Source organism: Crinia signifera, chromosome 11, assembly GCF_055691185.1.
Source record: "Crinia signifera chromosome 11, ASM5569118v1, whole genome shotgun sequence".
Lineage (NCBI taxonomy): Eukaryota > Metazoa > Chordata > Amphibia > Anura > Myobatrachidae > Crinia > Crinia signifera.
In genome coordinates this window covers 87,029,368-87,140,154 of record NC_139227.1, presented here as the reverse complement: position 1 = coordinate 87,140,154, position 110,787 = coordinate 87,029,368, and the positions used below count along the sequence as shown (strand labels likewise).

General features: G+C 46.1%; 3 protein-coding genes across 12 annotated transcripts in view; all 3 read left to right on the top strand.

The window, feature by feature from the left end:
* Positions 1 to 12,697: 12,697 nt before the first annotated feature.
* Positions 12,698 to 65,144, top strand: ANO9 (anoctamin 9). 3 transcript variants are annotated; one of them, XM_083165569.1, is made up of 25 exons: positions 12,698 to 13,393; positions 24,092 to 24,163; positions 29,980 to 30,099; positions 31,493 to 31,629; positions 32,924 to 32,973; positions 36,119 to 36,177; positions 39,498 to 39,583; positions 40,393 to 40,527; positions 41,225 to 41,321; positions 42,783 to 42,843; positions 44,186 to 44,268; positions 44,359 to 44,463; positions 44,557 to 44,721; positions 45,082 to 45,118; positions 46,316 to 46,427; positions 48,664 to 48,721; positions 48,796 to 48,893; positions 49,833 to 49,987; positions 50,095 to 50,247; positions 50,607 to 50,751; positions 54,221 to 54,328; positions 59,045 to 59,138; positions 60,854 to 60,966; positions 64,714 to 64,791; positions 64,931 to 65,144. In XM_083165569.1, the coding sequence occupies exons 1-25, from the start codon at positions 13,388 to 13,390 to the stop codon at positions 64,956 to 64,958; spliced, it is 2,355 nt and encodes a 784-aa protein (XP_083021695.1). In that variant the 5' UTR covers positions 12,698 to 13,387; the 3' UTR covers positions 64,959 to 65,144. The 3 variants fall into 3 exon arrangements, with proteins under 3 accessions (XP_083021695.1, XP_083021697.1, XP_083021696.1); XM_083165570.1 differs by lacking the exon at positions 12,698 to 13,393 and adding an exon at positions 19,129 to 19,249; XM_083165571.1 differs by lacking the exon at positions 64,714 to 64,791.
* An 11,550-nt stretch (positions 65,145 to 76,694) lies between these two features.
* On the top strand, positions 76,695 to 80,825 carry TSSC4 (tumor suppressing subtransferable candidate 4). 3 transcript variants are annotated; one of them, XR_014465846.1, is made up of 4 exons: positions 76,695 to 76,793; positions 77,952 to 78,024; positions 79,324 to 80,381; positions 80,521 to 80,825. XR_014465846.1 is itself a non-coding variant. In XM_083165567.1 (3 exons), exon 3 carries the CDS (start codon positions 79,397 to 79,399, stop codon positions 80,324 to 80,326), a length of 930 nt encoding a protein of 309 aa, XP_083021693.1. In that variant the 5' UTR covers positions 76,695 to 76,793; positions 77,952 to 78,024; positions 79,324 to 79,396; the 3' UTR covers positions 80,327 to 80,825. The 3 variants fall into 3 exon arrangements, 2 of the variants coding, with proteins under 2 accessions (XP_083021693.1, XP_083021694.1); XM_083165567.1 differs by having other exon boundaries at positions 79,324 to 80,825; XM_083165568.1 differs by having other exon boundaries at positions 76,772 to 76,909; positions 79,324 to 80,825.
* An 11,032-nt stretch (positions 80,826 to 91,857) lies between these two features.
* Positions 91,858 to 110,787, top strand: part of SIGIRR (single Ig and TIR domain containing) — a 21,325-nt gene continuing 2,395 nt past the window's right edge. The window contains exons 1-10 of one of the 6 annotated variants that reach the window (XM_083165561.1): positions 91,858 to 92,055; positions 92,593 to 92,647; positions 98,957 to 99,152; positions 99,832 to 99,962; positions 103,315 to 103,455; positions 105,054 to 105,197; positions 106,663 to 106,765; positions 108,511 to 108,661; positions 108,970 to 109,132; positions 109,254 to 110,787. The exon at positions 109,254 to 110,787 is cut by the window's right edge and continues 2,395 nt beyond it. In XM_083165561.1, the coding sequence (XP_083021687.1) occupies positions 92,641 to 92,647; positions 98,957 to 99,152; positions 99,832 to 99,962; positions 103,315 to 103,455; positions 105,054 to 105,197; positions 106,663 to 106,765; positions 108,511 to 108,661; positions 108,970 to 109,132; positions 109,254 to 109,417 (1,200 nt within the window). In that variant the 5' untranslated portion in view covers positions 91,858 to 92,055; positions 92,593 to 92,640 and the 3' untranslated portion in view covers positions 109,418 to 110,787. Of the gene's footprint in view, positions 92,056 to 92,558; positions 92,648 to 98,956; positions 99,153 to 99,831; positions 99,963 to 103,314; positions 103,456 to 105,053; positions 105,198 to 106,662; positions 106,766 to 108,510; positions 108,662 to 108,969; positions 109,133 to 109,253 lie in introns of those variants that run through there. The other 5 variants (XM_083165566.1, XM_083165565.1, XM_083165563.1 and 2 more) reach the window with 5 other exon arrangements.

Genomic DNA, 110,787 nt, shown 5'->3' with positions numbered 1-110,787 from the left:
CAAGTAAGTACAGGCAGATCCAGTAGGGTGTAGGACACCTAGGTGTTGGGACTAATTCAGATGCAGTTGCGCAGCAGCTAAAGTATGCAAGTCAGATAATATTATCGTACTGAGCCTCACTGCACTTGTGTAACAATTGAATTAAAATAGCGCTGGCAAGGAGGGATTAGTCGCAAAGTGAGTGACAGGAAGACAGAGTTTGGAGGTGGTAACGGGAGTGGTCATCCAAACGCAGTCATGTCATTGCCATTCAGATGGCATGCAGAAATAAGCAGTTGAGATCTCACTTGGTACTGGAAATCCACCTGCGTCCCAGGTCAGTTGTTAAGCCTGTACATTTTCGGGGGTACACATCTGCATGGCGACTCAATATTTCAGAAAATGAACACCATAAGATGGAAATGTGGAAGCTGCAGTGGGTGTCTCTTTGCTCAGGTTTCTCAGAAACAATTGAATCAGCAACCACATCTGAATTTAGGCCAAACTTTAGTGCCTCCACTATATATTGTGCCACATTATATTGTCCCCAGTTCATATTATGCCACATTATACTGCACCAGTTCATATTTAACCATTATGGTGTTAATCCGCTGCTGAGATAGCTGTGATGTGTAGTCTATTTTAGTAAATGACTATATACAGTATTATGCACATGCATTGCAAATATTTGCACTCACAATATACATCTAGTCATCCGTCACATAGCTGAGGTTCAAACAGGTTCTAGCCACACGCACGCCCTGAAAAGAGATTCACCTCTTTGAGGTGTGAGCTGTGGCAGTGGGGGGAGAGATGCTGACAAGACAAATGCTCCTCACATTTGGCTATAGGGTCGAAGATTAATCATTGAAGGTGATTGGATTGATTCCAAACCACGTAGCTTTCATCTTTAACGGATTTTTTTTTTAAATGAAAACAAAAATGTTACTGTGTAACGGTATATGGCCCTTATTCAGATCGGATCGCAGTACAAATGTGATCTCAAAATGGGCAAAACCATGTGCACTGCAGGTGGGGCAGATGAAACATGTGCAGAGAGTTAAATTTGGGTTTTTATTATTCATATGTTTATGTACATGTAATTTTTATTATTCTATGCATATTAAATGTTTTTTACATTGATTATCCCTCATTGGTAAAGCGCTACTTCATTTTTTTTTATATCTTCTCTTTTTTTAGGGACCCACTCAGTCCCTTTAAGATGCAGCTTTCTTTTGACACACACCCCATTGACAGCGCCCTCGGACTACCTTAGGGCAGTCCCTTTCTTGTCTCCCCCTTTTTTCAAACACAGGCTGTAACAAGGCAGTTAGCAGGTGATTGGCTGGACATTTATCTCTCCTTGCATGTATCTCTTGTTAAGGCTTAATACATCTGCCCCTTTGTTGCCATGTTTGAATAACAGCAGTTAGGAGTTGATTGGCAGTGGTTCCCAAACTTTTTGGAATTGCGGCCCCTAGAGTATCAGATTTTCTCAGGGCACACCTAGCATAAAATAATCTATTGATGAATTTGAAATACAATATTAAATTAAGTAAATAGTCCCTTTTCTATCATCCTTAGGTTTAGTTATGTGCTGGTGTACATTTACGCCTCTGATAATCCACATTTTTTATGATAGGCAGCCACTCGCACTTGTTTTGCCCATCACTTTAACCCTAAATAATTAAAATTGGTCCTGGACCACTAACCCGAGGCACCCCTGGAAGAGTCTTGTGGCACCCCATCGTGCCTAGGCACACAGTTTGTGTGTTGTCACCTTCCACTTTATTACCTTACCAGGCTTAATACATCTGCCCCATTGTGCCTTATAATCAATGCAGGGAAATGCCACTGATGATCCTATTTGAATGAACAGACGCTCATGTGCCCCGTTCTGAGCTCTCTGCCGTCTGCTGCAGCTCCCCCAATGCCCCCAGCTCCCCCCGATCCCTGCCGGCCTCCCTGAAGCAGAGACGTCAGGGAAAGTGCATGAACCAAAAAAATGATAAAAAATAATCTTGAGCGCTTTTTTAATCCTGCTGCTGTTGGCCCTGATAGAAAAGTTCAACTGCAAATTTATCAAAAAGGTTAAAAAAAATTAAAGTGAACCAGATGCTATAAATGTCTCGATTTTTTTCAGTCCTTTTTCACATTTTTTTTTGTCAGGGAAAGTGCACCCTGTCACTGTGTTGACAGGGACGCTCGTGCGTTCCCGTCGGCGCGCCTCTATGACGGCGATCGCCAGCTAAGGGAATCTGAATCTGATGGCTGAGAGGCGCTCCATCTGTATAGATCTCAGATTAACTTTTTCCCAAAAAATGTAGCAGCTGTATAATGTGGGTTAGGAGAAATCAGGGAGATTGGTAGAGCGTTCAGGGAGATTGCTACTATTTCAGGGAGTCTCCTGCAGAATGCGGGAGGGGAGGTAACTATGGTTTACAATAATCCCAAATGCAGCGGAATCTTAGAAAAATATTTTATTTTACGGTTGTCTAAATGTAGCACTTAAACTAATATTTTTTCAAGCTCCATTTAGCGTTAAGATGTGTTATTTCATATCATAGCCCAGACTGAATTGAAGTATACAGGCCTATAAAATCAATGCATGGAGTTGTAATCAGCGGCTTAATGTATCACGGAGGGAAGTATGGGTAACGCTTATGGGGGTATTCTGGTTCATTCGCTCAGATGTAAATTCACATCCTTGCAAGTGACCCAAATCCCGTCTTGCGACTGGTGGTACGCCGGCCCGCCATTCGCAAGGTGCGTTTGTTCGCATCAAAATATGTGGAAGGTGCACGCATATGAGCAACCTTACATATGCATGCACGCTTGGGGGAAGTGGGCGGGCAGCTGACATCTGGCATGTCCGTCACAGCTCCATTACCATGAAACGCTGGGCGTTCCCATATGCTAATTGGCCAGCCTGCCGCAAGCCCCCCACCCTGCCCTTCCTTCGCAAGCATGGGTAGTCGCCGTGGACACACAGACCAATGCAAAAACATGGGCCCCGTGCGAATGGACCAGAATAAGGTCCTATGTGTATTGGGTCACTGCAGGCAAGCGATGTGGTTTGGCTGAAAGAAGTCCTATGCTTTTCCCACCATATGATGTGATAGAATAAGCCACCAGGGAAATAACATTTGTTCCAGCAATTATAGGAGCAGTAGGCTTTAATTGGGGACAAAAACAGTTGTATCCTTTATAGCAGCTGCCACAAGAAATAGGACATAGCATGGACTCCTCCCACAATCACACATGAAAGGTTCCACTGTAGATCACAGTAATCCAGCAGCAGTGTAAGCTCCGATCTGTGGCCGCACATGACTATGTAAATGACTGAAACCAGTGTGCGGTGATTCAGAGCTGATCGCAGGTAAACACCGTCCGCCGAACATCCAACTCCCCCACCCCTGTCAGCGGTATCCGTTCCCTAGCATGCGCGTGGATTTGTTTGCGTACACATCCACTCGGATGCACCCGGAATTTTGCAGCTTTGCGTGTCAACCAGAATCACCCACCATATGGGAGGGTTCTATGTGATGAGGTGCTGTGCCAAGTGGCTGCTATCACAGTATACTGGGGGTAGTCACTCCCCCAGTCAGAAAGCTACAAAATCAAGATGTGACAGCTCTTAATGTACAAGTAAAAATTCTACTATATTTAATAGGAATAATTAAAAACGTATACATATTAATAAAACACAGCATAAAATATGCATAATATAATCACCCGTTGGATTGATGTTGGTTAATGAGGATAGTGGACCAGATGCACTAAGCTGCAAAAGTGATAAAATGGAGCGTGATAAACAACCAACCAATCAGCTCCTGCCTGACATTTTTCAAACACAGTCTGTGACATGTCAGGTAGGAGCTGATTGGATGGCTGTTTTACACTCTCCATTTTATTACTTTTGAAGCTTAGTGCATTTGGCCCAAAGTCTGGTATGCACGGGTCTGTTCCTAGTATAGATGCCCCTAATAGGAGTTATTGGCAGAGTATGTAAATCCCAAGTACCTCAATGGTTTTAATGCCGCAAGGGATGGCATACTCCGCTCCTTCGGAATAATACTGTGTGGTGAATGGTAAGCTGCCCAATAGTTTTGATGAGGAAACAGTTCCTGGGTGGGAGGTGATAGTGTTCCCATAAGCCAGATGTATCCAGGGCTGGTCCAGTCCCAGTAGGTGCAAGTAAGTACAGGCAGATCCAGTAGGGTGTAGGACACCTAGGTGTTGGGACTAATTCAGATGCAGTTGCGCGGCAGCTAAAGTATGCAAGTCAGATAATATTTTCGTACTGAGCCGCACTGCACTTGTGTAACAATTGAATTAAAATAGCGCTGGCAAGGAGGGATTAGTCGCAAAGTGAGTGACAGGAAGACAGAGTTTGGAGGTGGTAACGGGAGTGGTCGTCCAAACGCAGTCATGTCATTGCCATTCAGATGGCATGCAGAAATAAGCAGTTGAGATCTCACTTGGTACTGGAAATCCACCTGCGTCCCAGGTCAGTTGTTAAGCCTGTACATTTTCGGGGGTACACATCTGCATGGCAACTCAATATTTCAGAAAATGAACACCATAAGATGGAAATGTGGAAGCAGCAGTGGGTGTCTCTTTGCTCAGGTTTCTCAGAAACAATTGAATCAGCAACCACATCTGAATTTAGGCCACACTTTAGTGCCTCCACTACATATTGTGCCACATTATATTGTCCCCAGTTCATATTATGCCACATTATACTGCACCAGTTCATATTATGTAAAATGATAATGTCCTCCAGTTCATTTTATACCACATTACAATGAGTAAGTCCAGGGGCATAACTAGGGGGCCCATATTAACTACTCAATGGTCAAAAATATGTTTCATGTGTATCTTTGACAGGGAAGGTGGGCCCCTCTCAGTTCTGAGCCCCATAGCAGCTGCACTTCCTGCAAATATAGTATTGCCCCAGTGCAACACTGCCGCCAAGTAAGCCACTTGTGCGGCTAAATAAGTATGGTAAGCTACGCAACCACAATACCTGCATAATCTTCTGTACATACCCTTGTTATTAACCTCTTCTTGACTGATAGTTGTTTGTTGCTTAGTTACTGTTACAGTACCTGGCCTCATATAACAGGTTTGTACCATAGCATACATACCAATATCTGATAAACAAGAGGGTGGTGAGGGACGCTGGGCTGGGCTGGACTTGCCCACATCGGTAAAATGCCTCAATTTGTGCATATTTGAATAAGGGGCATGGCTAAATGCGATTCGCATAGCATCACATCAATGGACCACAGAACTACGGTACGTAGTTACACATTCTGCCCACTTCACTAGGAGGTGGGAGGGGATGCTTATTCTGCTGGGTTTGGGATAAAAAAAAAAACAGGAGGTTTCGGGAGAGTGGTTCTGATCGATAGATCTCTACATAGAGACAATCAATAGGCCTACCCCAAAAGGTCCACATGAAATAGGTCGATAGGGTCAATAGGTTGACAGGGTTAAAACATAGAAATGAAAAAAGGTAGACACATGGCGAGGTGGACGTGAGTTTGTTCTTACTTCACCATCGGAATAGAGGAAGAATATAACGATGTTCCGGCCAAGCGTTACACTAATGTCAACAGTTATCGACAAAAATGTGAAAACCAATGTCAACCTTTTAATGTAGCACCTATTTTCATGTCGCCACTTTTGCTGTCAGCCTTTTGACTCTGTCGACCTAGTGCATGTCGGCCTTTTGAGGGTCGCCCTATTGTCTGTCTATGTTGACATGACACCCCACCCCCGAGAGAGTACAGAAGTATGGCTTGTACTACAATGTGTAAGATAGGGTTGCCTACCCTCCCGGGAATGGCCGAGAGGCTCCCAAAAACCGAGTCCCCTTCCCAGCCCCCCGGAAAGGTGGGCAAGCCTCCCGGATACCGGGGCCCTCCCATCTCCCTGGCGGCAGCATTAAAATTCCCACGATTTAGGGGTTTGGGGGGGGGGGAGGGGGGAGATATGTAAATCGTGCCCTTTTAGCCCCGTCACCTCCATGTAGACATACAAATTGCGTGATTTGCATTACTAGGGGCGGGGCTTGATATCTACATCAGGCCCCGCCCCCAGAACTGCTGCTGACAGTCTCCTCTCTGGGGTTCTCCAGAAGAGGAGACTTTAAAAGTAAGGAACCCTGGAGTAAGAGCATAATACAGCTAACCAGTAGTTTTATCTGCATTTGCTCCATTACACATGCAATATAAACATTTGGGTGCTGAAACGTTTAGGATTCCATGGAATGTAATTACAGTACTTGCATACCTGCACTGTGTATTCTATATATACAGTAATACAAGTGGGTCATGTAAGAAGCCTGAGAACTGTAATTTCTGGCATTAACTGGCATTTCCTTAGCAAACAATGTTTTGTGTTACAGCCTCTTCCTGCCATAAAGTGTATTAATAAATACATTGCTGCCGCTTGCCTCCTGGTATCATACGATAGATAAACTCCATTACTGCAGATGGAAAGTGACGAGACAAATTCTTCACCAATATATTATTCATCAGAAATTTGATGTGGAGAAAGATTAGCAACTTTGCTGTCAAACCTTTTATTGATTAATAAAACTCAGGTTTCTACATATGGAATTTACCTGAGAAAAATAAAGGCCGGGTCAGTGTCTTATAGTTAGTTGGGAAACAATTGGTGGAACATACAGTATCTGTGTTACATTAAGGGGGTATTCAATCCCGTCGGAAATAGCGGTGGGCGTCTATTTAATGCTGTCTTTCCCTACAGCATTGAAGAGGCATCTCGGCAAAACAAGACCGACTTTGAAAGCAGTTGGGCTCGTTTTGCCGAGAACGGACGTGAATTGTCAAGATCACGGCCGGATTTCGGAGATCCACGGGCGTTTCTCTGTGCCACGCCCCCTTTTCAGGCACTCGGCAGGCGGGACATTGAACACCGCCTACCGGGATACAGTAGAGCAGGCCAAGAACGGGACCGGGTCATGACTGTCGGGCCGGCCCGACAGTCGTGACCCGGGATTGAATACCGCCCTTAATCTTTTATTTATACAGTATACTTTTTATTTATGACCTCTAATAAGGAAGGATACAGTCACTGGATCTGGGTACGTGGTGCACTTTTTTGTGTCCATGTAGACTGTGTTGACAATTTGGGACAAAAAAAAGTGAAAAACCCCATGTCGACCGTCCCCATGTCAACCTAATGACCATGTCGACCTAACCCATGCCGACCTTCAGTCATGATGACCTTCAGTCATGTTGACCTTTAGTGGTCGACCTAATGTATGTCTATCCAATGATCCCATTCCAATAAGGACTAAAGGGGCATACACACACGGTGATTTCAGACCCTTTTCTAAGCAATCGGACTAGACTGTGTATGATCTGCAATGATATCGATGTGCGGGCCTGTGCGTTGCTATCGCCCACAGGGAAAGCCAGCGCATGCAATGGCTTTCCCGAGAACACGGGGCTTTGCCAATTATAAAAATATTCAAAACCCTGCTCAGCACACAGCATCGCGTCAAGTCATGCCTGCCGAGGGGGGGGGGGGGGGTAGCGAAGGTGCGGAACCAAATTATTGACTGTCCTCGGGTAACTCAGCCCTGTTATGTTATATAGCTACCAAGCCTAGCCCAGATGCAGTCACTTGACAGGAGATTGAAGGATCCTGTTTTATTTATGAGAGTACAGGAAGACGGGATGTGGTGGTCGGCAGGTTGACCGTAATAAGGTCGACAATCAATAGGTCCATCACTATTAGTTGACAGATCGATTAGGTTGACATGGTGAAAATGTCGACATGGTAAAGCTTGACATGAGTTTTTCATGTTTTTTTTTCTTTAAAATGTTTTTTCATACTTTTCAATCCAAGTGTAGCCCGAAGCATGGCGAGCGAAGCGGTACACTTATAGGGTGTCCATGTTGACCTATGTCAACATAGGCAAACTCACGTCAACCTTTTCCATGTCAACGTTTTCATATCAAACTATTGGTTGTGTCAACCTTTTGACCATGTCGACCTAAGGAATGTTTTCCCTATGTCTCCGTGCTCCCTCTGTGCCCACAAATATGAAAAAAATCGGTTTATAAAAAAAAAAATCATGAAAAAAACACATCAACCTCTTTCCATGTCGTCATTTTGCTTGTGTTAACCTGTTGACCATGTCGACCGAATGCATGGCATCCCTATTGACTGTCGAGTTTGCCTAAAGACAGCATCCAAAAACAGCTATGGATTTCATAAGAATATATGGTACTTGTTTCCTAGCATGGCGCCCACGATTTTCATCTTATGCCATCGTATCGATCGCATTGCATGCGACCTGATAGCATGTGATGCGCTGCGATGCGATCAGACTCGATTTTTTATTGTACAGGCACCCTGATGGGTGATAACTATGTTTAATGCACCCCCATTGTTAACGCTACACCCACTATCAACGCCAACCCGAAGCGTGGCGAGCGTAGCGAGTCCGCGAGGGGCGGCGGTACGCATCCTCCGACCTTTTCATACCCCCACTATCCACGTCGGCGTGGAGTTGACTTTACATAGTGTGGCGAGTGCAGCGAGCCACCGAGCCCGAAGCGTGGTGAGTGCAGCGTATTACTTCACATGTATTCCGCATCCCCTTGCAGGGCGCGCTGCGCTCGCCACACTTCGGGCTTGGTGGCTCGCTGTGCTCACCACACTATATAGAATTAACTCCACGCCGACGTGGATAGTGGGGGTATGAAAAGATCAGAGGATGCGTACCGCCGCCCCTCGCGGACTCGCTACGCTCGCCACGCTTCGGGTTGGCGTTGATAGTGGGGGTGGCGTTAACAATGGGGGTGCATTTAACATAGTAATCACCCATTAGGGTGCCTGTACAATTAAAAATCTGATGGCATCGCATGCCATTGTAATGGCATGCAATGCGACGCAATATTAAAATTGTACAGTGCGGGTCTTACTACCCAAAAATCAGGTCCCATCGCATCCCATCTCATACCTTATTTAGTGGTATGCGATGGCATACGATGGGCGCCATGCTAGGAAACAAGTACTGAATATATTAATGTTATAGGTTTCTTTGATTACCTGGCTGCTCTCCATCAGGCCTTACAAGTACAATGTGCCAATAATAATAATACATTTCTCTCAGCTACAGCTAGCAGATGTGCCATATCCTGCAGATAAGCACATGCCCAGATGCCCCAGCTGGTGCTGAGGTACAATGTGCATACAGTAAAGGTTTTATTAGTAAGTTCTATGATGACATCGGCAGCACTGTCTTCTGGCAGTCACTCTGAGAACTGCAGGTGTTTCCCCTCCACACTGCCTCCGGGTGACTGGTAACTAACAAGCTGTGTGGCAGCCACTGTCTTCTGGAAGTTACAGTAATTAAGCTCTATGGCTAATGTCTGCATGGAATGAATTATGGTCACGATTCAGACATGCTCGCTAGGTTGTGTATAAACGCTGGGCAGACCCCAGCAACCGTCTCTTGCCTGTCACTTGCAAACGCCCAAACTCGCCAAAGGTGTTCGCTCCGGCGGTTAGCGCATGCACACATTCCCTCTATCAGAAATGGGTCCCAATTCAGACCCATAGGAACATGTCTGAAACAGGCCCTATGTCTGCCACTTGGGTAGCAGCCCACAATCCTGGCAGCCTAGGCTGGAGCCTTATTCACCTTATGGTTGACCAGACACCGGGGTTGCTATGGTTACATTACTTTGATAAGATTAAGACTAATGGCGCCCATACAGCAGCAATTGGGATAATTCCTTGTTCTACCATTGCCTGGTTCGGAGGATCAGCACAATCCATCATGTTGGACAATCTCTATCACCAATCAGAAATAATCAGAATCTACCTATGTGGGATCTATAACGTGTAGTATTTTACTGATCTTCTTTAAAGCTGCCGAGCATCGGAGTCTGCCGATTGGTGAATCGGATCACTGATCGGCTCAGCAGCGGGCAATTGTCAATAATAGAGAGTACACACGGTGAGATATGCACTATTTTTCTATTTGAATAGAAAATTGAATGGACATCAAATGGTTTTTCTACATTCGATGCAGATTGGATCCCAATGCGCGCTCCTGTTTAGTATAGATCAAATAGAAAAATAGTCATGTCAGGCAAGACTATATAGCAGGCACGTGCAGTCAGGGGAGGCGGGGGAGGCAGAGCCTCCCCTGTCATAATGATGAAAATAATAAAAAGAAGATATTTATTTATCTTTTATTATTTTCATCATTTCTACCTCTCCGGCTGCCTCCCACTGCTGCATGTGAGCGTGGGAGGCAGCGGGAGAGGTGCCTCCCGCTGTTAACATTAGAACTTCGGGCAGCGTGGGGCGTGTAGGGGTGGGCAGGGTGCAGCAATGGGCTGTAAAAGCCCATTGAAAATGAATGGGGAAGCGGCACTTATACTGATGCCGCAATGACAGGGGCACCAGTATAAACGCACGCCCCCAGATGTGATTGGGCCAGCAGATCCAGTGCTGGATCCACTGTCCAATCACATACATGCAGGGCCCTGGAGAGGATGCAGCAGCGCGGGCAGTGGGGAGTTCGGCGCCTGCAGGGAGAAAGCAGATGTCACTCATCCGTCTCACCGCCGAGAGGATTGGCCGCCGCCACTGCCGAGGACAGGTGAGTCCGCCGGGTGGTGGGAGGGGAGGGGGGGGCACATGTACCGGCGGCCGCTGCATATGTAGCACCGCCATGTCTGGGGGGGGGGGGGGTTGGTGAGGTCAGTGCCTCCCCAGGCAATGACCTCACCGCACGTCACTGCTATATAGTACAGATCTGTACGATATAGTGAAATCGAATGTATTTTGTGTACCATTCTATTCAATCGCAATCAAATCAGGATTGAATCGCTTGCAAAATCGCACCGTGTGCACCCACTATTAGATCTCTGGGTCACATTATAAATGTTTATAATTGTATAGCAAAAACTCTTGGCTACTTTTTTATGAAGAATTTACAATTCAGCAGCGACTCCTACAGTATAAACTGCAACTATAGCAGCTGTGACTGAAACACTCATTATACATTAGATTAGTGGTTCCCAGATGTTCTCGAATCACAGCTCCCTGGAGTATCAGCATTATTTCAAGGCAGCCCTCATCCAAAAGTGTACAGGGTACAGGTGGTACAGGTGGGAGACATTCCTGTACAAGGTACAGGTGGGAGACATCCTTAACAGGAAGAGGAGCAGCAGAACACGAGGACATGCACTGAAACTAGAGGGAGGAAGATTCAGGGGAAATTTGAGGAAGAATTATTTTACAGAAAGAGTAGTAGATAAGTGGAATAGCCTCCCATCAGAGGTGGTAGAGGCAAATACAGTAGTACAATTTAAACATGCTTGGGATAGGCATATTGATATCCTTACAAAAAAATAAGGATCAAATATGGTTTGAGGTAACATGTTTAAAAAAGGGGCAGACTAGATGGGCCAAGTGGTTCTTATCTGCCGTCAAATTCTATGTTTCTATGTGTATTACTGAGATTGTAAGCTTGTGAGCAGGGCCCTCCTACCTCTATATCGATCTGTTACTACCCAGTTTGTTTTATCAATGTTTCCAATTGTAAAGTGCAACGGAATGTAAATAATAATAACTGATACATTTTAAAACAAAATAAATTAAGTTGGGCTAACCTGTTACCCTTAAGGTGGCCATACACTACCGCAATGTTTCCCTATTTCACCCGATTCTTACACAACGGGCTGAGAAATTGGGTGAGACCGTGAAAACCGCATATGTTTTAGATCTGGTGTGGGGTTTCTCTAGATCACAACTGCTCTGCAAGCAGGATCAGTTGGATAGGACAGTCTTCAGCGGGAATCGCATGCAATATATCATGAGCAAATAGACTGCATGCGATATATCGCATGTGATCCTGCCACCCGGGCATCATGTGCGACTTCTACCCCTCAGAGGTCGCACAAGTGTATAGGAGCCTTTAGTTTCAGTTATGTGTTGGTTTCTTATTGTACACATAGTTCATGATTGACATCCAATAGCACTGTTTTCTTCACTATGGGGTGTATTCAATGCAGCGGCGAATGGCGGCGAGGGAGGTTTGTACGACGAGGATGGCTTATTTTCAGCAGGGAAAAGCCAACATGCACTGTATGTCGACAGAGTTCACATGAACATGCACAATGACATATCGGCACTGCTATAACATCAACCTGTTCATAATGTCAACATACTGTACGTCAACATTTTTGAGAGAGATAGATCATCTATATACTGAAACTCTCTCTCTCTCACATATGCACAAACACAGAGGCAATCACAAGGTAGCAGACTACTTACTAGTAGCTATAGATAGATACATAGATGGGTACAGCTCATTAAGTTGACATAGATAGATAGATAGATAGATAGATAGATAGATAGATAGATAGAAGAAATATTTTAAATCTCAGGGAGAGATTAAAAAACTTCCTTTCTTTTTAATATATTGATTTGTATGTTGGTTAGGAGGGGGTATATCTGCCTGTCTGCAGGATCAGACCTCTAAGGGCACCCTTGCACTTATTACAGCATTGATACTGTTATGTATCGCTGTGCAGCATGTGTGCTGGGAGCTGTACACTGACTGTAGGTGTATACACTGGTGACAGGTTATTATACAGGTGAGCTGCTGCTGCTGGGAGGAGACGCCCATTGCTGCACTGTGGATCTGGGAGAGTCCTCCTGTCACCTGCTGCTCTGCATTACACAGCGCTGCCACCTCCACTCTTTGCCCCAGGCACACTGGGAGGAGGGAGGCAGCAATCACGGAAGTCAGCGCTCTTACCTGAGCAGGGAAGCCGGGGAGATCTCCCACATTCCACCCCCTGGAGACCACCAAAGCAACTTTCTGTAAGGTTCGATTGGAACCCAGGCAGGGTCCTCACTCCAGACTCTGCCCACACAAGGATCTGCCACCAGTGCCCACACAAGGATTTGACAACAACAGTGCCCACACAAGGATCTGCCATCACTGCTCATACAAGAATCTGCCACCAGTGCTCACACAAGAATCTGCCACCAGTGCTCACACAAGGGTCTGCCACCAGTGCCCACACAAGGATCTGCCACCAGTGCCCACACAAGGATCTGCCATCAGTGCCCACACAGGGGCGCTGCCACCAGTGCCCACACAAGGATCTGCAAGCAGTGTTCACAAGGGGCCCAACATTCCCATGGCTATGGAAGCGCAGATGTAATTTTACCAGCACTTGTGAAATAAAAGCCCCTCCACACCCCAGACATGCAGGAGGAGGCAGGTAACACGCACATAGCAGAGAGGGTGCAGGACTGATACCAAGGAGTGAAAGGGACTTTTCGCAAGAACTGCAGGAGTCAGTGGAACACCTGGGGTCAGTGACACATCAAGATGGAGGTAAGAGCTGATCCAACATTGGTGTTTGTCATGGCAACCCGGCGGTGAAACTGAACTTTATACATTCTGAAAAGTGAAACTGCTAATTATTGTCATTTATCACTTGATCGATGACAAAGTCGAATATTTATCGCCTAATGGCTATAGTACCTTTCTTTACTCTCCTCCTTCATCCCCTCCCCCAATCATGGGGACTGCTCCATTCAGCCACTTCCCAGTGATTGCCGTTTCCTAATGACAGTGTCTAGGTAAACAGTGTAAGTGTTGACATGCATTAAGTAGATGTGGTCAATGCAAGCAAAAGGTCGACATGATTTTTTCATGATTTAAAAAAAAACAACAACCTTGTTAAATACTTTACCATCCCAGTGGGCACAGAGGAAGAATATAACAGAGTGCCCAGCGCAGCGAGCCATGTGAGGGGACTCGGTACACTTGTCTATGTCGACCTATGTCGACATAGAAGCTAAACAGAGTAAAGTCATGTCGACCTTTTCCCATGTCGGCTTTTTGACCACATCGACCTAATGCATGTCAACCTTTTTCATGTGTCGACCTTTTGACTGTTGGACAATATTGGTCGACCTTTTGACTATTGACCTAGACACTGTCAACTTAATGAGCCGTACCCCTCACAACCCTCTCCACGCTGGCAAGTGCCAGCTTTGTTCCAGCCCCTTCCGCATGGTCTCTAGGTAATACAGCTATGCCGGCACAATTTGCCACAAATTACATGTCAGCTCCAGACCACACACTTATTCGGGGTGGCCTACTTGCCCTGCATCAGGGACAGTAATGCCGATTGCATTGTGTTTCTATGTCAGGCCATGTATCACAACTGGTGACGGGAGCATTTGAATTTGTCTGCCCAACTGTGACATCATTTGTGGTGGTTCCTGCTGCTGGCAAATGGCCGGTGGGTTAGCCAAACACACAACACACATATTGGATCAGCCAGACACAGGTATGGGTAAAAACCAGGCCCAGACAAGACCCGTTCTGCCGGAACGGACATCAAAATCTGCAGTCCGGATATTGTAGTGTCCGGTCTGGGGGGTGTCCTGTCCGGAATGGGCTTCACATGACCGCTGTCACCAGGGAGAGGAGGAGGGGAGAATAAAGCCTCCCTGTATGGTCCAGCATGTAGCAAAAACCGGAACGGTCAGGACCGCATGGGGAGGCTGTAATCTCCTATTCCCCATGCATCCCCCCGAATAAAACATTCACAGGATGGGACACCCCCCAGACCAGACACTACAAGCCCCGGACTGCAGATTGTAATGTCCGGTCGGGGGTCTTGTCCGGATCCGGTTTTTACATAAGTCCCGCCAAACACACATACCTGATATGACTGGGAATGGCGACAATTACAGATATATTGGTTGTACGTACCCTAGGGTGACCAACTCATCCCTTTAATCCGGGACACATACTAATTACACAGGTTCTGTGGCAGTTTAAAACCAGGTGAAATGGAGTCTTGAGGTGTGGCAGTTTAAAACCAGGTGAAAGCCAGCCACAGAACCTGTGTAATTAATATGTGTCCCGGATTAAAGGGATGAGTTGGTCACCCTAACGTACCCACCAATGCACAGATTTATCGTTTGTTGCTCAAACAAAGATACAGTATATCTTCCTAGTGTGTACCCAGCTTATGTGAGTACTGTTTGCCTCCACAGCCATTTTAACCGCTTTACTGATACATTTCATTGTCAGTGGGCACCTGCTGTATTGTCCCCTGCCCCATTCCTCACTATATATGCAGTCACTTTATATGCAGGTATATTATTCTAATATAGCCATCCCCTCTCCACCCTAAAAGTGTTTTTTTTAAACCTCCCCTCCAAGGTGCTAAAGATGCCCCCCACTAACACCACATGCCCATGCCATAGCCCCACCCCCTCAAATTATTGCAGAATGCGGTGGAGTTCACAGCAGATAAACTCATAGAGAGCAGCATTTTTTAGATCGGGGGAGGGGGACTATGTTTCCCCTTGTGCACTTATTGCCTTATAGCCACATGCATCTCAGATTGCTGTTTGCATGGCATTGTGGGGCATGATTTAGGGTGTGAATGTGGGGCATGATTTAGGGCGTGATGTTGGAAGTCACACACTGCAACATCACTAACGCGGATCATGTGAAGGAGATCCGCTCTACACATGTGGATTTCCTCCATAACAGACAGGAGTCACAGCGTGATGTCACAGATGCATGGGATGAGATCATGGAGCCTATTCAGACCTGTTCGTATTTGGCCCCTCTTCCAATAGTGGGGGTCTGTGCATGAGCATTGGGTGTGGTATGGGTCTCCGACAGTGGGGATCCCGACAGTCAGTATTCCGGCTCCGACAGTCAGGATCCCGACTGCGGGTGCTCCGACAGGGGGGCGAGTGCAAAGAAGCCCCTTGCGGGCCCGGTGTCTCACTACGCTTGCCACAGTTTCTATTCTCCCACTATGGGGGTCATGGACCCCCACAAGGGTGAATAGCCCCTGTGAGTCGGGATCCTTACTGACGTGATCCTCAGTGTCGGAGCATCATCCGGCACCCCATAGTCATCCGGCACCCCATGCGCATAGTCTATAATGTGCATGTGCAGGACCCCGGCTGTGAGAACCTTCAGGTAATCATACCTTCGCCGAAGCACTCACAGCCTGACTGACAGACAAGCCCCCTGCCTGTTCCTGGGTAGACCCCTGGCGTTTCATGGACATGCACAGAAAAAAGCATGCCGCAGCGAATGCAGGCACTCCCCTTCCTGCTCGGGATGGGCACATGCTTTTGTGCCCACTCCGATTTTGCGTCGCTACAAGCAGCAGCTGAGTGACCCCTGGGTCATGCAGCGACTGTGAGCGCGGGCAGAGGAGAAGTCATTTGATGGTAAGTAACCATCGAATAATTTCTCCTCAGTGTGGGCGATCCGTTAGCAGCCCTCCACATGGGCTTTACTGGTGGGGGGGCATTCACCAGGGCGGCATTAACCTGCTCACTGGGCTCCGAACACATGCAGAGCAGCGAACAGGTCTGAATTGGGCCCCATCACAGCTAAAGACCCTCAAGCGAATGTGGCAGTTAGTGGTTAATGTGGAGAACTTGAAAGGTGAGGAGTTTCGGTACTTGTTTAGTTTCACGGCGGCAGTTACACCGTCAGCGTAGTGTACCTGTCAGAATCAGCATAGTGTTCCCGCACCCAGCATAGTTAGCGTAGTCAGTCAGAAGTAGCGTAGCATCCCTGGCTGCCGTACTTGCCGTGTAGTTTCACGGCGGCAATGTAAGCTACGTTATCAGCGTAGGCTGCCACCGTGAAACTAAACAAGTAACTACCGCACTGTTGCCGGGAACGGCATCTCTGTCCCTGGCAAGCCTAGTCAGCCCCTCTCTCACACCACCGGCGCCAGCATGATCCCCTCTCTTTGGCGTAGAGATGATTATGCTGGCGCCGGCGGAGAGGCGCTCCATCTGTTTGAGATGCAGGAACGTCTCAGACACTCCAGCAATGAGACACTCCTGCCTCTGACCTCTGAGTAGCTATTGCTCAGATGTATGACATGACAGGTGTGAATGTGTTCCTGAAACACCCCCACTATCCGCGGCAGCCTGGAGCATGGCGAGCACGTTACGCGTCCTCCCGAACTTTTCATACCCCACTATCCACGTCGGCGTGGAGTTGATTTTATATATTGTGGTGAGCACAGCGAGCCACCGAGCCCGAAGCGGCAGCCTACACTGATAACGTAGCTTAGGCTGCCGTGCGAAACTACACAAGTACCGGAGTTTCAGAGGCGTAGCTGCCGTAAGGCAGCCACCGCGGCTGCTCTGGTCAGACCCCCCCTTACCCCTCCGCATGCCGCCGCCGCCACCGCATTCAGTCCGGCACCGCAGATAGCCTCCGGGCTCCGTCTCCTGCAGTAATGAAAAATGACACAACAAAATGGCTTCCCCCTAATAGCAGACAGTTTTTAAGGATGCTAGAGGAGGCCGCCGCCTCCTCTAACATCCCTAAAAAAACTGTCTGCTGTACGGGGGCAGCCATTTTGTCGTGTCATTTTTCATTACTGCAGGAGACGGAGCCCGGAGGCTATCTGCGGTGCCGGCGGCGGCATGCGGAGGGGTAAGGTAATTTTTTGGCGGGGGGGCGCCACAATATTAGTTACGCCTCTGCGGAGTTTCTAACCCTATGTGGAAGTGCTACTGGCAGCCTGTACTGAGCAAATAAAGAACAAAGTAATGAGAGACAATCATTTGTATACAGTACATGCAGTATATTGGTACTGCTTTCTGTGACGTACACTACACATAATAAACACTCCCATTAGCATAATTTATGAGCAGGAAGTAACTGCTCTGTCTAATACAGATATGGTGGTATAATATTATCAGGTGACAGCTGTCAGTAAAGTTTTATCTTTGCTCTATCTAATACAGATATGGTGGTATGATATTATCGGGTGACAGCCGTCAGTAAAGTTTTATCTTTGCTCATGTACCGATGAGTTGAGATCTAGTTTACACAAACTCATTGTAAGCTTTTGACAAACTTTATGACAAGCGCTTGGCCAGGCTTGCCTACCCTCCCGGAATTGCCGGGAGGCTCCCGAAAATCGTGCCCCCCCCCCCCCCCACCCCGGGAAGGTGGGCAATCCTCCCGCATTGGCAAGCAGCCCTCGCACACCCCTTCCCTGCTGCACAAAATTACTGTTTTTCGCGGGTTTTCGTGAATTACGTTATTTGACTGTCATGGGGGTGGGGCTTGATGACATGCTGCTGTCAGGTCTCCTCTCCAGGCTTCCCGGAGAGGAGAAGAAAAAAGTCAGCAAGTATGCGCTTGGCATGAACTATTGTCCTATGTTAATGAAGGGATCAATAGCTCTGGATGACGCTGCAAATTATACAATGTTATCACCGATTTCCCTTGAACTGCTTGGACAATCAGTATAGTTCATATACACACACACACACTAAGGGGGTTATTCTGATTCAGTTGGAAAGGCACAATCACTCTCTAATGCACTGCAGGTGGGGCTGATGTAACATGTGCAGAGAGAGTTAGATTTGGGTGGGGGGTGTACTTCAAACTGATATCTATATTGCAGTGTACAAATAAAGCAGCCAGTATTTACCCTGCACAGAAACAATAAAACCCCCAAATCTAACTCTCTCTGCACATGTTACATCAGCCCCACCTGCAGTGCACATCGTTTTGTCCATTAAAGAGTGATTGTGCCTTTCCCAGTGAACCAGAATAACCCCCTAAACTATTTTACAAACTACGCTGTTATTCAGAACTGATTGCAGGGCTGCTAATTCACAGAGCCTTGCGATCAGGTAATCGCCACCCAGCCAGAGTGAAATCCCGCCCTGTGCAGTCCTGTGATCAGCTGCAAATCGCATCGCAACTGCCCACCATTGAATGAGTTTCCCAGTGTGTGCAGTCTGTGTGTAGCCCAGGACTTAGTAGCCGGTGCGATAGAAGCAGGCTGATTGGGGTGGAGCTCACATCACAGACCCTCCCAGAATACTCCTGGGCACACCTGTGTTTTCCCTGACACTCCCAGCCGGTGGACACACACACAAATGCCGGTTTTCCATCAATCCACTTGCGTCCAGCCAGCGGTTTAAAAAAGGCGCTGGATTTTATTGCAGGACGGCCTCACGCATGCGTACTGTGAGCCGTATGCATGCCTGATCGATAATGCCTGATACCAGGGCTCTGCAAAGTCGCAGCGGTGTGATCTGGTCTGAATAACCCCAATGTCATTAGTGACCACAATTCAGCAGTATGCTGTTGTTGACTATATCCTCAGATTGAGCTACATGTGCAGACGACAAAGGACATTATCAAACCACCGTGCATGTGCGCATATTTAATGATTTATTGTATACACACTAGGCGTTATCATACATGTTGTTTCACATACTGATGTGTATACACTATTATACATGTATCTTGCAGTAGGTTTCATGTCTCCTGTTATCTACAGACAATAGGAGAGACACCGAGTCATAGTACATTATATAAATAGGCCAAAGCTTTCTTATATAAGACACACCCAACTGTAAAGCTTTCCCAGATGATTTATCTCATGTGTTTCTAGATACATTAAACCAGTGGTTCTCAACTTCGGTCCAAGTACCCCCAACAGTGCACGTTTTCTAAGTCACCCAGCAGGAGCACAGGTGCACTCATTACTCACATTTTAAAAGATCCACAGGTGGAGCTAATTATTTCACTTGTGATTCTGTGAGGAGACCTGCAAAACATGCACTGTGTGGGGTCATGACGACCGAGGTTGAGAACCTGTGATATAAAAAATAAAGCTAGCTACGATGGTATGCGGTCCCTGGGTCCACAATGTCTAGGTTGACAGTCACTAGGTCAACAAGCTTAAGGTCGACATGGTAGCCATTAATATGGTGGACATGAGTTTTTCACGTTTTTTTTTTTATACTTTACTATCTAAGTGGATATAGAGTGAGAATGCCGAAGCATGGCGAAGGTACGTTTCCACTAAATTGGCTCATTTATGGTCAAACATACAAATGACACCAACAAACCCCCCCCCCCCAAAAAGAGTTAACCATGTATGCGTCAACCATATTCATGTTGACCTTTTTACCCTGTCTACCTTTTCTGCTGCCTACCTATTCCATGTTGACCTTTTGACCCTGTTGACCTTTTGCTTTTGGCCGTTTGGGGTCGACCTACTGAATGTCTAGCTTTCACTGTAGATCTGCTGAACCACACCCTGAGGCATTGAAATGTCACCATACCACATAGCTGCCTACCCTCTGCATTCTGCAGGAGACTCCCTGAAATACCAGCAATCTCCCTCTCTCCCTCATTAGTCTAGCAATCTCCCTCATGTCACTTAACCCCCATTACACTGTTACATTTTTGGGGAAAAAGGACTAAGATATCGATACATTTACATTGTATCATCAGCACCATTTCCCAGCACTTTACCAAGTACAGTATCTCTTAGTAACTGCTTCGGGGCTCATCTACATTTGGATATAAGTAATTTTAAAAGGTTCCTCTCAGATGTAGCAGTACACAGCCACGCTTCTAGGTGCCACGTTCACAATCTCCTTTCACAATCTCTCCATATATGGAACTAGACACGCCCTTTGGGTGGAGCATGACAAACCCCCTAAATGGGGCACCGTGCAAAATTCTACTACCAGCTATAATCTCCCTGAAACTAGTTTTTAAAAGTAGGCAAGTATGCCATAACTCCTTATGGTGACTTAAGGTACCCATACACTAGTAAGATTTATCTTCAGATCTGGCTGGTTGGAACAAAAACCTGGTAATATCTGAATGACAGGTTTTGGCAGTTTTCCAGCATTTCCAAGCAAATGATCAACTGTCATTTGCTCTCATCCATAACCATGTTTTTGTTCCAACCAGCCAGATCTGAAGATAAATCTGCATGTGTATGGCCACCTTTAGTTTGGAGTACAAATCATGTGAATGCTAGCGAATGCAATCCTGACATGCATACGTTGCAAAGGTGAGCACAGAATGTAGTCCAAACAACTAAATGTAGAATCCATACTTCAGACAATGGCTGGGATGGGATATACTTGTTGCTGTGCATGATGGGTAAGGCCCACACTTTCACTCTTTGCTCCTGCGTGGCATATAAAGGGTGAAATGTAGGTGAGATGATCAGAAAGTGAGAGAAATCTCCAGTTTTTTTTTTTTTTTAAGCGGCAATCATTTATACGGCAAAGACAGTGGGGCAGATGTAACGTGCAGAGAGAATTAGATTTGGGTGAGTTATTTTTTTTCTGTGCAAGGAAAATACTGATTGCTTTATTTTTACACTGCGATATAGATATCAGTTTGAAGTACAAACCCCACCCAAATCAAATTCTCTTTGCACATGTTACATCTCCCCACCTGCAGTGCACATGGTTTTGTCCATTTGAAAAGGAATTTGCCGTTGAGAGTGAACCAGAATAAGGCCCATAGTAATTAGGTCAAACCTTTATAATGTCGACAACAGTGCCTACAGTTATGATGCCAACATTGTTAAAATGTTGCCAGGCAACATGATGACGTTTTCAGAATGGAGACATTAGGGTCATAGTGTTCATTCTAGAACCCTGCACCTTTCAAAACCTGTGCAGTTCCTCTTTCCTGCCTGAGGTGTCGCTCTCTGCTGTGGTGCTTGTAGCACAGGTCTGGCCTGCATATCCATGCTGAAATACAGACCACACTGTGTAAGAAGCAACAGAGCAAAGAGCGACACTCTAGGCAAGAAAAATAATCTGCAAGTGTTTTTGAAAGATGCAAGATGCACTAAGCTTCAAAAGTGATAAAATGGAGAGTGATAAACAGCCAGCCAATCAGCTCCTACCTGCCATGTTACAGACTGTGTTTGAAAAATGTCAGCCAGGAGCTGATTGTTTGGTTGTTTATCACTCTCAATTTTATCACTTTTGAAGCCTAGTGCATCTGGCCCGCAGGGTGCTAGAATGAACACTAGGGTCAGGCTGCGGAATGGGAAGGTTAGGTTAGGTACTAGGTAGAGGTTAGGGTTATGCTATGTGGGAGAAGGTTACGGTTGGGCACTAGATGGAGGTTTAGTGTTAGGGGTAGGGATTATTGTTTTGTATTGGGGGACCGAATTTATCGTAATGCTGGCGTATCACTCTGATAGATGACAAGATAGCTGTTTGTGGCATACTTTTCTTTATCTTTTGCTTTAAGGACCACTGGAATATGACTTTACCTTCTGCACCACATTCCCTCTATTTGATTCTATGCTATGTCTATGATATTTATGATCTGAAGGAAAATATTTGAAAACTGTTTGTACGTCTTTTATCATGTTGCCTCCATTACTATTGCATGATGTGTATTCTGTAGTGATATTTAAGGTTCAATAAATATATAGTGAAAAAAAAAATATTCTGTGCCAGTTACGTACTTAAGATGTGATTGTGTTGGACAATGATTTCCAATCCAGATGCATCTAGTTCTCCGGTGAGTATGTTTACTGTATAGAGCATGATCACAGGTGTGTTACCTGCTTCCAAAGGGGGCAAATCAAACCTGATTGCTCAGCTCCGATATCGCTACCCTGGCCGGGCTGTGCGCATGTGCGAATAATTACATGTGCAAGCCCCCGGAGAGAACGACTTCATCAAGTTTTCACACTGGCCAGGGAGTTCGCTCACTGATGGGCGAGCAGGGGGTGGTGGGCCCACCCATAGAAACGCTGGGCGTGTCCGTTCTTGCTTGGGGCGGGTGGCTGACCCCATCTTGGCCATCTCAGTCCAGGATAAAAGGAAGTGTACACTTCCTACTTATCTACCAAGGGACAAAAAATCATTCAATGGTGGACGACCATTGAATTATTTTTCCCCGTTGCGGCCATATGCGAGCGGACGGAGTGTTCGTTCAGCAGGGTGGTGTTTACCTGGTCACTAGACAGTAAATATATGCAGCGTAAGTAATGAGGAGGTCTGAATTAGGCCCACGGTGTGATCAATTATTCTGACACAGCAACGGGTTAAATTATTCTAACGGGGCTGATAGTTGAGTGTACGTTTGCCTGTGTGCTTATGCAATACACAGGCTGCCAAGGTGTGTGCACCTGCACATATATGACTGATCAGACTATAGGGGCCTGTTTATCATATAATATTTGCAGTATGTTCTCCAAAAAACAGCTGATACCTTCAAATATTAAGTATCTATCAAATGCAGGGTTGCCTACCCTCCAGAGCCGAATTTCCCATTAGGCACGTGAGGCACCGGCCTAGGGGCGGCACATGTTTGGGGGCGGCACTTGGATGCCTGTGATAGTACTGTCAGCCCAAAATGTACCAATAACTGCAAAATATACACTGTACTGTACTATATTCCATCTTAAATAGAGTGTAAATGGATAGGACATGCAGATACTGCCCCTATAAACTGTCCTACTTAGTAAACATTATTGTTGTGCCTAGGGGCGCCCTCATCCCTAAATCCGCCCCTGCTACCCTCCCGGAATTGCCGGGAGGCTCCCGAAAATTGGGTCCCGCTCCCGGCCCCCCGGAAAGGTGGACAACCCTCCCAGATACTGGCAGCACCCCCAAATCTCCCTGGCCGCAGCTGACGATTTTCAGGTGGAAGGGGTGGGACTAAAGATGCAAATCTAATCAGTTAGCCCCTAGCTGTAGAGTTGGATACCGGCATGAGTGAGGTGTAGAGGTATGAGATGAAGGGAGTGAGGTGTAGAGGTATGAGATGAAGGGAGTGAGGTGTAGAGGTATGAGATGAAGGGAGTGAGGTGTAGAGGTATGAAATGTAATGAGGTATTGAGGTGCAGGTGTATGATGCTGTTGTAGTGAGCCCGGTGTAGCTGTAGAGTTGGGTACCGGCATGAGTGAGGTGTATTAAGTTGCAGGGGTATGAAACGGAGGGAATGAGGTGCAGGGGTATGAGATGGAGGGAGTGAGGTGAAGGGGTATGAGAAGGAAGGAGGGAGTGCGGTGCAGTGCAGGGGCACCCCTGTCATCATAAGGACACGCCCCATTTTAAGTGACCACACCCCCTTATACTGCGTGCAAGCACCATTTCATATTGCCATAACCCCACTACAGAATTCCCACCGAGACCACTGTGTATACATGTATAGCCTGACATCCTGTACATTTATAGGGCATATAACTGATCTTATACCTGTATGTGTTCCAGGAATCTGTGAGGACACCATGGTGGGAAAGTTTGCTACAGCTGGACCCCATGATAAACGCAGCCAGCTTGACGGTAATGTTTTACTTTGATCTTGAATCTGTACATTTTTACACCTAATAATTCCTAAATATTTTGGAAATAGAATGTTTTATTTATGGATATGTTCCCTGGAAAAAGGTCAGGTATATAGTTGGTGGAATGGTGTATTTGTATAGCATGTCAATATTTATTGTTGTTATTATTATTATCATCATCATCCTTTATATCAGGCCTGTCCAAAATGCGGCCCTCCAGCTGTTGTGAAACTACACATCCCAGCATGCCTTTCCATAGGTTTAACATTCCCAAATAGCAAAACTGTGGCAAGGCATGCTGGGATGTGTAGTTTAGTTTAACACAGCTGGATGGCCGCAGGTTGGACATACCTGCTTTATATGGTGTCACGGGTGTGGTATAGGGTTCCGACAGTCATTAGCCCGACGTCGGGATCCCGACTGGCCAGACTCAGACAGTGTGGCCAGCGCAACAAAGCCCCTTGCGGGCACGTTGGCTCACTACACTCGCCACCTATTCTATTCTCCCTCTATGGGGGTCGTGGACCCCCATGAGGGAGAATGGCCGTTGGGAACCCGTCTGTCGGTGTTTTAACAGTCGGGATCCCGACGTCGGGTAAATGACTGTCGGGATCCTGTCTGGCACCCGGTGTCACATGGGGTCAGCAGCACCTTACAACAGTGTTTTTCAGTCACTGTGCCGTGGAACACTAGTGTGCCTTTAGCTGTTCTCAAGTGTGCACCCAGAGCTAGAGACGTCCACACCAGTTTATATTGCCGCCACCACCACCAGTCCAACTTTTATTCACTGGTCTCTTCCTGCACCAGACCTGCCTCTGTATCCTGGGCATATGAGACCACCCGTTTCTGATATCAGTGCGTCCAGATCTGGCTGCTGGCAACTCCTCCTCTTGTTATCTACTAATCATAATTGTTTGGCAGTGGTTGTTGTACTCCCTATGAGGGCATTTTTAACTCTACACGCTAGGGCACTACACACTGAAAACAGTTGGCATTGACATAACGTCTTTTCTGTGTTCTACAAGCAGATGATCCTGGCATAAATTGTACTGTGTTCATCTGGGGGTCACTGGTTTTCTTTTTTCGGTACTTGTTTCCTAGCACGGCGCCCACTATGCAAATAGCTTAGTGGGCTATTCTGCGTAGTGAAATCGCATAGCATCGCGTACCATCTATAGTGCAGTGCGATGCGATGTCCATGTTAACTGCACAGGAGTGCTTATATAATAAAATATCGCATAGGATCGCATGGCAGGAAATGCGATGCGATATTTCATTGTACAAGCACCCATGCCATGAGATGTGATGGGTGCTTACAATGAGATGTGATGCTATGTGACGTGTGCATAGTATGTGATGTGATGGGTGCTTACAAGCACCTGCACCTTTGCCATTGTTTAGCGTCAACCCCAGTATCCACGCCACCCCGAAGTGTGGCGAGCGGCAGCGGAACGCGTCCTCCGACCTTTTCATACCCCCACTATCCACGTTGGCATGGAGTTGATCTTAGATAGTGTGGCGAGCCACCGAGCCCGAAGCGTGGCAATCGCAGCGAGCCCCGCGGAATACAGGTAAAGTAATCCGCGTCCCCTCGCAGGGCTTTGTGCACTCGCCGTGCTTCGGGCTCGCTGCGCTCGCCACACTATCTAAAATCAAGTCCACGCCGACTAGGATAGTGGGGGTATGAAAAGGTCGGAGGACGCGTTCCGCCGCCGCTCACCATGCTTCGGGATAGTGGTGGTTTTCATGTGTTGACTAAGAAGTATAATTTACTGACAAAACTAATAATATCTGTGATTCACCTGGGCGTGCTCGTATCCGGCCAATCGCAGCTGGTCTGCTGTACGCCCTCCCACAGTATATTGTAGATCCATGCTCTACGTTGTCCATTATAGCGGACATTAATGTGCTGGCAACGCGGGTGGCCACCTTTGTCAGGAAACACTGCCCTGTTTCCCTGGAGATTCCCCCGAATACCCACTGCTGGGGTAACATCCGGCCTACATTGCTTTGCCTCCAGACATATAAGGTATCGTCCACCTCTACTATGCGGTCTGGCCCACCAATACGGCGCTGCGGCTGCGCCATTAGATGCATCAAGCAGGCCTCCCGCATCCACTTATTGTACAGTACTGCAGTCTTCTTGGACATATCAAGCTGCTCCTGGCAGTACTCTACCGAGGTCATCTCCTGCGCCCAGGAGTTGATAAACCTCACCAATGTCAGGAAGGGTAAGCGGCACCCGAAGAAAAAGTGTGCTACTCTAAGGCTTGCCTTTAGCCGACAAACCTTCACATGGCACTGCCACATACCTTCCTTGAGACTCAGCCGCATATTGTGTCCATTGGCGTAATTCGCCGCCACCGGCAAAAGAAGAATTGAAAGAATTCAATTGCCTCCACCTCCGTCTGCGACAATGAAAATAAATTCTGCGAAGCAGCCATTTCAGTCGAAATAAGCAAATCACAGAGAATCAATCACTAGCTCACAAATGCACGTCCACTCCTCTCACAAAATCACCTCAGAGTGATTTCTGTGAGGATGTGACAGGGGGCGGGATTACCAGTATGCCAGGGAGCGGGAGACAGTGAGCGGGAATGGGAGTGACTGATATCGATACGATACAATTTCATTACGTTGAAAATGTGGGCTCCGTACTAGGAAACAAGTACCCTTTTTTCTGTGGGGACCAATATGCAATACAATTGTTGTTGTTTTTTATTTGGGGACCAATATCATTTGTTTTCATGTGAGGGACAATGTATTGTATTTTTGTTACCTGGGGGACTAGTGTGATTGTTTGTTTTCCATATGGGGGTCAATGGGTTTCTTTTTTCCTGCAGTGGTCTGATGGTGTGCCATGACAATTTTAAAATCTTGTTTAGTGTGCCACGAGTTGAAAACGTTTAAAAATGACTGCCTTATAGAGTACATAAACAGTAATAAAACAAGAAAAAGTGCCTTACGTTAATATGTTGCAGTGCACTGACAAAGTTTAAAAAACATTTCTACAACAGCATTTTATTACCCAGAAGGTGATGATGGTGTACGTTGTGAGGAGGGCAGTGTTTCCCAACCACGGCCCTCAATGTAAACTAAGAGGTACATTTACTGAGATTGGAGCTCTATTGAAGATGGGACAAAGGGTACTTATGTATTATCTGGGCTGTCATGTTAAATGCACCCCATTTTTTTTTATACCCCTACTATCCAACTATGCATGGAGTTGATTTTATATAGTGTGGCGAGCTCAGCAAGCCACCGTGCCCGAAGCGCGGCGAGCGCAGCGAGCCCTGCGCGGGGACGCGGTCTCATAAGAAAAACGGGAGCCCAGATACAGTATTACATAAGTACCGGACAAAGCTCCCATCACCTCTTGTGTAGGCCCTATTAAGGTCCATACACACTGGGCGATTTTGCCCAGCGTGTATGGACAGCGACATTGAGCGGCTTTCCCCCTGCATGGCCTGTCAGCAGGGGGCGGACGGCTCTGTATAGCACAGCGCTATGCAAAGCCATCCTCAAAGCCGCTCATCTGCTGGTAATACAGGCAGATGAGCAGCTTTACCGGGCCGAACCATACACACTGGGCGGCTTTGAGCTGAAAGCCGCTCAAAACACCAATTTAAGCGGCTTTCAGCTCAAAATTGTCCAGTGTGTATGGGCCTTTAGTGTGTTTTGAGGACCGAGGTTAGGAAACACTGATCCTAAGCACGAGAGCAAATCTAATATGATACAGTTGTTACACAAGATTAATATATGGACAAATCATGGTAAATATTTCATTTATTTCAAACAAGTGATTTGGTCAACAATGACTAGGTTGACACCTTGAAATGGTCAACATACCAAAGGTTGGCATAGACAGAAGGTCCACATAAGCTTAAAGTCGACATAAGCATGGTCGACATCCACAAGGTCGACAGGCGTTTTACGCGTTTTTTGTGTCTTTGTCTACACGGACACTGTATTAGTGTGCCGCGTCCCCTCGCATGACTTGCTGTGCTCAATGTGCTTCGGGCACAGTGCCTCGCCACGCTCGGCACACTATTAACCCTTTCAGTGGTGTTTTTTTTTTTTAGGGAGAGCACTCCCTAAAAAAAACACCACCGTCTCTTTCCCGGGGCCGGGCAGCGCCACTGAGCACTATACCAGCCGCTGCCCGGCCCTGACCCCGGCAACACGGTTGTGTGCGGCGTGATGTTACAAGGTCATGTCGCACACAGCCGGGGGCGGGGGGGAGGCGCGGCCGAGCTCAGAGGCGCTGCCCGGCGCTAAGCATTGGAGACAGCAGCAATCCCGAAAATTTTCCGGGTTTGCCAGTCTGGGCACTGAAGCATAGCCCGGAAAAATCTCGGGAATGCCAGGGAAGGGGTTAAATCCTCACTCTATGCTCACTTGTATAGTAAAGTATGAGCCAAGTTGGCCTGTACCAAAAAAACTGAAAAACGCATGTCGACCTTGCGGGAGTCAACCACGTAAATGCCGCCCTATGGTATGTCGACCATTTCAAGGTGTCAACCTAGTGACCATTGTTGGTCAATCTAGTGACAGCCAGCCTAGACATTGTTGACCCAGGGACCGCATACCATTCCAAGGTCGTAGCTGCTCTTCTGACAGTGATTTCTGTCGTATCTTTAATAAAAGACAGAAAATAGAAAAAAGCCTATATTAGTGTAGTATTTTTTAATCCAAAACAACAAAGTCTGTTCTAATTCTGGGGTAGATGTATGAAGCAATGACAAGGGAGGAGAAGTGATAAAGTACAATGGGATAAATGATAGGTTACTATAGGTAAACTACCACAAGGTGGCGCTACTTACCACAAAGACCAATTAGACCATGTATTTGTGATATCACTTATTTAATAAAATAAGCATAATACAATTCGTTACAATAATATTAAAAGGACACACAAGACAAACAGCATATAACACATAAAACAAGCATAAAATATGCAGAGCGAGGCTAATTCTATTTATCTATTGAGGCTTGCTGAATAATGTTCATTTCATTTAGAGGCATTTGGGCAATAGTTACCAGTCCCATTAGATCTTTCTGCAGGGCTCCTTTATAAGGAATATCAGAAGGTTGATTAGTGACCACTTTCCCTTTATCAGAGCAGTCCGTATATGGTCCTTTGGCAGGGACCGGCTCCAGGTGTCAGTGTCCAATTGTTAGTATCCTTACTGGTATCTGCAGAGATACCCGGGGTTGGCCCAATGACAATTGTGGCAGCGTATCAGGGTACTGGCTCCGGGCTGTGACGGGCTCCAAGACACGTTTCTCCGCCTTGTTACTGCTCAGCGGCTTCCTCAGCCTACACTAGCAGAGGTACACAATTCCTCTGACAGGAGGCTGCAGCTTACCCAAAGGGATTAAATGTATTAATTGTTCTAAATATACATTATTATTATCCCTATAGATACATCAGCGCTCGTGTGTGGCCTTAGGGTCCTCTGGTTTTTTGAAGTGATAAAGTGCCTGTTACATTATCATCGGCCAATCAGCTCCTGACTGTTAAGTTACAGGCTGGGTTTAAAAAGGGACAGTTAGAAGCTGATTGGCCGGTGATAAAGTACCAGGCACTTTATCACTTCTCCTCACTTATCACTGCTTCATACATCTACACCTATGTAACTGCAAGTGAAAACAGAATAAATCAGGCTTACCTGAATTTTAATAGAAGTCCATGGTCTTTAGAACCCTCATACAGATCATGCAACGTAGCACAGAACCTCAACGCGTTTTGTTCTAGACCAGTGCATGTATGTAAGAGGTGAATGTATCTGGTTATAACCATGTTCTATTCAGGGCCAGGAACTGAAATGGGACTACGTGCTGGTGTGCCAGAGCAGCTCTATTGATAGTAAGGAGGAGGAAATGAGGCGGAAGTACATCTCTGAGCTGGAAATGAAGCACTTCAAGATAAAGGTGAGGACTTCACCATGATATGAATTGGATCCTATATAATGACCTATTTGGTCAGAGAAGTAGTATTATTTGCATACCTCCCAACATCTGGGGCTTGGCTAGCGGGACACTTAAAAGGGGGTGTGGTCTATGGAAAGGGGGCAAGGCCTCACTGGGTGATGCTTTCTAAGGCCAAACCCTGGCGCAAACCCCCACCGCGGGACTCTGGTGGTCACGGGCGGTATGCGGGAACGTTTCCAAAAACGTTTTGGGTGACATTCTATGGGATGAGAATTTTTCGCACTTTCAAAATCGCCCATTATCGCACTTTTTTAATATCGCATTTTTGCTGCCAATTTTGCATATTTAATGAGGTGCGAATTCTGGAATGAAAAGTGCGATTAGGTGCGATAATGTGCGAATTTTAGGCATGAAAATGTGCGAATTTTAGGAAATGTGCGATTTTTTGTTCATCAAAAAAAAAAAAATGGCGTGGGGTCCCCCCTCCTGAGCATAACCAGCCCCGGGCTCATTGAGCTGGGGCTGGTTCCAAAAATACGGGGGACAAAAAGCATAGGGGTCCCCCGTATTTCTGAAACCAGCCCCGGACTCTTGGACCGGTCCTGGTTCCAAAAATACGGGGGACAAAAATTCTGGGGGTCCCCCGTATTTTGAAACCAGCCCCGGGCTCCAACAGCACTCAGTGTCATGCCACAGCCGGGGGACACTTTTTATATAAGGTCCCCCGGCCGAAACATGAGCACCGTGGCTGGTCAGCCTTGGACGGGGTACCTGGAGGAGTGGGGACCCCCCCATAAAGGGGTCCCCCCCCCCAGGCTTCACCCGTCCAGGGCTGAAGCCCGGGGCTGTCACCGGCATCCGTGGCCAGTGGACGCCGGCCTGATAGTGTTAAATCTTCCATAAATAACATTGCTTGATACAGAAGAACTACAAGTGCCAGCAGACCTCCCCCGCATGCTGGGACTTTGAGAACCACAAGTCCCAGCATGCGGGGCATTAATGGGCCCGCTGGGACTTGTAGTCCACCTGTAAAAAGAATGTTTAAAAAAACACACACACAGAGCAGTAAAACTTTATTACACACACATGCACACACCTCACTTTTACACCGCTATACATACCGATCCAGGATCCAGCGCTGGTCTCTCTGCAGCAGAGCCGGACAGCCCGCACTGACAGCGGCAAAACCGCACTTTTTGCCGATTTTCGCATCTCATTAAATATGCGAATTCGGGAAAAAGTGCGAAAACGGCCGTTTTTGCGATAAAATTCGCCAAAGTCAGATTATCTCATCCCATAGAATGTCACCCACTATGTTGTATTATATAATGTAAGAAACGTGTTCATGCCCTTCAGCCTTCCCATAACCCCAAATGGATGTTCTGTCTCACAGAAAGCTAGAGATGGTAAGAAGATCTTCTATGGCGTCCGGGCACCTCCAGATATTTTCAATAAATATGTCCGATTGCTCAAGAACCCAGATGAAGGCACCACCATTCCCAACAATGAACAAGTTTCTGAAACAAGCAGGTGACCGATATTGTGCAGCAACTGCTTGTCTAGTCCATGTGTTTATTTAACATTTCACATCTGCATACATTATTACTGTATATTTTATATTCCATTAGTATATATTTTTAATTAGGGTTATTTTGATGGTAATATAAAAGTTAAACTCACAAAAGACCATGTCATAGACTCATTAGCCGTACAAGGTCGCAGCTGACCACGGAGTGTCCTGCCCGTTCTCTAGGGACTATAAAGTGTCTGATTCCATTGTAGAGAACATGTATATCTGTATGATATGTAAGTAATGCCATAGGCAAATGTATGGGTTGCCTATGGCACTAATGGTTTAATGCCGCCACATGGAGCAATGTGCACTTATCTGAAAAAGTAATTGTACATCGATAACCTATGCTGGCTAAACCCACTGCCAGTTGGAAATCTAAAATGTTCCACACTGCCACTTTGTATGAGTATGATGAGGAGAGGAGGGGGTGTTCTACCTCTGACTTGGGCAGAGGGTTGGGGTGTTCTGTTATATCTGGATGTGGGGAGGGGCATGTATTTTATGAGTGTATGGGGTTTGCACTAAGTAAAAGTCAGTCTCAAGTGACTTTTATTTCTTTCGGTGTCTCCCGAAGATGGGGCGGGCACTGATGTCCTGTGACATCAGCAGCTAGCCCCCGCCAGGCATCCGGTCGCCTGTGTTCCCATGGACAAGCCCCATTTCCGCCCGGCCCTCCCTCCCCACAACAAACGGAATGGCGAGTGTGTAACTCACTGAAGCTGTTCGATGGCGGGGTCTGCACATGCGCAGACCCGATTTCGGCGCCTTCTATTGTATTGTTGAATCAGTCCCAAAGTGTAATACAGGAGAGAATATTTGCATTACCATGTTTGTGTCTGCATCAATGAAATCATTCAGTGGAAAAGTGAAAAGTTAAAAAGTTTTATATATATATATATATATATATATATATACACAACACAGTTGTTGGCAAGCTGCTCAATCAGATTGAGTGCTCTATTTATATATATATATATATATATATATTTATACAAACACAGAGAGGTAAGGCGGCACTCCGGCGTCTTTGAATAAATGTAGACATGTAGGTCTCTGTGTACAAAGACTCCAGAGTGCCGCCTTACCTCTCTGTTTCATATTGGAAGCCTGTGGGGGGAAGTACTGGAACTCAGACCCCCAAGGAGTGAAAGGGTCCCCAGTGCCTCCCATAGAACACTGGGCAGTGTTCCACATAGACAGGGATAGAAGGCGGCACTCAGATGGTCATTAATTAATTTTATTTCCTTTTAGGATTCGCATTGTACATTTTATTCTGCACAAGACCAACATTAACACTGGAGGTAAGAGAAATGACATGTAACAGCCTCTATGCCAGAAGCTCCCAAACGGGGGTGCCTTAGAGCACTTGGAAGGGTGCCCTGGGTTGGTGGCTCACAAATGTATTAATATAATTTACAGTGGAGGCTTTTACCTATGGGCTTCAGGACTGCAAAATCCGCTACTGTGCTCTGAATAAGTGATGCCAGATGCAGTCTGTGAGACTGTATTGGCTTCACTTTGACCGGCAGTGGCTTCCTATTGGAAGTCCGACCTGCCAGTCACCTAAGGCAGTGCCATTGGGAGGTGTTCCCTTCCTCTGGGATGCCTCTATAGGGTACTTCGGCTGCAGCCCACAAATCCGGGGCATGCGCATGGCACCAAAACCAGGGCATTCGCATGCGCAGTATCGAAGCTGATACTGCACTTGCGCCGGTCCCGTTGCTTGTCGTCTGCACTGTACCGGTGCCGGGACCATGAGCTACGAAGCTATTAGCTACTATGGGCCTCTGCCGAAGCGGCCCAAAGAAGCTGGGGGCATGCACAGTACCGAGGATGATACTGCGCATGCCGGGGGCAGAGGGGACCAGCAGCGGAGAGAGTGGGGGCGGCATAGCGGGCAGCAGCAGCTCTCCTCCTACACCGAGGTAGAAGCCACCACTGATTATTTATGGTTACTGTGCTGGTGGCTTCCCATCATATTATATGTATAAACAGAAGTGAATCCTGTCTCTCACCACATAACTGGTCCTAAGGACGACATACAAACACAATTTCTGAATTTCTCACTAGGAAACCTTTGACCTACTGTAGATGTGCCGTGAAAAAAATTCTGACGCTGTGATTCAAAAAAGTTTGGGAACCTCTGCTCTATGCTAAAAGTTATTATACCTTACTCTTCTATAAATGTTCATTAACCCCTTCAGTGGGGGTGTGGTACAGGGGTCCGACAGTCGGGATCCCGAAAGACGTCGGGATCCCGACTGGCCGGACCCAGACAGCATGGTGAGCACAACTAAGCCCCTTACGGGCTCGCTGCGCTCGCCACGCTGTGGACACGGTGGCTCGCTACGCAAGCCACCTATTCTATTCTCCCTCTATAGGGGTCGTGGACCCCCACGAGGGAAAATAGCAGGTGGCCATCGGGAACCCGGCTGTCGGTGTTTTGACAGTCGGGATCCTGACGTCGGGTAAATGCCTGTCGGGATCCCGACTGTCAGGACCCCGTCCGGCACCCCTTAGGTGGTATGCCCGGAAATGTTCAGGGCTGAGCTGCACTGCAGGAGTGGGCTCTCCTGGAAAATTTTCAGACATGTCACTGGAAAGTAGGTGTGCGCCAGTGGTGCCTTCAGTGGTGCACCACAGGCAGCTCCACCCTACACCCCCTAGCTGCCGTTGTTCCCCCGAACTTCCCAGAGCACCTTACCAGCCATCAGCAGCAGCTCTGGGGGAGCAGGGACTGCTGCAGAAGACCAGCCCCTTCAGTGGTGAGTATTTCTGTGGCAGAACTAACTTGCCCTGGTAGGTTTGTCCTGCTCCAGGAAAACCCGCCACTGAAGGGGTTAAACTGCATGAGGATTTCTTGCACTCCTATATAAAGAGTACATTGCTATAAAGTGCCTTTGAAACTAAACTATAATTTGCATACAGCAAGAGAACAGTGCCACCTAGTGACAGAAAAATAACATTGAAGGAAACACCCTTGCTTATTATCAATAAAATCTATCTCAGCTATGTTAGAAAAAATTGCTGTGTAATGTAAAGGAAATAGAACACTTCATATATATATATATATATATATATATATATATATACAGGTTGAGTATCCCGTATCCAAAATGCTCGGGACCAGGAGAATTTTGGATAACGGATTATTCCGTATTTCGGAATATTTTAATATTTTAATGATGTATTTTGAAGTATCTTGCATGTATGCTGTATAAACACATAATATACACACAAATATATTTTATTACCACATAAAATACACACAAATATATTTTAATTGTTCAAAAAACAAGGTTTCAAAACGTGAAACAAAATGTGTGTACTATCTCAGCACTGAATTTGAATGCCAAGCAATCATTGTCTTGCACATATATAGTGCCAGTTACATATCATGTCCCCAGTGATGCTGTTACAAATGTCCCCAGTGAGTTTTTAGCAAAAAAAAATTTTTTTTTCACTTTCTGGAATGTCCGTATTTCGGAATAATTCGGATAACGGATACTCGGATACGGGATACTCGACCTGTATATATATATATATATATATAGCAGCGTAAGATGATATGGCACTCCTGGCGTCTTAAATAAGGCACAAACACCCAGTGGCTAGGCGTGCTCACTGGGTGTTTGTGCCTTATTTAAGACGCCAGGAGTGCCATATCATCTTACGCTGCTGTCTACAAATCTCCTATATGGGCACCCGGCGCAGAGTACATTAAACGGAGAGCCGGATCCCTGCTGCTGTCTATATATATATATATATATATATATATATATATATATATATATATATATATATGAAAATATAGAGCATATATTTTGCTATATAGCATGGTCGTACCTTGCAAATCTACGATCGTAAAAAAGTCATTCCTGGGGCCCAATGTAATGGGGTGTGAGAGATTTTCCTTTTTTTTTTTAAAGCGGCAATCATTTACACTAAAAAAACAGGTTGATTTTGCCATGTAATTTATTGCCGCTTTAAAAAAAAGGGGGGGGGGGGGACTTTCCCAAAATCTCTCCAAGCCTATTACATTTTGGCCCCTAAAAAAAACTGCAATAAACACTTTTTATTTAGATTGTAATGAGTATTGTTCCCCTCTGTGTCACTATGCCCACAACATGAGAGATGGATGATCTGATGATCTTTAGATAAGTACAGTGCATTGATTTATTATTAAACATGGCAGAGGCACAATACAATTTATAGAACCTCATTTGAGATTAGAAGGAAGGCGGTTCTGCCAGCTTTATAGTTTTTGATGTGAAATGTGCTTCTAATTGCATTTCCTCCTATTACGCTTTCTATTGGATGATTTGCTTTCTGTAGATTAGCAATAGGGTTATCTAGAACTTGTAATGTTAGGTTCATGTGTATTGTATCTATAACTTGCTATTGCATGGCATTTCTAACCATGGTGTCTATATTTTCTTTCTTCAGAAACTTTAGAGGAGTTAATAACGAGTGGAATATTTGAGACGGCTTTCCCATTACACGCAGTGAGTCTATGATTACACTTAAGCCATTTCATTTATTTATTTTGACAAACTATGCACCACTTTTACAAGGGTATGGATAAAAACCGGGCTGGACAGTACCACGGAACGCCGGACCGAACTGGCTCCATTCATCAATATGTTATTCTGGAACTTGTAGTGTCCTGTCCTGTGGGGCAGCTCTGATAGCTGTCATCAGGGAGAGGAGAAGGGGGAGAATACAGCCTCCCTGCATGGTCTGGGGGTGTTATAAAAACCGTAACGGTCCGGACCACCCGGACTGGACACCCCTTGGACCGGACACTACAGTACAAGCTCTGGAATGTAGAGTTTGATGTCCGGTCCAGTGCTCTGGGGTCTTGTCCGGGTCCGGCTTTTACTTAGTGCCCTTTTACAACGAAACCACACAAAACCTAAAACATAGTAACAACAGCAGGAAGAGATCAACTCAACAAGCTTACTCTGCATGGTTCTGGGTGATCAAGCTCTTAAAGTTCTCATTAAGAATTTTGGGATTCCCAAGTTATGGCTGTTTTTGGGCTATCCAGGCCTGCTTGGTCAGGTCCAAATTTGCTCCCCCAGCCGACGGTGGGGGTTTGCATGTGTGCAGCCCCATGGAGCGAACGCCTTCTGTGAGTTTCACACCCTCCGGGGTGGTCCCTCAATGATGGGCGAACAGGGGATGGGCAGTGGGTCCGCCCAACATTTTATGGTTGTGCCCATGAAAACGGTAAACACACCCATGGAAATGCTGGCCTACACCTGCGGAGGTGGGCACTGACGTCACATGACGTCACCGCTCGCCTCCATTTCAGCCATCTCCGTCCAGAATAAAAGTAAGTATAGATATATTTTTACAACAATACAATATCACTAGGTACTTGCGGTAGATATGGGGCGGTCGCTATTATCACTAGATCCCCTACTAGAGGGATCCACACAATCCAATACACAACCCAATAGTGTTATTAAGCGCCCATATACAATTTATCAATACAATTTGAAATGTCTTTCCACTCAATGTAGAATTAACATCCACCAGGACTTCATTCAAATAAAAAACATTTATTAAAAACTATAAAAAGGTAATACACTTGGAAGATTTTTCTTGGAATAGCGATCAAACCAAGAAGGGTTCTTGTTTTAATCGCTATTCCAAGAAAAATCATCCAAGTATATTACCTTTTTATAATTTTTAATAAATGTTTTTTATTTGAATGAAGTCCTGGTGGATGTTAATTCTACATTGAGTGGAAAGACATTTCAAATTGTATTGATAAATTGTATATGGGCGCTTAATAGATATATTTTTATCCACAAAGGGAGGAAAAGTGATTAGATGGTGGGCGACCATAAAATTATTTTTTCTCCATGCGGCTGCATGTGTACCTGCTCGCTATGCAGCGAATATATGCTGGTCTGAATCAGGCCCTTTGTGTCTACAAGACAAGGCGTAGATAACCAGTCTACTTAGAGATCCAGGAAAAAGCCTTTATACCCGGTCTTGCTGGTGCTAACATCAGTGTTAACAATGGACATTCACATTTGTATTTATTCACTTAATGGAGGGCTACAACGTTTGCTGCCAGGTAGTAATTGCTTATTATTGTTTTAAATAGCTGGCAGACTGGACGACCTACGGTAGGTTGGAAATTCTTATATTACTATACTGTAGTGCCGCCAGACAATTGGGGTTTAATGTGTGCTTTATATAGTTATTTTGTTTGTTTTTATGGGCATTTTTTTGGAGCATATAAACTTTTTTTATTGTTTATATTTCAATTTTAGGGGGCAATTCAGACCTGCACGCTGTGGTCCGAATCCCCCCCCCCCCCCCCCCAGCCGATGGTGTGGGTCTGCACATGCGCGACTATGTGCATGTGCAAACCACCGTGGCGCTCATTGCCTGAGTGACAGGTAGGGGAGCGTTCCAAAAACAGTGGGCGCGCCTATAGAAACACTGGGCAGGCCCGTCAGAACGTGGAGGGAGTAAAAATCAAGTGATGGTGAGTGAGCGTCGTATGATATTTTCGGTACTTGTGTATTATCACGGCGCCCACGAAATCGGACGATTTTTGGCCGATTTTTAACTTTTTCTGGCCGATTTGCATGCATGCGATTATAAATTGTATAAGCACCCTAATGGGTGCTTACAATGCTTAAATGCACCCCCATGCCACTCCCCAAGTATAAACGTGAACCCGAAGCGTGGCGAGCGCAGCGAGCTCGCGTGGGGCAGCGGTACGCGTCCTACTACCTTTTCATACCCCCACTATCCACGTCGGCGTGGAGTTGAGAATAGTGGCAAGTGCAGCGAGCCACCGAGCCCGAAGCGTGGTGAGCGCACGCGTATACCTTCACAGGTATACGCGTCCCCTCCCGGGCTTCACAGATATCCGCGTCCGCTCGCCACGCTTCGGGCTCGGTGGCTCGCTGCGCTCGCCACACTTTCTATTCTCAACTCTACGCCGACATGGATAGTGGGGGTATGAAAAGGTCATAGGACGCGTACCGCCGCCCCTCGCGGGCTCGTTACGCTTCGGGTTCACGTTTATACTTGGGGGGTGGCATGGGGGTGCATTTAAGCATTGTAAGCACCCATTAGGGTGCTTATACAATTTAATATCGGATATGAGTTAAAATCGCATCGCATGCCATCGGGTGTATGGCATGCGATGCGATGTGATTAAAAAATCGTGCAACTAATTATCGGGGCGCCGTGCTAGTACACAAGTACCCAAGGATGGAATAACATGCAAATCGTCAGGAAATGGCCGAAAATCAGCAAAAAATCAGCCGAAAATCGGACACAAATCGGCCGCAAAATTGCATCGCAGATCAAATCGGCCGATTAATCGGATGCGATATCGTATGCGATTTAGATGAAATTGGGCGCCGTGATAATACACAAGTACCATATTTTCCTCTGTGCGGCCGCATGCGAGCGGTTGAGTAAGCGCACACATCCACTTGCATGATAGCGTGGGGATTGGGGCGGCAGGGGGCATGCGTTCACCTGCTCGCGAATATAGGAAGCCTAGCAAGCAGGTCTGAATCAGGCCCTTCATTTGGTCTTTTAAGAAGTGTACAGAGTGGTTTGGATGGACCCAACATGCGGCCAGTAAGTGCTGTAGTACACACACAGGACTCTTCCACGATGTAACCAAAGACTGTTCTAAGCTATCCGCCAAACTGTGCAATGACCACCCACTACTCATTTAGTACATTGTAACTGTCTCATGGACTGACCGACCCTTACGTCTATAGAGAGATTATTCTATTTGTAGTGTACTTAATATTATTATTTTACTCCTGTTTTGTAGTTGGATGAACCTCTCGGCAAAGACCTAAAGCATAAATGGGCAAGGTGGCGGGATGTCATTTACACGCAGCCTGTGCAGGAGATCAGGTGACAAAGGGGTGCTATGTAATTGTATTAGGGATCTATGGCTGCGTCTACACATTGCGTTTTAGCAGGATGCAGTCGAACAGGATCCTGTTTAGAAGGAAAAGTAGGAGAGAAAATGACTCTTTTTGTGAGGAACTCTTAAATAATTAAGAGTGCCCCACAAAAAGAGTCCTCTTTTCTCCTACTTGTCCTTCTAATCTAAACTGGACTCGGGAGCTTCACCAACTTTAAACTCTATTTCCACAGTTTGGGTAATATTTGCATATTAGATGGTATAAGGCTACTGAGGCCGCAACCCACCATATTGTGGATCAGCCAAACTTGACTTAATCCACACATGGTGGGTCCACCTTGTGCGGAATCCGAAAAACCCAATTTCCTTACAGGATCCTGTTTAGCAGGATGCAGTTTCTTGTGTCTACACACTGCGTTTTAGCAGGATGCAGCAGGCTTGTGTATATTTCCTCTTGAGTAAGCATCCTGCTAAACAGCTCCTGTTCGACTGCATCCTGCTAAAACGCAATTTGTAGGCACAGCCATATAATTACATGTGCAGGCTCCTTCCTGCCAAACAGGTCCTTTTAAAGGGGACCTGTCAAAATGCAATGTGTAGATTCAGCCTAAGTGCCTCCATGGATAATGTGGTTACTGGCTCTTAACCAGCTCTGCATGAGTAGCTTAGGTGCATGTCTAAATGAAAACGACATCCTGTCCTGCCATGTTTAATCATTACCATGCTGCTTGTAGGAGGTAACAATACTGTGATCTGGGCACCATTTATCATGGTTCTCATTCTTCTGTGTTTACAGAGAGTACTTTGGAGAGAAGGTGGCGCTGTACTTTGCCTGGCTTGGATGGTACACCATTATCTTGTTTCCTGCTGCCCTGGTTGGGATTGGGGTCTTCTTTTACGGGTTTTTGCATTTCAGCTCTAGCAAAATCAGGTACGTTCTATGCCCTCTAACTCATTCATGATCTATATTCTGTCTTCCTCTTGCTGGTTGGAACGTATACCAGGCCAGATTAGAGTCAGGCTGGGAGTTAGGTCTAGGCATTAGGGAGCATAAGGATTAGGCTGTAAGGGGAGGGGTTAGGCTACAGGGAGGGTTAGGGAAAGGCACTTAGGTTAGGGTGGGGAGAGTAGGCTAGGCTGCTAGGAGGGAGGGTTATGGTTGGGGCGGTAGTAGGAGGGTTTGGTGTCCCTCCATCATTGTGTATCTCGCAGCCATTCCATCAAACACGGACCTTCTCCAACGCCGTTCTACCTATTTCTCCTCCAGCAGTATTCTAGCCTCTGTAATGGTGTAAAGAAGTCTGTCACTTTTATGTCTGAGAAGCTTACTATCCCATTGCTCGGGGTACACTATAATACAACATGGAGGCAGAAATGGTTCTCATAGAAAGTATAGGATAGGGTAAAAAGACTGCTTGCAGGTGCAAAAATTGTACTCCATTTTTTGAGTACAAATGGGCAGGAACCTGTATTTAGCATTGTGTGTGTGGCACGAAAATGAATTTCTATTCACCATATGCAGTGTTGTATGCATCTTGTTGTTTAAGACGATTTGCAGGTGGCATGGCTTACACCAACAGGCCATCAGTACCATAATACAAGCTACACCTGTCCTCTTCTCTCTGTAGCCAGGAGATCTGCACAGCCAACACAACGCTGATGTGTCCTCTCTGTGACCAGAACTGCCCGTACTGGCCATTGTCAGACACATGTACATACGCAAAGGTAAGGCCCGCTGCAACGGTGAGGAACTCTATAGTAAATGTACAAGCTGTCTAGCTTTAATATATTAGACACTTTCTCAACTTAGATAAAGCCTTTTGCCCCTAGCCTTGGTTCTAACTAAGTTATCATACTACTATATGGGGCCGATTGAAACTTGGTCATTCTGGTCCGAATTCGGCCCAGTCTCCGATGGTGGCGGTCTGCGCATGGGCGCTAATGCGCATGCGTTAACCCCCGCAGCAAATGCCTTTGACACATTGATTGTCAGCAAGGAGGCGTTCCGGGGTGGACACTCAGCGTTTCATGTAAGTGCCCACAAAAGACGGTTGCCATGCCCATAGAGACGCTGGGCGGGCCCCATGAAATGCATGCGTTCCCCGGGTGGGCGGATGACGTCACATGACCCTGCCCCCACACTGGACATCAGCGTGCGGCAGAATAGTAAGTCCTGGCTTATCTTGCTGCTGCCAACAGAGGAAAAGGAATTCGATGGTGAGCAAGCATCGTATGATTTGTCTTCTGTGCTGGCACATGCGTGCGGATGTGTACACATCCGCTCGCAGCATTGCACAGGGATCCAGCCAGCGGGGGGAGGGTGCCCGTTCACCGGGCCGGCGATAACCTGCTCAAATTAAGTGGCCATCAAATGATTTTTCGTTTGTGCGGCCACATGTGTAAGAGTACGCACCCACTCGCACTGTACCGAGGGGATCCGGCCGGTGGAAGGGGCATGTGTTAGGCAGGGCAGCATTTACCTGCTCGTTAGGCAGCGGATATATATGCAGCCTATCGAGCAGGTCTGAATTGGGCTCTCACAATGTATTTTCCTGATGTGCAGAAATGTGAAAACATTCTGTATATGTGTGTATGTATGTATGTGTATATAAATATATATATATATATATATATATATATATCTAGAGTAGAGAAGTGGCACTCACGTTCTTTGTAGGAGAAAGGAAGATAACGCTTACTGCAGCTTCATATCAACGACCGTTTTGGTTCTTTTATTAACCGTCATCAGGATACTGATAGTAGTATCCTGATGACGGTTAATAAAAGAACCGAAACGGTCGTTGATATGAAGCTGCAGTAAGCGTTATCTTCCTTTCTCCTACAAAGTACGTGAGTGCCACTTCTCTACTCTATATATGTGATTGCTGGGCATAGTGCTGAGGAATCTTTAGGGGCACCCGTTCAAGTAATCTACCATCGACAGAGTTCCGGATGTGTATACATATATATATATATATATATATATATATAACGGCGTTGGACAGGCGGCACTCGGAGGCTTGTTTAGTGAGTATAACGGTGCTTTAATGGTGTCATCTACGTTTCGGGCTCTTGTCCCCTTCATCAGGATGAACTATATATATATCCACATTCTGAGGCAACACTATAGGGATCTGTATAAACCTGAATTATTAACGTATTTTTCATGTATTATATTTTGTACAGGTTACACATTTATTTGACAATGAGGGCACAGTGTTCTTTGCTATGTTCATGGCACTCTGGGGTAAGTATTATGAGTATACATTGGTGTCCATGGCAGTGTTGCGAATCTTCTTTAATATTTATTAAAACTACATTGCTGAGCTTTTAGTAGTTTATTAGCCTGATTCTGAGAGGCAGCAGTGCCTATTGGCTGTCACCCGCCAATGGTAGTAGATAAGTGGAATAGCATCCCATTAGAGGTGGCATAGGCTAATGGGGCATACACATGGGGAGATTGGAGCTTGATTTATAAGCAATCTGTCTAGATCATTCTAGCCTGCTGTATATATCTGGTCATCACCAATGTTCTCTCACCTGAGAACATCGACCGTGACAGATCACTCAACACACATCGCTGGTGCATTCCAATGTGCTGAGCGATCTGTGCTTAACGATCTGAGGGATAGACTTATTAAGCTCTGTGAAGTGATAAAGGGGCAGATGTATTAAGCCTGGAGAAGAGATAAACAAGAGATAAAGTGGCAGGAGATAACGCACCAGCCAATCAACTCCCAACTGTCATATTTCAAACACAGCTGATTGGCTGGTGTGTTATCTCCTTCCACTTTATTTCCAGTTTATCTCTTCGCCAGGCTTAATACATCTGCCCCATTGTGTCTGGTTTTTATCACCGGCCAATCAGCTCATGTCATTTTTCAAACCAAGCCCGTAACTTCACAGGTAGGAGCTGATTGGCCGGTGATAAAAACCAGACACTTTACCACTTCACTGAGCTTAATAAATCTGCCCCTGTATGATTCAGTGTCACTCAGCACAAAGGCACAGTCACCCCGGGATGTGGGGCATAAGACAGTAAAGCAATGTAAACATGATTAGGGTAGGCATAAGGATATCCTTACAAAGACCTAAGGAACAAAAAAGGTTGAAGTTGCCAAAAAGATAAATGGAAACGGACAGACTGCTGGGCCAAGAGGTTCTTTACTACCATCAAATTCTATGTTTCTATGCAAATACTGACACAAACTCCTTCCGTTGTGTACACCACCATTGGTCACTCCATCAAAACTTTCACTAGCCCCATGGCAGGTGCAGTTCCCCCATCTGACCAGAGGTGTAGCTAGATGCCACCATGGTGCCAGGAGCAAGGGTATGTTTCAGCACCTTGATCCTCTGAACTAAAGGGAGGGGGCATGGATAATGTGGGAGATTTGGCTATTGTGAAGAAGAGATAGATTGGGAATTGTATACGAGTAGGCAGTTCTATAAGAGCCTTATTCTGGTTGACTCTGTAAGCAGCGAAATTCGCTACAAGTGATGCTGAATCGGCCCCTTCTTTTCATGGATGCACAATAAACTAAATAATTTCACTTTTTAGACCTAAACCCCTCTATTGTATTCCTCAGCTACATTGTTCTTGGAGCTATGGAAGAGGCAGAGAGCGAAAGTTGCCACCGGGTGGAACCTGTTCAGCTGGGATGAGGATGAGGTAACACCGTCTGATATTGAATATACAGTAGTAGGTCCTTCCTTATGTGCTAATGATTACTGTAGACTTAATGCAATCTGTTTATCACAGGAGGAGCTGGCTCTAGAGCAGATTAACAAACCAGGTTGTGATTACAAGCCACACCAGCATTCTTATGTCCGCTCCATAGGGGTTCTTCTGGGAGTTGCTCTTATGGTACGAGCTTCCAATTGCTAAATCCTACAATAATGACATTCTAGTTGAGCAGCCATTGCTAATCCCTGCCTCTTCTCCATCTTCCCCTGCCAGATAGCCATCCTTATTGGCATAGCACAAGCTCTAGTGATTTACCGAGTGGTAGTGACGGTGTCCTTCATGCGCTCATCTTGGGACTTTTTACGGGAACATGCCAACACAGCCGCTGTCATGTCTGGAGCTGTACTACATTACATCTCTATTGTCATCATGACCAAGGTGAGATGTGACGGGTAATGTGTAAATCCCGCAAGGTGTCTGGTACTGTGTCGGTGAAGTGGAACGCGTTGGGCCATCTATGTAACTGGTACAAATCAAAAAAAAAGTGTTACAACCCATAACAGCCAGGGTGAAATATATAAATCCTCAGAGAGAGATAAAATAACAACCAATCGGCTTTGCCATTTTTCGGACAGGGTGTAAAAGGACAGGAACTGATTGGCTGGTCTCTCTCCACTTTATCTTTCGGTCTCACTCTTCTGACCAATGCTATGCCGTGCTGTCAGTACCAGTGAGCAGCTGTTTAATGTTAATTCTGAAGTGAGTGTAACTTATTACTTGTTACATTATGTTTTGCAGGTGAATCGCATCGTATCCGAATATTTATGCAACTGGGGTTAGTCCCTTTTCTTTTCTTTTTTTATATTAATAATGGCTCGTGCATATGGGGCTCATCATTTGGAAAACAAAACGTTTAGCCATATAATCCACTCCTTTTTGTGGGTAATTTCCACAACAGGTTTATTTGGGTAATAAAGTTATAGCCTGGATTATAAAAAAGGATACATCTATGTTCACATTTGAGTCTCCAGTAACACATGGGATCCCTACTTGTTCAGTGGTGCATGCGCACAATCAGGACCGTACCTGACCAATTTGATACCCTAGGCAAGTTCTGGCTGCTTGCACCCCTGAGAAAGGGACCCCAGCCTAACCCTGTAACAAGCTCTCATAATTGATTTACCTTTGGGAATGACGCAGGCACGACACTAATGGAGCTGTATGATTGGCACTGGGATGCAGGGCCTCCAATAGGGGGTGCTCTGGTTACAGCTGTCCCGAGCCCGGGCAGCTAATTTTGCCCACGCAAAATTAGCTCATTGCGCTATTCAACCCAGGACGCCGGTGGCCAATTCACAAGCTGCACCGGTTTATGAGCCAATCAGAGCTCGCGTACCGGCAGCCAGTCAGAGGGGCTGACGATACGCATGCTCTGATTGGCTCACCATCCGGTGAAGCATGCTGAGTTGAGGAAGCCTGCGCTCCGGGACCTGCAGGCTGCAGCTCAGTGGAAGAGAAGATGGGGGAGCAGGAGCCAGGTTGCAGTAACTCAAGTGAGAGTGAGATAGGGGGGGGGGAACTGGAAATGAGTCCCGGGCTCCAAGATTCCTGTTGGCAGCCCTGCTGGACTGTACAGGCTTTCTGCTACTGTGCTAGTATGACAGGAGGCAGCGCGGCAGCGCCGAAAGCCTGAGCACCCTATTGGTAGACATCCACTGTCAGCCATGATTTCTGAAATCCTGAGCCAGCTCAGCGGAGTTTAGGTGTTCAGCTTGCCCTGGTCTTTTGTATAAGCCCATACGAGGCATTTGAACATACTGCCTATACCTGGAGCCACTGTACTGGTCATTGAGTAAGTTGTTGGAGACTGATAAGAGAATGGCTTGAGTAGATGAGATTCCATTCTAGTGCCTAATAACTATTACCAATAGTATTGGGCTGACAGAATGTAGGCAGTGGCATTATAAAAGGGTGACTCCAGGGTGACTTATCGTGAGTATAATAACGCTCTCCCATTTTTCCTTTTCCTCAGAGAATCCTCGGACTTTCACCGAGCGAGAAAACAGCCTCACAATGAAAGTGTTCACATTTCAGTTCGTCACACACTTCTCCTCTCTTTTCTATGTGGCGTTCTTCCTGGGAAGGTAACATGATGAAAAGAAGAACTGAACAATTATTTTTGAGGCTGTTTCTATCTACCATTGTAGAATATTACACTGTACAGTTTTATATTGGATACATAACATTATACCGCTGTGCCTACACTGTTTATTTCCATATCAGAGCCTTCAATATGGTGAAAAAAATAGGGTTAGTTTAACTATTGGCATCCTGCACCTTATTTCCCATGTGGTATTTTGGGGAAAATATCTATAGTTTAACTTGTAGAGAACGTTGTGGGAGTTTACATTGTTGTTATGTTGCAAGGTGGCTTATGGGTAACCGTTATGAGAAACCCAATCACATGATCCCTTCACTGAGACTGGAATTCAATTGCCTTGTCCTCATGAGAAACCAACCACTTAGAATGCAATGCAGACCTGATCGCACAGCTGCGAATTTGCACGGTGGCTGATTTTTGATGGACTGTGATTGTGTACTTCCATAGTATGCATGCACAAGGCCGTCCTGCTACTTTTTTGATTGTTGGCCTTACACAAGATGATTGACAGGAAGTAGGCGTCGGGTTGGGAAACGGCCATTTTGTAGAAGTGCCAAGAAAAATGCAGACAAACCAGAAGAAAAGGCTGGGAGCATCCAGGAAAACGCAGTCATGCCTAAGTGTTTTAGGGGAGGGTGTTTGACGTTGGTCACAGGCCCGATAGGCCTGTTTTTATCACAGCCGCCAAGTAAATCCCTGGCTACTCTAAGCCTGCAATGACCAGAGGTAACCAGTGGAAAAATTATCAAATGGTGGGCGGATTAGAAATGAATTTGAACATACTTGCTCGGCTGTGACTAGATTAGCAGCCGTACACATCTATTTGCACAGCGATCACATTAAGGCGGGATTTTACTTTGGCGGGGCGGCATCTACCTAAACAATGGCAACTGGGAATTTGCGGTCATTCAATCAGGTCGGAATTACCCCTTAGTTAACGCTTGTAAGACCTCATTGTTCTGAGCTGTAACCAACATGACAGTGTGGAGTCGTAACAGTAGGACGTTTCTGGGGTACGTGGTTTTAGGAAGAGACAGCCATGTTGCAGCTCTTTATGATAGGTGACAAAGCCTGAGGGGTACCATACCCAAGTCCACACTTGTTCTGGTCCCATAAAATGACTCTTTTGGTTAAAGAAGGGACCCAGCCCTGAAATAAGAGTAGGAATGTCCATTGAAGGGCTCACCATCAATGATCTTAAATTATGGTGTCATTTATGGTTTCCATCTATAGCAGCAGGCCCATCAATAATTTGAACCATCAAAGAGCATCTATGCTTTTAGAAACAGGAAAGCGATGGGCCTTCCAGTGAAGGTATGGACTAATGCCTGGCCTAGGGAAAAAAATCTTGGCAACAGAACCATTGGGTCTTCGCCATCGATGGCAAAACCATCAGTGGCATCCCTGAACAAGAATTCTACTGTGCACAGAATAGGTTGGAAGTTGTCGAGCAGTGCACACATCGGAGTTTGGGACCAGCCATCTTACTAGTATTGGTCAATTGGTAGAGGGTAGGAAAGTGATCCAATTGCAAAGACCCAAGGGTCTAGGACACACAACTATGGCCCTCCAGCTGTTGTGAAACTACAAGTCCCATCAGGGGTTATTCTAGTTCATTCTTTCTGACAAAATCCTTCTTAGATGGACAAAACCATGTGCACTGCGGGTGGGGCAGATGTAACTTGTGCAGAGAGAATTAGATTTGGGTGGGGTTTTACTTCAAAGTGAGATCTATATTGCAGTGTAAAATAAAGCAGTCAGTATTTTCCCTGCACAGAAACAAAATCACTCACCCAAATCTAATTCTATCTGCACATGTTACATCTGCCCCCCTGCAGTGCACATGGTTTTGTCCATCTAAGAAGGATTTTGTCAGAAAGAATGAACTAGAATAAGGCCCATCATGTCTTGCCACAGTCTTGCTATTAGGGAATGCTAAAACTATGGCAAGGCATGCTGGGATGTGTTGTTTCCCAACAGCTGGAGGGCCACAGTTTGTCCATGCCTGGTCTAGGAGAAAACGTGATTGCCGTCCCTTTGGGATAAAGGTGAAACTGACAGCCCATGTGTCCTGTTGTTTGTAGCTTACTGGCAAAGTTCCACCCAAAATCTAAACAAAAATACTCCTTGTTTTGTAGCATAAAGTTTCATGCCTATATAGATCTCTCGTTATGTGTATGTGGGAAATTTAGTTAACATATTTCTCTCCTCAAACACAGGATAAACGGTTATCCGGGAAATTATGTGCGTATTGCTGGACACTGGAGGCTGGAAGAAGTAAGTGTTCAGAAATGTAATGTCAGGTGGGTAAGAAACTGTAATCTGATTGTAATGTCAACCTCTCATCACAGTGTCACCCAAGTGGCTGCATCACAGACCTGTTCATACAGATGTGTATCATCATGCTTCTTAAACAGACGCTCAGTAACTGCGTGGAATTTCTCTCCCCGTGAGTATGATCAGGGCACTGTGCTGGAGTTTCTGTTTTTGCAATAAGTTGTCAAGTTCAAAAGGTTGTCATGGTAATAATGTTGACATTAATAGACACATGAATACAAGAATATAGGTCTCAGCCTTGCGCTGTGATTGGGGGCAGCAGCAACTCTATAAACCCCTCCTTAGTGAAGGGTTAAATTGATACAGAAAGAGAAAATAATAGAGTGCGCTAGAACTAAAAAGTACCAACCAACAGATATAAAAACCATCAAATAAAACACAATATAAAATAAATGATGACAATATAATGTCCCAGTGATAAAGATCAACAAAGGTGTATCCAAGTGTTGTTAATCATCATCTGATCACACAAGAAGCGGAATCCAATTTGTGCAATGAAGCAATTTATTCAAAGTACCCAACGCGTTTCGTCATACAACTTCATCAGGGGTAAGGCTGGTAATGGTACAGAAAAAAGACAGAGGGGGAAGGGGAGGGGGGGGACCATGAATATAATATCATATGATAAACATATTCTGCTATATAGAGAACAATATAGTATAATGGTACATACCAAAAAGTGATTATCACTAACAAAGTCCAGATAGTGGGAAATGTTCCTTTAGGGCAGGCTTTCCCAACCACGGTCCTCAGGGCACACCAACAGTGCAGGTTTTAGTGATATCCAGGCTTCAGCACAGATGGTTTAATCAGAATCACTCAGGTACTAATTAAGTCACCTGTGCTCAAGCCTGGATATCTACAAAACCTGCACTGTTGTTGTGCCTTGAGGACCGTGGTTGGGAAAGCCTGCTTAAGGCCAGTTTCACACAGTCCGGCTCCTGCCGGACGGCGAAATCACGCACGGCCAGGGAGCCGTGCCGCACACATTAGTTGTGAATGGAATTTTTAGCTAATTTATCAATTACCTAAAACTCAATCCTGTTTGCAGATTCTTATGCCTCAAGGTACACTCCATGAGGGCTCGGCTTAGCAGGGTGCACGGTGAGCAGGGATCAGAAGACCATGTTATGGAGTCATGGAAATCCAATTACAGACTGGGCAAAGTGAATAAATTTAGTTTGTTTGATGAATTCCTGGAAATGGGTGAGTCTCGCACTTTCACCTGTCAAGAATACAGATTTTTGGCTCAGTTAGAACATTTATCATAGCACAATTAATCCGATTGGTCCATTTCTTGTTATTCTCTCTAGTCATCCAATACAGTTTCACAACAATCTTCGTGGCTGCCTTCCCACTGGCCCCTTTCCTTGCTTTTGTCAACAATTTGCTGGAAATCCGTCTGGACGCAATTAAGATGACCCGCCTGCAGCGCCGCCTAGTGCCAAGAAAAGCAAATGACATAGGTAGGATGTTTGTGTTCTGTTTATATCTATAGATGGGTGAAATGTAATAGGATGAGAGATTCAGAAAATGAGAGATTTGGCAAGAAATCTCCAGGTTTTTTTTAAAGCGGCAATCATATACACTTTATAATCAAACTGGTATTGCAGTGCAAATGATTTCCGCTTTAAAAAAAACCTGGAGATTTCTTACCAAATCTCTCTCTTTCTGAATCTCTCATCCTATTAAATTTCCTCCCACCTATCTGCTTGTACACACATTTTCATTACTCAAACACCAGGACCGTACAATGTTTGTATTTAATTCTCTGGAAATGTTTATTGGTATATTCTGATAACTGCTGTATGTTTTTCTTATACAGGTATCTGGCTGCAGGTCCTAGAAGCCGTGGGAGTACTTGCTGTCATTACTAATGGCCTAGTCATTGCTATCACATCTGACTTCATCCCAAGGCTCATATATAAATATGCATATGGACCCTGTGCACAGGGGGGGGAGGACATTGAGTAAGTTATGGATCTTTTTTTTTTAAATGGGATAAAACAATTCTATAGTTGTTGTTTGCAATCTATTATTGGATCATAAACAGGGGCGCTGGAACGTTTTTAGGTTGGGGGGGGCAAGATATAATCTCATTTTGGCGCCCCCTAAATTGCTATATGTTACCCCCGGGCACTATACACACTGGCAGCGGCATATACACGTGGGCATTATACACAGGGCAGCGGCATATATGCATGGGCATTATACACAGGGCAATACAGGCACAATGCTGGCAATACGGGGACACTGCTGGCAATACGGGGACACTGCTGGCAATACGGGGACACTGCTGGCAATACGGGGACACTGCTGGCAATACAGGCACAATGCTGGCAATAAGGGCACACTGCTGGCAATACGGGGACACTGCTGGCAATACGGGGACACTGCTGGCAATACGGGGACACTGCTGGCAATACAGGCACAATGCTGGCAATAAGGGCACACTGCTGGCAATACGGGGACACTGCTGGCAATACGGGGACACTGCTGGCAATACGGGGACACTGCTGGCAATACGGGGACACTGCTGGCAATAAGAGCACAATGCTGGCAATACGGGCACAATGCTGGCAATACGGGCACAATACAGGCACTATGCTGGCAATACGGGGACACTGCTGGCAATACGGGCAATACAGGCACAATGCTGGCAATACGGGCACAATACTGGCAATACGGGCACAATGCTGGCAATACGGGGACACTGCTGGCAATACAGGGACAATGCTGACAATACGGGGACAATGCTGCCAATACAGGGACAATGCTGGCAATACAGGGTCAATGCTGACAATACAGGGTCAATGCTGGCAATACAGGGTCAATGCTGGCAATACAGGGACAATGCTGGCAATACAGGGTCAATGCTGACAATACAGGGTCAATGCTGGCAATACAGGGACAATGCTGGCAATACAGGCCAGCATTGTCCCTGTATTGCCAGCATTGTCCCTGAATTGGCAGCATTGTCCCTGTAATGAATACAGGGACAATGCTGATAATACAGGGCCAATGAAGGCTGGGCAGCTCCTTAATTTTGCTCACCTCTTTGGTGGGTGGTCGGGCGGCTCCTTGATTCTGCGGGCGGGAGGGCGGCTGGGCAGCGCCGGGCGGGAGGGAGGGCAGCGCCGGGCGGGAGGGAGGGCAGCCGGGCAGCGCCGGGCGGGAGGGAGGGCGGCCGGGCAGCAGAGAGGACGGCCGGGCAGCGCCGGGCGGGAGGGAGGGCGGACGGGCTTGGCGCGCGCTGGCCGCATCGTCAGCCCCCACCCACGTGAGCCGCGATGGGACGGTCACTAGTCAGGGGAAGGAGACGTCACGTCTCCTTCCCCTGGCTTCCGCACTGGCGTCACTCTGCTTTGGCGCCTCATGAATTTTGGGGGGGGCAAGCTGCCCCCTCGCCCCCCCCCCGTTCCGGCGCCACTGATCATAAACCAGACCATAGTGTTACTTAGTTTAAGGCTTATGTCCAGCAGCAGTAGGGGTGGGACTTAGGTGCAAAGTTTAACTCCGGTGCTGCATCTGCTGCAGCCCATAGAAACCACATAAAGCTGAAACTATAGCAGGGGAGTAGCTTCCCACGGGAAGAGTTATTTCTTCTGCTGCTGGCACACTGGCAGTCCCAGAGGAAGAAAACAGACCCTTGGTCTGGCTGTGATTTGCAGGGAGCGCTTTGGAAAGTCACTTCCACTACCAGGCCCTGTGGGTGGCTGATTTTACTCACATGGGGTGTGGGGCGAATGTTATATTTGGGTTGGGGTAGGGGGAATGGCTACACCTTAAATCTCAGTACATGTGTGCTGAAAATACAGAGACAAGTGTTTTCTTCACTCCCCGGCATAGCAACATGTTTTGACAAGTTACAGAGGTGCCCCCTTTAGCAGAAATTGCTCCCAACTATGCATGATCTGTAGTTAAATAATGCTCTGTTTTATGAATCCTGTGGTTATACCTGGAGCAGTTCTGCAGAAACACTACTAGAAAATAATATTAGTTGCTTCAACAAAAGTCTGGTCACACGATGGCAATTCTGAATGCATGTTGGTATGTTAATGCTACAGATGGTTCTTAACAGCATTTATACTACGCCATACTGTAGCTTAGAAAATGTGAGATGAAATCATTCATTACTGGAATGTTTCTGGTAATTTTGTCATCTAATTGTGGAGCGAAAGGGCTCACTGTCTGTAATAACGGCTGTGGCAGAAATGTTCTGTTATTTTGGGGCAGATTTATTATGCTTTGTGAAGTCGAAAATAATGCACCGGCTAATCAGATACTAACTGTCATTTTTCAAACCCACCCTATAACTTGACAGCGAGAAGCTGATTGGCTGGTGCATTATCATCGGCCTCTTTATCACTTCACCAAGCTTATTAAATCTGCCCCTTTCTAGCTAATCCTTGGCTGTCAATAAATTAAGTACAGGGTACTTGTGTATTATCTGGGCGCCCAATATTGTTAATTGCATGCCTTAATTTAAGGCATGCAATGCGATGCGATCAATACGATTTCCCGTGATAAAATAGTGTAAATCGCATTGCATGCAGCCAAATCGCATGTGATGCGATGCGATTGACGTGATTTTCCATAGGAATCAATGTTAAATGGTCCCTGAGACCATTAGGGTCAATGTGAAATGGCCCCCCCATTGTTTGTATGCCCCCTCATTGTTAACGCCATCCCACCATCAACGCTAACCCGAAGCGTGGCGAGCGGCGGCGGTACGCGTCCTCCGACCTTTTCATACCCCCACTATCCACGTCGGCGTGGAGTTGATTTTATATAGTGGAGTTGATTTTATATAGTGTGGCGAGCGCAGCGAGCCACCGAGCCCGAAGCGTGGCGAACGCAGCGAGCACCGCGAGGGGACGCGTAATACCAGTGAAGTAATGCGCGTCCCCTCGCAGGGGCTCGCTGCACTTGTCACGCTTCGGGCTCGGTGGCTTGCTGCGCTCGCCACACTATATAAAATCAACTCCACTATATAAAATCAACTCCACGCCGACGTGGATAGTGGGGGTATGAAAAGGTCGGAGGACGCGTACCGCCACCCCACGCGGGCTCGTTGCACTCACCACTCTTCGGGTTGGCGTTGATGGTGGGGTGGCGTTAACAATGAGGGGGCATATAAACAACAGGGGGGCCATTTTGGACCATTTAACATTGATTCCTATGGAAAAATCACGTCCATCGCATCGCATGCGATTTGGTTGCATGCGATTGACGCGATTTTTCCGACCCGATGAAAATATCGGGCTCCCAGATAATACACAAGTACCAAGTACAGTAAAAGCACGAGGGAAATGTAAAGAAAGAAAGAAAGGTAGAACTGATTAATTGCTTGTAGATAAATGTGAACCTTAGCAATGCGGATGTTTGATAGGGAGCAATTGATATAACTATTATTATAATTGTGTCTCTGTCTCTCAGTTGTCTCACAGGTTACATTAATCAGAGTCTCTCCGTATTCCGCACTAAGGACTTTGAGGGGCTGACACTAGTCGAGCGATCAGTATACCCAAATATCACAGAATGCAGGTACCTACACCTACGCCCAATTCTTGTAGCAAGAAGGTGGAACAATGTGGCATCTGCACTAATTGTCTTTTTTGCAGCTGTTCTGTATAGACTTTCTTCTATTTACAGTGTTCTAAAGCACATGCTGTACCCATTTGGATATTACTGATATTATTGATACCATTTATATGCTTCCCTGTCCTTTTATTTACAGTTATTTTACCAGTAGACAACATCACCTATAGTACCTTTTAAATACACCCCTCTCTGTATCACATACCCACTTATATCCCCCATACTCCCTGTACACACCTACCTACATACCCCCCTCTCTGTATCACCCACCCACTCATATCCCCCATACTCCCTGTACATACCTACACCCACTCATATCCCCTACATACCTACCTACGTACCCATCTCTCTGTATCACACACCCACTTATATCCCCCATAGTCCCTGTACATACCTACCTACATACCCACCCACTCATATCCCCTATACTTCCTGTACATACCTACCTACCTACCTACACCCCTTTTTGTATCACACACCCATTTATATCCCCCATCCCCTCTGTACATACCCCCTCTCTGTATCACACACCCACTCATATCCCACATCCTCCCTGTACATACTCCCCTCTCTGTATCACACACCCACTCATATCCCCCATACTCCCTGTATATACCTACCTACATACTCCCCTCTCTATATCACACACCCACTCATTTCCCCCATACTCTCTGTACATACTCCCCTCTCTGTATCACACACCCACTCATATCCCCCATACTCCCTGTACATACTCCCCTCTCTGTATCACACACCCACTCATATCCCCCATACTCCCTGTACATACTCCCCTCTCTTTATCACCCACCTACTCATATCCCCCATACTCCCTGTACATACTCCCCTCTCTGTATCACACACCCACTCATATCCCCGATCCTCCCTGTACATACGCCCCTCTCTGTATCACACACCCACTCATATCCCCCATCCTCCCTATACATACCCCTCTCTATATCTCATCCACCCACTTATATCCCCCATCCTCCCTATACATACCCCCCTCTCTGTATCACACACCCACTTATATCCCCCATCCTCCCTATACATACCCCCTCTCTATATCTCACCCACCCACTCATATCCCCCATCCTCCCTATACATACCCCCTCTCTATATCTCACCCACCCACTCATATCCCCCATCCTCCCTGTACATACCCCCTCTCTGTATCACACACCCACTCATATCCCCCATCCTCCCTATACATACCCCCTCTCTATATCTCATCCACCCACTCATATCCCCCATCCTCCCTGTACATACCCCCTCTCTATATCACACACCCACTCATATCCCCCATCCTCCCTGTACATACCCCCTCTCTGTATCACACACCCACTCATATCCCCCATCCTCTCTGTACATACCCCCTCTCTGTATCACACACCCACTCATATCCCCCATCCTCCCTATACATACCCCCTCTCTGTATCACACACCCACTCATATCCCCCATACTCCCTGTACATATTCCCCTCTCTTTATCACACATCCACTTATATCCCCCATCCTCCCTATACATACCCCCTCTCTATATCTCACCCACCCACTCATATCCCCCATCCTCCCTATACATACCCCCTCTCTATATCTCACCCACCCACTCATATCCCCCATCCTCCCTGTACATACCCCCAGGGGCGGATTGGGAAATAAAACCAGCCCGGGAAATATCTGGAAGCAGCCCTAATGGGGGGGGGTCCAGGGGGAATGGTCTTGCGCGCCGGCGTCAATTTTTTTTGGGGGGGGGGGGGGGTGTGGCCTATCAGTATGGGGCGTGGCCTATTTCACCAAGGCCCATTATACTTATACCTTACACTGTGATGCCATTATACATATGCCACACACCGTCATGCCAGTATACATATGCCGCACACCCTGATGCTCCATTACACATATGCCACACACCGTTATGCCATTATACATATGTCGCACACCGTGATGCCCATTATACATATGCCGCACACCGTGATGCTCCATTATACATATGCCGCACACGGTGATGCCATTATACATATGCCACACCGTGATGCCCATTATACATATGCCACACACCCTGATGCTCCATTACACATATGCCACACATCGTTTTGCCATTATACATATGCCGCACACCGTGATGCCCATTATACATATGCCAAACACCGTGATGCTCCATTATACATATGCCACACACCGTGATGCTCCATTATACATATGTCACACACCGTGATGCTCCATTATACATATGTCACACACCGTGATGCTCCATTATACATATGCCACACACCGTGATGCTCCATTATACATATGCCACACACCGTGATGCCCATTATACATATGCCGCACACCGTGATGCCCATTATACATATACCAAACACCGTGATGCTCCATTATACATATACCACACACCGTGATGCCCATTATACATATGCCACACACCGTGATGCTCCATTATACATATACCACACACCGTGATGCTCCATTATACATATGCCACACACCGTGATGCCCATTATACATATGCCACACACCGTGATGTCCATTATATATATATATATATATATATATATATACCAAACACCGTGATGCCCATTATACATATACCCCACTCCGTGATGCCCATTATACATATGCCACACACCGTGATGCTCCATTATACATTTGCCGCACACCGTGATGCCCATTATACATATGCCACACACTGTGATGCCATTATACATATGCCAAACACCGTGATGCCCATTATACATATACCTCACACTGTGATGCCCATTATACATATGCCACACACCGTGATGCCCAATATACATATGCCACACACCGTGGTGCCCATTATACATATGCCACACACTGTGATGCCCAATATACATATGCCACACACCGTGATGCCCAATATACATATGCCACACACCGTGATGCCCATTATACATATGCCACACACCCTGATGCCATTATACATATGCCGCACACCGTGATGCCTATTATACATATACCTCACACTGTGATGCCCATTATACATATGCCGCACACACAGATGCCCATTATACATATGCCGCACACCGTGATGCCCATTATACATATGCCGCACACCCTGATGCCATTATACATATGCCGCACTCCCTGATGCCATTATACATATGCCACACACCCTGATGGAGTTTTGTACCCCTTTAAAAAAATATATATATACACACACACATAAGGGGGGCACAAAACTTCTTCACATGCAGCAACTTCTATGCACTTACACTTGTGAAGAGACCCCATCACACACACCCCCTCCGCATAATAACAGCAAAAAGAACCCCCCTCCCACATGCAGTACATATACATATATTATATTAAAACCAGGTATATATATTTTTTTAAAACAGAGCCCAAATCCCAAGCCCAAAGAAAAGATGCCAGCCTTACATTTTATGCTGCTTCAGCTGCTCAGCCGGACAACCACGCTGCAGCCGCTCTTGACACTTGACGCTAAAACTGTATAGTGTAGTGGCCGACTAGCCGGGTGCGCGGTGACGTCACCCACGCACCCGCGATCGATGTCCTGTCCACTTCTGCATAGAGCCGCGGGAGGAGCAGCGTGGAGCTGCGCATGCACAGCTGCCATCTTTACATTTCTCAGTGCCGCAGACAGCCGCGGCCGCTAAACGCTGTATGTCGTGCGGTCCGCGGCCCAGCCAGGGGGACGAGCGGCCTGTTCTGGTCACTTATGGACCGGCCCACCGGGAAATTACCCGGTTTCCCGGTGGGCCAATCCGCCCTCTCTGTATCACACACCCACTCATATCCCCCATCCTCCCTATACATACCCCCTCTCTATATCTCATCCACCCACTCATATCCCCAGTGTTGCAAGTAAGGGGGTACGGCATGGTACGGAGTACCTGTAAGAAATATGTTGCAGGTACGCAGTACCACTTACCCCCTGACCCACTGTCAATTCTATTTTTATTTTAAGTCTAAATATAATGCATCCACAGCCCGCCCACCCAGCGTTATGATTGGTGCTGTATGCAGCTACTGCTGATTTAGCCTGTCACACTGACAGGCATCAGCTGCGCCGACAGCATGAAGAGCAGGCTCCACAATTGTAAGCACAAGCTGCCCTGCTCTCCCCCAAGCAAGAGGCATCCCACCCCCAGTCATTCCCTGTTTCTCATTCCCTGTCTCCTGATGCCACGCCACTATTGTCATTTAGTCACTCCTCTAGCTTTGTGTGACCACGCCCCCTCATGACACATTGCCACGCCCATTTTTGGTGGAGGCCATCAGTACCACCAAGAAAAAAATTCTACTTGCACCACTGCATATCCCCCATCCTCCCTATACATACCCCCTCTCTGTATCACACACCCACTCATATCCCCCATCCTCTCTGTACATACCCCCTCTCTGTATCACACACCCACTCATATCCCCCATCCTCCCTATACATACCCCCTCTCTGTATCACACATCCCTAGTGATATCAGCATGTATCACTCTAATCACACACCCATATATCAGCCTGCACATACACATACAGATACCTCTCCACATGACACAGTCACTGTCATATGGTCCTTCTTCCCTGTGCTCACCTGCACATACACACCCACTCTTGCTCCCCCAGCGCTCACCTTCCAGAAGACTTGGATCTGCCAGCTTACGCTTGTTTTCCCCTTTATGCAGATATCGCGACTACCGGACAGCGGATGATTATAGTTACTCAGTACAGTTCTGGCATATATTTGCTGCAAGGCTTGCATTCGTCATTGTATTTGAGGTGAGCGGCACATGTCACAGGACTCATTGGGCCATATTCACGTCTGTACAGCATTTGTTCCCAGCCTTCTTTTTCGCTCTCTCCACATTTCCATGTGGATTACCAACTTGTTCATCTTCCATCCCTCCTCTCCATCTAAACTGCCTCACCTCTACCCACTCTGACACCAAGTGCTGCGGTCTCCTTACTGATTATTACTTCTTATTTCTAATTCCAAGACCACCCATTCTGCTTGCGGCCTTTGCTTGCTCTGGGATTTATCACAGTCATGGTCAGTGGTGGATTTTATCTATGGGCTACAGGACTGCAGGCCCCCAGTAAAATCTGTCACTTCATGTCAGTGAGCGAGATGCAGTCACTGTGACTGGCAGTGACTTCCTATTGGATCCAGGGGGGTTGGGGGGCGGGTGGGGTTTGAGGTGCGCGAAGGTGGCGGTAGCCATCGCTCCTATGTCCCTGTTCCATACTGTATGCATGGCCGCCGCACCCTTCCTCCGACACTGAGCCCTGCCTGCAGCTGCTGCTCTGACGCGACCAGTAGTGGTTGCGCTGCGCTGACGGATCTTCTCTATGGGACGTCAGTACAGCGCAACTTTCTGCCATGTCCAAGTCCTGGGCGGCAGCAGGGGAGCTTTGCCGGGTCAGCATGGGGAGAGCATGTCCCTATCAGCTGCGAGCAGCGTTTATCAATACAAGGTTCCTGGGTGTAACCGGGATGGGCTGCAGTGTTGTCGAGTTTATGGGCTTGTAGCTCAGTAGTTACGTGTCCTTGACAGCAGCAAAGAGAGTGCAATAACACACCGCAGAATGCAGCACAACACTGTAGTGTCATACTCTCTCCCGGCATATCAGAACTGGGAAGGGGAGGAGTCAGGACTGCCAATGGGAGGAGTCAGAACTGGGAAGGGGAGGGGTCGGGACCGGAGGGGTGAGGGTCTAGATCCGCCCCTGATTGAATGTCCTACTTGCCAGTCTCTCGCATGCACATGACTGGCAGTCTCATTGGGAGGTGTTCCCTCCCTCCAGGACTGCCAGACTAGGCTGCAAAAATCAGATAATTTGCTTCCTGTAGGAAACCACTCCCTGCCTATCAGCGTTAGCCAGCTTCTAAGGGCTGCAGCTGATGCGAGGGTTTGGTGCCTGTCAGTTAAATTGTGTAGATGCTGGGACCTGTTCGGCAGTGGTGACCACGAGGCGCCATGGTCATTATCTAACATATAAAAATGTAATGTGTTATTGTTTGGAGTTGCAATAATATATGTAACTAGTTAAAAGCCCGTAAAAATGACGGCTTCTGCACTGTACTTTCACTTTGAGCTGTGACAGTTTTTAGCTCACAACTCTCCACCCCCCAGTCCCTATCTGCTCCTCCCTCCAATCTCGGTTTATTGCATGTAAAGACTCCTGGGAAGCTGCAGCAGTGGAGACAGTCTGAATAACCCCCCTATGCCTAGAGTCTAGGCACTGTTCTGCTACTTGGGGCTAGGGGTGATATGAATGCTTTAGAGTTTAGATAAACATCAATTTGAGAATTTTCATGTTAATCTGTCCAAAATAGGCTTCCACATCTATAGCTCATTAGAGACGTTTCCTCATGTAACCAGTTAAGCCAAAGATCCATAATATTTTCCCATTATTCTTTTTCTGTTCTGTTATTGTGACGCATTGCTGTCGTGTCCCCTCTCATCCTGTTGTGTTTTGTCTCATTATGTTAGCACCTGGCTGTATGTATAAAGTTTGTTGCTGCCTGGTTTGTGCCGGATGTCCCTCAGGCTGTACAGAACAATAGTCTACAGAAGAAATATGATCAACTGGTCGATGAGCTGAGGTAATTATCCCATTCTGGAGCAATACACCACCCACACACTACAGCATATTATTAAGCATTGATATTCATTATTAACATTTGGAACAAATTAGTTAAATGTACATTGTACAGCAACCGTTTGAAGCTTGGCCAACTACCTGTAGTTCAAGCGGTGGTGGTGATAACCAATCCCATACTAATAATAGTAGTCAGTCACCACTTTTCCTATAGTAATCGGGTGATAAAGCCAACTAATAAGTATCCACAACAGATAGCGAGGGAAGAGCCTATAAATCACAGAGCTAAAAAACTACAGAAAACCTGCGGAACTGTCCTTTAGAGGGGTATTCATTCCCAGCTGCTATTTCCGCCTGCAGAAATACCGTCCGTCACCTATACAATACTGCCATTTCTGACTGCATTGAAGGAAGATAATGAAAAAAACAGATTCCATTTTAAAACAAGTTTGATCCGGTTTTTTTTTTCGGAACCGGTTGCGGATTGTTGAATTCACAGCCGTTTTTTGGCAATACGTGGCCGTTTTCGCCAGCATGCTCCCTTTCCGACACTCGACATCCGGAACATTGAATTCCTACTGTTGAGTTGCAGTCAACCTGAGATTCCGACTGTCGGGACGTTCTAAAGGTGCATACACACTGTACAACTTTTTTGACCAATTTTGTTCATTTCGGCCATTCTGAATGAAATTGGTCAAAATATCTTTCAGTGCGTTTGTGACGAACGAAGAATGATGATGCGCATACCTGCCAGTTGTTCATCAAGGTTGTTTGTGAACTGTGCATGCAGCTCAATTTGGATATCTTTCAAAAAGAGCCTATAAACTGTAGCTAGATCTTTCGTCGTTGGTCAACATCTTTTGTCCACGACACTGGGTTCAAGGGAAATGTCTTTCAATGAAATTGGTAAAAAAAGATGGTACTGTGTGCAGGGCCGCCAAGAGAAATTCTGGGCCCCGGTACAACAACTTCCTGGGGCCCCCACGGGTGGAGATCCCCGCACACTCTGCGGACCTTGTGTTACGCCACTGTTTCCAAGGTGGATACACGTACAAAAATTTACACTGTAATGTCTATTACACATGTCACACACCCATTACATATTATACCACATGCCATAATGCTCATTTCACGTTGTGCCACACACCGTAATGCTCATTGCATATTAAGAAGTTAACATGCTCTACCAGGGGTTAACATGTTCTGCCAGGGGTTAACATTCTGTGCCAGGGATTAACCTGTCTGCCCTGATTTACATGCTCTGCCAGGGGTTAACATGCTCTGCCAGGGGTTAACATGCTCTGCCAGGGGTTACATGCTCTTTGCAAAGGATTTACGCATACCCTCCAACATGGCCCATTTCATTAGGTACAAAATGCTCTGTTCCTGGACTTCCCTGCCAGTGGCAATTACAGATGTGAGCCTGCAGCACAGTCCAATATTCAAAAAGGGGGGGTCACATATACTGCCACCCCAAGCATCACTGTCCTGGACTCACTGGCAGTTGATGTGACCCCCCTCTTTGAATTTTGGACTGTGCTGGAGTCCAACCTCTGTAATTACCACTGGCAGGGAAGTCCAGGAACAGAGCATTTTGTACCTAATGGAATGGGTCATGTTAGGGGTACTTGCCATCAAATAAAAAAAAACACCTGTGTGTCCAGACCAGGGCCCCCCTGACAGGCCCGGGCCCGGGTAAATTGTACCTGCTCCCCCCCTCTCTCGGCACCCCTGACTGTGTGTATGCACCTTTAGTCACGGACACCAGCCAGCCCATGACCAGAGCTAGTACCAAGTGACCTCGGACAACTTACACAGCTCCGTTTGCTTAGCTTAATTGTGGCCAGCAAACTCTATTATCAGTCCCATCGGGACCCAATTTAACTGATCTGAATCCTAATGGAATATATATATATATATATATAGTGTGAAGTGTAGACCGGCACTCCTGTAACCGTTGTAATGCTGATGCCGGGTGCCTTCTTGCAGGGATAAGATAGAAGGACTTGTGTAGCGGCACTCTCGGACTTAAATCAATAATCACTCTAGAAAGTGAAGTGAACTCGTTTCTAGAGTGATTATTGATTTAAGTCCGAAAGTGCCGCTACACAAGTCCTTCTATATATATATATATATATATATATATATATATATATATATATATATATATATATATATATATCAGGGATGCCCATGGACCATCAATGATTTCAAATCATCGATGGTTTATGGCCGATGTTGAATACTTTTGCCATCGATGTGGGAGGACCAGATGGTTTTCCTACATCGATGGAACAGGAGAAACGATCAAGTTTCAAATGTTTTTATGGTGCCGGGACACGGAGCATAGCACCGCCCCCCCCACCGAGTTCTGATTGTCCCACAGCCTATTCAGTCAAATATAATGGATGATAGCTACAACAATCGATGGCAGGGTGCAAAATCGCCATCAATGCCAACCATTGATGGCGTCTCCACCAATGCCCATCGCTACTCTGCAACAGGCAAAAATCTTTACTACCCCTCATGCCCACACACCACTATCACTGCCCTGCCTCCTGTTCTCCTGCCTGGTTACTTCCGCCAGTGTGGACCCACTCACCCTGTGTTGCCCACAATCCCCTATCATGCTTTACCACCCAGCCTCCTGCTCTCATGCACCCTAACTCCCACCCAGTAGGAGGAGACACTGACTCAGGGGCACCGTCCTGTACTCCTGTGCTGCCACGCTGGACCCTCACTCACTGGCAGAAGCTGCACAGTGCCCCCCACCCTTCTCTTTAATCCCCCTTATGCCCACACACCCCTATCACTACCCAGCCTCCTGTTTTCCTGTGTCGTGACCTCCGCCAGTGGGGAGCCGCTGACTCAAAGGCTGTGGTATAAATCATTAGGCAGACGTCAGAATCCCGACTGCACAGCGGGGAGGGGGGGGACGCTCGCCACGCTGCGGGCGCGGTGGCGAGCTGTGCTCGCCACCTATTTTATTCTTCCTCTATTGGGGTTGTGGACCCCCACGAGGGAGAAGTCGGGATGGAGAAATGACTTTCGGAATCCCGACTGTCGGGGAGCCGTCCGGCACCTGACTCAAAAACCCCCTACTATACTATTGCACACACACACACACACCTAAACAACACGCACACACACCCCCCACACACCCACAAATGTCACTGTACCATCCACACTATCAATGTACATCTTACTCTGTAACTGCTTTTTAATTAAACAAAACAATACACACCCCCTTCCACATCATATGCTCTCTATTTAACAAATTTCACCTATAACTCAAGTTGCAATACAGGGCATCTTTCATACAATTCTAACCATATTTCTCACAATACAAACGTTTACAAATTAAGGGGGCGCAGCCCCTTACGACGGTGTGAAGAGCGCCCGTAGGGCGCGATGAATCACCTAGTATATATATATATATATATATATATATATATATATATATATATATATATATATATATATATATATATATATATATATAAATCACACTCACCCAATCCACGTAGCAGGCAGAAGGAGTAAGAAAGGACCAGCACTCCTTTTTGAGTGCTGGTCCTTTCTTACTCCTTCTGCCTGCTACGTGGATTGGGTGAGTGTGATTTATGTTAACCCTCTATATATATATATATATATATATTAGCCAGTATGTTTCAGACCCCACACTCTAACCACAGCACAGAAGTCAAAGCTTTTATCAGGGGTACTAACTATCCCCTACTCCATCCCACAGAGAGATGCCAGAGGAAACTGATGAGTTATCCCATGACAACTCCCCCCACCCTTACAGAAACCTACTAGCGGATCTCAGGTAACCATCTGCCATAGAAATACACAGAAATATTAAAGCAAAGTCCCCAAAATACCTCTTATTTGGCTAATTCACTCAAGGTAGTGACCTGACTTACAGCACTCCTGCTGCATTCATATTTGTACTTTATGTTTTTTAGTTTGATTGAGCGATCAACAGAGGTTTAGATTCCACACGACGAATGAAGAGGCTGCATGGCCGCGAGGTAGATGGACCAAACAGTGACCGGGAGGTAGATGGACCAAACAGTGACCGCGAGGTAGATGGACCAAACAGTGACCGGGAGTAACATAGTGCAGAACCTCTACCAAATGTCCTGACTTGTAAATATTGTGTTTTTTAAATAAACAATCTTTTCTTTAATTTCTTGTCTATTATTAAAGGAGAAATGATGCAGTAATTCAGTGCTGTTAGATATGGTATAACATATTGTACATAGGGGGACCAATGCAGAACAGAGTAAAGCTGAAATAGGCCGATTAGTCGACAATGGGTAGGTCGACATGAGTTTTTGCCTATTTTTTTTGGTCGACTTAGTCGACATGGACACCATGGTCGAGCAAATGCATGTCCACCTTAATAGGGTCAACCTAGTGATTTATCCCCCAGCAGCTATCCCGAGTAGTACACATCCCAATCACAGCTCCACTTGGGTTTATTTTGAAAGCACTTTTTCACATTTTACACACAATTAAAAAGCTAGGAACAGACAACCAGGCATAAAAGCAAAGCATCAGCCATCCAGAGTCACAGCATTGTCAATAAAATCAGTTGCATCTCTAAAGGGCCCCTTACACTTGTGAGATTTTGTGAGATTTCATCCAATTTGAGTCAATTTATCTGACGAGATCTGATGTGCCGTCTGACAAAATCTGATGCGCCTGAAGTGTAGGACACAATCCACAATCCTGTGCCATTGAGTATAACCAAGAGATTGGAAGAGATTGAACCTCCTGCACATAGGATAAATCTCGAGTCAATCAGGTTCAATTTGTTGAGACAATAAGTTGACAAGTGTAAGGGGGCCTAAAGCTGCGTACACACTGGATGACTTATGTACCCAGCATACACACTTGCCAAGTACAACACTGTGCACAGTCCTCTTTCCCGCCACCGGCTGGTAACAGGCAGCTGCATGGCCTGCCTGCTCCTTGTGCCCGACCCACTTCCTACAGCCCACTTCCACCCACGGCAGCGGTGCCGGCAGGAATACGGAGGTACGAGCATTGACATCATCGTGAAAGGGGGAAGAGACGTTTGCTGCCACACAAAGAGGAATGCCCACACAAACACCAGATCTAGAAGAGAGATACTCACAGTATCACAATGATTAGTAGTGTAGTACTGAAATGTATTATATTCATAGCTGCCTACCCTCCTGCATTCTGCAGGAGACTTTGGACTTGTTTACTACCATTGGAGGTTCTAGCAGAAAATCGCAGCTATGGTGACATCGTCGCCATTGGGAATATTCGGTGCTTCTCAAAAGGGGATGAGCATCCTCTTCCAAAATTGCGCAGCTTTGTGAGGGATGTGAATTGGGTACTATCAGGAGATGTGGACAGGAGCCTTATTAATGATGTCAGCCAATCTTAGCTAGTAGGGTATAATGTATAGTTTTTGGGGGGTATTCAATCTTCGGGTCACGGCAGACGAGCTTGCTCGCCTGCCGTGACCCAGTCCCGGTTTCGGTCAGCTCGACCGAGAACAAGCAGGCGGGATTCAATGTCCCGCCTGCAGCGGGTCGAGAAGGGGGCGTGGCCGCGAGTTGCGGCCGGGAAGTGATGAGATGCAGCCGGCAGCTCGTCACTTCCCGGCTGTTCTCGGCAGAACGAGCCCGACAGCTAGAGATGTCGGGCTCGTTCTGCCAGGAAACCCTGTTCAATGCTGTCGGGGAAGACAGCATTGAATAGGGCCCGTCGAGCATCTCCCCCACGGTAGATGCTCGACGGCGATTGAATATCCCCCTTAATCTGCAATGTTCATACAGTATTTCATTAAGTTTGTTAATATAATTCTGCATAGCCTCCTAATGCCCAGAGGGACGGGTAGTCCTTCAGCCACGGGTCCCCAGAGGTTCCCCCACAGGGGTTTTTTCCTCTCCTGAGTGCTGAAGGATGACTCTTTGTGAGTCAGGAGGCTACCACCAGCTAGTCTTTCTCACTAATTTTCTCATTTATAATGCAGAGTAAAAAAGAGTTTAATTAGACTTTGAAACTTTTAATATTTAATACATTTAGATTTTGCTTGATTGTGTTTTTGTTATATAAATGTATATTCTCAGAAGGTGAAGAGGCTGTCAGGTCTAGCCTGGCCAATGTGACCAGAAAGGATTATGGGAAATAAAACAGTAGCTGGGGAGCTGAGGAAGCTATGCTATATACACTATAGAGCATGGGGAATGGTGTACAGTTTGATTGTAACAAAAATTAGGATTTTAAAGGAAATATGAAGACAATGAATGGAGGCTGCTGATAGGTGGTCAAGAATTAGGTAGAGAAACATTGTATTTGTATGTAAGTAAGAGATACATGAAAGGTAATAATAATTACCTCATAACTGGGTGATAAATGCATAAGTACATCTGCTGCAACATCGTCAAGAAGAGGATCCAGTGAAGTTTTGCACATGAAGAAAGACAAAGCGGAGAGAAAAAAACTAAAAAAGACAAAGAAGAAAGAAAACAAATCTGATTAAAAAATAACAACAAAATAGAATACAGTAAAACCAAAAATGTATTAATTCCTTAATATCGATTTCAATTGTTTATATTGGTTGCACCTGGGAATATATTTCCATACCTATTAGTGTTCCTGTTTTACATGTATGCATGTTTTATTTAGAAACATAGGGGGGAATTTACTAAGATGCGAGTTCTATTTCACAAGGGATGTTGCTATGGGCAACAAATTATATACCATCTATTGATGTGTTTATACAACATAAATGCAAGACACCTCAAGATACATCATTTAAATATAAAAATATTCTGAAGTACGGAATAATCCGTTATTCAAAATTCTTCTGGTCCCGAGCATTTTGGATAAGGGATACTCAACCTGTACAACAAATTCCTCTGTTGCAAAACACTGACATTCATGTTTCCCAAGGACCCCACACACAGGCACAAGTGCCACAGACTTATTAATTCCACAAAAACTGCAGAACAGAATGACATTCTATGGCACAATATCAGAGCTGCATGGCTGTAAGAAATCCCTGCTCTTCTTTAGTACTTTCCAATGGGTGCACATCTGTTCTAGCTGTCTGGAAGAGGCTGTCCACTCCTAGATATGACTGATCAGGACGCTCCCATAGTGTGTCCATATGCAGAGAATATTCTATGACAAACCATACAGGGAGGTATTCAATTAGCCCCGGGGGATCCGGTTGGCATACATGTGTTCGTTATTCCGACAGTCGGAATACAGACGCCGGCCACAAGACCAGCATCGGGAAGACTATTCAATTTAACAGCCATCTCACTACTGAAATTGGGACTCAAGTGCAGAAACCCCAAAGATTTTTTTTTTCGCATGCAAAACATTATAGGAGTTTTTATGCAAATGTTACCTTACAGGATTCCACGACTTCTATGGGATATTCACCATAATTGAATACCTCCAACACCAGCAATTACCTAACTGAATACCCCCCTTAGAGTGATATGTGCAGCATAACTTATTCACCTAACATATTGGGACCTGCATGTCCAATGCATGAACACACTATGGAGGTTATTCTGGTTGACACACAGCGCTGTGAAGTTTGCAGCGCTGCGTGTCTTTGAAATCTTTGAGTACCCCCCTCCGCGCGCAGGTATCCCCGCATGGTTGCAAATGCCAAACATCCATTTGCAACCTTTGTGGTATAGACCACATAATTCGATGTTCACCGACCATCGAATGATGTGGATGGAGCACGCAATTCTCTCAAAACACTCTCAGGTGCCTTAGGTTTGCAGGCATCCTGTGCGTGGACAGGGCAGGCAGCTGACACCCAGTGATGTCAGCTGCCCGCCCTCCCCGCACCCATGTCATGGACGCAGTAGAATGGGAACACCCATGAAACGCTGGGCGTTCCCATGAGTGTAGCCCCCTAACTGCCACCCCACGCCCGCACTGTTGGGTGAGCATGGTATTGCACCCGGCGTCTGCACGTGCGCATGCGCCAAACATCGCTCACCATTGCGAATTCTCAACAGTGCGCATGAATATCACGTGTACGATATAACATATCAGACTGGAGATCTAATAAATGTTACACAAATCTATCTATCCAGATTGCTGCAGTGCCGGATTAGTATCTGCCCAGATTCATGCATATAGCCACACACCCATACACTTGCAACCTGTGCACACAGGGTGTTAGACATGGTGCTGGCAATCGGGCCCCCTACTCCGTAAGTGCCACATACACAGTAGCATTGTCAGAATGATGCCTGACGCAGTGCAGAGTATTTGGGGCCCCTTTATCATAGTATATTTGCAGATTTATCCCCAAGGTTAGCCACAAATATTACGTTTCTCTGGTATTGTATGATCTCCAATAGCTGCTGCAATCCCTCCATTCCCACATGCAGCCACATCCCCCATAGGATTCTATGGGGGATGTGATGCTGTCCTTCATTCTGGATATTGTCCCACACAGCTACCTCCATCTGAAAGTGGCAATAGCCCAATGTAGCCTGTGGGCTAGACATTGTGTAGCTGGCAGGGCAGAGAAGTGTCTGCCTGACCATGTATGCGCAGCCCACCTGGCAGAACACATCACAGGGACAGGCTCATATCAGAGCCCCTGTCCCTGAGGGTACAGATTTGTACATGCCGCTGATGGGATCACATACTGCAGTGCAATCCTGGGCGGTAATATCACGCCCAGATCACATTGAATATGTCATTAGTGGACCCCCTTTTGTCATCATGTGCACAAGTGCCATCTTACCAAATATCACAGGGAAGATGGCACCACAATGGAAGGTAAGGGGACGGGGAGGGGGGGGGAGGGGGGGGGGGGTGTTCGTGGCCAAAGTGCCATAAAGTACGAGGAGGGAACCTGATGGAAATTACACCAACCCATACTGGGTGAAAGTGATCCATCTGACACATGTATTCCTTAGCCATGCCACACTTCAGAATAGCACAGAACTCTGGCTATGTGCCCACAACACTGCCATGGACAGTGCACCAGCTACAGGAGAGCCAGGGACAGTGCTCCAGCTATGGGAGCGCCAGGGACAGTGAGTGCTCCAGCTACGGGAGCACCAGGGACAGTGCTCCAGCTACGGGAGCGCCAGGGACAGTGAGTGCTCCAGCTACGGGAGCGCCAGGGACAGTGCTCCAGCTACGGGAGCGCCAGGGACAGTGCTCCAGCCACGGGAGCGCCAGGGACAGTGAGTGCTCCAGCTACGGGAGCGCCAGGGACAGTGCCCCAGCTACGGGAGCGCCAGGGACAGTGAGTGCTCCAGCTACGGGAGCGCCAGGGACAGTGCCCCTGCTACGGGAGCGCCAGGGACAGTGAGTGCTCCAGCTACGGGAGCACCAGAGACAGTGCACCAGCTACAGGAGAGCCAGGGACAGTGAGTGCTCCAGCTACGGGAACACCAGAGACAGTGCACCAGCTACAGGAGAGCTAGGGACAGTGCTCCAGCTGCGGGAGCACCAAGGACAGTGCTCCAGCCAAGGGAACGCCGGGACAGTGCTTCCGTTATGGCACACTGTGTGCTAAATCTATTGTAAATCCAGGATACGGTCATTAGGTCTACACCAACTACAGTAGGTCGACAGGCATTGGGTCGACACCACTAGGTCAACAGGCAGCACGGTCGACATGGGTTTAGGTCGACATAGGTCAAGGTCGACATGGGTCTAGGTCGACAAGCATTAGGTTGACATGTGCTAGGTCGACTTGGGGTTTTTCACAGTTTTTTTGAGCCGACATGTGCCGACAGGCGGTATTTCATCACTATGGGGATGTAGAGGTGTATTGTGCTACCCTGCTGCCTCCACGCTGGAGGATTGCCAGCCTCCAAAAGAGACAATACCAAAAAAGAAGCGTTGGGCCCTCAAAGGTGCACATACAATATAATAAAATGTATTAACATATAGACATACATACATACATACATCAATAAAATTTCCGTAAGTTTACCTTGTACCATCTCAGGTAATATGATACATTAAAATCGTTTTACCAAGTTCAGCTTTTTAAAGAGACATCAACACAAAAGACAGCATTCGTCATATAGAGCACAAAATTAGTATCCAGAAAGATCCTTCTCAAATTGGGGATGTAGTTTAAATCCCGACGGTCGGGATCCCGGCGTTCAGAATCCCGACGATGGAATCTCGAACGCCAAAATCCCGACACTTTCTCCCTCCGTGGGTGTCCACGACACCCATGGAGGGAGAATAAATTAGCGTTCCGAGCGTAGCGAGGCACCGGGCCCGCTGCGTGGCGAGCGCAGCGAGCCCGCAAGGGGGGGCGATCCACTTCCCCCCCTTGTCGGGATTCCGGTGTCGGTGGAACCGATTGGTGGAATGCGCCACCGGCCCGCCCCCCCTCCGCAAATGACCCCCTGCAAGTATCATACTACACTAATGGCGGGCAGCGTGTGCCGGCGGCTGCCCTGCCTGGCACCTAGCTGCTGGTCCTGTCACTCGGCATACCTACAGCCAGGGGCGGATCCAGGATAAAATGACAGGGGGGGGGGGGGCACCATGATAAAAGAGGGTTTAGGTGGGGGAGGGGCGGTGTTAGTGGTGCCAGTGTACATGCTAAGTGAGCGGCAGAGAGAGGGTGGGAATGGGATTAAAAATAGGCCCTGGCATTTAAAGTACGCAGGCCCACCATGGTGACAAAAGTGAAGGATGTAGTTGTGCGCGCGCCGAAGGCGCGCTCCGGGAAATGGGGTGTGGCCACTCAACAGGGGGCATGTCATTGAGTGTAGTGTACAACACCATATACAACTTCTACACATTATGCAACAAAATACTAGACCCCATTATACTTGCCCCTTACACATGATGCCAAATGGAATGAGCCAAAATTTAAATAATGCCACATGGATTGTGTCAAAATTTACATCAAGCCACACGGATTGAGCCAAAATTCAAATAGTGCCACATGGATTGTGTCAAAATTCACATAATAACACACGGATTGAGCCAAAATTCACATAATGCCAAATGGATTGAGCCAAAATAAACATAATGCCATATGGATTGTGTCAAAATTCACATAATGCCACATGGATTGAGACAAAATTCATATAATGCCACACATATTGAGCCAAAATTCACATAATGCCACACATATTGAGCCAAAATTCACATAATGCCACACGGATTGTAACAAAATTCACATAATGCCACATGGATTGAGCCAAAATTCACATAATACCACACGGATTGAGCCAGAACTCCCATAATGCCACACAGATTAAGCCAAAATTCACAATACGTTTCATAAACAGGAACATTGTCCACCAAAGGCACGCATTAAACATTTACACCATAATGTCCATTGCACGTTAAGTTACACACCATTATGTCCATTACGTATTATGTCAAACACCATAATGCCTATTAAAAATTATGCTACATAAGTGCTGCTTATCTACATGCTCATTGCCAGAGGTTCCATGCTCATTGTCATGTGGGATTACATGCTCATTGCCAAGGGGAATACATGCTTGCGGTAAATGGGGGACAGCCGCCAGGCAGAAGTGATAGCCACTGACAGTGGCAGAGCCTGGCTGTATTCAGAGCACTGCAGGTCCCGGCTATTTGAAATAATACCCCTTTCACACAGTGGCGTAACTACATTTTGGGCGCCCCCCCCCCCGCGCCGTTAAAGGGAGGGTGCCCAGCCACTCACCCGCCCCTCCGCCCGCCGCCTGCCGCCCCCCCCCCCGCCTGCCGCTCCCCCAGGTAGCCGTCAATGCAGGTGGGGGGACGCTGCGGGGGACACAGAGGCGGCAATTACTTACAGATGAGCCGGGCAGGGGGAGCCGGGAGCTGTCACTGTCAGTACGTAAGGAGAAAAAAAAAAGCCCATACAATGAATCGGCAGCCTGTGATTGGCTGAGCGCTCTCTCAGCCAGTCAGCAATTGGCTGAGAGAGCGCTCAGCAGCCAATCACAGGCTGCCCATTCATTGTCTGGGCTTTTTTTTTTTTCTTCAGTACAGACCGCTCCCGGCTCCCCCTGCCCGGCTCAGCTGTAAGTAATTGCCGCAGCTGTGTCCCCCGCAGCGTCCGTCCCCCCAACCGCCTCGCAGCGTCCCCCCCACCTGCACAGGTAAAGACTGGGGATGGTGCGGCGGGGTGTAACGTAACTATAGCACTGCAGCCCCCGGCACCCGCACATGCATAGCGCCCCCCCCCCCGCGGTCGCGGGGGCTGCGGTGCTATAGTTACACCCCTGCTTTCACACCAGAAAATGCATTCCCAGGTTGGCCCCTTTTACACCAGCCTAGTCCCTGCATTTTCTGGTGTGAGGGGGAGAGAAAACCACCCCTCCCCCCCTTTAACCAGTTATCTTATTTAATCTTCGGAACCAACTGATCCATTTACATGAGACAAGTATCATATTGAAGAACTTTTGAGTGGGCTTTGAATGATTTTGGTCCAGTGAAACTGGAACGTTTGGTTCCAGAGTAATCTGCCCTCAAAGAACAAGAACAGCCTTGTTATATAAAAAGATTAGTTTACACGTAATATCTCTGGAACCGATTGACCGATATGGACCAGCCTGGTAACATATTGAAGGCCCAGCGATTTGGAATTGAATGAGATCAACCACAAGCTTCTGTGATGCCAGCGGGGGAACTGGCAGCCGTCGGAACCGGGTGGGGTTCGGAATTGACGGGTCCCATATTATCCTATGGGGAAAAAACGTTACAGCTTTGCCAGGCGATATCTCTGGTTCCCGGGGGGCTAGAGACACGGGGCTGGGCTCGTTGGAAAGTCCTGGTCCTCAGCTACAAAATGAAATGACACTGCCTACAGCCTGATGTGTGTTGCTGGACGCTGCTTGAGAGATCAGACAGGGCTGCAGGTCCGAGCACAGCACAGACACAGGCATGACGCTGGTGCAGGCTGCTTGTGTTCTCCGGGGCTGCAGACAGAGGATCAGAGGCTCACAGTCCCAGGGAAGCAGCTAGTATCTGGCACTTCTCACCTGCCAGCTCGGACAGCCAGCTTCTCCCTCCTGTATTGTAAAGTATTATCTTTAACCTTTGACTTGTGCACACACATCAGCTGACCCCCGTTATTGCCGCTGATGAGTGCACATGCACACAGATAGGAGGGAGGAGGGGGAGTGAGGGGAGGAAGCTACAAAGCTCTGTCCCTTAATTAAAGTAAGCATTCTCCCAAATACAGAAGTAAGAGACACAGGATAATATGGTGGTATTATTATCACTAGGCTGCCTAGACGTTACAGTGTCTTATATAGCGCAGCAGATTCCGTTACAGTGTCTTTTATAGCGCAGCAGATTCCGTTACAGCGTCTTATATAGCGCAGCAGATTCCGTTACAGCGTCTTATATAGCGCGGCAGATTCCGTTACAGCGTCTTATATAGCGCAGCAGATTCCGTTACAGCGTCTTGTATAGCGCAGCAGATTCCGTTACAGCGTCTTATATATAGCAGTAGATTCCGTTACAGTGTCTTATATAGCGCAGCAGATTCCGTTACAGCGTCTTATATAGTGCAGCAGATTCCGTTACAGAATACTTGCCTACTTTTTACAACTAATTTCAGGGAGATTATAGTTGGTAGCAGAATTTTGCACAGCACCCCATTGAGGAGGCGTGTCATGCTCCACCCAAAGGGCGTGTCTAATTCCATATATGGAGAGGTTGTGAAAAGAGATTGTGAATGTGGCAACTAGAAGCGTGGGGGTGTACAGCTATATCTGGAATCCTTTAAAATAACTTATATCCAAATGTAGATGAGCCCCAAAGCAGTTAGTAAGAGCTACTATACTTGCTAAAGTGCTGGAAATGGTGCTGTTGATTCAATGTAAATGTATCTGTCTCTCATTCCTTTTCCCTCCCAAAAATGTAACAGTGTAATGTGGGCTAGGTGACATGAGGGAGATTGCTAGACTAATGAGGGAGAGAGGGAGAGAGGGAGATTGCTGTTATTTCAGGGAGTCTCCTGCAGAATGCAGGAAGGGAAGGCAGCTAAGCGTTAAAGTGTCTTATATAGCGCATCAGATTCCTTTACAGCGTCTTATATATAGCAGCAGATAGCGTTACAGCGTCTTATATAGTGCAGCAGATTCAGTTACAGTGTCTTATATATTTCAAATGTAACATGCCAACACATGTTAGCCACGTCCCCAATTCATTACCGGGAGGAGGCGCGAAATATGCCCTTGATCCGGCATATCTCCCAACATGACCCTCCCCAGGAGGGACACATTGATTGCTCTGCTCCTGCACTTCCCTCTTTATAATTGCCATCACCTGTGTTGAAGCACCTTTCTTAGCAATTTACCTGTTCAAGACAGATGCATACCCTCCAAATGTACCGATTTTGCCGGTACAGTACCGTTTTTTAACAGTCTGTACCGGCAAAATCAGTTTGTACCGAATGTACCGCTTTTCTGTTACTGTGCGCCGCAAAAAATCATTCCTCTTCCTGGCTGTCAGTTCCTGGCCCCGCTCTGTGTGCTTGCTGTCCTGGTGCTCCGACTCTCCCATCTCCCCCTCCGTTCCCATGAGTGCATTGCGCACTCAGGGGAAAGATGTCTCTCTGCCCTCACTGTCTGCGCATGCGCAGACTGAGAACTCAGGGCACGATCTCTATGAGGGAGAGAAGGGTGCGCTGGCCACTGCCTGGCGCGCATGAGGGGGATGATCATCTCCACTGACATCTACGCTGCGCCCGCCGTCTGGAGCCTGTCACAGTTGAACAGCACAGAGTAGGTGACTCAGCCAGGCTGCACTAAATAATCACCCCAGCATCATCTTGTCACACCTGTTAAACTTTGCCTGCAGCTCATGTCACATAGTTGCTTGGTGGGCTGCTGCCATATTAAATAAGCATATTTAATATACTTATTTATTAAATAAGTATATTAAATATACTTATTTAATATGGCAGCAGCCCACCAAGCAACTATGTGACATGAGCTGCATGACACTTGTAGTAGTTGGTGCTAGGGATGGCCATCGACCATCAATGATTTGAAATCATCGATGGTTTATGGCCGATGTTGAATACTTTTGCCATCGATGGGGGAGAACCAGATGGTTTCCCTCCATCGATGGAACAGCAAAACGATGTTTTGCTTTTTTTTTTTCCCCAAAGTGACGGGACACGGAGCATAGCTCCGCCCCCCTGACACCCGTGAAGCCCCGCCCCCGTGTTTTGATTGGCCCACAGGTCAATCAATCAAACACAATGGATGACCATCGATATGTAAAAATATCGATGGTCATCCATTGCATAGTTTAACACTATCGATGGCCTGTTGCACCACTATCGATGGCCTGTTGCACCATCGATGGCAATGGCAACGATGGCCATCCCTAGTTGGTGCACAGTACACATTCGGAAAGGGACGTGGTTACACCCTTTTTGCCCATTGCCACGCCCCTTTGTTCGTGGTCACGCCCCTTTTCTGAATGTGTACCGATTTCTTATATTCAAATGTTGGAGAGTATGCAGATGAGGGTAATCATACATTCAGAGGAAAGCCCAGGAGCAGAGCATTGTGTCCCTCCTGGAGAGGGTGATGTTGGGAGGTATGCTCCGGGCACCATGGCACCTAGCAGCTACACCGCTGCCGTCACCTAACCCTTGAAAAATGGCCATCGTGCACCGACCAGGCATATCAATGGTAGTGAGTGAGCGATTCAGAATTTCAGCAGCTGCCTACAGGTGGCGCTCGCCGCTGACGGAAGTGACGTGTACTCAGGAGCCGGATACGGTCATGGTGCAGCAGCAGCAGCAGCAGCAGCAGCAGCAGCGGAGGATCTGCGCCAGCAGTGAGTGACCCGGCGGCGGGAATCTCTCCATTACCCCGGGGCATGGCGGCAGCGTCTCAGCAGCGAGCAGCGATTATAGCCGAGCTGGGGGTGATCCAGAACAGCACGGCCAGTCTGTAAGAGCCCAGTATACGCTCTCCCACAGTGACGGGTAGCCGCCAGTGAGAGGAATAGCCCCGCAGTGTATGCCCTGCTGAGCACTGTGCGCACGGTTGATGGCATTGCTGGGGGAGGGACCTGGGCTCTTTCGTGTATGTGTGTGTATATATATTACAGTGCTTGCGACCTACTGTATGCCCAGCAGCAAGCATAGCACTGTATGCACGGTAGAAAGCATGAAAGCATTGCTGGGAGAACCCAGGGGGCTATATTAAAAAATATATATATATATATATATATATATATATATATATATATATATATATCTCCCTCTCTTCCGTACCTTGCCTTCCCCATGTGCGGCAACAGTCAGGCAGAGCTGTATTAGAGCAGGGTCTTGGCTATTCGAAACTCAGGGTGGTTAGCAAGCCTGTCTTATCTCGTAGTCCGACCGCCAATCAGGAGCTACCTCTGCCCCCCCCCTGACTGCCGAACCGCAAGCTCCGATTGGCTGATGAGCCGGCTCGAGTTTTGCAATTGCCCTGGACCTTCTCTGATACAGTCGTGTGGATTGTCCGCTGTTCTGCCTGTCTGCTTGCCATTACTGCAAGCGCACCACTCTGCCCGTCCAGGGGAATTCTGGCCCGCACTTTACAAATCTGGTCACTATGGCAACCTGGCCCCGGGATTTGTCAAGCCCTGGTGTATGCGGCACACTATGCCTTGCAGCCAGCATACTATGGACAGATAGACGCAAGACTCACATCCTGCAAGCTCTAGATCACAGGTTCTCAAAGTCAGTCCTTAGGACCCCACACAGTGCACGTTTTCCAGGTCTCCTCACAGAATCAAGTGAAATAGTTAGCTCCACCTGTGGATCCTTTAAACTGTGTCAGTCAGTAATAAGTGCACCTGTCAGGTGACCTGGAAACCTGAACTGTGTGGGGTCCTGAGGACAGAGTTTGAGAACCACTGCTCTAGATTATCGCTATAGAGGTAGTATTGCAGTTTGCGTGTGTAATAATGCATTGTGTGTTCTAAAATGTTTTGCTCTTTTAGAGTGAAGTCTCTCAGGCTGTTGGTGGAGTTTACAGACCCAGAGAAAGGCCCATTGGTAGAAGCTCAGGACAAGGTACAGTAGAGTGACATTACATCCAGTGTGGCCAATTCTGTACACCTGCTATTACTTCTCATACCCTAAATGCATTGCAAATACTTAAAATGGAGGACTTAAAGATATTTCTTAGCAGTGCCCCCAGTGTACTTCACCCAACTCTGATACCAGAAGGTGGATGGTACCATACGTAGCTTCAACTGACATCTGTTTACCCTTTTCATTATTGAATGTTTCTCAGGTATAAAATGCATGGCTTATATTGTATCCAGAGATAGGCTTAACTGGTGTATTAGGCATCTTTGCCAACTACACATACTCTGGCAGTCCTTAAGATCTGACTCGTGGACCACTCTACTGTCCCGGCTGATATAATCCATGCTATAGTATTCCTGGTCAGAATCACCTTTATTGAAGGGCTGAGTAGCACAGATTATTGTGTACCAATTATTCATGGGAGATGCGTATAATTTGACTCTCAGCGAGGTGTTAAAGGTTACAAATAGAACCTGGTTAGTCGCCTCCGCTATGGCTTCTGGGCCCCCCAAACTGATTAAAAGGACCAGTAGAATGGGGCTACATCCGGGCACTTGTTCAGTATACCCCACCCCTATATGATACTAAGCAGTCACCACCTGTCAGGGAGATAATATAGTATCCCTCACGCCCCTTTAGAGATGCAAGGGAAACTTGTGGTGATCACACTGCTGCAAATGGCGGATAAGTGCGCAGTCTGCGGAACTTCCTGCAGAATTGAATAGCAAACTCTGAAGAATGTCTTCTCATGACACTCTCCTCTCTGGATAGAAATTCTATTTGTGCATATTAATTTGACATAATATAAAATATAGCCTTCCCAAAAGCTAGCTATGTTAGAGGCGCCATAATCCAATATTTTGTCTTACTTTCTGTATTTCTAAAGTACCATTAAGAAATTAATATTCCTGTTAGAGGAGTTGTAAAGCTTCAGTCTATTCACTGAACTCAACAGTTGAATGAGAGGCCATTAATGGTCTTCTCAAATTGTAAGTTTAATTTATATAGCGCACTTTCTCCCAACAGGACTTAAGGCGCTTTAATGCCATCATTCATATTGTAGTGTGAGAACCCTTCCAGTACAGTTCCACTTTAAATGGGGCATGTCTGACATTGAGAACAGGCAAAGCAGTGTCAGATATAACCTGGGTATACTCCTTATCATATGTCATACTAGTAAGCCCGCTCGAAGCAAAAGCTTCAAAAAGCTAGTCTGCTACCTTCTGTGTTGTGCATGTGTGAGATAGTTACAGTCAGTTTCATTATGTATTTTCTCTGCAGGCATCAGAGTCTTTATCTGTCTGGAGAACACTGTTTACTTCTGCTGCTCCTCCATTACCCCAGGACTTGAATAATGTCTGAGTCTGAAGAAAAGGATGACCCTCCCAAGCACTTCAGTGCTTTCGCCTATGACAGCCACCTTGATCCCGGCACTCTATCACTTAGCGAATCTGATCCTGAATTGTCAGATGATGCCGAGGTGGCTTCTCTGACCCCAGAAGAAGAGGAAGATGATGATGTGGAGGACCCTAAGCAACAGGGTGTACAAAAATCTTTTGGCCTCCCTTTCACCCTGAAGGGTACAGATGCGAGCTTCTCCCAACGTAGCCGCGGCATCTTTGAAGGTCTACAAGAGTTACAGAAAAGTTCTCCTCTTCCCCATCGTAATATAAAACAAAAACGTAAGGTGCCGTCTAGTTCACTGCAAGAGGTGACCAGGGAAATCTCTGATTCTGTCACGGCTGAGCATGCAGGGACAAAGAGCGAAGCGGTGACCAAAAATGCAGGTAGAGCAAAACCCTTAGCACCCGCGGGTCGCGTGCCGGATTATTTAGAGCATCCAGAGCGCTGGACTAAATACAGCCTGAAAGAAGTGCCGGACACCAGTGACCGCACCAATCGCAATACAGCTCTTAACTTCCTGACAGAGCTACACCAACGAAAGGAAGCTAAGGAGATTCCAAAGAAAACAAGCACACTACCCTTCAACCAAGACTCTTCTAGTTCCGGTGAGGGAAGAATCCTATTTTCAAGGCCCAACAAAGAGGGCCAGGGGAACAAAGATAAAAGTGGGCTGAATTTAGGACCTTTGCACATGTCTGAGTCCTGGGGCGATGAAGGAAAGGAAGAGGGTGAGTCCTGGGGCGATGAAGGAAAGGAAGAGGGTGACCTAGTGGGGAACCAGGCAAAGATTGAAGACGTGGGATTTGCTGGGTTTAAGAAACGCCCCCGGAAAAATATTCGTCCAAAAAAAGGTGCAGTCGAGGAAGAGGATTCCCCTTAAGGAGATCTAGGAAAACAAAGTACAAGATATTGGAATAAAAGAACATCAATATGTGGTAATATAATAAAAAGTAAATTTTGGTGTGAATTTAGTATTAAAACAATAGTTGAAAACCAGCATTGCAAAGCTCCGTTTTATATTATGGTTTTAATCCATAAAATCCTCAAGTCCTCTTTCTGCACTCTCCATAATAGATTGCCGTTTGGACATCACCTTGATCAATGCACCATTCTATGTTTAAGAAGAAGACTTGAATCCCATCTGTCTTGTGGCCCTTACTTGGACAGCTCTTGCAAACCTTGTGATCGCGTCCTGCTGCAGCAACGTGACGTGAAAAGTAAATTAGAGCAGCCAGGAAATAACATGCTCTGAAGAGTTTCCATTTCAGCAGAAAATAAAATACTTAAGGGTTCTGCAGCATTTATTTATGCAAGGGCTGCACATGGTACTTGAGTATTCCAAGTAAACAATCTTATTTAATAAATGTATTTTTTAAGAACGCTGTATTTTCTGACATCGTGTAATAACGGCGGTCATAGCAGTCTGCAAATGCACAAACACATAAACATGACACAAAGAAACATTAGATTAGAAGTTCATCTATAGAAAATAACCATTATACCTCTAACACTGGAGATTTCAGTATCCCAGGTTTGACTCTGGACACTGGTTGGATCCGGGGATTCAGATATGCCCAGCCCTTTTACACTGCAGCTGCTCCTGGGTCGATTGTCGTTCACAAAGGACGTTGGAGGTGACGTAATCTCTGAACCTGCCAGTCAGCAGCCTTTTAGGCAATACCGGTGTCATGTATGACCTGGATCTGACTTTCACACTGCAGCTGACACAGTTTGGACCCAGGAGTAATGGAGTGAGTTCAGGGAATTTTGTAAGCAATCTGACCAGATGGCTTAGAAAATGCTCCTACAGTGATCCGCTATGACCCTAACAGCGATATGTTAAGAGTCATAGCGATGTGCGGTCCCACGCGCCGCTATCGCATGCTGGATAAATCTAGTTAATTGCCGGGCAGGGACAGATCACTCAGCACACAGCGGTAAGACATCGCTGTTTACTGAGCAATCAAGCATTGCTCAGAATGCTCAGCAAATCTCCCCCTGTGTAGGCCCCTTTACCCTGGTTGCCACCCAAGTTGCATGACTTAGTGTGACACCAGGAATTGTGTTGTGTGGACTTGCCCCAGAAAATAACCCTGGTTCTCATCTCAGTGTGAAAGGAGAATACTGTAAGTGCAATAATAAAGGCTTTTACATGTAACTGGCTTTGGTAAGGAGTTTAAAAATCCAATGAAATACATAGAAATATAAAGTTGTTTCTCTTTGAGAATATGGGCTAATATATAATAGCCCATTATACCAGACTTGGGTATAGTTCCGGGGTTTATTAACAGAGTGTACAGAGATTTCTGCCTAATAATAAGTTTTATTGAGAATCAATGGTGTGGAATATTTTTGTTGTGACCAATTGGGCGATAAAGGAAAGGAAGAGGGTGCAATCAATTGCGCAGTTTTGTGTAAGAAGTGATGCGTGTGTACTGCTTATGCCAAGTTCTCTACTGGATCTTTGGTGTTCTTGGGCTTAAAAAAAAAATGTAAAAGCGCAAAGGAAAAATAGTTTAGTGCGCTAATGTAGAAACCATCCTAAATACCGTAACTTGACAACAGTCAAGCTGTACCAGTCATGTGGCCTCCCATTAGGAACGGTAAAGTGTGTTGAATGCAGCGAGGTACTTGGCCAGGGCCTGGTGTTCGAATGCGGTACTCTAATTGTGGGTTGACATTGTTGACCTAATATACTACACAACCTGGCAACAAGCGGGATATTCTTTACTTTTACTTGGACATCTGAGATTTAGAGGCAACACCAACCAGCTAAAAAATATTGGCATTCACATTATGGGAAAAAAATTGTAGAAAAACCTCACACTTACAAACTCATGCCCTACTTATTAACAGTGTAGCTGTTCCATTGAGTTCTTGTTAGGAGTATGTGTCACTGGATTAAAATATAGGTAAAGCTTTTGCGACTTACATTCCAGTTTATCTGCTAAAGAGGGCCTACAGTCAGTATTCTCATTGATATAGCGCCGCAAGGGATCCACTGCACCCAGATAGAGTTTATATGGCGCAAACTGACTTACAGTATAGGACAGGGCTGGCAAATCTGTGGTTCCAGCTGTTGCCACAGTTTTGCTATTTGGTAATGCTAAAACTGTAGTAGGGCATGCTGGGATGTGTAGTTTTACAACAGCTGTAAAGCCACAGTTTGGCCAGGTCTGTCCTACACTGTCTTGAACTGTAAATCCCCATTTTCTTGTTTTGTGCTGTGCACTGGCAATCGGACAAGTTTTGCTCGATTTGTCTTCTCAATACTGAATAAGAACCTACAGTACATCCAGCCCCTAAAGTCTTTTTGGACAGTGGAGGGTCATTGACTGTAAGAGTGAGGACAAAGGGTCTTGCCTGACTATTACCACTAAACATAGTTGGACTACCACAATATCTATTGATTTGAAGTGGAGGGTTTGGAAGTATCAAATTCTCTAAATAAAAGGATGAAGATTTCTACGCTGTAAAACTCGGAAACAGTTGACGCCAAGGAACAGTACAAAACCCCTTTTATAGTGTGGAGGATAAGTAGTATTGCATGTGAGGTGGCTATCATTGAACATACTCCCTTAGCTGAGTGGGTATCATGTACAAAGCCAAATTGGTGGCTTGTTAAGATAAGTGGAAGCCAGTGCCGAAGCTGATCCATCATAATTTTTGCAAATAACTTAATATTGGTAATAAGTAGCATGATCGGGTGAATAAACTAGGGAGGCTTTGGGAGTAAAATCGTATCGCTGGGGCTGGTATTTCTGCCAGCTAATTGTGTAAAGTGTAACCTATAGATTTGGGAATGTTGTGTTTTTCAGGGCTTGGTACAGTAAATATCACAGCATTGCAATTCCCATAGAAACCTATGGGAGCTGCAGGCAGGAATAGCAGGATCACAGCAGGTTTCATAGATGTATGCTGTAGTCCTATTATAAGGTGTGAACACGCTATATGATATCATTAGCAATTTTCCCGTATACTGCCTATGCTCCTGGACAAATGATTTAGTGCATACACAGTGAACGATGTTGTACAGCGGCCACATCCAGGAACATGTTTTTATTGACAAAATAGTAAGGATTTGACTGCATACGCATGATAGCGTTGGCAATATCATTATGCATCTTGTTAATCTCATATAATGTAGATTAAAAAAGGTGTTCCTGGGGTACTTGAACACCTGGTATGCAGCAGAACGGTTGGGGGGTACTTGTAAATAATATTGTTAATTGCGGAAGAAGAGTAAGAAGTCTCCTGTTGCCATTGAGATGAATCACGTTGCGTCACTTGCGGTTCCACCTGCAGCACCGTCCGCATCTTCTTGTGCTTTGGCCGACCAGCAGGCCACTGGGAGCTACATGCGCTATCCTCAGACATCAGCGTTCATCTGCCTCACGCTGTCATGGGTGGAGGGAGCAGCGGTATTGATCCTTCAGGCGTTAGCGGGAACCCTGGAGACAGAACACAGCCAGCGGTCAGACACAGAGGGACCAGACTTGTGACCGCACACTACTCCGCTACTCCTTAATATAAAGAAACGCATGGCGCACGCAAATATCCACAGCGTAAGTGCTGCGGATATTTAAAATTGAGAGGAGGGGGTACTTATAAATGAAAAACCTTAACAAGGGGTACGGGAGAGAAAAACGGTTGGGAACGACTGCATTAAGGTGATACTAAATATTTGCAGTTACCCCTGAAAATAGGTATTTGGGGGGAATAAGCCACAAATATTTAATGATAAACAGGCCACAGAGGGGGAACATATAATGAGTCACGTAGAGGATAAGTGCTGTACATAAAGTAAATGCTCAACAAGAGCTGTTGGTTTTTCAAAAAGGAATTGGCAAAGTAGAACAATTCTATTTGATGTAGAAGAATCGCGATCACTGTATAGTATATAGCCTCTGTCAGAGAGGTGCCTACCTGTCATTGCAGAGGGATTATGCATTTTATTCAGTGTAAGCTTTTTTTTCCCATTTTTTTTATTTTCATTTACTCCTCTGTCTTAGAAGGGTATTCCATGTTGGGGCCCAACAGCCGTGACCCTGCCCCGTTCTCGGTTTGCTCAACCGAGAATTTGCAGGCGGGATTCAATGTCCCACCTGCCGGGGGTCGAGAAGGGGGCATGGCTGCAAGAAGCGGCAGGGAATCGGCGAGCTGCGGCCGGGAGATCAGTTCCCAGCCATTCGGCTGTCGGGGAAGACCGCATTAAATGGGGCCCCGCAGCCAACTCCCCCCGTCGGGAATGGTTGCGGGAGATTGAATACCCCCCTTAATATCATGTATTTAATTTTAGCAAAAAAAAAATACTGTATAAAAGCAGGTATGTTGACAAAAATGCACAGACGTCACAATATGAAAATTAATAAAGATAGCATGTGCCTGTCATATGCATAAGGGACCTGCACACATAAAGCCCGCGTGACTGGGAGCTGTATAGATTTCAATTTGTCTCCTTTTGCACACAATTTTTAATTGGGTAATTGGTGGTAGTGGCGTTGCAACCACTCATGCATGTATTCTCAAAGGCCCCCCCCCCCCCCATCGATGTCAAAACTATTTTAAATCAACCATAAATCATCAATGATTTCTAATAATCGATGGCCAACCCTACTTTAAATGTAGTTTTACATAGAAACACCCCCTTCCTTTTTCCATTTTTTTTTTTAAGGAAACGCAACCTCTTTTTCTTTTCTAAATAATATAAAATGTCACCCAAATTATATATTCGACTCCATTTTCTGCATACTTACATTTATAGACTAACCAAGAACGTGTGGTATGTTGTACCCGCAGAGATGTATAAATCACTTGCTATCTTCTGGGAATTGTGTAGATGAAAGGAATTTTTATGGAATTTAGGAACCTTCGGGCATTTTTTTGAGGAACCAAACGTACACAATATAAAACATGCACTTTTGTCAGATGCAAGCAGGTAAGCAAACAGACCGCGCTTGTACTAATAACACCAGTGTAAAAGCATTTACCGTAGCTCAAGTCGCTATATGTATGTTGACCAGTCTTTTTCTCTGGTAATTTAAACAGGTTTATATTCAATCAGTTCCCAGGACACCTGGTTTGTCTGTATTATTTATTCCCATTGCGCTCGCAAGCTTACAATCTGATATTGTCCATTTTGGATGGGTTACAATCCAAATTTGTACAGCAGATATATGGGTGACTGATGTAAAGGTCTCTCTCTTTCGCCATAGGGAAATGGCCCCCCCAATTGTTAACGCCACCCCACGATCAAAGTCAACCCGAAGCGTGGCGAGCGGCGGCGGTACACGTCCTCCGACCTTTTCATACCCCCACTATCCACGTCGGCGTGGAGTTGAGAATAGAAAGTGTGGTGAGCGCACGCGGATACCTGTGAAGCCCGCGAGGGGACGCGGATACCTGTGAAGGTATCCGCGTCCCCTCGCGGGGCTCGCTGCGCTTGCCACGCTTCGGGCTTGCTGTGCTCGCCACACTTTCTATTCTCAACTCCACGCCGACGTGGATAGTGGGGGTATGAAAAGGTCAGAGGACGCGTACCGCCGCCCCTCGCAGGCTCGCTGCGCTCGCCACGCTTCGGGTTGACGTTGATCGTGGGGTGGGGTTAACAATTGGGGGTCCATTTCACACTTCAGGGTGGCTATTTGGGGTCTGTGGGACATTTAACATTGTTCCCTATGTAAAATCGGGTCAATTGGGCCATTTAACATTGTTCCCTATGTAAAATCGCGGTAATCGCCTTGGTCGCATCGCATGCGATTTTTTGGCCGCATGCGATGCGACCAACGTGATTTTTTACCTTGCGATGCCTAAGATCAAAATCGTGGGTGCCGTTCTAGGTAAAGAGTACCTTATACTATGCCATTTTATAGATATACAGTATATGTATTTTCCCACCAACATTTGGGGATAAATATCTTTAAATACTGTGTTTGCCATTTGTAAACCTGTTTGTGCAATGCAAAAGCATATTTCAGAGAAAATCCTAAGACAAAACATGGAAAATGCTGTAACATCCTGTCATCTGCAGATAGGAGGCAAAGTATGTGCACTACCAAGGCTTTACCACTGGGTGGCTCTCCAAGGTGCTCACACTCATACAGACACGACAAAATACAAATGGAATACAAATTAATTTCATCAAGGCACGCAGCAGCAGGGTTCTTAATGGCAACTATTAAAATAACCTGGAGATGTACCTGCTCCTGATTCCTGCTCCCTGCTGCTTCGTTTGGCAATGTAAACTAGGCGACGGGGGGGTGGGGGCAGCAAGACATTATGGGACCATCAGGGAGAGAAGCCGAACTGGGATCAGGAATCATATGGGGGAAGGAGATGGGGGGGGGAGGGGGGGACGGAGACATAGACAAAGTCCTGGGACATAACAAGGGTATAATCGGGGGTAACTCTCAGGGTGCATCAGGAATGTCATGTAATAAAATGTTATGTTGTAACAGTCACGTTACCCCATTACAGTTCTTAGGTACAGATGATCTTAGTATACGGGAAGGAGGGAATGACAGAGGAAGAATTCCCGGAACTATGGAGAGGGCAGGCAGTGTGCATGGTGGGGAGGCCTGTAGAGAGTCTATTGAAGGGGAGAGGGGAAAGAGGAAGCTAGTAAAGAATTCAAATGGGTCCTGGGGTGAAACTAATCACAATATTAGAGCCATATCTAAAAATAAACATAAATTAAAATGCTTACTGGCTAATGCAAGAAGCTTAGTGAGTAAAATCGGGGAGCTTGAAACGGTGATCAGTAGGGATGACTACGACATCATTGGTATTACAGAAACATGGTGTAATGAGTCGCATGACTGGGCATTAAACATGGAGGGATATACACTCTACAGGAAAGACAGGGAAAATAGAAGGGGCGGGGGTGTGTGCCTATATGTAAATAATAACTTAACATCATGTGAGAAAAATATGAGCACAGACCTGGAAGACAACAACTCGGAGACAGTGTGGGCAGAGATAACCGACAATAATAAGAAACCAAAAAACAAATTTATAATAGGGGTATGCTATAGACCACCAAATATAAATGAAAGGGAAGAGTCTCTTCTTTTAAACCAAATCAAACAAGCATCAAATCAGGGTCAGGTATTAATTATGGGGGATTTTAATTTACCCGACATTGATTGGGAAAACGAAACAGGTAAATCAGCAAGAAGCAATGGGTTCTTAAGCTTACTTAAAGACCAGTTTATTACACAAACGGTAGAAACTCCAACTCGGGATGAGGCGCTCTTGGACTTAGTATTAACAAATAACACAGACTTAGTTTCAAACACAAAAGTAATTGAACAATTAGGGAATAGTGATCACAATATGGTTTCACTGGAAATCAACTTCAGTAAATTACATCAAAAAGGATCTGCAAAAATACTAAACTTCAGAAAAGCGAACTTTGAATTATTCAGGGAAGCCCTAACAGGAATTGGGTGGGAAACGGTTATGGAGGGAAAAAATGCAGAGGAAATGTGGGATACTCTAAAAAAGGTGCTTGATTCACTAACTATTGAATACATTCCTAAAGTAACTAAAGGTAAATTCAACAAAAAAAAGCCACCATGGTTGGACAAAGAAGTAAGGTCAGCTATCAACGATAAAACCAGAGCCTTTAAATTCTATAAAAATAACTTGAATGAGGAGGCGTTCGCAAAATACAAAGAATCAAACAAAACGTGTAAAGGGGTAATCAAAGCAGCTTTGTGATTGGTCCCAGCAGCTTAAAGTTCTGGGGGTCACTAGACTGCAAAGCATAATGAAACCAACGGCTTCCACACAGGTGTAATGATGTATTAATCCCATCTATTTTGGTGTTAGTTCCATCTACATTTGATTCGATGCCACTCAAGGCCACTTCTAGAATTTTTTTCAGAGCCATTTTTAGCTCCCAATTTGCCCCGCCTATACCATATATGTCTGTATGTTTGGTTTTATTTCGCAACTTATTTAAAAATTAATTCATTAAAAATTATGTTTTATTAATCAATTTCTCTTTAGGTGCACCAGCACAAGACACTTTTTTCGGAATCGGTACACCTGTCAGAATGAACTTAGGTCGACTGGCAGGAAGGTCGACCTGACTTAAGGTCGACATGGGCCAAGGTCGACATGACTTTAGGTCGAATTTGCATAAAGGTCGACATGAGGAAGGTCGACTGGTCATAAGGTCGACATGGGTTTTTCACTGTTTTTTATCCGAATGTCGACACAGTCGACATGGACACAGTTGGCAATGAGAATCGGACCCTCGCTTCGCTCGCAATGCTTCGGGCACGGTGCCTCGCTGCGCTCGGCACACTATTTTATTCTCCCACCACGCCCTAGTGGATGGTAGGGCATGAAATACCGCCTGTCGGCACATGTCGGCTCAAAAAACAGTGAAAACCCCATGTCGACCTTATGACCAGTGGACCTTCCTCATGTCAACTCTTATGCAAATTCGACCTTAAGTCATGTCGACCTTAGCCCATGTCGACCTTCCTGCCAGTTGACCTAGTGGGGTCGACCTAATGACTGTAGACCTAAGTTCATTCTAATAGATGAGCGCATCCCCTTTTTTCTGTCCCCCCAATACCATATATGTGCAGTGTTACCCATAGACTACAATGGGCTACCTCCATCTTTACATTCCAGAGCTTGATAACTCATTGCCTCCCCATAAAAGGTATAATGGTTGCAGTTGCATTTAGGAATGGAGGAATTGCAGTATATATAAGAGAGATATCTCATTCCTTCTTAATATGTTTAGATTTTAGTAAATCCTTGCGGTTACCCCCCGAAAATGAGTGCTTTTGGGTAACAAGCTGCAAATATTTTTTGATACATGGGCCTCTTATTAACTTGTCACCTGGAAAGTAGTAATCCTTAAGTCGGGTTAAACTACAATTAGGGTTAGGTTATTGTTAAGCTATGTACACACACTTCGTTTTGCTTTAAATTCGACGTTAGATTTGATTTTCTATTAGATCTGGCATTAGATCTTCCCATTCAATTTGGCATTAGATCTGTACTTTTGCATTAGATTTCGATATCGAATTCGATTTACATTCATGGTACAGTGTACACATTCGATTTACTGGATCGAATTTGAGATTTCCTTGGCTGCACAGTCTATTTTTCTTTTCGACTTTGAATTTGAAAACTGAATCAAGAACGGAAAAACCGAAGCATGTGTACACAGCTTTAGTCTGCAAATAGTTTTAAACTTATATTGATACCACTGTTGACATTTAGACAATGTGGCATTATGCAGTTCACATTCTGAATGTCAACATCCTAATGAGCAACATTATATACCAAAATTAGTCATTCATTTATGGTTCTATGCTAGCCACAAGAATTGTCTTCATATACTGTAATTACCCCTAGGATGGGCGCTGCAATGGGAAGCGGTCATCTATTAGAATGAACTTAGGTCTACAGTCATTAGGTCGACCCCACTAGGTCGACTGGCAGGAAGGTCGACCTGACTTAAGGTCGACATGGGCCAAGGTCGACATGACTTAAGGTCGAATTTGCATAAAGGTCGACATGAGGAATGTCGACTGGTCATAATGTCGACATGGGTTTTTCACTGTTTTTTGAGCCGACATGTGCCGACAGGCGGTATTTCATGCCCTACCATCCACTAGGGCATGGAGGAGGTTATTAAAGCTGTGGCGAGCGAAGCGAGCCACCGTGCCCGAAGCATTGCGAGGGTCCGATTGTCATTGCCAACTGTGTCCATGTCGACTGTGTCCACCTTCGGGTCAAAAAAACAGTGAAAAACCCATGTCGACCTTATGACCAGTCGACCTTCCTCATGTCGACCTTTATGCAAATTCGACCTTAAGTCATGTCGACCTTGGCCCATGTCGACCTTAAGTCAGGTCGACCTTCCTGCCAGTTGACCTAGTGGGGTCGACCTAATGACTGTAGACCTGTGTGGTCTGACAGATGTACCGATTCCGCTGCAATCTACACTAGACAATAGAACTGCTCCTATCATCTGTTTATGTTCTGCTTTGTATTCTGGACAACATAAATGTCTTCGCTGTGCATATGCAAGCAGGGGTATGGGTCAATGAGTCAAAATGCATTAGGTCGATCAGTGAATGTCAACTGGCTATATTGACAGTCAAAAGGTGTACATGGGTTTCCACCTTTTTTATGTCGACATGGTCGACATAGACACCGTATCGGTGCACCGCCATGCTCGGCACACTATTATGTTCTCCCTCCATGCCCTAGGGCGTCAAATACCACCTTCCAGCACATGTCGGCACAAAAAAAGTGAAAACCCCATGTAGACCTTTTGACTGTCGACCTAGCCATTGTTGACCCAATGCTTTTGTCGACCTACCATTGAGATAGCTCAAACTGAATGCTGTCAAACAAGATACAAACAGAGGAGGGAGGGGGCCGTTAACAATGCGCTGGAGCACGCACCCATAACGATGTTGACTGTACGCACTGAAAGGGCCCTTCTGAGTGATGTATTTTACTTTCTTGTCTCTTGTGTGTATGGGGCTTAAGGGTATTTAAACTGCATGGAGATAGCACTTATTTGCACACCGTGAATCAGTCTCCAAATGTTATTGTCTTCTAATATGCATAGAATATAGTGTTCATGCATTTTCCTTTATTGCAAAAACTAAAAGGTGTGGCAAATTCCTTCTTAGATGGACAAAACCATGTCCACTGCAGGTGGGGCAGATGTAAAATGTGCAGAGAGAATTAGATTTGGGTGAGTTATTTTGTTTCTGTGCAGGGTAAATACTGACTGCTTTATGTTTACACAACAATATAGATCTCACTTTGAAGTAAAACCCCACCCAAATCTAACTCTATCTGCACAAATAACATCTGCCCCACCTGCAGTGCACATGGTTTTGTCCATTTGAGAAGAAATTTGCCAGAAGGAGTGAACCAGAATAACCCCCTATATTACATCTAAATGCTTTAACCAATGAGGCGGGCTGCTGGCTATTGTTATCAGGTGGATAGACGTTTTTAGATCGGAGGAGCGCCCAGAGAAACTGGAAACTTCCACTCGCTGTAGCTTGGAATCCTCCCAGGTGTGCCTGCTTCCTCCTGAACCCTCGCAGCCCGCCATACAGGTTCTCCCAACTGCAGAAAATCTTTTCCATGAAGTCATCAGCAAGGCACATGGGCAACAGATTACCACCCGTTCCAACACCAGTACCAGGGCTACACAGGGCTGCATTGTGAGTATGGCCAAAAAACAAATGTTTGGTAAAGATACAGTAAGAATGATAAATAATATTAGCATAAACCTGCTCATGTTCTGCTCTAATTAGCCTGTATTGTAAATCAGCTTTCTGCTTATGCACAGTCTCTGCTTAATAATAGGTGGAAATGGTGTATGTAAGGAGCAATAGAGAAACTGGCACGTGCACAGGTATATATTCAGTTACACAGATATAAGTCGATGTGCGTAGCACTCATTGGGCAATACTGCTATATACACTGTATGCTTTGTACAGGTAACCAGTTACTTCCTGGTCCCCTGCTGCCCCTCCCCCTGCACCTCCCCCTACAGGTGCTGTGGGTGCCAGACTGGGAGCATAGTACAGGAGGAAGCCGTGGATGCAGGTAATAGTGGTGTCTCCTGTAACTGGTGGCTACAACTATCTATGTGCAGACTTCCTTGGAAACTTGTCTGCTGTATAAGTGCCTGTGTTTGTTGCCTTCCGAATGCACCCTGTGTATTTTTCCCATGACCTATGCAGTTCTGTTGTGGCTTTGGTTTCACATGTCTGGTGATGATACACTTAGCTCTTTCCTCCTATGTCGCTCTTATTCTTTCTGCCTCTCTGTGCTTTGTATGAGATTATACTGCTGATGGTGACAGCTTCTGTCTGCAGTTCATGTTTCACTTGCGAAATAGTTCCATGCAGGGATGCAGCGGTGAAAGTGAAATGTTGGGTGGACACACCTGGAACTCCTGTCTGACCTTGCACAGGTCACATTCCTATTATCTCTATATTTTGTGTATGTCTTATGCTGTTGTTTAAACAGGTTCATGTGTTTAACACTGTGTGTACTGATGGACTGTTGCAGCCACAATACAGTATGTGCTTGTATGTATGTTCTAGGTGTTGGTGTCACATGGTTTTATCTGTCTGTCAGCAGCCCGGAGACCTCCTTTCTCTGATGAGCCAGTGAAGTTCCAAGAAAATGACTGGTGAGAGCCGGCACTTGATTATTTTATGACACACCCAGAGCTCCTGCTTGGCCCAGGGGACACGGCTGACTGCGACCTGCCGCGCTATCTGTGTGACTATAAAGTGTCTCATTGTGGGGAAGTATTGGAGATATAAGAGATGATAAAGCAGAACATCAAACATCTGATGTACTGGGCTGCCTGGTGGATGTTATCAGCCATTCTTTATGGTTTCCAAAGGTGCAACCTCAGTCCCTAAGCTGCGGACACACCGCGCCCCCCGTTCTGACCGAGCCAGCCACCGCCCTCTACCGGCTCCCCGCTGCTCCCCCCCCGTAGCTGCCCGCTCCCTACACTTGCCCTGCCCATCTTCCTGAAGTGGAGACGGGTAGGGAATCTGCTCCCCGCCGCCACGCTGATGGGGAAGCGTGTGCGTGTGAGACACTCGGCATCCCTGTCAGATGTCTCTCCGGTCCAACAGCCAGTGCCGGCTCAGGAGATCTGGCGCTAGTTTAAGCTCGCTGACAGGCACTCCATCTGTACATTCATCAATGCGATCCTTGGCTGTAGACCCAACCAGATCGCATTGGATATGCAATCCTATAATAAATGGGCCCCTTGGAGCCTAATGGCGGGATGTACTAAAGGGAAAATGCGGTAAAACAGGGGTTTTACCGCATTTTCCTATGTACCATTACCCATCCGCCTGGCAGGGTATCGCCACCCTATAGAAGCCTATGGGCTTCTATCGCCGCCCGCGCGACCCCACCACCTCCTTCGATCTCCGGGGACACTGACAGCCGCCAGGATGTGACGGAGACCCCCGCACACCACATTACAGGTATTGCGGGGGTCTCCATCACTGCAACCCGATGCTAGCCGCATATGTTAGTACATATGCGGTAGCATCGCGGCGGCTGGCAGGCGAGGGGCGGCGATGTATATTAATACATCCCGCCCCATGGCTGGTAACCTATTAGCCTTGTCCCTTTTTTGGCTTAAAAAAATAGGCTACCTTATTAGAGCACGGTCGATAACACATAGATCTGAGAAGTTCCCAGACCCATGTGTTGTCATGGATCTGAAGGGCTGTTTATTGGGTATTCTGCTTTGCCATCCAGGACAAATGTTGCAGGTTTTAGAATGCAACTATAGAAAGGGGAACTAAACCATGAAGCTAAGAGGCATCTGTTCATACAGTACAACCTGTGCATACGATGAGTAATATATACTGAATTGTTTCTACATTCTCATCATTGGGTAACTGTGGGCTACTGTCATATATTTGATATCGGTCATTACTAGGTTGTATATAATAATAGCTCAGAAAATTCCATGTTATATGAAATGTTCAGTTTATTTTTTTCTACAATGCTGCAGACACATATGAGAGTGTGCTATTATCTGATTATATTCAGTAAGATTGCAATCAGTCAGGCTGTAAACCTGGATAGTATATAACTGTTTATTGCCACTTTCTTAAGGGTCCATTCAGTTAACTCACTCCCTGTGAGACTGGACAAGTAGTAACTAGGGATGACAATCCCAGGGCATGTTTTCAATCCCGTGATTGGCATCCCTAAAACATAAACGCGCCCGTCCCCTACATTTGCTTACATGGTGGAGCAGGGCAGGTAGCAGCGTTGCGGCAGAGCCACCAGGAGGAGGCAGTCTGCGGGCGATGTGTGCCATCGGGAGTGCCGATCGAGAGGCGGAGGGTTCCGGCAGCAGGGTTGGGGCCTGCGCAGCATGACCTATGACCGAGTCAAGCTGTCCAGGCCGCACGCCAGGGTCAGAAACAGTCGTGCAGTGTCTGAGCGTGTGCTCAAATGATGCCCGGCATTAGACTGCGCATGCTAATCCCGAATTCCTGGGATTGGATACTCCAATCCCAGGATTGAAATCCTGGACATTTTGGGGCAATATCACGATCGGCAGGATCCCGGGATTGGCCACCCTGGTAGTAACCCTCTCACACTGCAAAGCCCGTGGATAGCAATCCCGGGTCCAACCTGGATCCGACCCATTATTCAGAGAGCAACCTTAGTTTAACCCTTCTTATAACCCAGGCCGAATTTCCAGGTTGGGTGACCCGGGTTATAAACTGTGGTGCTTTCACACCGCACATCGACCCGGGCCCATATGTCACCAACCGGCCATTAAATCAGTGTTTTTTTTAGTTTGAAATTGTTCCATGATGGGGGCGAGTTCCCAAAGCAACCCAACCCTTAATTGAATCAAGCCCAAATAGCAATAAACAGGTTCCATTGGGGGTCGATAAGTAATGCAGCCCAAATAACCATATCTAATCTAAATGATCCCTTGCGTAGCCAGGGTTAACAGGAAGGTAAACTGTAAAAGGAGATTACAATGTGACAGATTATTTATACACCAGAGTCAATGACTTTTAAAAGCATATAGAGAATATTTCTGGCTGACTGTTAGCAAAGTTTTCTAACACGTACAAGGAAAGTAACCGCGAGGTTCATTGCAAACCAGACACATTGCCAAGATTTTTTTCTGTTTTAAAACTTTTTTTTATTTATCTTTTATAATGGAGGATTTGTAAGGCCCATACACATTAGACAATGTGTTCAGTAAATTTCCCTTGAACTTTCCAGTGTCCTGGACAAACGGGATGCGGTCATTTGGTCGAATGCATTATGGTCGAATGTCATTACATCGAATCCATTAGGTCGAATTGCTAAAAGGTCGACATGATAAAAGGTCGAAATGGTCATTAGTTCGACAGGTCATTAGGTCGACAAGGTCATTAGTTCGACATTGTCTAGGTCGACATTCACAAAGTCGACATGGGGTTTTTCACTGTTTTTTGAGCCGACATGTGCTGACAGGCGGTATTTCATGCCCTACCATCCACTAGGGCGTGGTGGGAGAATAAAATAGTGTGCCGAGCGTAGCGAGGCACCGTGCCCGACGCATAGCGAGCGCAGCGAGCGATGCGAGGGGATGCAGTGCACTTTAAACTGTGTCCATGTCGACTGTGTTGACATTCAGGTAAAAAAACAGTGAAAAACCCCATGTCGACTTTGTGAATGTCGACCTAGACAATGTCGAACTAATGACCTTGTCGACCTAATGACCTGTCGAACTAATGACCTTTCGACCTAGAATCATTTCGACCTTTTCCCATGTCGACCTAGAATCATGTCGACCTTTTAGCAATTCGACCTAATGGATTCGATGTAATGACATTCGACCATAATGCATTCGACCAAACGATCCCAACCCGGACAAACAATATTGTCCAAACACACTGAGCGATATGATGACTGACAAACAATGTAGATAGAGTCCAGTAATCTAATGAATGACAGGGCCAAAACTAAGCTGCATGTACAGATGATAGAAACCCTTATTAACGACCCACGGGAGCACGCATCGTTCATTGCAGACACTGTGGCGGATATTTTTGCACGATTATTGTCCAGAAGGGCCAAAATGAATGATAGTGTTCAAATGTCACCCAGTGTGTATGCACCTTACTAGTCCGCTTAGGAGACTTCCAGCCATGGGGTTGTATAAATCTTCAAATGGTCAGGGAGGTGATTCACCATAATACTGATCCATGCTACAAGTACAAGAGCAACCAGTAGAAAAGTCACTTGCAACGGTAGAGTTTGCACTATCTGGAACACTTGAAAGGTCACAACAAATGTGTTTAATTATTACAGTTTCCTAAGACCTGGCCAGTTATGTAACAAGGCAAGCCTAGGGGAACTTTAAGTTCAAACATTTACTACTGAACAAAGAAACCGGCCTGGACATTATACCCTACAGCAAACTTTTAAAAAAATTTTTTTTTCCACAGCACACATAGGCCAACCCAGGACACCCATGCACGTGTCCCCAGGCACCCACTTTGGAGCCCATTACCCTACAGTAATGGTCACTAACCACTCCCAAATTGTATATAGCAAGATTTTAGTGTGATAAACGATGAAGTAGCCACCCTTTTTTGTCAGTTTTCGCACAGAATAGACAGAATTCACATTCCGTCAATTTTAAATGTTTTTCTGATTTGCAGACAGCTACAGTGACTGAAAATCATGAATCCACATCTTTTTCCGCAGAATTGGCCGCTAATTTGCGATTTTAGCAGCCGTTTCCGCAAATGCAGATTCGGCTTCTCAAAGAATCATATCTGCAATTCGCTAATCCCAGCTGTTTTCCTGGCGAAAATGGCCGGATTTTATAGCGAAATCCATTTTACCGTCTTGCCGAAAAGATGGCAGTTTTCAACATGAATAGGTCAGAAGGGGTTCCGATCTATTCAATGCTAGCTGGTTTTTTTCGCCAGGTCGGAAAGTTCCGACCTGCTAAAAACCAGGTGGATTGACGGAATAGCCGCTAATCCACCTGTTTTTGACGGAAACACAGCCAAAATCGGAAAGTTTTGGCCATGTTTTCCGGCAATCTCAATCCAACATGAAAATATGTCGGATTGAGACAGGGAGGACGGCGCCGGGTGAGCAGCAGCAGTTTACATGGCGCCGTCCTCCTGTCCACCGCCTCCCGTACCCACCCGCCACACTCACCTGTCCCGCTACCCGGCCGGGTGAGAGCAGCTCACCTTGCTCTATCGCGGCTCCCGCTCACCAGGTCCCCGCGCCAGTGGCCAAATCCGACATCAGGATTTGTCCGCAGCATTGAATAATGGATGACGGATCCTTTCTGTCAAAAGAATTTCGGAATGGATCTGGCATCCATTGAATATACCCCTTGTTGTTTAAAGGGGTTTATTCATCATCACTTAATTTTTAGAAACCAGGTGAAAATTTTAATTGTCACCTATTTTTATATGAATTAAGTTAGTGTGCCATTTATCAAAATGGTAATGCATCTCCGTCTTACCTTATACCCCCGATCTGCTGTCCCCATAAACTGGTATAGGGACCTAAATTCATCAAGCCCCAAAAATACAAAATTTTCAGAGCTTGACTGCTGGTTTTTAAGAGGGATCTGTTCTAAAGTGATTTGCAGATTTTTGTATCTCCTGTCTTTGGCCCTTATTCTGATTCGAGCGGTACGGCCCGCGTGCGGCCGTACCGCCGATGTTTTCCGTCTGCACATGCGCAGAGGTCAATCTGCGCATGTGCAGGCGAATTCGCCGCACATAACGATACTACGCCGCAAAGGGGGCGTATAGGGGAGTGAGGGGCTTCATGCCCTCATTTCCCTATGTATACGCCCCGCGTTTCATGGGCGTTCCCATGCAAACGCGGGGCGTACGCATGCTAATGAGGGCATGACGCAACTCATGGGGGCGGAAAGCTGACGTCGCCGGATGTCAGCTTTCAGCCCCCATACAAGCTACCACACGGTCTCAGCTTGCGGGAGCTGCCGCGGCGTGCGGACCTGCCTTCGATGGTCGACGACCATCGAATGCAGGGGGCAGCTCCCACCATGGTGGAGGCGTAGCCTCCACCATTTTTATGCGGATCGCCAGCCGTCCGTGTACGGACGGCCGTGGCGATCCGTAGGGTGGGCGGGGATTCGTCTGGTGCGGTCGGAGCCGCATATGCGGCTCGACCGCACCAACCAGAATAAGGGCCTTTGCGCCAGAGCAATGATGAATTGCTACAGCAACTGGCGGCAAAAATCCCCCCCCCCCCCCTCCCGCCACACACTTTAAAATAAGAACCTTATCATCGTTCAACATTCAATGTAGACCATTTTTGAATTAAATAAAGACAATGAATTTAAACCAGACTATTTGAATTGCAAAAGGTTAAACCTGTCCAACTACTTCTGACTCTCATTCAGCCGTTTTGATACAATGAATGTAGATCTCCCCCGTACATCTTGTACACAATCTTGCAGTGCATGGCGGTGCGATGGTTATCATGCAGACTATGGCCAGCATAACGGGAAGCAAAGTATTAAGTAAGGTGCAGTCTGGAGGTACAGAGCTGTGGTGATCAAAAGTACTTCATTTTACAATTATATCACTGATCATTGTGTGTTTTCGACCTTTTGTAGCTCCATGTACTTTTCCTTTTTTTCATGCATTACAATGTCCGGTACTTATGTATTATCTGGGATCCCATGTTAAATGCACCCCATTTTTTCATACCCCTACTATCCAACTACGCATGGAGTTGATTTTATATAGTGTGGCGAGTGCAGCGAGCCACCGTGCCCGAAGCGTGGTCGTGGGGACGTGGTCTCATAAGAAAAACGGGAGCCCAGATATTACATAAGTACCCAATGTCCTTGTATTATGGAATCATAATATATAGCAGAGTAGGTAAGAGAATACTCTGTAAATTACTAGGCACATTAAGATGCAGACTAACCCTTCACCAGTCTCATCCTCAGCAGACAATGAATGTGGCACTTTCATTTCACCTCCTTCTGTGGAGCAGGATCTGTGGCCACACTTGGGCTCCAGCCTGTCCCTCAACTGCACTCTGCAACTCAGAGAATCGTGTAACGGTAACTTCACATGGCTGAAAGACGGGAGAGCAACACAAGACCTGTACACAGGGCAGCAGAGTGCCTGGTAAGTGTTTTGTAAGAGGAGAATTGATCTCTATGATTACAAGTGCTTCTGAGGAGCGGTGTGGCTAGCAAGAATTTAGCGCAGTACTAAAGAGGTCAAGAGCTCCTAGAATACATATGTTATTGAGGAAACCAGTTAATCAAAACTAGTTTATTTTAATAATTTGAATTATGCAATACCTAGCCGTGGCTTTAATAAAAAACTTTAATGTAAATGTGACCAGTATGCTGTCAGTATAAAGGATAAAGTTCTGTAATCCACACTCATGATTACCAAGTATTTATCCTGTGTTACTGTAAATACCACTGTGAAAAAATGGGATACGGTCACTAGGCGTACAACATTTAGGTTGACCACTGAAGGTCGACATACCTAAGGTAAAAATGTTGACACATGCATTAGGTCGTCATTTGGAAAGTCGAAAGTCAAAAGGTCGACATTTAACATGTGCCGCTGGGCAGTATTTCATGCCCTACCATCCACTAGAGTGTTAAGGGAGAATAGAATTGTGCCCAAAGCATAGCGAGCACAGCTTTGCCCTGATACGGAGTCCATGTCGACTATGTCGACATTCAGGAAAAAGAAACCCTATAATGAGGAATTATTATTATGTTACATCACACACATTATAGATGTTAAATGACGATCTGATTAAATAACTCTGAATTTCTTTGCCTAGGATTGGTCTCAACAGCTCTGAAAGGTTCCTCTCCAGCATCCTAGGGGTTAATCTTACTACCGAAGAGGATTTTGGAAGGTTTACGTGTCAGCTGCAGACCTTCTCTGCCTCATTTACACTACACAGAACAGGTACTGATTTTATTTTTGGAAATTACATCAAATTTTCATTACTAAATATGTGAGGTTCAGTTTTCCTGAAATGTGAACACTTCTAACCCGAGTCAAATCGAGTCACAGTTTGGAATCACTTTGGGGATCTTGAGTGGAACAGAGACCCGGGTTAGGTCTGTTGTCAGTTCAGAACTCTGTTGTTAGTTTAAAAACCAAACTTGTGTTTAGTTTGGGGCCTCCGATTGGGGATGTGGCCTACAAATCGCGTCACTCCTGTGGGGGCATGACCAGCAGCTCTGTTCACTGCTGCTTAGCGGGTGACAGGGGGGACTCCCAACTGCCCCCCCACCATGGGAGACTTCCGGCCCCGGGCAGGACATGGGAATGTCCCCCAAAAAATGTGACGTTTCTGGGGGAGAGTTGGGAGGTATGGATTGCATGTAGACAGGACCAGATTACATGTTTTTTTTGCTGTTTTATCACATTTTTAATTTTTTAAAATTATCAATGTTTATCCATTTTTATCATTTTTTTTTTCTTTTAAAGTAATTCAAAACCAAATCCGACTCAAAATACTTGTGGATGGTTTTGCCAAAACTAGATTATGATTTAAGTGTCGATAGGTCAATAGGTCGACATGAAAAAGGTCGACATGCATTTTTTTACTAAATTTTCAGCTGACATGTCCCGAGGTGGTATTTCATGCCCTACCATCCACTAGGGTGTGGAGGGAGAAAAAAAAAGCGATACACTTAGACAGTGTCCATGTCGACCTATGTCGACATATACACCTTTAAAATGCATGTCAACCTTTCAACCATGTCGACCTTTCATCTGTCGAAAATTAGACCCTGTTGACCTTTTGACATTGTCAGCCTTGTGACTGTCGACTATTAGTGGTTGACCATATGACTGTCTATCAGGAGTCAGTGTATGATGCATACCATAACCTTTTACACAGTACAGTAAAGGTTTCTATGGGAGTACTTAAAAAATGAACCATGCAAGTGGCACTGGTGCTGTTACTGCCTAGTGGTGCTATTAATTAGCCAGCATTAGAGGTTCAATTGCAGGTTCAATCAGCGATGAAGGCAGAGTGCAGGTTGCAAAGTTTTAGATCCAGCTGTTTCTGGAATGCGCGGGTATAGTTCCTTAAGAGCTGCAGGCAGGGGTGGGTTGGTAATTGAACTGAAGTCACTGGCATATTTCTCCAGAAGCAGGTGGCCCAAATGAAACCATATATCTGTATATATATTCTCTTTAACTTAAAGGAGGATGTGTCCCCAGCTGTCTCTCACTGTGTCATGCTGGTTAGTGTGGTGCAGCCTGGCTCTCCTCCATATCTCTGGGCTGCATAGTACCCAGGTTTATAGAGACACAGCGGGCTGATTACACAGGTGATGCAGCTCCCAGTGTTTATTTCCCTTCCCCTGGTCAAGGACGTGCGGCACCTGAACACTACTCCTTCCTGTCCTGCATCCTATAGGCGCGGCATACCACTGGGTACGGCATGACCTCATCAACAATCTAGCTCCTGTCAATAGACCGGAATGGCCAATAAAAGATTCTCCACTCTTGGGGCCTGATTCAGACCTGCCCACTGGGATGCTTGTGTTAGGAGCCCAGCGAGCAGGTTAACACCCCCCCCCCCCCCCCCCTTGCTGGCTGAACCCATGTGCATTCGCTAGCGCCCACACTGAGGAGAAATCATTCTATGGTTACTTATCATCGAGTAATTTCTCCTCCTCTGCGACGCAAAACTGAGGTGGGCGCCGCTGTCATGTGCCCGCCCAGAGCAGGCAGGGCCTGTGTTCGCTGGTGTCGGCCCAATCTTTCTATATGCGCACCCACCGTGCGCATATGTCAGGCAAATCAAACATTTGCAGTTGTGGCCAGGGGCCTGCACATACACATCAGAGACTATGCGAATGCGCAGATCCCAACCATCGCAAGAGGGAGCAAATTCAGATCCGTGTGAAGAGGTAATCAGCCCCTTAGTTTCCCTTCAAGCGAGGGACAGATTCCAAATATTCCACCTTTTCCTGCCCATCTGCTAACACACACTTTTATATATATATATATTTGGGTACTTATGTATTATCTGGGCTCCCATGTTAAATGCACCCCATTTTTTCATACCCCTACTATCCAACTATGCATGGAGTTGATTTTATATAGTGTAGCGAGCGCAGCGAGCCCCTCGAGGGGACGCGGTCTCATAAGAAAAATGGGAGCCCAGATATTACATAAGTACCTATATTTATTTATTCATGTAGACTCTACATTCCCATGTAAATATTCTCCTGTAGATTAGGGAATTGCTACATTGAATGTGTCTGCCGATGTACTATGTATCCTGGATATATACACTGTTTAGAAAACATTCTACAACCAACTTTTAGGTTATTTTATGTGGACCTGGAATAAAGGATATTGCCACAACATAAATCTGTGTGTTACATTTTGTATGTGTAAAACAATAAAAGATGATAAACCACAGTTTTTGTTGCTGTGTAGTAGAGTCCCCTTTATTCCATCCTATAGAGTTCTTTATCACGCAGCCTAGGAGGTGCCTTCTCCTCACAATGGGCCTTATTCTAGTTCACTCTTTCTGACAAAATCTATAGATGGACAATACCAGGTGCACTGCAGGGGGGCGGATGTAAAATGTGCAGAGAGAATTAGATTTGGGTGAGTTATTTTGTTTCTGTGCAGGGAAAATACTGACTGCTTTATTTTTACACTGCAATATAGATCTCACTCTGAAGTAAAACCCCACCCAAATCTAATTCTCTCTGCACAAGTAACATCTGCCCCACCTGCAGTGCACATGGATTTGTCCATCTATCGATTTTGACAGAGTTAACTAGAATAACCCCCAATGTCCAGGAGACTTGAATTTCAGGGACTCTCCAGCAAATCTGGACCATCTCCCAGATCCCACACATTTCTCCTATGAATACGGTGGTTCGGGGTGATTTGCATTTAATAGTGTAATAACCGCATTATTCAGAGGGGGTGCTGGGCCGCCCTGATGTTATTTGTGAGTCGTGCCCATTCCACACCCACCCCTCTGACATTACCTCCAGGAACTTCCAGTGGGGACATTTAATAAGTGGATTCGTGTATACTGTATGTACGATAAACCCAATCAGACATTACAAGTGTTTGGGGGGGGACCTGGGTTGAGGGTATATAATCCACACCCTTTGGGGCAGGGATCTGCATAAATAGCCAACGTCGGTGAATAACATTTATCAGCAATAATAAGTTGTGTGTGTGATGTTGCCGTCTCTGCTGTAAATCCATTTGTGGATTTGATACATAACCTATTTGTCATCTGGACGTTTAATGAATCTTCTTCCCATAGATAAAGCAGGACACATCGCAGCGGTCCTCTTCGCCCTCTGCGTGGTGGCTGTCTTGGTAATCGGTAGCATCTTGTACATCAAGTGTCGCCTCAATGCACGCCTCTGGTACAGAGACAAATATGGAGAACCAGAAATAAACGGTGAGTGGCTGCAGGACCAGCGGTGATGTATTACTTGTTATGTCGGCATATTGGGGGTTATTCAGACCTGATCGCTGATCTGTGAGACCTGATTGCTGCTCTGTGCAATCTTATAGCCACCTCCCCATCCAGAGTGAAAAGCCGCCCTGTGCAAGGTTGGGAATGGCTTGAGAAAATCACGCTGATCGCCAAATAGCTGCAAATCCATTCGCAACTTACTCACCATCAAATCATTTTTTCAGTCTGTGCAGAACCCAGAACCTACTCTGCCTGTACAGGCTGATCAAGGCCGGAGCTGACGTCATACACAATATCTGAAAAATCCTGATCACCCTGACACTACCCAAAAATAGCAGGTGTCCACCCCCAAATGCCGGCTTTCTGTCAATCAGTTTGCGAGCAAAGAAGACACTGGATTTTGACGCTTAATTGCCTCGCCCGTGCATGCAATGATCCTAACATATGCATACTCAATCAATAATCATCCACCTTACGAAATCGCACAACAGGGATCAGGTCTGAATTACCCCCATTGTGGGAGGCCCACACAGCCTTATTACAATGTCATTAGAGTTAAGAGTTGCTTGCAGGAAATGATTGCCTGCTTTTGCAAGTAGCAAACAAAATCTGGGCAACTTTATTTTAGACTAGAATTTACATGTGCGCAATGGACACACACCTTCCCCATTCTAAACCTGTCGCTTTACATTCCCCAACCCTGCAGCATAGCATGATCTTGCCAACATGCAGTATATTACTGTACCTTCTTGCTGGATTTGACACAAGCATTATGTTGACATGGTCTAGGTCGACAGTCAAAGGTCAACATGGGTTTTTTCACTGTTTCTTGAGCCGACATGTGCCGTTGCGGTATTTCATGCCCCACCATCCACTAGGGCGTGGTGGGAGAATAAAATAGTGTGCCTGACGCAGCAAGCCATGCGAGGGAACGCGGTGCACTTAATCCTGTGTCCATGTTGACTATGTCGACATTCAGGTAAAAAAAAACAGTGAAAAAACCCATGTTGACCTTTTGACTGTCGACCTAATGCTTGTGTCGACCTAATTACCTGTTGACCTTTGCCCCATGTCGACCTAGACCAATGTCGACCTTACAGTATGTCAACCTAGTGGTGTCAACCTTATGATCATCGACCATCTTTAGGTCGACCATATGATCCGTACCCATCGTAGTTGAGCACAGATACACACCTATAAATTGCCATCACCCACTTGCATTTTTTAGGCCACTCATCCTTAATTACCCCAAATGGTTCCACCCTGTCAATCACTGTGTAGTCAAATCCTCACTGCGAGCACAATTACAAAGGTACCATGATGCATGCACATTGCGAACATGGCACGTGTGTGCAGGCTAATGATAATTGCTCCATTGCGTGAGCATCGACATTGCGCACAAATAGGTCCTAGGCTGCTAAGTGCAACCACTACTTTTCCAGCATATTACTGAAAGTCTATTATAAAAGGTGCTGCGTACTAAGGAATTGGATGCACAGACATGGCGAATCTAATGCCGACCAGCAATCTGTAGACAAGCCTATTTTTTAGCAATCCTTTATTGTCACCTGTCTCTGCAGATGGACGTCTGTTTGATGCGTATGTCTCGTTCTGTCCATCAAATATTGACACAAAGTTCACCAATTTCATTTTGAAACCTCATTTGGAGAACAGATATGGCTTCAAACTACACCTGGATGAGAGGAGTCTCCTGCCCAACACAGGTACTCTCATTACATGCCTCTCCTAAGAATGTATGTTACAGCTATTTCATTCGTATACATCTATACATACCCACTGTCTCCCATAATATCCTGGTTTCTCTCTGTTGTGACGGATCTGCCGTAGCGCCTGCATAGTCAGAAGTAAAAAAAAAACTCTAATTCTAGTGATGGTAGCACCCAGTGGCGTAATTACAAAATGTGTGTGCAATTTTCGTCCCCCTTGGCAACAAGCTATTTCAGTGCCCCTTGGCAACAAGCTATTTCAGTGCCCCTTGGCAACAAGCTATTTCAGTCCCCGTTGGCAACAAGCTATTTCAGTCCCCTTTGACATTGAGCATGAAGCCCCTTGGCATTGAGCATGAAGCCCCTTGGCATTGAGCATGAATTTCCTAGCAATGAGCATGTAGGTAAGTAGCGCTTATGTGTGAGATGTGTAATGGCCATTACGGTTTGTTATACAGAGGCGTAACTAGATATTCGTAGGCCCTATAGCAAAAGTTTGTAAGGGCCCCCATATTTAGGAAATTATGGTGATAAATGTATGTACAACATATTACTTACACAGTAAAGATGGGCCCCCCTCAGCTCTGGGCCCCATAGCAGTTGCACCCCTTGCACCTATGGTAGTTACGCTCTTGTGTAATGGGCATCATGTGTGGCCTTATGTGTAATTGGCATTACGGCATGTGGCTGTATGTGTAATGGGTATTACAAAGTTTGCTGAAATGGGCATTACGGTGTTTGGTGTAATGTTAAGCCGCGCCCCCTTTTCGTCGCGCGAGAGCCCCGCCTACTACAGATCGGGGTAGGGGGGGCCTTGCTCCGGAAGGGCTGCGGAACATGGAACAGTTGATATCATTTATAATCTAGTGCCTTTGAGTCTCCTAAACACTGCCATCTGCTGGCAGAGATTGAACTACATCTTTCTCACACATGCACAAACACAGAAGGTAGCAGACTAACTTTTAAAGCTTTTGCTTTGAGCGGGATTACTAGTAAAGTAATATATATGTAATAATAAGGTGTGATTTAAGTTTATCGATTAGTAAGGGGGGATTTTCCTGATAGACGTATTCATAGTGAGAAATACTTTTAGACATTTTATTTCCTGATCTTGCTTTTTAAGTGTGGTGACGACTCCAATAGTGTCTGTAATACAAAGGTGCTGAATATATCAGTATTGCTCTAGCAGCCATTATATATTACCTTATCCTCCTGTCACCACTAAACCCATTATCTTTCATCGTACTAATGTCACCACTAATCCTTACACCGTCCTATACTGTAGTCAGCATAATGTCACCACTCATATAAAACCTCTCACCGCAAATCTGCAGCCTCGTAATTACCAACTTTGCCCAAGTTTTGTGACCTCACCACAAAACCACAGTGCTGACAGCCGCCTCGTATATATTTATCTACTGAGCACAGCACAACCATAAACTTGTGTTCTCATTAACTGCAGAGCCTTCTGCTGAGCTGCTTATGAATGTCAGCCGCAGCCGACGTCTCCTAGTGGTTCTATCACTGGCCTATCTGGAGCAGGACTGGTGCCAAAGCAGCTTCCGGTAAGTGTGTGCCTTTACCAACTCTTATGTCCTTTTCCTAACAATGGTTCATTTATTTCCATTCAAATACATAACACCAGCATCATATTACATAGCGCTTTCCATAGGGACTAAAGAATTATTCAGTGTACTTACTAGTCCAATTGCACATATGTCACCAGGGTAACTACAGTGTCATTCTGAGGCTCCCGTATTGTAAGACTGGCATTACAGGGAGTGTGGTGGTACTGATAGGATTCGCTTAGAAATTAGTAGGTCTGATGGTACAAATGCTGGAGTATCTCTTTACATTGTAGTGCAATATGTAGTTGTATGGCAGGGCTGCTTAGAATCTGGGGACCCTGCCTCCATGCCGAGTGACGGACTTAAGCACAATCGCTCAGCACACCCACACTCCACACCGCATTGTGTGCTGAGCGATCTGTGCAGTGCAGGACTTTGCCTATTGTTTATAGGCAAAGCCACGTGAGCTAGTGGTTAAAACTGTGCAAACACTGTCTTTCCCTGCAAGCCACGGCGACGTGTGGGACCACACATTGCGGTCGCCCGGGGCTATACACACTGAGCAATCTGTGATCTAGTCAAAACTAGGGATGCCAATCCCGGGGCATATTTTTCAATCCTGGGATTTGGGATTGAAAAATGCTCAAACCCAGGGTTGAGCACGCTGTGCAGAGGCGTGTGCCGGGTCGGGAACAGTTTGAGCGAGTGCTCAGATGCTGCCCGGCATTAGACTGGCGCATGCACAGTCTAATCCCCAAATCCCGGGATTGGAGACTCCAATCCCAGGATTGAAATCCTGGCGATTTTGGGGCCAGATCCCAGGATTGGCCACCCTAGTCAAAACATTAGAATTGGGGTAAAATCACCCTAGGTGTATGCCCCCGTACATGTATCCCTATATATCTTAATCATGTGCATTATTACACGAGGCAATAGTATAAATAAAAGTCTTGCAATGTACAGTTATTTACACATTTGTGCAAATCGGTTACATAGAATAGGAGATAAAGGAAGAATCACTTGGGCCCATTTAGTCTGGCCATGTACATTTATGGTGAGAATATACAAACTCCACACAGGTGGTTTTTGAACCAGTGACCTTAATGCTGGTTAATCCCATAGTGGGAATTGAACCAGTGACCTTAATGCTGCATACCTCCCAACATTATCCTCTCCAGGAGGGACACATTGCTCTGTTTCTGTACTTCCCTCTTAATGTATGATTACCATCACCTGTGCCAAACAGGATAATTGATAAGAAAGGTATTTCCACACAGGTGATGGCAATCATAAATTAAGAGGGAAGTCCAGGAGCAGAGCATGGTGTCTCTCCTGGAGAGGGTCATGTTGGGAGGTATGATGCTGTGAGGCGGGTATGCTAACCATTACACCATCCGTATTGCCTAGTTATAGGTGTTTAGGCGTTATTACATTGGATGTTTGAAATGCGCAGAAGTTCCTGTGACACTGAAGTCATGTGATCATACACATAGCAAATGTACTGGCTGCTGGCTCCTGATGATGTCACAGCTGGTACTAATTACTCCACTTGTGATCTGTGAGTGAACCTGGAACATGGCACTGTTATCCTGTAACAATGTATCACACTGCACAATCTGCCATACAGTGACACAATATATTGTAACACGCTTATTGTAACTACATTGCCTTGTATTTCATGTCGTACCTCCTGATGTCATTGTGCTGGAACATCATTAATGAAGTGTTTACCTTGTGCCTAGGGACGGTTTATACCGCCTGCTGGAGCTCTCCCATAGACCCATCTTTATCCTGTTTGAGAATCAGTACAAGGATCTGCCCCCAGAAGTCACCCAACTGCTGAGCTCTCGGAGAGGCACCCTGAAGACACTGCTGTGGAAGGCGGACTCTGTGGTATGTAACATCATGTCGTCGCTGCAGGACCTTGATTACGAGTGCCCCAATAACACACATAGGGCCAGATGCACTAAGCTTCAAAAAGTGATAAAATAGAGAGTGATAAACTGCCAGCCAATCAGCTCCTACCTGCCATGTCATAGACTGTGTTTGAAAAATGTCAGGTAGGAGCTGATTGGTTGGTTGTTTATCACTTTTGAAGCTTAGTGCATCTGGCCCATTGATTGTTTTACCATATTGTCAATGTAATCCATCCATACATCAGCGACTCAGCCCTTGTCCTGTGTACCCGTCTTTCTGTGCAGTCTCCAGCATCTGACTTCTGGAAGGAGCTGCGTCTTGCTCTCCCTCGCAAGATTTCTCTAGTGGATGGAAAGGGGGACCCTCAGACTCAATGTCAGGATGATAAAGATCCTATGCTGACTGGCAGCAGCGAGGCTGCAGATCCTGACCCCGAGGGAGACCTTGGTAAGACATGCTACCTTAACCTTTGCAGTCCTTCAATCACCCTTGACCTCTGTTCCCATGCATGACAAAGCATTGTGTCTGCATTGTTAGTTATCTATTTACAGCTGTCCTTTACTTCCAGGTGTGCGAAGAAACTTTTACAAGGCTCCACCACCTCGGATGGCCCCAAAGATGCTTGCAGTGGAAAGGGAACCCACTGGAGACGTGGACATCTCGGATTTAGGCTCACGGAACTACTCTGCTAGGTCAGATTATTATTGTCTGACGACTGAGCCTGACCTATAGGATGAAGAGAGGAGTAAGTGAAGGAAGATGAAGAGCAGAGACTTCCATGGGAACTATTACTGTGACAATGGGCTACATAGGTGTGTAGGAGTGGGGCAGTATTGGGAGGGACAGTATGAAAAAGTGTCATCTCAAACATGGGCAGATTGCAAACCACAGCCGTTACTGCACTACATCTCCCATGATGCTTGCGGTCTGGCTGAGCACTACTGGAGATGTAGCAATAGCAGGATCACTGCTGATTGGCTGCTCATACCTAGGACCAGGACAAAAGTCCATATGAACTGTCTAGAACAGAAGTAAGTCCACAAACCTGTAATCTCCTATGAGGGAAGCGGTTCTTAAAAGACAACATCATATTTAATTTTATGTCATTTACGTATGTATCTACACTTTTATCAGAAAAAAAATGCTTTTATAATGAAACAACCACATTTTATGCAACAATTTATACAAAAATCAGGAAACGCTAACAGCCAGGAATTGTAGACACATGGCATTGTTGTGCTGGTTGTTACATATCAGTTTTAGTGCCTGACCGCTACCATTGTCCTAGAGACATGTGCCTTATATGCTTTGCCATCTTCCAGGGTGCAAGTAACTATGACATATCATCTGTGCATCCTGCTAGACTAAAGGAATATCAAACGACATACGATTGATCTCTGTGCCGGCTGTGACCATTGTAGTGGCAGCATTTTGCATACAGTTCCAGTACAGCTAGTGACAAATGCAGGTGGTCGCCGACCATTGAATGATTTTTCACCCGCTCGCAGATAAGTCAGTCTGTCTGACCTTATCTGCCCCAGGGATGGCCAAACAGGGGGTGGGAGGGGGCAGGAACCCGCCCTGTGCAGGCTTCAACCCACCTGCATTTGCATGCAATGCCCAGCATTTTTCTGGGTGCACCCAGAAAACGCTGGGTGCCCCCATGCGCCAGCCTCCCCCTGTGTGAATTCCTCAGCGACTATGATAGTAAAGCGGCCCTGCACATGCATATATTCGGCCACATGCATGTGCGGAGCCACACCACCGGTCCCCGGCACGAATACGCTGGGGATCGATCCATGTTGAATCAGGCCCATTGTGCAGTTATTGGATGGAGCTACGGTCGCCCATAATACCCTTTATGGAATGTCTCTGGCCTGTAAATCATCTGATCATACACTGGTCAATGAGTGATGCGAAGCAAAAGCTAACATGTTAATGTACAGCCCATGTTACCTATTAACAATGCCGTTGTGTCTCCAGTGCTGTACTGATTGGTTGTATATTTCCAAATTTATACGTTGTTGTTATAGCCTATACTGTATTTGTATATAAAGAAAATAATAATGCGCGATTATTTCATGCTGTGACCAAATGGAAGG

Bases quoted from the DNA above. Each gene is read 5' to 3' on its own strand.
- ANO9 (XM_083165569.1), top strand. The intron at 40,528-41,224 runs GTACGTTCTATG...TTCTCTCTGTAG, and splicing joins TTCAGCTCTAGCAAAATCAG to CCAGGAGATCTGCACAGCCA. The intron at 60,967-64,713 runs GTAATTATCCCA...TCCATCCCACAG, and splicing joins CAACTGGTCGATGAGCTGAG to AGAGATGCCAGAGGAAACTG.
- TSSC4 (XM_083165567.1), top strand. From the start codon at position 79,397: ATGTCTGAGTCTGAAGAAAAGGATGACCCTCCCAAGCACTTCAGTGCT.